Here is a 144,179-nt window from a genome sequence, read left to right as displayed (position 1 = left end):
CTGTCTTCAATTTAGTGATGTATGCTTTTTTACTCTGTTGCTTAAGTCTATATGCTAAAAGTTTTAAAGAATTTGGCCCTCCATCGTAATGTTTCTGTTTGGCATATGCCATTAACTTCTCCACTTCTTCTGTACGGATCTTGTCCAACTCCTTATATTTCTTTTTTAAAGCAATTTTAAATCTTGGTTCATTTGTGTTTTTTAATTTATCTTCCAAAATTTGTATTTGTTGTTCAAGCATCTTCTGTTTTTGTTGTTTTTGTCTTTTCTTAAATGCACAATATGCTATTATATGTCCGCGTAACACAGCTTTTGCACCTTCCAATATGATAATTGGATTAGTATCCCCATTATCATTTATCTCTATATATTCTTTTATTACATTATTTATTTTTCTCACAAATACCATGTCTTGCAGAAGTGAGTTGTTTAATCTCCATATTTTTTCTCCTTCCTTTATATCAAGATTTATAGTTATAGTCACTGTAGCATGGTCTGATAAGTCCCTTGTACCTATGATGCATGTTTCAATCAACTCTATATCTTTTTTAAACATAAAAAAATAGTCTAATCTATTAGAAGTTGAGAATCGACCTGAATAATATGTATATGCTTTTTTTGTTGGATTTAGCATCCGCCACGTATCTACCAATCCAAACTCTGACATTGCACCTCTTAAAATTTATGACGTTTTATCGGCTCTATGTGCTTTATTATTTGAGGAATCCAGTCTAGAATTTATTGTAAGGTTCATATCTCCTCCCATCAAGATGATTCCCTTACATTTTGTCATTAGCATTTCGATAATTTCTGACATGAATTCTGGGCCTAATTCTGGTGGATAGTATACATTTAAGAAAGAGACAGTAATTGACTCTATTTTACCAATTACTAAAACAAACCTGCCCTCTTTATCAATTATGCAATGTTCTTCTTTAAATGCTATGTGTGGTTGTATAATTATAGCCACACCCCTCTTTTGTGTTCCATGTGAACTGGAGTAAATGAGTCCCTTACCCAACTTGTCGTGGTCCTTTTTCTTCAAATGGGTTTCTTGTAGGAAGAGGACATCCCCTCCAGCTTTCCTCAACTGAAGGAGAATCTTCTTCCTCTTAATTAAATTATTCAGTCCATTAACATTTAATGAAATTATTTTCAACTTTATCATATCTCCTGTTAACGGATTATAGTCCTCATTTTAAATGATCTTGATTCATAAGTAACCTACTGATTGGATAGGGTAAATTTGGAAGCACTAGGAAAGCAGAAAAGGTAGGAATAAGAAGGGGAAAAACAAAAAGACAACAAAAAAAAGACGAACATATGGACAGGCTCAATTTGTACCACCTTAAGATCAGGTAGTGTTTATCAATGACCGTTATTGGAAGGCCAAAATGGTCCTTAGGGCGGACTGTGACAGCCGCCAAAATGTATTTACTTATCAAATTTCTCATTGCCATCAACGTAATATATTCTCTCTATTCCCCTACTTTTATGTACACTTAATTACTTTGCATATTTATGCCTATAGACTAACTCTTACAAAGAATGGAGAAACAAAAACGGGAGGGGAAAAAAATAAGATCCACATTCTTCATTAGCTCACCCCCCCACCCCCCACACCTTTCCAATACTTTAAAGGTAAAACCCTTACATAATCAATTCCAAGTTCCAATTAATTTCATTTCTCTTCACTATTTTGTATTTAAACGAAATAATAATTATAGTATCAAACATTAACACAATGTAATTAAAGTCAGCTTTGTTTCTAATTTAACCTTTCATTTATTTGTTCATTTCATTATTCACTAATTTATCTCTGGTCAAACAAAAAAAATAAATAAAACCAAATAGTAGTTCCCCTTTAACCGGTCTATAATCTACTGCTTTGTGACTCTCCTCTAGTGTTCAGTAAGTCATTAAAATCATATTACTTCAACCCACAGAAGGAGAAGAAGCCAGAGTGATCATAGAAGGAGACAGAGGACCATCTGTCTCCTGGTGTCCCTCTCCTCTCTCCTCCTCTCTCCTCCTCCCTCCAAAGACATATAATTCAACATGTGGAGAACAGGACACATTACTGGGTCCCTCATCTCTCCTCTCCTCTCCTCTCCTCTCCCTCCCCAGATGTATCGTTGTTGTCGGGCAGAACCTCTTATCTCCGTATTTTAACTTTTACATTTTTTTTCATGAATTAACGCCCTTATTTGATCATACTACAGTGTAACACAAATAAAAGCATGAAAAGTAGCAGATTTGAGAAGCTCAAAACCCTGGCCACGAAGGTCTGCTCCTTTTTATGCTTTTTGAATTTGGATCGTGAAAAGCAGCAGTTTTTTGGGACATATGTGGTTTCCCCCCCGACAGAGAGGATATGTAGGAGAACAGGACAGATCACTGTTCTCCTTTTTTCAACACAATTCATTAACCCATTAAGACCTGAAGCCCATTCTACAAATGTCTCCTAAATCCCAACAGTTTTCTGAAAAACGTCATGTTTCTATATCAGTGGTGCTCAAACATTTTCATGTCAAGGACCCCCAAAATTATATGTATTTGGCCGCCGACCCTCAACTCAAAAATATGTTGTTCAAGGGACCCCCCCCCCAGAAGCAAAGATTTGAGTTAAAATGTTCACTTTAAAATAATATATATATTGAAAGGTTTGCACGTATTTTTACGATTTTTCAAAAAATAGCAGATCTACAAGCTCATAGCGCGGCACTCTGTGCCACGCTATGAGCTTGTAGATCTGCTATTCATGAATGATGCGTTCCAGGTCTTAAGGGGTTAAGCGACATTACTGAGGCTTTCCAGGAGCTGACAGAGAGGAAATTATGGATTTAAATTAAAGAGAGGGAGATTGAAAGTGTCACAGAGAGAGAGAGAGCTATAGTAATGTGTGTGTGTGTGTGTGTGTGTGTGTGTGTGTGTGTGTGTGTGTGTGTGTGTGTGTGTGTGTGTGTGTGTGTGTGTGTGTGTGTGTGTGCGCGCGCGCGCGTGCGTACGTGTGTCTTGGTCCCACCCTGTCAAAGTACTTTCATTAGTTTGCACCAGAGCCGTATAAGAGAGTTACGTCACTAGCATAGACTCCCATTGTAATAAATGAATGTGGAAGTGCTCTGTCTGTCTCGATGAGGAAGTTCCAATGTTTGGAACTACAGCCCATAGCAGCCCGCTCTGCGGCGAGGTCAAACCGTGACACGACTCTCTCTCTTATATGGCTCTGGTTTGCACACCCACTCAGCAGCTCATGCATTCACTTCCAACCAGTGGTGGAAAAAAGTATTCACATTATTTACTTGAGTAAAGGTATCAATGCTGCAATGTTGACATACTCTGTTACAAGTAAAAGGCCTGTGTTCAAAACGTTACTTAAGTAGAAGTGCAAAAGTATTGGCATCAAAATGTACTTAAAGTACCAAAAGTAAAAGTACTAAATGTTTGAAAATAGCCGATCTACAAGCTCACAACGCGTCACGATGCGACGCGTTGTGAGCTTGTAGATCGGCTATTTTCAAATAGCCTATGTATAAAATAGGGCTGAAGTGGTTAATGTATGTTTTATAATATAATAATCTATATCTACAAAGTAACTAGTAACTAAAGTTTTAAAATAATTGTAGTGGAGTAAAAGTACAATATTTGCCTCTGAGATGTAGTGGAGTAGAAGTAAAAGTATTGAAATTTGGAAATACTTTAGCAAAGTACTTAATTACTTTACACCACTGCTTCCAACCAATCAGGACTGGACTCTCACACCTGCACACTGTTCTGCTAATTGCATCCACTGCTATTTAAACCCTCCTCCTCCACACATTACTTGTTGTCAGATCATTGTGTCTTCATGCTCTGCGTTCAGTCTACCAGTTATCTGCTCTGTTTGTTCATTTAGATCAGTGCTCTAAATCACTGGTTTTCAACCATGTTCATGCCAAGGACCCCTAAATTGATATACATTTGGCCGCGGACCCCCATCTGAAAATGTTTTGTGCCAGGGACCCTCAGAAGCGAAGATTTGTGTTAAAAAAAAACACTTTAAAGATTTTTCAAAAAAGTTCAAAAATAGCAGATCTACAAGCTCGCAGCGCAGCATGAAGTGACGCGCTATGAGCTTGTACATCAGCTATTTTTGAATAGCTAACGTATACACTATGGATAAAGTGGTGAAAATGTAGTAAAACCTTTTACTGGGAACCCCCTGGAACCCCCTGGAACCCCCTCAAGGACCACAGGTGGAGAACCACTGGTCTAAATGAACTGTTTTCTTTTTCGCGGCACCAGTGTTGTCGGCTGATAATGCCAGAGAAACAAGCAGACGTAGGTCTACAAAAATGAGTCCAAAAAGCAGCATCTAGTCTGCATGATCACACACATGGGGGGGCCCAGGCTAACGTGGTAGCATTTTACCACTTGAACCTTATGTACATCGACTATTTGAAAGTAGCAAATCTACAAGTTCCACAAATCTATGTGGGTCCCTGGCACAACATATCTTCAGATTGGAGTCTGTGACCAAATACATGTTAATTTGGGGGTCCCTGACATGTAAATGTTTGAGAACCACTGGTTTGAACCACATCTTTAAAGAATATGACTTCAGAAAATAAAATTGAGTGAAAAGTTTGCCTTTTCCGAGCAGATTTATGTTAAACCGGGGCCATGACATTTCAGTAAGCCCAGTTTTGATGTCGCCGTGTTTGAAGGCAAACAGAAAAGTGAACTAAAGCTCATCCAAACCACTTAAGTGAGGTGCTGAACACTGAATTCCATGATACTTTATTATGTCCATGTTCACATGGTATGGAGCACAGATTCATAAATAGATAGCATACAATACATAACAATATTCATACAGGGGTAGCAAAAGGACTGGCATGCATTATTTGAACTGACGAAGAATTTATTTTCTGAAAAGCACCCAATTTACAACTAACGTTTGGCTGGTCAGATTGCAGTAATAACATTTATTATTGTTGATCTTGATATTTCTTTAAATGGCTCTGACTGGGTCAAAGTGTCCTCGCTGTCTCTTATGGCAACCAGGTTGAGGGTGTGACAGGCGCATCGTTGATGAGGTGCGACAGCGCAGTGCTCCGACATTAAACAGTAAACCCGAACCAAACCCGCACCCTAACCCTAACCGCACGCGGATGCCACATAGTCGGAGAAAAGGTCTGTCGGATTAACGCATGCCTCCCACCGTGGTCTGCTTCTGTTTCATTCAAGAGTTCTGTGACATTTATGAAGACAAGGCCTCCATCCCCCTCCTCTTCTCTGTCTTGGATCCTTCCTCTTTGAACTTCTGCAAAGACACTGAAAGCCTTCACACAATTTGAACCATTATCTGTGGTTGTAATGGTCACCTTGTCCTTTATGATGAATTCTCTGTGCACGTCTTCCAACATCTCAGCCAAAACATCATGTGTGTGTGGAGCCCCACGATCCTGCGACAGGCTAATGCCCCAGAGCAGATGCTTAAGGTGTCTTGGTTTATCCAGTGGACGGTCACCTTAAAGGAAGCTTCGGTTGTTTGCTGACCATGCATCCGTTGTGGTACACACATGGTTCTGTTTGGACAAAGTCTCAGACAGCGTGCTTTTCATTGATATACTGTGTGCACATCCTCAAGCATCCTCTCCCCAACGATCTCCTTAGCATCAAATGTCTGGTGGGTAAAAGCTGACGGAATAAATCCTCATACTCTGGTCTGCTCTCCACACACATTATGAAGTGGAGGCAATCCTTGAATGATGAAGTTAAGGATTAACTTGTCAAATGGAGCTTGGGGGTCATGATGGGGGTATCACTACTGTGCTGCACTGCCTTTTTTCACAGGAACAGCAGCTTCCTTCTCATTCCGGGGAGCACTCCTCTGTCTGGCATGCTCACGTTCCTTATCCTTATCCAGGAAGGCAACTTTAGCTGGGTGCAACCTCTATAAAAATGTATCCTTATTAGATGCACTCTGAAGTAGTAGCCATATCTACATGCATATCAAGCAAATAATGTTGGCTTACCCCCATACCACAAGACCATACAAGAGAAACTAACACACACATTTAAATTATAAATAAATATAACAGATACATATATAAATAAACACATAAATACATGAACTTCAGGGAATAAAGTGAATTTGTAAGGATCACATGTGACATTTTTCATATGAATCCAAAGAGGAAAAAACACTTAATTCAGATAATAAGGACCTTTACCTTTCCAAAACTTAAAAACAACAAAAAAAAAAGTGAAAAGAAAACCCCGGCTCCATCATACTTGAAGCCCTTGACTAAGTTAACTCAATCAAATACATTTTGGAAGTAACATTCTTATGTCAACACAATATTTATTTACAGTTTAAGGATTCGTCTTAATCATAGCTCTGAGAAATGTTGAGGGAAGGGATAAACTCTTGGAGCTGTACAGTTCTGTTGTCCACAATTGGAATGACAGAAAAATCTAAGAATAAATCCTTTTTATGGGATCAGACAGAAAACATACTACAATGGTGTGCCTCTGTACAGTACGGCAATAAGGGACAGTACCAGGTAACCAAAACAAGTGGTTGAGGGGTCATCACTCCTCAGTGGCAGTTTCTGCAGTCGGGGTGAATGATATGTTTAATTATGTAAAACATGTGAGTACTTTTCCCACCACTGGGCAGTGGAGGAGGGAAGGGGGGTTGAGAAAAGTGGTCATAGTGGTGGCTGTTGCTGGTTTTTAGGGGCTGTTGTGCCCATCTCTGGTGGGTCTGGTATGGAGGCTGGTATGACTGGAGCGGAGCTCATGGCAGTAGTGGAGGGAAGGGGGGGCAAAGAACAATCAGGACTGGTGTGGTGGTGGCTGTTGCTCGGGGGCGCTGGTCTTAGGGGCTGTTGTGCCCATCTCTGGTGAGTCTGAAGCATGGAATCCATCAAAATGTTCTACGCTGCTTTCATCAAAAACAGCAAGGACCCGTCTGTGCCTGGAAGTACCGGCTAGAATGTTGTCTGCAGCAGGAAGCCTCTCCTTTCAGAGGACAACAGCTGAATCTCCCTCAAATCTAGGAACTCCTGGTCCAACCTGGAGAAATCCGTGGATTCCATTTCTTCATTAGGTAAAATGTAACCACTCAGAGTTACAAGGTCCCCTAAAAGAGACATGTTTTTTTTTCCAGAACAATCTAAAGCTAAAAAAAAACCCGGCTCCATCATACTTGAAGCCCTTGACTAAGTTAACTCAATCAAATACATTTTGGAAGTAACATTCATATGTCAACACAATATTTATTTACAGTTTAAGGATTTGTCATCACGGGGGGTCATCACGTTTCCTCAGTGGCAGTTTTTGCAGTCGGGGTGACAGCGCTCATCGTTGACTCCACACTGACAGCCAGCAGATGTGTCTCCACGACCATTTGGTCCCCAGCGAGCCTGTTTTGTGGCCCAGCAGAGCTCTGTCTTGTACAGACATTACATCCTTTCCTCTCTCCACCAAACACTCCAACATGTCCATGGTTTTCTTTGCCTCCATGTTCTCCTCTGCTCGGCTGCACAGGTTGCTTTGGTGCTGCTGACAGTCCATGTCCTCATCAATGGCCTTGCAGTGGGTGCAGTTAGGTCGACCACACAGCTCATAGTAGAACTCAATCGCGTTCTGGTCATTGATGCACCAGCCATCGCACTGGATTGCCTTGCAATGGTAGCTGTCCCGGGTTGCTGTCTCCGCAATGGTTAGTCGATTATACAGGAACTTCTCAAACTCCAGTGGTGATAGACCTGCTCTGATCTCTCTGTCCTCTAGCACCAGTAGACAAGTAGGAAAGGTCAGCCCAACTGGCTTGTTCGTCTTTATGTACGGTTAAAACAGGGCCTGCAGCAGATGCGCCCACAGCCTCTGAAGGTAAAGCCCTCCCCTGTCTCCACTGGCTCCATGCAGAGGGTACACTCGGTCTTTGCACGGTTGGGATCGATGGCATAGTCATCTTCCTGCAAAGTCAACTCCTAGAACAGTTTATCCGCCTCTTTAGTCTCCCACAGGCGATGAGACTCTTCTTCGTCTGGCACGTGGTCGTCAGGCACCATGTATGCCTCTGGTCTCGGACGTGTGCACTTCCAACAGGAAGGGCGTGTTGGTTCATTTATTTAGGTACACACGCAGGTCCAGCCCAGGTTTGGATCTGGATTTGCCTCTGCCATCCTTTTGCTGGCTGGTTTAAATGTTCTGGAACAATCTGACCTGAATGACAGACACACACAATTGTACTTTCAGTATAATGTAACCACAATATCAAATCAGTTTCTCTTTTTCAAAATGAACCAATTGATATTGTGGTTACAGTATTTTCTTGCACTGTTAAGAGCCCATATTATTTGCTTGTTTGAGAGGCATATTGTTGTTGCGTTGAAGAAACGGACATTGCAAATTATTGAATCACCAACTATGAGTGTGGTGGGCCGAGGGACGTCAGCTGGTTATTGACCGCCGTTAGCACTGTGGCCTTTATCCCAACCGCCACAAGCTGGTCTCGGAGCTCTCTCCTCTTGTTGTCGTCACCCCTCAGGTACGCCACAAGGGAGGTGAAGGACATCAGCTCTGGTGGACCTACCCGGCACACCAGTTCTTCCACGGAGATGTTGCATCTTCTCTTAATGGTACCAGCAAGGCACAACGGGAGAATCATATTGACATCTTTAAAAACAGTGGCAGCAGAAGGGAGTGTAGGCTACTGTGTGGAGGAGGGGCTGGGGTGAGCGAAGGCCTGGTGATATCCAGGAGTAACAGGCTTCTACTAACCAAGTGGAGCCTGGTGGTAGTAGGTTAGTGCTAGGGCCTAGGAGCTGCTGCTCTGCTGCTCCAGAGTTTTTCATTGCAGTGTGTTGTGTTGTGTTGCATTGCTAGCTGTCCATTGCTAGCTGCATTGACAGTTTGTCCTGTAGTTTCCACTGAAGGTTGTTATCAGATTGTCTCCAAAGATACCGAAAGGTAAAACTGTCAGGATCAGTATTATTATTGTTAATAACGGTGTTCAAATCCTCCACTCAGAGTTTGCTGTTCAGTTCAGTTGTGTTGTGTTGTTGTCATCAGCTGATCTGAATGTACCGTCTCTGTCTGTCTCTCTGTATGAACTGTATAGGCTTCGTAAACTAAATTTGCACAGGAAAGATATGACAAATAATAATAAAACAGTTAAAGAACGTTGTCAAGAGTGATTCATTATATCGGTCATAACCTGAACAAGTGGTTGAGGGGTCATCACGTTTCCTCAGTGGCAGTTTTGTTGCCCAGCAGAGCTCTGTCTTACACAGACATTCCATCCAGTCACACACATCGTCGTCTTTCTGCACAATGACATCGTAGCAATGACACTTCATGGCCTTTCCTCTCTCCACCAAACCCTCCAACATGTCCATGGTTTTCTTTGCCTCCATGTTCTCCTCTTCTCGGCTGCACAGGTGACTTTGGTGCTGCTGACAGTGAATGTCCTCATGAATGGCCTCGCAGCGGGTGCTGTTGGGTCGACTACACAGCTCACAGTAGAGCTCAATGGCGTTCTGGCCATTGATGCACCAGCCAGCGCACTGGGTTGCCTTGCAATGGTAGCTGTCCCGGGTTGCTGTCTCCGATGTACAAGCTCACAACGTGTCACGATGCGACACGTTGTGAGCTTGTAGATCTGCTATTTTAAAACATGTTAGTTCTTTTACTTTTGGTACTTATTAAGGTATATTTTGATGCCAATACCTTTGTACTTATACTCAAGTAAACATTTGAACACAGGCCTTTAACTTGTAACAGAGTATTTCTACATTGCAGTATTGATACGTTTACTTATGTAAAACATGTACTTTTTCCACAACTGGGCAGTAGAGGAGGGAAGGGAGGTTGAGAAAAGTGGTGATGGTGGTGGCTGTTGCTGGGCGGTGCTGGTTTTAGGGGCTGTTGTGCCCACATCTCTGGTGGGTCTGGTATGGAGGCTGGTATGACTGGAGCGGAGCTCATGGCAGTAGTGGAGGGAAGGGGGGCAAAGAACAATCAGGACTGGTGTGAAAGGGTCTAACGTGTGGCGGTGGCTGTTGCTGGGGGGCGCTGGTCTTAGGTCTGAAGCATGGAATCCATCAAAATGTTCTACGCTGCTTTCATCAAAAACAGCAAGGACCCGTCTGTACCTGGAAGTACCGGCTGGGATGTTGTCTGCAGCAGGAAGCCTCTCCTTTCAGAGGACAACAGCTGAATCTCCCTCAAATCTAGGAACTCTGGCTGACCGTGTGTCTCCTGGTCCAACCTGGAGAAATCCGTGGATTCCATTTCTTCATTAGGTAAAATGTAACCACTCAGAGTTACAGCTATGCTCCGTTCATTTTTTCCTCCCCTCGTGCAGTGCTGTTCCTGTGTACGGGCCTGAAGGCTGATTCCCTAGTGGGCCAAAATGTTGGCTTTGAGAACAGTGAAGACGCAGCATCAGCTATCGATTAATCTCGACAGGCATGCTGGGCCTCGCCTGTCAAGGCCAAGATCCCACCCCAATCTGGTACAGGCCACCTCTCTCTCGAGCAGCGGTCTTCTCAAAGAGCTCCAGCTGAGCTTCCACATCGTCGTGGTTGTGTGTGCTTACCACACCCGGAGTAATTTGGTCCGGTAGTACCTGCCCTCAATTACCTGGCCATGCCTCTGCCCCTTCTCCTGTCTGTGTGCTCTCCACAATACGGACATGAATGAGCTGCACACATTCCAAACTCCAACTATAAACACACAATCATGACCAACAGGCAGCTGAGAGGACAACGCCGAGGCAAATAAGTGACACAACATTGAAATGGTTTTGGGAACTCCGCATGGAGTTTGGACATCACCTCTTTGGGCTCGTTGATAACTCCTTCAAATCATTTGTCTGGGGTTGAGTAGTAGTTCATTACGCCCAGGAAAAATGACGAGTGGAGCAGCTCATCAAAAATCCTGTCTGCGTGGTCTTTATGCGTTTCGCTGTCTGACTGACTGAAAACTAAACTAAACTTTTACCAACTACGAAATCTAACAAAATACGAAATGCCACCAAGGACACACGGACGGTCAGGGTGCAAAAAATAGTCTCGGCCGTGCCTTTTGGCCTGGCGGAGACATAAATTACCAAGTCCTTGGGAAGCAGGTGTCCAATTTGTTTTTAATTTAAAAACAAAAAGCTGATACACAAGTATGAAAAACCACAAAGAATATGCTGTATAAAGTGAGTTTGCCACAGTAGCCATGAAGCAATGCTAAAACAGAAAAGGGAACGTTTACTCAAAGTTAAACATACCTAATATACATTAAAAACTACAGGTTGTCAAAACATTGTATTGTAGGCTAACTATCAGCAATGCAGCCAGTCAGGGTGTAACTGTGTGCAGTCAGTGTTCACTCATCTGTGTCCACAGAATAATTGAAGCCCACTTTGCAAAAAATGCCCAAACATTTAGAAGTATCCCCACATTGCATGAATGCAGGTATAAGGATTTGGCACATTCTGGAGCTTATCACATCAAATCCAATTTAACACTCACACAAGTAGCTTTCAAACAAGTCTATGAAGCTATTCATGAAATCTATATAAAATGAAGTAAACATTTCAAAATAGTGAAAAGACAAGATCAAAATGCAACACTTGTTGAGCTTGTATATCTGCTATTTGCACTATTTTTTTTGTCACACTCATGTATCATGGAGTGTGTCTCCCTCCCCTCTCCTCTGTGGACTTAATTGAGTGAGTGCTTCCACCTGGGCAGCCAGCTGTGGTGCGTCTGAGTTGACGAGACTGAGTATATAAAGAGAGGGTTTCACTCAGTGTGGTGGCTTTATCCATTCCTCAGCAGCATGTTCTTTTCTGCCTTGTGCCATAGACTTGATCCTGTTTGTGCACTATCCCTGTTAAGTGAATTGTCTAAGGAAGGGAATTTAGGTTAACTGCAATGAACAGTATTCATTGAAGTTATGAGATTACATTTTTTTCCCCTCTGTAGGAGGGAAAAGCCTATCTTTGTACATTACTAGTATAGAGTTGTCTTTCTGTAGGGTCCTACTCTTTCCTCCCCGGGTGTGAGAGACGTGCCATGTTCATAGATTGTTTCCCATGTTGGATATTCTTTTTTTTTTTCTTTTATTCAGAAATGTAAACGGCATGAGGTACAACCAGACAATTAAAGGCTAGAAGGATAAAACAAAAACATCCTGGTGGCTTGTTTCCATTGTGGTCCCATGTAATTCAATTCATCAACATGTGATCTAAAAAAATGTAACACTAATACATGTCATCAACAAATACATGAACATTATGTACATAGGAGAATGGAAAGGGGGGGGAATTACATTTGCGTCCCCTTTAGGTCTGCTACAGATGGTTTCTCAGGATATTTTTTGAGAGAAACCAGTGATTAACCCATTAAAACCTGAAACCGATTCTACAAATGCCTTCTAAATCCAATCAGTATTCTGAATAAACGTATGTTTCTATATCAATGATGCTCAAACGTTTTCATGTCAAGGACCCCCAAAATGATATATATTTGGCCGCCGACCCCCATCTCAAAATGTTATGTTCCAGGGACACCCCAAAAGAATAGAGTTAAAAATGTTCGCTTTAAACAATATATATCTCTACCACTCAAACAGAGAGCGTCTCCTTTCAAACCCCAATGGTTCTAATCAGCCCCCCGCCCACAGGAGTGGCCCAATTCTCTCACAACTTGCTACAAAAATCCCTCATGAAAAACTATATAATCTCCTACCTTTCATTTTCAACCTTCACATGTGTCTCCTTCTCTAATAATCAAAAAGTGCTATATATTTCATCTCGCAATTTACTTCCGGATGGTTCGTTTTGCACTTTCTTTGCCACATCGGTCACGGGAAAGAAATAAGCGCTGCCGTGGTCTATGGAAACGAGCCCAAAAGTGCACCCAAATAAGCCCAAAATCGCTTATACAAACAGTCAGACCTGGCAACGCAGCCTACGCCAATCATGCGTGAGAGATCTACAAGCTATGGGGCAGAGACGCCACCGTATCTTAGCAACAACTACAGCGCTCACTCTCATTGGTCGTGTCACGCTAAGAGCAGTCTCCAGACAATGGCATCGCAGAGAGCTTGCTGTAGCCATCACAGTCAGTCCCAGCGACGACGGACAGGGCGCTGTGATAGCTGCCATGTCGCTAACGCTAACGTGGTTGTCATGCCTGCAGCGGCTGTGCAATCACTTTGTCAACAATGCACGTTCGTGTGGTGAATGTCAATATTGCTGCTCAGTTAGTCCATTGTAGATGGTGTATGTTTGTGTGTGTCTTCTGGAGAACTATGTAGCTCCACAGCAACTACAGTAACTAACGTAATGGCAGGACCGCCCCGTGCAACGCATGTTAGGCTGCATTATGGTCATGTAGTAATTTCAGATAATTTCGCTCCGATTACAGCAGTGCTTATCAACCCTTTCACGCCGCGCCCCCCCCCCCCCCCCCAAATAAACGTACTTGATCTGGGGACCCCCCCCATTCTGTTTGACTCCGTTCCACAAGTACATAGTGAAAATAGCCGATCTACAAGCTCAAAACGCCTCACGTTGAGAGGCTTTGGAAGCTTGTAGATCGGCTATTTTCTACATGATTGCCTCTTTCTTACATTCTTTGAAAATGTGGCCCATGTTTTCATAGTATAGTTTGTTGACTACTTTTGTTGCAGAAATGCTCATTTCCTTTACTTTCCTTTTTTTATTGTCTCCGCCAGGCCGAAAGGCATGGCGCAAGACTATGTTTCACCCCCTGTCCGTCCGTCTGTGATAGCTAATCTCTCACATCGTTGACTTGATCGCAGCAAAATAACAGCCCGATGAGTCAGTGAGAGCTGGATAAACGAGGTAAAATGAGTCAAAAGGAGTCTGTACGGCTGTCGATAAATGAACACATGACGTCGGTGGGAGAGGAGATATTGTGTCTTTTGGACAAACAGCAGCGTGGTGCTGATGTTTGTTGTGTGAAGCAGCTTAATGTCAGAGTGTTTGTGTTGGAGCGCCTCAGTGCGGCTGCAGAGTTCATGTGCAACCTCTTCCAGAGAGAGACAGAGACACTAGAAACTCTGCTGGGGAAAAAAAACACTGCTGGGCATTGACTTTCATATGGACATTGATCTACACACTGCAGGTATATCTGCTACACACACAACATCAAACTACACACTGCAGGTATGATGCAGCGTTTGCATTACAGCCAGCATGCCAGCGTAGTTCCCATATGGTTTCAAGGTGGGCTAAACCATATGGACCCCATGTCAGCAATGTCAGCGGCATCCACTTCAGTCCCAACTGCGATGCCCATGCAGGCTATAAGTAGCTTCTACCTGGCCCTTAGGTGGGCCCCAACTACCCATGTTTATGTGGGACCAAGGCGGGTCCTACCTGGGTTTGCCCATGCAGGCTTTAACTGGGTTCTACCTGGGCCCTAGGTGTACCCTAACCAACCACAGTGCAGTGCCCATCGCTCCAATTGTTGTGACGTCAGGGCTCTCAATACTGCACATTGGTGGAGGAGGAGGGGCCGCAGGGCGACCGCACACATCGCTGAACCAATGGTAGCCCACGGATGTTTCCTCTGGGGATTTACAATCTGCCCCTCTATGCCACATATCATCCGCACTACAGGGTCTTCACTGACCGAGCCACGGCCCCACTGACCCTCATGACGCTACGCCACTTATATCAGTTGCCAAGTGGCCGCGGGCGCTACGTGGGCGTGGCCGCGGGCTAGACGCTCGCCCCCGCGTAGCGGGGGCGAGCTTCTAGTATATTCAAAGATTTGCACACATTTTCACGATTTTTCAAAAATAGCAGATGTACAAGCTTGTAGCGCGCTATGAGCTTGTATATATGCTATTTTTGAATAGCTCAAAGTGTAAAATAATTCTTTTTAGCTCAAATGAAAAAGTGACACAGATGCGTTCCAGGTCTTAATGGGTCAATATTGTTTAATGGATGGTGTAAGTGAATTACACATTCTGCATGGCAGAGCAGTAGACCCATGTGTGTTCTATATTTGGGCAGTATCAGATCTACAAGCTTTGTGTTTGCTGCACATTTCCAAAACACTCTGGAGAGGGATTAGACAGTGTAGTGAGTCTAAGGGAGGGCAGTGGTTGTTAAACTTTCATGTCAAGCTCTCTGAAATGAATGTCTGCAGACCCTCATCTGAAAATATGATGTGCCAGGGACCCCCCATAAGAGATTTGCCTTAAAATGTTTCAAGCATATTCCAATGTTTTTTAGCCCCCACATTTTTTCAAGATGAACTGAAAGTAACTGATCTACAATCTCATTTTATTTTGAATTAGTGTATTTCAGGGAAGGTGTGACTGCTTAAGTCAGCCATCACCCACCCTATACAGTGTAAATCAGTGGTTTCCAAACTTTTCAGCTTGAGTACGTGTCCTGGGAGCCAAACAAAAACAAAGAACCAAGAACCCATAAATGAACTACTTAAGCCTACTACTTAATTTGCTACTACTGTATTTAATTGTGAAAAGCTCACAATGGGTCACATTACGACTCGTTGAGCTTGTAGATCTGAAGCCATGTTATCATCACTCTCTGTCAAATAAGAAATCTTAACAACTGTAATCACATAAACCACAAATGTGGCTGAAGAAAGGCTAGACTACAGTACAAACCACAATGAGGTGACATTATGTTTGAAAGTGTACTGTAACTACATGTCTAACCCAGGCTTGAAATTATCCTAATTAACCTGTGGTTAATCAGTTTGAATTTTTTTCAACACAAATCTTCTCTTCTTGGGGGTCCCTGGCACAAAACATATTCAGATTGGAGGGTCCAGGGCCGAATGGTTTAAACCTGGCGTTCTGCGCGACCGATGATTCCCTGGTCTTTGATTGGTCAGCTGTTGTACACAACTCTCTACGACGTCCTGTGTGTTCTGTTGTCTGTTCCCGTGTCTCGCGAGAATTGTCTGTGAACCGGTTAACCGCTCCCTGGCCGTTTTTCATTGGCTGCACGAAAGCACCGTAGCCAATGAGAACAGTGTGTTGAGAGCAGTCGCGAGTCGTGTCTCCAATTGATTTTTCAAATCAAAGCAACTTTCAGCACTGTGACGTCACGAAAGGTACAAAAAGCCTTGTGTAGAACTGTTGGACGATCACTGCATCTCTCCATCTTTGCTGTCTGGTTGTAACTGTAACGAACTGTCTTCATCCAACGGGGCGGGGGTGGGGGGCGGCAGTACTGCTGTGCTCCTCCATGACCCGGTTTAAATAGTTGAGGAGTCTTTAGCACACGTGGATCAGGTGTCACGTGTCGTCATTTTGGTCCTTAAATTTAGCTCATAAAGAGAAACATTTGTACAATGTGGTCACTTAGCATGACCAGTGTCACTTTGGTCATTAAAAGAAAGCGATAACATTCCACAACACTGGAAATTCTAGCTTTCATCCAATCTTACAATAAATGCACGGAACCTCAGTGCCTACGCATGACTGTTAAACACTTCATCCATTTATTCGTTGGCCATTCAAAAATAGCAGATCGCAAGCTCACCACGCAACACTTAGTGCCGCGCTGTGAGCTTGTACGTCTGCTATTTTTATTATTTTTAATAATGCAACATATTTGGAATGTTTTTTTTAGATGGGCATACAGATACATATAATTTGGGGGGTCCTTGACATGAAAAAGTCTGAGAACCACTGATATAGCAACATATCTTTTTTTCGGGAAACTATGAGGATTTAGAAGACAATAAAAGAATCGACCTCAGGTCTTAATGGGTTAATAGAAGCGTGTTTTACTCACTTCTCGCACGGCACAGTCGATATCCTTCTCACCTGGCTCCATCTTGCCCTCGGGGAAGCCCCACCCTGACTTCACTCACTTCTGCATGGTGCAGTGGATAGGCTCCATAGTTGACCTTTCCCTTGGGGAATCCCCACCCAGACCTTTCCACGCTAAATGGAGTGACATCATAGTTAGTCGGGGTGACATCATATGGCTCTTCTTGACTACAAAGGGTAACCCAGAACATTCCAGAACCGGAGAAGTTTATTGTTGTCTCCGCCAGGCCGAAAGGCATGGCGAGAGAGTATGTTTTTCCGTTCGTCCGTCCGTCCGTCCGTCCGTGTGTGTGTGTGTGTGTGTGTGTGTGTGTGTGTGTGTGTGTGTCCGTCCGTCCGTCCGTCCGTCCGTCCGTCCGTCCTGTCTGTGTGTTACCAGCTAATCTCTGGCACCGTTGGCCCGTTCGCTGTGAAACTGTGCACACACACTCCCTGGATGCCAATTCAGAATCTCTGCCTCAATTTTTTCACATGGGCCTGTTATAGCGCCACCTGGAGACCGATTTGTGCAAAACCCATTTTTTTACATTAGTCCTACAGATTTTATCCAAACGTCATGAAAATCGGTACACAGTATCTCTATAGTCATGTGATCAACACGGATCTGTCCGATTTCCCATATTCCATCCTCATTGGCTAAGGTTCGCTTCCAAAATTTACAGGATTGGTCCGTTTTGAACAAAATGCCTCAAATCATGAACGCAGCTTACGATTTCCGTGAAATTTCACAAACACATTCCCACTAGGCCAAGGAAGAAATGCCACCCTTTTCACATTGGCCTGTTATAGCGCCACCAGCAGGTCTAATTTAGCAAGACACATTTTTGGAACAAAATGCCTCAAATCATGAATGCATGCAGTGTCCGATTGCCGTGAACGACCTAAGAATAAATGGCACCCTTTTCACATTGGCCTATTATAGCGCCACCAGGAGGCCACAATAACGTGCCTGACCTGGCGGAGACCTGTGCTCCGAGGAGCACTTTTTCTAGTTTTGTTTTGGTGTCCATTACAACTAGAACAAACTAAATTGACCATTTGGGTCCACGTAAGGGTCCAAATGGTCAGCCTAAGAGTGGAAATGGTTCATCAGGTTCCATTTATACACTCTCAAGAGTTACCCGTACGGGTCATAACTATAAATCATTTAGCTGGGAACCCCTGGGGGTCCCGGACACCACATTGAGAGCTAGTGCTGTAATGCAATTACTCACGTGTTCCATAGTTTCGTTAACATAATGGCGCCGAAGGTGGGGACTTGAATCTTAATCTTATTCCAGTCTTTCAGGACATCCTGGACATCACGCTCCTCCAACAGTACCGGAGACCTTCTGAAAAGTATATTGCTGTCAAGGAGAACATTAGCAATACTGAACAACAAGGACAATGGCAGAAGGCAAATCAGAACCAGTGGTGGACAATAAGGACGTACATTTACTTGACTATTACACTGTAAACCCTTTGAACCTGGTATCTCTATTTTGGGCATGCCATTATAGGTGAAAATGTAGATCATAAAATGACTTGTCTTAGTTCTACTGGATCTCTTCTCCACTAGTCCCTGCCTAACATGCTAGTCTAGTTTTTATTTGTTGACGAAATTGTCAATATATTTAGTTTTAGTTTTAGTCATCATAGCTTAGTTTTTGTTACGTTTTCAGATCCCTTAGTGATTTTTCATCCTTTTCTTCGAGTACAGCAGCAACATGGCTTCCCACAGTCTCGGCTTGTATGATGGGACTGGAGTCCTTGAAGCTACATCTTGTCCTTGTGAAATTGTCCTTGTAGTGCCAGTGTGCCCACTAAACCTTGTGGCCGATGTGGTAGCCGAAGTGCTCCTTGGCCACCCTCTCATCCTCGGGCAGGTCCTCCATGAACCTGCATTGCATCCAGTGTTTTATGCATATTTTCTTTGTGCATATTTTTAAATGAAAGGACCCTTATAAGCAAAGGACTCTCACCTTAGGTTGGGAAAGGCCAAGGAGAAGTTGTCTCATAATTCGTCAGACCTGGTTTCCTCGTCAGGAGGAAAATTAAGGCAAACGCATGGTGTTCCGCTTCTTCCTGAATGCAGTCAGGGTCCTGGCCCCTATGCCGAGCTTAAAGCATGCCTCCAGGTACTCTGCGTAGGCCGCTGCTAGTGGGCCCTCCAAACAGATTAAGGCCTGCTCCTCTTCCGACCACTTTATTTTGCATCCTGCTGGAAGCATGAAAGGGCGGTCTCTATTTAGTGGGTGGCCGTCCGCATCCTGTGGTTGGAGGAGCTGGGGGTCATTCTCCTCCTGCAGGAGACAGGGTTTTTCCAGGTCTTCCACCTCGACAGCCTCCTTCTCAACTCTGGCCTCACCTTTCTCCTTCTCCTTCTGTACTTTCTTCTTGTCCACCTCAGCCTCATGCAACCTGTACACCGGTACGTTGTACGGGCTGATGGTGAACAGGGTGAAGTTCCAGAGGATCCGTAGTTGCCTCATTTCTTGCTGTGAAATCGCCTGCGACTTCAGCAGAGCTCCCACGCCTGGGAAGTCAACATAGAAGCCGTTCATTTTCATCCCTATTATAGAAATCAGGGTCAGGGTGTCCAGGAGTTTCTCCTGGACACCCTCTTTCCTGTTGGCGATGACCCTGTCTGGTATTTTTTCTAGGACTTTTGGGAGCCAGGGCATCCCCTGGATGGAAACCTTCCTCCACAACGGAGAATCACTCACTGTCCTACAAGAGGAACAACGCTAACACAATGAAAGCTCATTTGTTTTAAAATTAAAAAGTAGAGGTCAACAGTTAACCCAACTTGATTATAGAAATAATCCATTTTAATTGACCAATTTTCGTAAATAGCGAAAATAGCAGACCTACAGGGTATTTAGTTTTTTTTACTAGGGGATGCAATAGTTCATTTTGTTAGCCTCGATCAAAGTGTCCGATTAAACTAGACCATTGGCACATACACAGTCTTTTTTTGGAACACGTCTCTTGCGGGTTGAGGAACGTCTGGCTCTGACTTCACCAGGGGGCAGAATCGATGTCTGAAATGGGACATTTGCCATGGTTCTGGCAGAAATGGCCGCTTTTCATGGACAGTGCTCGAACCACCATCTAAGACAAAAAAACATAATAAAAAATTGTGCTCAGAAATTATATTATGAACAATCACTGTTTCATTGTTCGCCATTTATAGAAGGCAGTGGTGGAAAAAGTACTCAAATGTTTAACTTAAGTAAAAGTATCAATACTGCAATGTAGAAGTACTCTGTTACAAGTTAAAGTCCGAAATTCAAAATTTACTTGAGTTAAAGTACAAAAGTATTGTTATCCACATTTACTTAAAGTACCAAAAGTAATAAAATGTTTGAAAATAGCAGATCTACAACCTCACAATGTGTCAGCAGATGTGTCTCCACGTGTTGCCCAGCAGAGCTCTGTCTTACACAGATGTTCCATCCAGTCACACGCATCGTCGCCTTTCCGCACTATGACATCGCAGCAAGGACACTTCATGGCCTTCCCTCTCTCCACCAAACCCTCCAACATGTCCGTGGTTTTCTTTGCCTCCATGTTCTCCTCTGCTCGGCTGCGCAGGTGACTTTGGTACTGCTGACAGTCCATGTCCTCATCAATGGCCTTGCAGTGGGTGCAGTTAGGTCGATCACACAGCTCATAGTAGAACTCAATGGCGTTCAGGTCATTGATGCACCAGCCAGCGCACTGGATTGCCTTGCAATGGTAGCTGTCCCGGGTTGCTGTCTCCGCAATGGTTAGTCGATTATACAGGAACTTCTCAAACTCCAGTGGCGATAGACCTGCTCTGATCTCTCTGTCCTCTAGCACCAGTAGACAGATAGGACAGGTCAGCCCAACTGGGTTGTTCATCTTTGTGTACTGTACATGCTACATTAATAACTGTGATTAATAACTAAAGTCTAAAAAGTTAGGTAATTCAATACATTAACACCTTTAGCCCTATTTTATACACAGGCTTTTTGGAAAATAGCCGATCTACAAGCTCACAACGCGTCGCGATGCGACGCGTTGTGAGCTTGTAGATCTGCTATTTTCAAACATGTTGACAGTAGGATGGAGAGGAATTGTAGAGAGTAACGTAGATAAAAGCTGGCAAAAGTGTTGCCGTGAGGGCGAGAGCTGGTTCGAGAGCTGCCTCGGGAGCTCGTTCGCATGCGACTGATCATGTCGGTGACTAGACTAGATGAGGTTAACCAACAGAGACGTTCCAGAAAGCAATAGGGTCAGATAAATAACAAAAACGATATGATTTCTTTTCTTCAGTTTTTACAGATTTCTTGCGTTTCACCTTGCTTCCAGCTTCAGTCCAACACGGTCAAGTCTGTCGGTTAAGTGAAAGAGAGACGACCGCTCTTTGAATGGAATATATAGAACATAGAGCATTTCATTTGTTTTTTGGTCATTCTTGTCCCCCGAGTGGCAAAGCATTTGAAATGAGAACAAAGGAAATTTGTGACCAGGACAGAGCACGTGAGCGGAGCGGAGCGGGTGGAAATGCCGCTCGGCGCTCCAGGGGGCTGGTTTCACGCTCGCTATTCGCTCACGTCGACTCCCCCCGCGCTCCGCTCCCCGTCGCTCCTCGCTCACGTTGATTTGCGCAAATCTCGCTCCATGCTCCGCTCAAACCGGGTCGCTCAACAGTAAAAAAAAGAAAAGAAAGTAGAAATTCTAATGAAATCTCGGTGCGCTGTGCACTGCTGGATGTCTGTGTGTCTCTGAGTCCGTGCGACCGGGCATGCTCAAACATTCGGTGCGCGGTCCCCGCGAGGGCAGCTTGGAGCGGGAGGCGGTCCTCGCTCTGAGTAGCGCTCCAACCTTTTTATAAACCAGCTCCGCGCTCACGTCAAAATCGTGTCGCTCCGCTCCGCTCACATGCTCTGGACCAGGAATGATATTAAACTTACACAAGACGTTTGCCACCCGCTTTTTTTTTTTGCTGCTCATAACACCCTTTCCCTCTTGGTAGGTGGTTTCCCATCCAATGACACTGGAAAGACGGTGAGAAAATGGTGGGTGGATTTGTCTTCACCTTCACCCTCATTGCCAGTCTTTGCTCTGCAAGATTGATAAAAGTTTTCCTGGATATTACACACTGACGGCAACGCCTTTGGCAGCAGTATTTGGGGATTCATTAGAAGAATGATACACATACCCTGTCAAGGTGCTGATGAGCTCGGCCGTGCGGCAAAGAGTGGCTGTAGTCGCTTGGGGAGAATCTCCCAGGTACACCATGCTGTCACGCGTCTGCTCCTCTGTGAATTCACCGCTGAAACTTCTCTTCAACGCCTTTCTAACGCAATTACTGGTCACCGGTTTACACTTGTTGTGTTTCAGCAGAGCAACTGTGTCCGCCGAGGCATCAACTTTCTCTCCTCCGGACCCGATGAAGAATCGTCCCTGGTTTGGAACTTTGTCCTTGACGAGTTGTGGGCGGATAAACGTGTAGTATGCCTCAAGGAACTGCAGAGCAAACATGGTTCCAGTTAGTTCAAGGGTTACACTTTGGGGGAAAAGATGAAATAGGAAGGAGCCAAGTCTCTATGAACTGTCATTGTAATTCCAAAAAACAAAAAAAACAAACGCTGCAATTTGATCAGTTGGATAACTTACGTTCTTGTCCCCCTCATTGAGGACGAAGGTAGCTTGTCTCTGTTGACCTCGGGCAGACACCCTGAACGTCCACACACCTGCCTCCCCCCCTTCTCGTATACCAGTGTCCCACTCGGTCACCTTGTAATCAATAAAGAAGCAGAATCTTGTATTATTATAATGACACTTACTATTACAATGATTGTTGTTATAAATGGCAAAGACGGGAAAAGTAGGCAAGTTTGATGAATATATGTTACTGTGAATGCCTCGACTGATACCGGCTTCCTCATGTGCTTCAGGAGCACGATCGCCTCGCAGAAACGTCGGTAGTGTTGGCGTCACCATCCCCCAGTCGGTTGCGTATCTGCTCCATGCGGGACGCAACTTTTGCAAAGACTTTGAGTTGATCGGACAGACAAGGAGCTTCCTCTGGTTGGAGATCAGATGATCAGGTGACTGAGGTCAAGTCCTGTCTCCTACTGTGCTCCTCCATGACTCGGTTCAAATAGTTGAGGAGCTATAGCACTCGTGGACCACTTGACGTCCTACAAGAGGAAAAACGCTAACACAATGAAAGCTTAACACACAACACAATGAAAGCTCATTGGTTTTAAAGTGAAAAACTAGAGGTCAACAGTTTAATCCAACTTGATTATAGAAATAACCAATTTGAATCGATCAATTTTCGTAAATAGCGAAAATAGCACATCTACAAGGTATTTAGTTTTTTTTACTAGGGGATGCAATGGTTAATCGAACTAATATGTTTTATCGATTATAATAATCAATTTTAATCAATACATTTTCCAAAATAGCGGAAATAGCTACCTATATAAGATCACAACAAGCTCGTAGACCGACTATTTTCTGTATGTTTTGCTCCACACCATTGTACGATAAAGCAGGGGTTCTCAAACTTTTTCATGTCAAGGACCCCCAAATTGACACTTATTAGCCCGCGGACCCCCATTTGAAAAGATATGCCAGATATGACCCCATAAGGGAAGATTTTTACGTCTCTAGCAGTGATTCTCAACCATTTTAATTTCAAGGACCCCCAGTTTGACATGCATTAGGCTAAGGAGCCCCATTAAATGGCATTTCTATCTCTGGGACTCCAATTTATATTGTAAAATCAACGGGTCCATTTGGTTCCATTTGTACACTCTCTGAGTTACAGACCCATAAGGGTCCATTTTGGTTCCTATCCATCATTTAGCTGGGGACCCCCTGGAACTCCCTCAAGTACCCCTGGCGGTCCCCGGACCCCACTTTGAGAACCAACGTGATAAAGTATAAAATAAAGCTTAAGTTAGACTAACTGATTACAAAAATCCATTGAATTTCTTTTGTCAATTAAGATTATTCAGCTAATCGAGAAAGTAATAGATTGATGAATGATCACTAAGAAAATTCCAACACTAGGCAGAAGGTGTTGGGTGAAAGACATGGGTATGTACCCTGATCTCCTTGTCATCGCGTTTGAATGTGGTCCTCTTTAACTCTCCATCGTTGTCATGAACAATGTGTAGGTGGACTTGTCTGCCATCCGGGTCATCAATCAGCTCAATGTACCTGTCAGCCTTGATGTACCATGTCAGGTCAAGTCCTGTCTCCTCCTTGACCTGTTAAGTACACGGTTAAAGTCACAGAGAAAGGGTTGCTGTCGGACAGAAACCTTTTATCTCCATATTTTAACTTTTTGTGTTTTACTGATTTCCTACCTCGGTCTCATTATTATTATTTAAATTCAATGTTCTTGTACAATCCACGTGCATCGTGTACTGTACAGGCGGGCACATCGTCCTTCCGGGGTTAGCTTCCCTTGTCCAGGTACTTATGAAGCTTGATCTGTAGATAAGATGTTTTTGGGCAGAGCATTCCAGAATTCTATTGACCTATATATACCAGTGAATTTTAGAAAATTAGTTTTTGGTGCTGTTTTTGTTCTCAAGTTACCACCAGAAGCTGCTCCTCTGGTGTTGTACCCATGTTCAGAAGTTCTGGTTTGCCCATTAATGGAATGAGGTTGGTGAATGCCACCTTCTCATCCAACCTTTGGGGGTCGACTGCTTCGGCCTCCATTGCTTCTGTGTCCCCGGTCTCCTCGTCTTCCCCCTGCTCCTGCTCCTCCCTCTCCTTGCTCCTTGTTCCCCTTTTTTCCTCCGCAGCCTGAACCTCCTCCACCTTCCAGGGGATGCCATCAGCCAGGCCGTAGAGTGGCATATTTCCCCAAAGTTTTAATTGGGAGGTGTGAGAGGATCATCCTTTCCTGCAACCATTTCTGGCTGCAGGGTGTTTCTTTGATGAGTTTTTTTTACCAGTGGATAATCTACAAACATGCTGTTTTCATAGAATGCGACCACTGACACCAGGGTCAGGGTGTCCACCAAACCTGTCATTTTTCTAGGGTTGAGCTCTGCGTCTGCCTTCAGCAGACGAATCCATATAGACCAATTATTTGTATACAAACAATGCGGCTGCGCGCGCATCTAGGATGCAGGATGCACCCAGAAGTAATTCACTCACAATAGAGTTGGCTCGAGTACACCTAGTGGTGTAGGCATCTAGGGACTTGTATGCATGCAATTCCTCCCGTGTGTAAATGCTTGGCGTTTCAATAAGATATTCATGCATATCTGGCCATTGAAGGGATGGCCACTTAATGGGGTCCTGGACCCACTGACAGGGAGAAAGTGAATAAGGGTCTGTAAGTGATATCCCGTTTTGTAAAGTCAATTTGGCAGCATAAACCTGCCTATCGACCAGAGACAAACTGTTCAAATATAGCTAGACATTCTCAGTAAATTAGTGAAGTCAGGGTTTTCATTTTCGTTGCATTTTCATTGCATGACTCTGATCTTATCATAGACTGTCAGAAAGAATGCATTTGAGCATAGCGCGTTGCTGCTGCCAGGGTGCGTGAGCAAGCCAGCGTGATGTCACTGTGACCTGGAACATTAAGTCATTTATAGGCAGAGAGCTCCAAACATCTGGCAACGTGAGACTAAAGCTAGGCTCATAATGCTTTTTTTTTTGCTCCTCAGTTTTATTTTGTGATTTTGAAGTCTGGTTTCATCACACGCTGCAGGATAATATTCTAAGATTAGTTGGAGACCGCCGATCTGTTGTAACTACCCAAACTAGTTAAGACTACTTTGATTGCTCAGATGTTCCGCATTGTTTCCACATTCAGTCAGCCCAGCTTCAACTTAATTCTGTCAGCACTAGCAAGTGGAAAAGCAGCAGTAGTTTGGAAGGGATGTATACGAGCCAGCTTCCAGGAGGTGTAAACACTTCTGAAATCATGACAATTAATAAACACAAACAATGGCTAGAAATGGGAAAACCTCCATACATCCGTTAAAAATTCCCCACAGTGTGTCACGATATCCATGTGTTACTTCATCTGTTCCACTTCCAGCGCAGTGCTGCTGGCTGCAGTGCAGCCTACACACTGCTTAAGCCAGTCTCCACTCGCCACCAGCAGCGCAAGCCGTGAGCGCGAGGAGTATGAAATGACATGTGTCTGTCCACCGTTTGTTTGGTTCGGGGAGCACAGCCGAACGGAACCTTTGCCGGATATTCTAATGTAGAATGCAATTACCTTTAGAAATGACTGACCTTTTCAAAGCTCTGCCTGCGTGTAGGACACTTCATCAACCACACCATGGTTGGCCTCAAACACCATGTTCTCCTGAACATTGAGATGGTCACTGGAAATAATTGCTGTCAAGACAGAAAAAAAAACTCCCACTGTTTCTCTCAGGAAGGGACCACACATTCCAATGACGATGGACTCACTTAATGCTTCATTTTGATTTTATTTTCTGCACAACGTGTTTCGCCATGTTGGCTTATTCAGGTGCTGCTATACACAGGTGTGACTGATCTCTGTGATTTATAGTGACATCCCCCGTGACAAAGATACTCCGCCCACCTGTCAATTGTTCAATTGTTTACACAGTGTATCAAGGTGGGCAGGTAAAAAAGCAGAACAAAGTGACAGACAATAATACAATATTATACCAAGAGAGAATCTACCCATGTGTGTATACTGTGTGTGTATACACTGTATGTACTGTATATATCCACACACCAAAATACATATGCATATCTATCGAATGCAACATGACACAGAACCACCTTAATATAGTCTGCAGGTTGAGGGAGCATATCTCCAATTTAGCAGCAGTACATGTATTACAGAAAATGTAGGTTGCAAAAAAAAGGGGGGTTTAGAATAAACCTTTTCTCATGCCTTCTATCCAAATCAGTACCCCACGTATATGTCACAGGGAAATTGGCATTCCAGGGAAATTGAAAAAGGAGCGCTCGCTTTTAGGCGCGGGGCTTCGGCGCGAGGCGGGCCTTTTTGAGACAGGGTTTTTTTACGCGAGGCGTTCCTCCTCGCGAGGAGGAGGAGGAGGAAGTTACGCTAGGGGAACGCTGAACACGAGTTCACACGCACACGTGATAATAGTTATTGTCCATGACGGAGGCGCGCTGACTCAGCAGAGCTTGAGGCCGAGAAGGCGCGCCTCCAGGCGCGAGTGCCCGCGCCGACCGGCCGATGGTCTGCTAGTCGAATCAGCGCCGTCCGAGTTGTAAACCGATAGGGGGAGAATAGATATTTTCATGGGTTACTATCCACGCGTGCGTGTGTGTCGTGGATAATCTAAAACAAATGTCAAAAGCCAGAACACAATAAAATTATCTTAACAGTCGTGCTTTCAATAAACCAAATTGAAAGCATGGCGTGTGTGTGTGTGTGTGTGTGTGTGTGTGAGTGGAGAGCGAACTCTCTCTCCTCCGTCCTGATACTCCTGGACCTGTCTGCAGCGTTCGACACAGTGAACCACCAGATCCTCCTCTCCACCCTCGAGGGGATGGGTGTCTCAGGCTCTGCACTCTCCCTGTTTGCATCCTACCTGACGGGTCGCTCCTACCAGGTGATGCTGAGAGGGTCTGTGTCAGAACCACACAGGCTCACTACTGGGGTTCCCCAAGGCTCGGTTCTGGGTCCTCTTCTTTTCTCTCTCTACACTACATCTCTTGGTGCTGTCATCCACTCCCATGGCTTTTCCTACCACTGCTATGCCGATGACACCCAGCTGATCCTCTCATTCCCCCCCTCTGACACACAAGTGGAGGCACGCATCGCTGCTTGTCTGGCTGACATCTCGGAGTGGATGTCGACGAACCACCTGAAGCTCAACCTGGACAAGACCGAGCTGATGTTCATCCCGGGGAAGGGCTGTCCTCACCGAGACATGGCCATCACCATTGAGAATGCTGTGGTGACGTCAACTCGGACTGCGAAGAATCTGGGTGTGACCCTGGACGATCAACTGTCGTTCTCGGCTAACATCGCATCAGTGACACGGTCCTGCAGATTCCTCCTCTACAACATCAGGAGGATTCGCCCCTTCCTCACGGAGAAAACAGCCCAGGTGCTCATCCAGGCTCTTGTCATCTCCCGCCTGGACTACTGCAACTCCCTCCTTGCTGGTGCTCCGGCATCAGCCATCAGACCTCTGGAGCTTGTTCAGAAAGCTGCGGCTTGTCTGGTGTTCAACCGCCCCAAGTTCTCCCACACAACTATCCTTCTCCGTTCTCTGCACTGGCTCCCCGTAGCAGCTCGCATTCAGTTTAAAACCCTGGTGCTAGCCTATAGAGCAGTGAAAGGAACAGCTCCTTCTTACCTCCGGGTTTTGGTCAATGCCCACACCCCTGCCCGACCACTCCGGTCTGCCACCTCGGGGCGACTGACTCCCTCGCCACTCAACGGTCCTTCTGGTCGATCAACACGGTCACGACTTTTTTCTGTTCTGGCCCCACAGTGGTGGAATGAACTTCCCACTGATGTCAGGACAGCAGAGTCACTGCCCATCTTTCGCCGCAGGCTGAAAACCCACCTCTTCAGGAAACACTATCCTTCCTCTTTGCCTGGCCTACTTGTTGTTAACTAGCTGTACGAACTCTTGTTTTATTTTTGTATTGTTTTATTGGATCTTGTTTAGTCGATACACTTATTTGTTTTAGCTCGTGCTCATTTGATTTTGCCATTTTTGTCTCATCTGTTTAAGAAAGTAGGTAGCTGATATATTGCACTTTTACCTTAGCGCTAGGTATACTCTTGGTTGCTTGTTTTTGCAGGAAATGTACTTAAAACTTCTGGTGATTAGTAGTTTTCGTTCCCTACCTATGTTGAATACACTTATTGTAAGTCGCTTTGGATAAAAGCGTCTGCTAAATGACTGTAATGTAATGTAATGTAATGTAATGTAATGTAATGTGTGTGCATGCGTGCGCACGTGTGTGTGTGGTGGGGGCATAGAGTTAAAAGTGGGGCTCTAGTCTAGTGTGGCTTGCATTGCCTTCTAGTGTTGGTTCTACAGAATTGCCTGGGGGGGTGAAAACGAGTGCTCCTTTTTCAATTTCCCTGGAATGCCAATTTCCCTGTAACATATACACAACTCAATGAAATTCTGGAGTAGGCCAAGCACGTCTGTGAGTAGACTACAGCCTATGTTAAGTAATGCAACATATTGCGTGCAGGATAATTAGGCCATTGTATGGCAATTAAAATCAAATTAAATGGTTTACAGAAAGGAACTTAGATCTAGGTTTTCATTCAAGCCATGTGGCTCCATTGAGTTCAACGTGAAGATCCAGTATGTTTCCCTTTGCAGTAAAGGTTTTTTGTGGTCACCACCCACAGAGCCATGGCCTCTCTATCTATAATGCCTTGCTATGGCGTACTCCATGTTGCCATTCCTTATGGCTGCCTTGTGTTCGGCTATACGTATCTTTATGGCTTGGAAACAAATGGCATTGAACATGAACTTGGATTTTAGACCTGCGATGCTTCCGAGACAGCCATGGCATGAAAACGGCCCTCCTCTTCAAAAAGGAAAAGGTTTCCGGCCAGAGGGTTGTAGTTTGTTGTCAGTCTGCCTTGGATCAGTGTGAAAATAATCCAAAGAGCTGAGAAAAAGCATTGAGGAGACGAATGAGAGGTTCTTTCAGATTCAGGGTGGGTGATTTCCACTCCAAACGGCCCATAACACTCACTTCCTCTCTAGCGAGGTGTAACATTTGAAATGGCGGGGTCTTTAGAAAAATGTGAAACCCCGCCATTCTGAAGAATGGAAGCCAATCTGCGGAATAGCTGTGTTTCAGAATGGCAGGGTGTAAACTCAGGGAACATAGAACCTGGGGAACATAGAACTCAGGGAACATAGAACTCAGGGAACATAGAACTCAGGGAACATAGAACTCAGGGAACATAGAACTCAGGGAACATAGAACTCAGGGAACATAGAACCCAGGGAACATAGAACATAGGGAACATAGAACTCAGGGAACATAGAACCCAGGGAACATAGAACTCAGGGAACATAGAACCCAGGGAACATAGAACATAGGGAACATAGAACTCAGGGAATATAGAACCAGGGGAACACAGGGAACATGGAACCTGGGGAACATAGAACTCAGGGAATATAGAACCAGGGGAACACAGGGAACATGGAACCCGGGGAACATAGAACACAGGGAATATAGAACCAGGGGAACATAGAACATAGATACGCTCCCGGGTCAGGCCCTGTTGTTGTGTCTACAAAGCCACGTCCCTCCTTGTGTGTGTGACCCAGAGTCTTGTGCATTCAGAGAATGAACGAGACCTCTAATCAATTACCACTGTGTGAAGGTTGTGAGACAAGACCCATACGTCTTACTTAAAACGGACCAATCACTCTCAAGAACATGCCACCGTGCACGCACACACACGCAAACACACACACGCACACGCACACGCACACGCACACGCACACGCACACGCACACACACACACACGCACACGCACACGCACACGCGCACACACACACACATACACACACACACACAAACAAACACAAATATACACGCACGCACGCACGCACGCACGCACGCACGCACACACACACACACACACACACACACACACACACACGCCTATTTTCGTTAACATTCATGTGACCCAGTCAAACACCATTTCTCAAATTGTATATTTTTCCTGTGAGCTAAAATGCATTTTCTACGCTGTAATGGATGACTGTTTGTCAACAGAAGACAGAGTGCCTGTAAATATGTCAGTGTGTGTGTGTGTGTGTGTGTGTGTGTGTGTGTGTGTGTGTGTGTGTGTGTGTGTGTGTGTGTGTGTGTGTGTGTGTGTGTGTGTGTGTGCGTGTGTGTGTTATTAGTAAGCTGGGGAGGCGTGTTGTGTCCTTGGAGGCGGGGCAGAGTGGCTGTCTGTCTCTCCACTAAACTGACCAATCGGGGCATGTTTCCACTTGACCAGACAAAATCCAGTATTTTCTACTCTTTTATTTTTTCACAACACTGTGTTTTCTCTCTTATCCTGTTTTCAATACACAAGCAAATGACTGAAATCAATTATCTTACAAAGATCCTGTATTTTCTGTATTTGAATCAATTCAAATTGTCACCAGTTTGAATCGATAAGACCGGGAACGCATCTGTGTCACTTTTTAATTTGAGCTAAAAAGCATTATTTTACGCTTTGGCTGTTCAAAAATAGCAGATCTACAAGCTCGTAGCGCGGCACCGAGTGCCGCGCTACGAGCTTGTAGATCTGCTATTTTTGAAAAATCATGGCAATTTGTGCAAATCTTTGAATATATTTATTTTTAAAGCGCACCTTTTTAACTCAAATCCTTGCTTCTGGGACCCCCTGGAACAAAATATTTTGAGATGGGGGTCCGCGGCCAAATACATATAATGTTGGGGGTCCCTGACATGAAAAGGATTGAGCACCACTGGTATAGAAATGATTTAGAAGACATTTGTAGAATAGGAACCTCCGGCCTTAATGGGTTAAGCAGGCATGTCCTGTAGACACAGTGACTTCCTGTCATTCACAGCCATACCAAACCAACCAACCAACCAACCACAGTGAGATGAACTACTTCTGGATGCAATTTAAACAGTCCTTGTGTTCTTTCTTCCTTCAATAATAATGAGGGTTTAAAAATAATAAGAAAGTGTTTTGACTTGTTGAAGGAAAAATCCAATCACAGAATCCCTCCGAGAGGAATAATGAAAACTCCACGGTTAATTTAAATGATGTCTCCGAGGGGCATAAGAGTTGTAAAACACACACACACACACACACACACACACACACACACACACACACACACACACACACACACACACACACACACACACACACACACACACACACACACCCCTACCTTAACACATTACTATAGCTCTCTCTCTGTGACACTTTCAATCTCCCTCTCTTTAATTTAAATCCATAATTTCCTCTCTGTCAGCTCCTGGAAAGGCTCACTAATGTCGCTTAATGAATTGTGTTGAAAAAGGAGAGCAGTGATCTGTCCTGTTCTCCAACATATCCACTTACATATCCTCTCTGTCGGGTGGAAACCTCATAAGTCCCAACAATTCTAAACCAATGTACAAAGAAACTTGCCTCCGTGTGCATCCCAAGGCTCAAAACAACACAAAAAATACATTACTGCATAAACATTATGTCCGTGACATAACAATATACAACATGTGGTCTTCTGTCCACACGCTTGGGCATGTACTCCTAATGAGGCATCCCCCGGCGCCACAGTTGCCACCTCATCCATACTGCTTTTCTTGGGCACCCAGCTTTGAGAACTTAAGGACCGTATCTCTTTGTCGATGAACTTGATGTTCGGCAACTTTGGCCATTTGAAGGTAGGCCGCCTGTTCCGGTGTCTTTCACTCTTTGGTTTTGACTTTTAGATCCTTGTCTCCTTCATCTGGTACGACATTGACCAAAGGCTTGGTCCATGCACTTGTCATTGCATCATTATCCCCCATGTTGCTGGTTACCCTGGAATCGTCCCCTCCAAGGTGCACACTCTTTTTATTTCAACATCAATGTCAGGAGGTCGCTCTGGTCTCTGTGCTGGAAGAACTGCTCACCATACCAAGTTCCCTCCGCCGTACGTGACAAGCCTCACGTTCCTGATCAGGCCGAACCTCTCAAATATTTGACGGAGGTCACCTCCCTCCACCTGATAACAACCATGAATGAACAAAATAAAAATACTCTCTTCCTCTTCTCCCTCAAGGGTGGACCTCTGGTGAATAGGCTGTTGGCCAAGTTTCCGAAATATCTCGCTTTCGTCGCTGACAGGTTTTCCAGGTTTGGCTGTATTTGCTGCAATTTGCACTGAGCCATCGGTGTCAAATACGACGTCTTCAAACTCCAGCCCGGTCCATGGAATTTTGTTTTTACGAACTTCTTGACCACAACACACACAATCCAGGATGTACATGATGGTGCTTGGCTTCAAATAGCTCCAATCCTTAGTCTCTTCCGAAAAGAGGTTGACAAGATTACAAGCAGGGTGCTGCATCACTGTGTACATGCACCTGTTTGTTAGAACCATGCAGTCGAGTGCCTTCCCAATAGTTTTTTTCGGCCAAGTCTTTAATTTATTTTGCTGGGGACCCCCATGGAACTCCCCCAAGGACCCCTGGGAGTCCCCGGACCCCACTTTGAGAACCACTGTTCTAGTTCAGGAATACTGTGGAAAGAAAGAAAGAAAGAAAGAAAGAAAGAACCTGCAGTAGAACTTCTCTGCTCCACGACATACAAACTTGATGAATAAAATGTTCTCCTTCCTCTGCAGGCCTGACAGCATAAATAAAGCTTTTCCTCTGTTCTGCCTTTCTCTGTGTCCACAATCTATGTGGTTGCCTTGACGACACTATCAGGGGGGTTAATGAGAGAGAGAGAGAGAGAGAGAGAGAGAGAGAGAGAGAGAGAGAGAGAGAGAGAGAGAGAGAGAGAGAGAGAGAGAGAGAGAGAGACAGAGAGTCAGAGACAGAGAGCGATAGAGAGACAGGGAGAAAGATACCGAGAGACAGAGAAAGAAAGATGTTGACGTTTAAAATACCTTAATTTAAGACCTGTGTCTTCACACACTATACAATAGGTTTATATAATATTCATATAATATTCTCACAGCAAAGTCCAGCAATAAAAACAACAAGACATTTTGCATTTCACAATCAAGATTCAGATCTTCCGGACACAGAGAAGAGAGAGAGAGAGAGACGGACGGACGGACGGACGGACGGACGTTTGGTAGAAACCAACAGGGCTGGCTTTGTCCATATATTTTACAGTCTTTGCTGCCGCCACAGCCTGCTAAAGGGATCAGAGAGCTTTAACCTCACAATAATAGTCCATTAAGACCTGAGGCGATTCTTTGAAAAAAATCTAAATCTAAAACAGTTTTTTGAAAAAATCTAAAACTTTTTTTTTTCAAGATTTTTCAAAAATAGCAGATCTACAAGCTCATAGCGCGGCACTCGGTGCCGCGCTATGAGCTTGTAGATCTGCTATTTTTGAATAGCCCAAGAAATCTTAAGTGACACAGATGCGTTCCAGGTCTTAATGGTATAGTGGATCAACTGGATGTGGCTCAGTGTGTGAAGGGTGATAAATGCCTGTGTTTCTGCTGCTTTCCTTTATTATTTGCTTTGCACTTTTGAACCAAGAGAGCAAATAATCAAGTTATAGATTAACCACTCTAACCCCAGCATTCATTCTTATTCTGGGCAGGAACATTATAGACATATATTGAAATTCTTCATTAGGAGTAACCCCTTGAGATTCAGGATCTCGTTTTCGAGGGGGTCCTAGAGACAGCAATACAGTATACAAGAGAACCACGCATATCTTAATGTTGTAGATCTACAAGATCTACGATTCGGTGTAGATGGGGGGAAATTAAGAGGCCCAAGAGGTTTTGTATTAATGATTATTATGATCATCTGAGATGTATTGGAGTAGAAATAAAAGTATTGGTTAAATTGGTAATACTCGAAGTACAAATACCTCACAATTGTACTTAAGTACAGTACCTGAGTACATGTACTATAGTTACTTTCCACCACTGATTAAAAGTAAACACAAGCATTTCACGTGGAGCCAATATTTGCCCTTATTTGAAAATAATTGCTTCACTGTGTCAAGCTGTTTTATATGTTAGTTAATGTATTTATGTTTTCCTCTCCCACCTGGAGGCAGATCATCTCTATAATTGTATTCCTCGGTATGTGAGTGTTTGGCCTGACACGCACTGGGAGCGAGGGATGACACGGAGGGATGGAAGAGGGATGATAGAGGGATGACAGAGTAGAAGGACCCCTCTGGGAGGATTGAGCGGAATTAACACCAGAAATGAAATATTGAACAACAACACCACGGCCAAATGTCATTTTCCGGGGAGACGGGTACAAGCTGAAGAATGATAAACGGAGGCCATTTCTGTTTGAAACGTCCCCACTGGCTAGTGTTATGAGAGAGAGAGAGAGAGAGAGAGAGAGAGAGAGAGAGAGAGAGAGAGAGAGAGAGAGAGAGAGAGAGAGAGAGTTTTGATTGACAAAACTGCACATGAACATTATATTTGTACGTATCTGTCAAAAGGATAAAATACAAAAAACCTTGAGAGCTTATTTCCATTAACCCGTTAAAAGGGATAGTTCACCCAAAAAAAGTATTTGTTTTTGTCGCATTCCTAAGCCAATAATTTGTTGACCGGCAGCGGTTGACACAAAGAGTCTCCTTTGTGTCTCCTACCGTAACCGCTGCCTACCGGTCCACTTGTCGAGAGAGAGAGAGAGAGAGAGAGAGAGAGAGAGAGAGAGAGAGAGAAAAGTTTTGATGGACAAAAATGCATCAGTAAAAAGGATAAAACACAAAAAAGCTTGAGAGCTTATTTCCATTATAGCAGAGACATAAATACAAATAAAAATCAATACTAAATATATCCAGAGAGAGAGAGAGGGTTTTTTTGTGGTTCTGTATCATTTTACAGTGAATACGGTGAATATTCATGACACTCAGGCTGTCCTGAAAACCGTGTCCGACCCTGAATAACTGACTGTATATTTTGATGCTGCGCTGGAGGCAAAGAACATTATAAAAGTAAATAGAAAATACCAAATGGCACTTTGGGGGGAGCAGCTTCACTCGGTTAAGTATGCAACTCCTAAATTATTTATTTCAAAAGAAAGGTGAGCAGTAAGCATAAATAATACACTTTAAGCCAATACATTCGAATTGGGTGATTTGGTTTAATTTCTTTGTACAAGCTACTCATGATTTGTAGTCGTAGCAGGTGGTTGATGGGTGCATTGCACCCACAGCAATCACTTTGATAACTGTCAGAGAGGGGAGGGGGGAGTGTACGCACACAGATCTGCGATCTTACATATTGATTGTCCATTGCATTCACCCATTCACACACACACTCACACACATTCACACACACACACACACACACACATTCACACACACACACACACACACACACACACACACACACACACACACACACACACACACACACACACACACACACACACACACACACACACTAGTGTGGCGGAGGAAACCATGCAAGGCACCAACCTGCTCATCGGGAGCAATTAGGGCTTCAGCGTCTTGCTCAAGGACACTTTGACACTAACTCTGTGGGGGAGCCCGGGATAGAACTGGGAACCTTCCGGTTCCCAAGCGGCCGCTCTACCCAGTGCCGGCTTAATGGAGGGCTTTAGGTGCTGCTGCACAGGGCACCAACCTTGGGGGGGGGGCACCGCCCGTGGGGAGGGGCACCTAACGACGGGGAGAAAGTGAAAGCCAAAGAGCACCAACATTTAGAAGCAGCGGCTGCTGAAGGAGCCTTGAAACTGTGAAACGCGCCTGTGAAGCGTCGATTTTCGAGTCCGCCCGGAGTCAGCCACCAGGGGGATCTCCGCTTCATTTATTCTCCACCGGTTCCGGTGGCTATTGGTCTCATTATATACTATACGACGCTGAAGAAGGCAATTGACGCCACAACGCGTATACGTTGTTATGTCTGCTCTGCTGCGTTACCATGGCAACTTGTAAATAAAAGTGCTTTAAAGGACAGTTCCGTGAGTGCTGGTATTCTCTCATAGAAAATGATCATTGTAAAGGCTTTGGTCTAATACACATGCTGAGGGTAAACGGTCATTTACTGCAACAGTAAGCCCATGTAAATGGGTTGAGCTAGACTGACAACAAGTCAATAAGACATGAACCCGCTGTCAGTGGAGGTACAACGGTACACATCAGCTCTCTACTGTTTTATAAGGCCAGTTACCAATTAACCTTTTTATTTGGACTTTACAGTCTCATTGTTGTTTATTGTCTGTATGTCGTCTCTAGCGGGGGGAAACCTCATTTTGTCCAACACTGTTACTCTTCAGGATTCAAATTCAAAAGCATCAAAAGTAGCAGATCTACAAGCTCAAAACGTGTCGCTTCGCGCCACGTTTTGAGCTTGTAGATCTGCTACTTTTGATGCTTTTGCGTGACGCTGTACTATGATCAAGTAGGGCGTTAAGACCATTAAGACCGGGAACGCATCATGTGTCATTTTAAGATTTCTTTGGCTATTCAAAAATAGCAGATATACAAGCTCAGAGTGCCGCGCTACAAGCTTGTAGATCTGCTGTTTTTTTGAAAGGGAACATCTGTAACTCAAATCTTTGCTTAGGTGCTGTAGGGTCCCTGGAACAAAATATTTGACACATGTTCGCTTTAAAATATATATATATTCAAAGATTTCCACAAATTTTGTCGATTTTTCAAAAATAAGGCGGATCTACAAGCACATAGCATGGCACTCGGTGCCGCATTATGAGCTTGTATATCTGCCAATTTTTTAATAGCCAAATAAATCTGAAAATGACACGTTCCCGCCTCCCGGTCTTATAAAGGGTTAATTTACGATAAAAACACAAAAAAGTTAGAATATGTAGTTAAGAGGTTTCTGCCCGACAGCGACAATAGACTCCCTGTGTCCCCCAGCCTTTCCCATTCTTTCCCCTGAACCGTTCCTCTGCCTTTTCTTTATGTTTACCCACTAAAAGAGCCGCTGCAGCACTATTCACACACCAGCACTATTCACACACCAGCACTATTCACACACCAGCACTATTCACACACCAGCACTATTCACACACCAGCACTATTCACACACCAGCACTATTCACACACCAGCACTATTCACACACCAGCACTATTCACACACCAGCGAGTAGAATGGAGCTTCCATCAATTCCCCCCAGCTTCATTCCAGCTCTCTGCTGGTTGTGTGTTGTTGTCGGCTTGGCTTCTTGTGCCTTTGTGAAGCAGAAAGGGCTGTGCAGTGAACGGCAATGATTTTTTTTTGCCAGGCACCTCCCAGAAGCAAAGATTTGAGTTAATAATGTTTGCTTTGAAAGAAAAAATATATATATATATATGTATATATATTCAAAGATATGCACACATTTTCAAGATTTGAAAAAGATAGCAGATCTACAAGCTCATAGCGAGCTGAGCTTGTAGATCTGCTATTTTTGAATAGCCAAAGCTAAGTGGTTAAAATGATTGTGACGCTATGTTAACACATCGGGTGCCAGCATTTTTTCATAACAACTTACCGTGGGTGCCAGCATTCTCCCCATTGACTGCGCTTTGCTGTTTACAAGCAAATCCGTGCGTTACAAGCAAATACAAGCAAAAAAAAGCATCGATTCATGTTCTGCCATGAGCCTGGCTACAGGCTGGAACCATAACATTCCCCTCGCGGGTTACAACGGGGGGGGATCGCGCATCGCGCATGACCGGTTTTCCCCACAGGAAACAGATTCGGAGATATAGGCGTTTCAAAGTAGTAAATAGACAGGAAGCGGATGGGGGTAAAAAAAGTGTTTCCGGTGAGCGATCTGGCACTTCCTTCGCAGGATTACAATGGGTGCTCCCAGAGCTGCTCTAGCCCCGCCCGCGCGGAGAAAAACGAAAAAAACAAAAAGACTGAAATCACGGTTCAGACCGTGTTCGGCACCGAAGCTTCGGAACCGCCACTATGTAAACACACGGTTCAGACCGTGTTTTGCACCCGATGTGTTAACTAATTACGCTGGGGACCCCCGAAATAATCATATTTGAACTGGGGACCCCCTAAAATAATCATATTTGAACTGGGGACCCCCTAAAATAATGCAACCTGGGGGTCCCGACCTACATGTTGAGAACCACTGGTGGACATGATGGATACAGAACATTACACAATAGAGCAGTGTACATATACTGTACATATAATTAACACATTGATTGCCTAGATGGAGTTAGGGAAGAAGGGGTGAAAAGGGAGTGTGTGCTGTGTGAGCAACTCCATACAAGTGGATGGACGGGGATGTCCGGTGCCCTCTCTATTATTTATAACTCTATGATATAAACACCATGTCAGACATGAATGCTACCTTATATACAAACATCACTGGGTCTTACATCACTGGGACTTGCATTGGGTTTCATCATTTACACACAGTGTTGTTTGGTGTGTTTGGTATTTTTCTGTCCTGTCTTTGTTCTCTCGCTCACTGTTTTCTGTCCTTAAACACCGTCTTCTGCTGTGTGATGTGATGTGAGGATAATGTGTAATCCTCCCTTTGACTCCCATCAAGCGTTCTGAATGCATTACAAACCACAGGCTCACGAATCAGCTGCATGGACACACGCTCATCTATACTAGAGTCCAGAGTGGACTTACAGGTTAATAGGACTTCAGAATAAGAGCCCAGAGTGGACTTACAGGTTAATAGGACTTCAGAATAAGAGTCTAGAGTAGAATTACAGGTTAATAGGACTTGAGGTTCTTAATGTTGGGCTCTTGGACAGGATGTCTGTGATTCGCTGCCAGAGACTCTCTTGTCTTTCTACTTAAAGCTTATAGCAGCCGTTTCTGGGCACAATTCCCAGAAATGGCCAGAGTAGAAAATAAGTCAGGGTCAGGACGGAAAAAACAGCCCAGGGACAAATGAATGGATGTAATAGGACTTTGGACTGCATGGGAGGAAGGAGGAAATGGAGGTATTTTCTCATTAACTGTAAACCTGGGATTCTATCAGGAGCTGTGAGAGCAGGATAGACAGAACCTCTAGACACAATGGATGGAGGATGCAAAGTGGATGTTTTGGTGATACGTAAGAACTAGAAAACTATGTGTGACAGTGTAAAATACTGTGTGTGTGTGTGTGTGTGTGTGTGTGTGTGTGTGTGTGTGTGTGTGTGTGTGTGTGTGTGTGTGTGTGTGTGTAGGCGGGCGGGCGTGTTAGTAGCCGTATAGAAGTAATTGAATGAGACATAATGGCCTCATCCACTTCACTCTAAACGGCCCATGTGTCCGTACGGTAGCGTAAATGCCGTTGGCTTCAGTCATTTTATGAATATGAGTATATTATAGTATATATATGTAGTGGTTATTGCCTTGGTAAAGTCCATGTTTGACACTTTGTGAGAGAGATAAAGATGAAAGGAGAGAAGAGAGGCCTCAGGGACGAGCTAATTGGGCTTCATCTTCTCATTTTGAACTAATAGAGTAGTTAGCTCAACCGTTTAGCAGCGGTCGTTTGTATAAAAACGGGACTCTTAGGCTGTTTCTGGGTTTGACTGTCTGCCCTGACATGGCGTCTCTGGGTTTGACTGTCTGCCCTGACATGGTGTTTCTGGGCTTGACTGTCTGCCCTGACCTGGTGTTTCTGGGCTTGACTGTCTGCCCTGACATGGTGCTGCATAATCGCGTGTCTTCTCCATAGAGGTATAATATAACTAGAGGGCGGATTGCCCCGCCCCCAGCTATCATTTCAATGAATGTGCTCAGTGGCGTTTTGAAGCACCCGGAAGTAAGAATAGGAAGAATAGGAACCAATATGGAACCAATATGAACCAATGGAATCGCTCCATGCGTCGCGACGCGTCGTGAAGCATGCGCACAAAACGGGAGACGCACGCGCAGTAGCATGTTAAGTGCATTCTCAGATTTGACCACCAGGCTTGGCCGCTTCAATGTTCTACCGTAGTTCTGGGGGCTTGGTCTTCTCTCTTGTCAATAACCGTTCCATGATTCTCTTCCTTATTGAGACGTAACTCATGTGTATTATGCTGATCTTAATCCCCATGGGGAAACTCACACACTAGTTCAGAGACTATCACTCAACATGGCCTTGCTTTCTGCAGACACATAAATGGCTTTCTCTATAAGACCTACTTAAAATACAATATCTCTCTCTCTCTCTCTCTCTCTCTCTCTCTCTCTCTCTCTCTCTCTCTGTGTGTGTGTGTGTGTGTGTGTGTGTGTGTGTGTGTGTGTGTGTGTGTGTGTGTGTGTGTGTGTGTGTGTGTGTGCGTGCGTGCGTGTGTGCGTGCGTGCGTGCGTGCGTGCGTGCGTGCGTGCGTGCGTGCGTGCGTGCGTGCGTGTGTGTGTCAAAGGAAGACACATAGTTGCAGAGTGTGATAAACAGAGAGATTAAACAACAATGACAAACAGCTGCCTGTCTGGGACTCACCTTGACCTTTGACCCGACTGACTGACCGCGCACACGTGCCTGCTGCTCGTGTCCAAGTGGCCGAGTGCAATGTGTGTGTGTGTGTGTGTGTGTGTGTGTGTGCGTGCGTGCGTGCGTGCGTGCGTGCGTGCGTGCGTGCGTGCGTGCGTGCGTGCGTGCGTGCATGCGTGTGTGTGTGTGCGCGCACGTGTGTATGCGTGTGTGCGCGCCTGTGTGTGTGTGTGCGTGTGTGCCGCGTGTGTCTGAGTGTACGTTCAATGAATACTATTAATAATAATAATTATACATCCAATTGATACAGCGCTTTTCTCAGTACTCAAAGTCGCTTTGTTTACCAAATGACAGTTTCCTCTACCTGGTATTAGACTGTCATTGTTTTACACTCCTGTGAAACAGCTGTAAAGGCTCATAATATTCACTAGTGTTGATTGATTGATTGATTAGAAATTGGGCCTCTTCCTTACTTCATTCACAGGTGTTACCAATGATACTAAACATTGTAGCACAGTGGTTCTCAAACTTATCTCTGAGAGTGTACACATGGAACCGTAAGGGGCCATTTAGAACTAGCCTGGCATTGGCCAGACTGATAACTTGGATTCACTCTCACGTTCCTCCCCGGTATCAGTCTGGACTTCTGCCCATAGGGAGCGAGTATGAGAACTGTTGTACGGACAGCAGTTGAAATGCAGTCACTGATTGGCCCGATCATTTTTTGATAGGGGGGCACGGTGTGTGTGTGTGTGTGTGTGTGTGTGTGTGTGTGTGTGTGTGTGTGTGTGTGTGTGTGTGTGTGTGTGTGTGTGTGTGTGTGTGTGTGTGTGTGTGTGTGTGTGTGTGTGTGTGTGTGTGTGTGTGTGTGTGTAGGCGGGCGGGCGTGTTAGTAGCCGTATAGAAGTAATTGAATGAGACATAATGGCCTCATCCACTTCACTCTAAACGGCCCATGTGTCCGTACGGTAGCGTAAACGCCGTTGGCTTCAGTCATTTTATGAATATGAGTATATTATAGTATATATATGTAGTGGTTATTGCCTTGGTAAAGTCCATGTTTGACACTTTGTGAGAGAGATAAAGATGAAAGGAGAGAAGAGAGGCCTCAGGGACGAGCTAATTGGGCTTCATCTTCTCATTTTAACCCTCTCAATCCGCAAACGCATCTGTGTCACTTTCAGATTCCTTTGGCTATATTCAAAAATAGCAGATCTACAGTAATCCTGGTCTCTATACTGCCTCCAACTGGTCAGCCTGGGAGCCTGAAGGAGGGGAAAGGAACTGGTTGTAATATCGTGTTCCTGCAAGCGCTACGTTCTACCGGGGAAACTCCCCCTGTCAGGTGATAAGCCGCTAGCTCCTCGTGCATTGAAGGAGGCATGAGCTCGGCTCTAGGCTCTCCCTAGGCTGGCAGAGTGAGAGTAGCGCCCATGATTACTTAGACAATTGGCACTGGGTGAAAAAATGGGTTACAAAATCGTGGGATAAAAATGTAAGTTAAAAAAACATATATCTTTGATTGGCCAGTGTTCGGGGCGAGGTAATCTCCCTGTTTGTCTAAGAAACCGTGATGACGTCATAACATAATCTGTCCAATGAGCTTGCAGCCGTGACACACCCACTTGGTAGAGTTGTTTATAAAAGGTGCGAGCACTGCGCTGACGTGATCCATTGTAAACATTCTAACGCTCTCTCCCCAGTAGTCTCTCTCTCCTGTAGTCCCTCTCTCACATGTAGTCTCTCCCACCTGTAGTCTCTCTCTCCTGTAGTCTCTCTCTCCTGTAGTCTCTCTCTCTCCTGTAGTCTCTCTCTCCTGTAGTCCAGACGACGTTCCTCTCATGGCCTTCCTGTCGTTCACAACAAAGATCACCATCCTCACCGTCCTGCCCTTTGCCTTCCTTGACCTGCTGCTGCCCGTAGTAGAGGCGCAGATCGCCGCATACTCGTCCGACAACAAAAGGAGGAACTTCAATTACAACTCCTTAGACTACGGTCCATTCTTACCGTACGGCGGACTGAAGGGCTTCCTGGTCGTCGGTCGGCCAGAGAACGCCTGCGGGCCCGTCGACCCCGCCCCCTCCGGCGGCGAGGGCCCCTTGATCACTCTGCCGTGTGCTCACGTCTACCACATGGACTGCGTGCCGTGGACCCCTGGCTGTCCAACATGAGGAGGGACACGTGTCCCACGTGCACGCACAGGGTGGAGCTTAACGTAGCCAATGATAGCTTGGTGTAAGAGGAACTCGTAGCCAATGATAGCTTGGTGTTGGTGTAAGAGGAGCTCGTAGCCAATGATAGTTTGTAAGTCAGTGGTTCTCAAAACATATTAATTTCAAGGACCCCCATAACTCTTATTTGGTTCCATTTGCACACTCTTAGAGTTACAGGCCTGTAAGGGTCCATCGTGAACCCCACTTTGAGAACCACATTATTTTTTGGCTTTCTTTGTTTGTTATAAAGTTAAAGCTCTATATTGTGAGAGTAATCATTGTATCAACGCTGGTGACTTCCACGAACCGCAGGGTATTGAAAGGGGTCCCTGGCTGTGCATTCAAAAGTGAAAGTGAAGATGTTTTCTATTCTTTTTTTCACCTCACCACCTAGCACCCACCTCTTCAGACTCCCACCTCACCCCCTAGCACTCACCTCTTCAGACTCCACCAGTGGTGTAAAGTAACTAAGTACATTTACTGAAGTGCAGTACTGTATGTTTTACTTTACTGGAGTATTTCCAAATTTCTGTACTGTTACTTCTCCACTACATTTCAGAGGCAAATATTATACTTTTACTCCACTACAATTATTTGAAAACTTTAGTTACTAGTTACTTTGTAGATTTTGATTATTATTATTACAAAACATACATTAACCACTTCAGCCCTGTATATATTTCGGCCATTTGAAAATAGCCAATCTACAAGCTCCATTAGGCATTGTGAGCTTGTAGATCTGCTACAAGATACAAGATTTGTATGCATTTCATACATTTGAAAATTGTGAAATGGGACATTCTGCATAATGAGTACTTTCTACTTTTGGTACTTTAAGTACATTTTGATACCAATGCTTTTGCACTTTTAGTACATTCAAAGTCAAAGTCAACAGAGTATTTCTATATTACAGTATTGATACTTTTACTTAAAGTAAAACATTTGAGTACTTTTTCCACCACTACGTCCGATCTGCACCAAAAGTGGAACAAACACTGTTAAGGTCCTGCTATGACAATAGTCAAACCAGGGACCACTGGCCCAGATGATGTTCTTATTGTTTTCTCACTCAACATACAGTATGCAGGGTATCTGCACATTTCTAATCTGCACATTAAAGTCCTACAATTTAAGGACTTTTAAGACCTTTCGTAATACTTCTAAAATGAAAATAACAAAAAATAAGACCATTTAAAAAGTAATCAACAAACTATACTATTAAGAACTTGTCAAAGATTGGCCAAATTATCGAAGAATAAAGTGGAAATTGTGGAAATATCCGATCTACAAGCTCCACGCGAGGTGTTGTGAGCTTGACATCTGCTATTTTCACAACATTTATCTGTGGCACCGAGTCAAACAAAACGTAACGCCTCAACTCCTACAATTCCAAGAGCTTGTCAGGATGGAGGGTCCCCAGTTAAAATATGATTATTTTGAGGGGTCCACACTTCAAATATTACTATATTATTTTGTAGGGGTTGCAGCCTGAAAAGTTTGAGAACCACTGTTTTATTGCACACTCCATGGCTAGTTTAAGGTTCCATGTATTCAATTCCTCAGTAACGCGGTAGGGTGCCGTTATCCTTCTATGAATTCACCAAATCTCAGTCTGTGCCTCTGTACTGGGAGTAACTCGGAAAGCGTCCGACCGAACGCTCTCAAACCTGGTGTGTGTGTTGTCCCATATGACCCGGTGTGGGGCAGAATGGCAATTGGAACAGACCAACGGTTTCCGAGAACCGAAAAAACACTAATATCTGTATCTGTCTGATGATAAAGCACAAATTCTCAGGAAGTTTTCGTGAGATTGTACACATCGGCTTCCCTAATTGGCCAACCCAAACCGTTGAATGTCACGGATTGGCATCACGTCACGTTTGTGTCGCTTGGCAAGAGTACGTTCCTGGTTGGCCAACCCGTCCCATCTACCTTTTGGTCACAAAGGCGCTCCTCTAACCTTAAGACCGCCGCTGCCCAACATTGCCATCGTAGAACTGCCTGGAAATCTACAGATAGGCAAGGTTTTTTCTACGTCTATGTTACGTCACACCCAAGGCATTTATAAGGACCTTACTGCTCTGTGTTCAGAAGGTTAGACGCTCAACGAGAGAACTCTCCTCCGTTGTCTAAAGATGGTCGTGCATAAGGAAGAATCCTGCTTGGTCATTAAGCTCCATTTAGAGAGTGCCAGGGAAAAGATTTTTGCGATGAAGCAGATCTGGGATGTGCAGAAAACTCACCTGATTGAGGAGCTGCAGATGTCAGCTGACAGGTTCCAAACAATGAACGAGACCCTTCTGCAAATGAAGCAGACGCTCGAGGACAAGGATGAACAGATCACCTCCCTCAAACAGGGACTAGTTGGAGAAAATGAGGCTTTGGCCAAGAAGAATGAGCAACTCCAGAACCAACTGGACCTCATCCAGGAAGAGCTGAGAACCAAAGATACTCTGTGCATAGAGCTGGAGAAGCGGGGGAAGGGGAGACGGGAACTGGCTGGAGAAATCGAGACTTTGGCCAAGAAGAACGGTCAGCTCCAGAACCAAATGGACCTCAAAGAACTGAGAACCAAAACGGCTCTGTGTATGGAGCAGAAGAAATGGGGGAAGGAGAGGCAGGAGCTGTCCGGAGAAATCCAGGCTTTGGCCAAGAAGAACGGACAACTCCAGAGCCAGCTGGACAACATCCAGGAGGATCTGAGAAACGAAGAGACCCTGTGCATAGAGCAGGAGAACTGGGCGAAGGAGAGACAGGAACTAGACGGAGAAATGGAGGTTTTCGCCATGAGAGAGCAAGTCCAGAACCACCTGGACCTCAAAGAACCGAGTACCAATGACTCTCCGTGCACAGAGCATGAGAAATGGGGGAAGGACAGACCGGAACTGGCTGGAGAAGTCGAGGCTTTGGCTAAGAAGAATGGGCAACTCCAGTACCAACTTCTGGATGGATTTCAGGATGAGCCTCGAGGGTGAGGACCTAAGGTGCCTCAGACCTTGAAAAGCTGCAATACTGGTTCTGAAGAAACTGTAAAGTCAATGTAAGGACAGGATTATACAACAGCAAAGCTTTCAGCTGGAACCATCATTTCTTCACACCGCTGCTGCATCCACGGCCAGGCAAACTTGTGAGGCAACAGGAACATCAGGGGATGGACCAACACCAGACTCCTGAACAGTTTCTATCTATAGTAGCAGCAATTAGACTGCTGAATAAGAGCTAAGCCTGTTGCTACTGCACAGACTGCACTGAACATGTGTTTTAAATGGACTCTCCTTTACATACATTTCATGACTCTTAATGTATTGCCAATGCACTTTATCTTCTATGCTCTAATCCTATATTTTAACTGCATTGACGAGCTTGCATAATTAAGAATTTCTCCCATGTTACTTGTAATATAATATGATGTGATAATAAATATTCTGATTCTGATTATTGTTGATTTTTTTATTAGATATAGGTTTGTAGAGAGTGTATAGGGACAAGATATGGGTAACGCCAGAACCAGCTTGACCTCATTCAGGAACCAGAACCAACTGGACCTCATTCAGGAACCAGAACCAGCTGGACCTCATTCAGGAACCAGAACCAGCTTGACCTCATCCAGGAACCAGAACCAGCTGGACCTCATCCAGGAACCAGAACCAGCTGGACCTCATTCAGGAACCAGAACCAGCTGGACCTCATTCAGGAAGAGCTGAGAACCAAAGAGCCTCTGTGCAGCATGGCGTAGGACATTGGTTCTCAAAGTGGGGTCCGGGGACCCCCAGGGGTACTTGAGGGGGTTCCAGGGGGTCCCCAGCTAAATGATGGATAGGAACCAAATGGATCCTTATGGGTCTGTAACTCTGAGAGTGTACAAATGGAACCAAATGGACCTTAACGGGTCCATTTGGTTCCATTTGTACACTCTCAGAGTTAAGTTAACATTGATTTTACAACATGAATTGGGGTCCCAGAGATAGAAATGCCATTAAATGGGGGTCCGTAGCCCTAATGCATGTCAACCTGGGGGTCCTTAAAATGTATCTTTTCAAATGGGGGTCCGCGGGCTAATAAGTGTCCATTTGGGGGTCCTTGACATGAAAAAGTTTGAGAACCACTGGCGTAGGAGACATTGGGGAAGGAGAGACAGAGACTTGATGGAGAGAGAATGAGGCTTAGACTGAGAACAAATTGCCATTCAATACAAGAACAGCAAACCTTCCAACTTTTTTATTTTGTCTATTTAGAGTTACACTTTTTCTCCCAATTCAGTCAAACATTCTGCTGCCCCTACTAGCTCACTTCCCAGTGAGGAGCCCCCACCGAGAGGAGGTATAGCTTGTGTGGCGAAACATCCTACTCATCGCGAGCTATGTGAACGCACTATAGAGTTGGGGACTGGAGTTGAGAGTTGGGGAAGTCCCGGCAAAGACGCGCTGTGATTGGCCAGTAGTCACTTCGAGTGGCAGGTGGGGCAAACGCTCTCCCCATAACATGATTTACAATTCTGTGCCTATCGGTACATAACTCAGACGGGGCTGAGTCGGCACGAGCCAACTTCGCAACGTTCGGCACGGCAACTCGCTCGCTTTGGCACGCTCGGCGGTGCCTCTCTCGTGGCTCAAGTTCGCTTGAGACTGCGCCCCTCCATCGCGGTCCAAAACTATACTTTATCGGGGGAAAAAAGTAGTCCGCGGTTGTTTGAAAAAGTAGTGTCACAAGTGGGAATCGAACCCAGAATCCCAGGGGGTGTGGGTTAGGAATCTAGTGATAACGAGGCAAGCCACTGAGGCCGGTGCAGTGTTTTACTATGTTGGTGTGGCTCTCTGTCTGTCTGTGTGTGTGTGTGTGTGTGTGTGTGTGTGTGTGTGTGTGTGTGTGTGTGTGTGTGTGTGTGTGTGTGTGTGTGTGTGTGTGTGTGTGTGTGTGTGTGTGTGTGTGTGTGTGTGTGTGTGTGTGTGTGTGTGTGTGTGTGTGTGTGTGTGTGTGTGTGTGTGTGTGTGTGTGTGTGTGTGTGTGTGTGTCCTTTTCCGGGGCTAATCTCCCAAAATTACTGGACTGATCAGCACCAGATTTCTTTTGCACACTGCCAGTAGGCCAACTTATACACATGCTTTTATTTTTTTGAAGTATTTAACTTACATTTAATAATGGAATTTAATGCAGCTTGTATCGGGATGAGCCATGCCTAACGTTGGAGATGAATACAATTTGTGGTCAATTGCGTGATGCATTTGGCGTTTTTGTTGTGAAATAGGCCTCTCCTGGCTGCAAACACAAATTCTCCATCTCACAAGCCCGTTCATTTGCAGTTTCAAGAAAGGGGGAGAGAGAGAAACAGAAAAACAGGCTAGTTATCAATATGGGCCGTGTGAAATATACAGTGCATAAGGTGAAATATACAGTGCATAAGGTGAAATAGACTGTGCATAAGGTGACATATATAGTGCATAAGGTGAAATATACAGTGCATAAGGTGAAATATACAGTGCATAAGGTGAAATATACAGTGCATAAGGTGCATGGTTAAAATAACAGTTAACAAGCTGCAGATGTAATAGCAGATAAATACTTACAATAGGTGCATGGTTTAACCAATTAAGACCGGGAACGCATCTGTGTCATTTTTAGATGTCTTTGGCTATTCAAAAATAGCAGATCTACGAGCTCATAGTGCTGTACTTGGCTATGAGCTATGAGCTTGTAGATCTGCTATTTATTTATTTTAATCGTGAAAACTTCTGCAAATCTTTGAATATATATATATATTTTTAAGCGAACATGTATAACTGTCAAATGTCTCAACAAAATGATGTCTTCATTTTACTGAAAACTATTGTTGCTACTGTATATCAGTGGTGCTCAAACTTTTTCTTGTCAAGGACCCCCCAAAATTATATGTTTTTGGCCCACCGATCCCCATCAAAATATGTTGTTCCAGGGACTCCCCAGAAGCACATATTTGCACACATTTTCATGATTTTGCGCTATGAGCTTGTAGATATGCTATTTTTGAATAGCCAAAGAAATCTTAAAGTGACACAGATGCGTTCCCGGTCTTCATGAATTAAGTAGTATATTAAATTATATGTTTATTTTTTTGTTCCTTAATCACCACTGTTTGAGATTTTCTTAACGTGTTAAAGGAGGAGTTCACCCAAAAAATGACTTATTTTCTATCAATTGCACACCCCATGAAGCCTTGAATTCATGGAGTTATTTTTGTTTTCGTGGCATTCCTAAGCCAATAATTTGATGACCGTGTGTATTTCCGGTAGGAGACACAAATAATCTACTTTGTGTCTCCTACCGGATACATTAGCCGGTAGGGGACGGGAATCAAATTATTGGCTTATGCCACAAAAACTAAAATAAATCCATGGATTCAAGGCTTCATGGGGTGTGCAATTGATAGAAAATAAGTATTTTTTTGGGTGAACTCCTCCTTTACACACTGCTGTATCACTGCTGGCGGCCCACATGCGTGAGCTTGTAGATCGGCTGTTCTGGGCTAATGTTGGTTAGTGGTTACTAATCAGTAGCGTGTTGAACACACAGCTAAATTGGGGTTAGTGTCAGGATTAAACATTTAGAAGTCACGTTTAAGGAGTTGAAATTAGAGTTATGCCTGATTTACTCTACAGACGATGATCTACAAGCTGACAACACAGTGCTACCTGTTGTCATCTTGTAGATCTGCTCTTTTTCAGCTTTAGGCTTAATATACGGTAAAAAAAGATCCCCCCCAATTTATTTTTTTGAAGGCATTCATAAAATCACTGTTGTAAAATGTTGATGTCCTCACAAGTATAGCTGTATACTCTGTCACCATGCTTTGTTTTTTTTACCATTCTTACTGTCATACGGCTGCTTGTTTCTCTTCCTGGAATTGCTGGAGCATCTTTATTATTTCAAAGTACATTTTTGTATTTTTCACCCTTGTGTGGACGTTGTGATTGACTTTTAGGCCAACAGCTCCATCTTGTGGCTTGAAGATGCAAGTAGCTTGAAACTGGATGCATGAAGCTTGCCTCTGAAAACCAGTGGTGCCAAATGTACTCACACACACAGGTAAAAGTATCAATACTGCAATGTAGAAATACTCTGTTACAAGTAAAAGTCCGGAATTAAAAATGTACTTGAGGAAAAGTACAAAAGTATTGGTATCAAAATTGTGCAGAATTGTGTCATTGTGCAGAATGTCCCGTTTCACAACTTTCCAAATGTCTAAAAACCTTTTGAAAATAGCAGATCTACAAGCTCACAATGCGCCGCATCGCGACGCATTGTGAGCTTGTAGATCGGCTGTTTGTTTTTTTGTAGATTGGCTGTTTTCAAATGGCCAAAATGTATATAGGGCTGAAGTGGTTAATGTATGTTTTGTAATAATAATCAAAATCTACAAAGTAACTAGTAACTAAAGTTTTCAAATAATTGTGGTGGAGTAAAAGTATAATATTTGCCTCTGAGATATAGTATAGTAGAAGTAAAAGTACTGAAAATTGGACATACTCAAGTAAAGTAGAATTACCTCAAAATTGTACTTAAGTACAGTACTTGAGTAAATGTGCTTACCGGTAGTTACTTTACACCACTGATAGCCACACCCTAGTGTTACTGAGTAATAGAATACTCGTGTTATAATGATACAGTCTACGTATACGTGCAAGTAGACTATATCAGAGTCAGTGTTCGTACGGCATTGTATTGAGTGTTACTCCAGACTCAGTTATTAGTCTATTGACCAAGCAGAGCGATCAACTATTGTGTGCCTCATATATCCACACGGAGAGGAAGGGAATGAGAAAGAGATGGACAGGGAAGCGTGGAGGCTGTGAAGGGTTAACAGCTAAGCTACCAGGGAGGAGTTTCTCTGTGAATCTAAAGAGGAAGTTAAACGGTGAGATTAGTTTGGTGGCAGCATACACACTACACACCTTCAACAAACCCTCGTTATACAGGATTTACAGAAATACTGAGAACTTAAAGACAGGTGAGTAGCCTACAGCAGATAAGGGTGTATTATTCATTAACCAGGAATAAAATGTAGGATATATACATTGTATTATTTTATTTTTTATATTCTTTGAAATTCCCCATGTTAGTCTTTCAATTGGTAAAATGACACATTTGTATTGAGCTCTATTCCAATACAGTCCAGATAAGATTTATAATAATGGATCAATAATCATTAAGCTAACCCATTCATGAACTTCCTGCATAATCTGATGCTTTAACCTTTGTTCTCAGTGTGTAGAAATGGCGTCTGCCAGCAGTCTCCTGTCTGAAGAGCAGTTCGTGTGTTCTATCTGTCTGGACGTGTTCACTGATCCAGTCACCACTCCATGTGGACACAACTACTGCAAAACATGTATCACACAGCACTGATGTGTGTAAGTGTCCACTCTGTAACAAAACCTTCTATAGAAGACCAGAAGTCTTTGTCAATACTTTCATTTCTGAGATGACTGATCAGTTCAGGAAGTCACTGCAGCTGAAAATTAATTCCAGCACACACCAAGAACCAGCTGAACCAGATGACGTGTCCTGTGACGTCTGTACTGAGACCAAGATCAAGGCCCTGAAGTCCTGCTTGGTGTGTCTGACCTCCTACTGTGGGACTCACCTGGAGCCTCATCAGAGAGTCACAGCATTAAAACGACACAAACTAATCGACCCTGTAAAGAACCTGGAAGATGTCATGTGTAAGAAACATGACAGACCGCTGGAGCTGTTCTGTAAGACTGCCAGATGTGTGTTTGTCAGTTCTGTGCCGTGTCAGACCACAAGTCACATCACATTGTATCTCTGAAAGAGGAATTTGAAGCTAAGAAGGCTGAGCTGGGAAAGACTGAGGCTGAAGTTCAGCAGATGATCCAGACGAGGCAACTGAAGATTCAGGAGGTCAAACGCTCAGCACAGCTCAGCAAGAAAGACGCAGACAAAGAGATAGCAGACAGAGTGCAGCTCTACACTGCTCTGATCAGCTGTATTCAAAGGAGCCAGGGTGAGCTCGTTGATGTGATCGAAGAGAAGCAGAAAACAACAGAGAAACAGGCTGAAGGCCTCGTTAAAGAGTTGCAACAGGAAATCGCTGAGTTAAAGAAGAGAAGCTCTGATCTGAAGCAGCTCTCACAATCTGAATACCACCTCCACCTGCTCCAAAACATCACATCCATCAACAGCCCTCCACCCACCAAGGACTGGACAAAGGTCAGCGTCCATCAGTCTTCATATGGGGAGGCTGTGAGAACAGCTGTGGCTCAGCTGGAAAAGACACTCAGTGAAGAGATGGAGAAGAAGCTGTGTGGTGCTGAGCTGAGGAGGGTCCAGCAACATGCAGTGGATGCCCCTGGTTCAATCAGCCAAATGCCTGTTTCAATCCCCTTCCATGACTGTTGTGACCTTTCCCACCCAGACCCCCAGTTTACCTGTGTCAGCTGCTGGCTCTTCCACTCTGGTGCCTGTAGAGCGGTAAAATACTGTCACGCGTATCATGATATCCGCCCACTAGGGGTCTGCCCATGCGGAAGGCTGTGCTCCAGAAAGCCTCTCATCTTGTGTAGGTATTGTGGAACAGAGTATTGTAATGTTTGTTGGTCTAGGAATCCCGGCGTTGTATGCACCTGTGGCCAACCATTTGACGAGTAATTCTCATTGTGAATTGCACTTAACAGGCACATGTATCAATATCGGTTAATTAAGTCCACACAGAGATATCAAAATTGTATCCTACATGTGGGCGATATGTAGCATAAATCACAAGTGTAAATGTTGCCTTGGATTTAAAAATACATACCTTGCTTGATATTTAATATCAAGCAAGGTCTTAATTAGCCTAGATGTCTTAGGAAAAGAAAGCTTCTATTAAGGAAGGTTTTACCATGAGGTTTAGGTTAAAGGGAAGAGAAAGTGACGTTTAGGAGTGGTCCATCAACAGGAAGAGAAACATTCCACCTAACCCCAACAATAATGGAAATGAGTATAGTCCTGTTACTGATCCTCTTGTCCTCCTCGCTGTGAGAGAGAAGCTCCAGAAAGTGATGTGGAGTCATACACAATGATACAAATTCATATTTCTGCCACCCATTTGTAGAACTGTCTTGATATAATCCAAAACGGGTTGATTTATGGCAGTGGTTTGTTTGATTATGAATAATATTATTGATCAAAGTTTCAAATAAAATGAGTACATCAAAACAAAACAAGCACAGGATCCAGTGTCAATCAAGTCAATCTGCGGTGTGTGTGTGTGTGTGTGTGTGTGTGTGTGTGTGTGTGTGTGTGTGTGTGTGTGTGTGTGTGTGTGTGTGTGTGTGTGTGTGTGTGTGTGTGTGCGCGCGCGCGCAAGCGGTTGAAAATCTTTCACACACACAGCATCTGTGACGTCTACACATGTCACGTTTTGTTCTACCCCGGGGTATCTCTAAAACTAAGGCTCTGAGGGTTTATTCCTGCACTATATATCATGCAGTCAAACATGTATTTTAACAGTCACATTAGTACTGCCACCTTTAAGAATATAATAAAGGACTTGTGTTTTCTGTCTTGAGTAATTGTTTCCTGGAGATAGGTGTTTGAACATCTTTTTTCCTTCCTTTTTACTGAATTGAAATGTCCTCTATGTTTCTTTTGCTTTACTGTTACATGTAAAGCACTTTGAGTTGCCTTGTTGTCAAAATGTGATTTAAAAATAAACTTGCCTTTCGCAAAGATTGAAATATCATAGCCTATACGTTTGTTTTATTATTATCTATAGCCACTAAAATAGATGCCAGAAGCTACTGTCCTCAATCCAAACGTAGGCTATATTGCCTAAATATTTACGGGTATTTTTTGTTGTTGTCTTATTTGTTTTTTATTGTTGTCTTTATGCTCAATATTAATACAATCCACAAGCTCAATGAATGTGGATGATTGTGGGCAGTGGTGGAAGAAGTACTCCATATATTTACTTAAGTAAAAGTAGCAATGCCACAATATACAAATACTCTGTTACAAGTATTAAAGGGATATTTCACTTTCAAAAAAACTTTTGGTCATTTTGTGGTCTACTCAGGCCCTTGTGAACCCCCCAGACAGTTTTTAAGTTGCTTGATTCAGTATTTAGATATTTGATATTCATTTTATCAGCCACGCCCCCTTCCTATACAAACCCATTGTAACTTCAAACTCAATTTTTAACCCGTTTAACCATCAAAAACACCCGTCCTTGGTTCTGGTGACTCACCCTGCCCTCCTAATGCATGAGAGGGCCGTGTTTTTTTGATGACTTTTTTCATTTATTTTTAATATTTTTTTTTGAAAAATGAAAAAATTAAATGCAAAAAAAAAATATTAAAAATAAATGAAAAAAGTTATCAAAAAAACACGGCCCTCTCATGCATTAGGAGGGCAGGGTGAGTCACCAGAACCAAGGACGGGTGTTTTTGATGGTTAAACGGGTTAAAAATAGAGTTTGAAGTTACAATGGGTTTGTATAGGAAGGGGGCGTGGCTGGCAAAATGAATATCAAATATCTAAATACTGAATCAAGCAACTTAAAAACTGTCTGGGGGGTTCACAAAAGCCTGAGTAGACCATAAAATGACCAAAAGTTTTTTTGAAAGTGAAATATCCCTTTAAGGCCTGTGTTCAAAATGTTACTTGAGTAAAAGTGAAAAAAAATATTGGCATCAAAATATACTTTAAGTACCAAAAGTAAAAGTACTAAAATGTTTGAAAATAGCCCATGTATAAAATAGGGCTTAAGTGGTTAATGAATGTTTTATAATATAATAATTTATATCTGCAAAGTAACTAAAGTTTTATAGCAGATCGAGCTATTTTTCTTTACGGTGCGCAACACCGCTGTACGACCGAACGGACCATAATAAACCATAGAGGTATAATATAACTAGAGGTTACAACTCTGGAGGCTTGCAATAAATCCAGCCAGACAGATAGCCAGGGGCGTGACGACCGGGAAGATTGACCAATCACAGGCCGTCAACACTATCTGTGACGTCAGCCATGGTTCACACGACGGTTGTCTCTCACGACGGTCATGGATGAACTTCAACCTGGTGTTTGCACTGTCTCCCTTTTTAACCCGTACATCTACATAAACTTTCAAATTTCAAATACAAAGTGCTTCCCCTATGATGACGGATGTTTCAATTATGGACGGGTTCACAGAATTACCCAAATCCTCCGTATTGTTAAATGGAAAAGCATTTTAATCCGATCATGGCCATGTTATCATAGAGTTATAATACATCAGACACTGCAATACACGTCCCAACCAATAGGGTCACGTAGTTGAATGCATATGGAGGAAATACGAAGAAAATGGCCACTGATTAGATTAAGATGTTTTTTTTATTGAATAATACGGAACATACTGGTACTTTTGAGGGCCCGTATAGTATTGTAACATCCGTGGCCATAATTTAAGCACTTTATATTTGAAATGTGAACGTTTATGTAGATGTACAGATCAAAGAGGGAGACAGCGCAAACACCAGGTTGAAGTTCCATCCATGACAGTCATGTATCAGAGGCTATACTGTGACGTAGTGGATGTAAACAAACACAGAGCAGCGGCCATTACCCAGACTGGAGACAACAAACCTCTTTCTCCTCTAAGCAGCGGATGGTTTATACAGCAGGTATGTGGAATATATATATTTATTTAAATTAATACCTTTAATACACAGGTTTTGAAGGTTTGCTGAACGTTGAACCCTGTTCTTTGTTGTGTTTGTGTAGCTTTTAGTTTAGTTTAGTTTGTGTCGAACATGTTGTTGTTCCTCCAGCCTATTGTCTGAGTCCATGCTCCACCATCTACACTATAATAATATATAAATATAATATATATATAATAACCTATTGTCTCTGTGTCCGTGCTCACTATAATAAATATATAATATCACCATAATAATCACTATAATAATAACCTTAATGTTCAAAAAGATAAATAAACATTATAGCAGTTTAAGGGTTTTGTTGAATAAAACCTTTTTTTGTTTTGTTTTGTATATCATTGGTTCTCAAAGTGGGGTCCGGGGACCCCCAGGGGTACTTGAGGGGGTTCCAGGGGGTCCCCAGCTAAATGATGGATAGGAACCAAATGGACCCTTATGGGTCTGTAACTCTGAGAGTGTACAAATGGAACCAAATGGACCCTAACGGGTCCATTTGGTTCCATTTGTACACTCTCAGAGTTAAATTAACATTGATTTTACAATATGAATTGGGGTCCCAGAGATAGAAATGCCATTAAATGGGGGTCCGTAGCCCTAATGCATGTCAAACTGGGGGTCCTTAAAATGTATCTTTTCAAATGGGGGTCCGCGGGCTAATAAGTGTCCATTTGGGGGTCCTTGACATGAAAAAGTTTGAGAACCACTGTTGTATATTACCAACATTCCAGTTTATTGTAAAATTGTAATTTAGTAATCAGCAGTATCTGTCTGTCTGTCTGTCTGTCTGTCTGTCTGTCTGTCTGTCTGTCTGTCTGTCTGTCTGCCTGCCTGCCTGTCTGTCTGTCTGTCTACATTACATCATATATTACTATGATGTAACTCATTCATATAAGTACAAGCAGCAACAATGTGTTCCACAGGCTGTGCTAACAATAGCAGTGATGTAACCAGTGGTGGGAAAAGTACTCGCATGTTTCACTTAAGTAAAAGTACCAATACTCCAATGTAGTTACAAGTAAAAGACCGGAATTAAAAATGTACTTGAGTAAAAGTACAAAAGTGTTGGCATCAAAATGTACTTAAAGTACCAAAAGTATAAAGTACTCTTAATGCAGAATGTCCCATTTCACAAGTTTTTAAATGTATGTTTGAAAATAGGCGATCTACAAGCTCACAATAAGTCGCGTTGTGAGCTTGTAGATCGGCTATTTTCAAATAGCCTATGTATAAAATAGGGCTAAAGTGGTTAATGTATGCTTCATAATATCATCATTTATATCTGAATAGTAACTAGAAACAACATGTGTGTTACAGGGTCCCCACGGTCATGATATGACTGTTAATGAAACAACATGTGTGTTACAGGGTCCCCACGGTCATGATATGACTGTTAATGAAACATCATGTGTATTACAGGGTCCCCACGGTCATGATATGACTGTTAATGAAACAACATGTGTGTTACAGGGTCCCCACGGTCATGATATGACTGTTAATGAAACATCATGTGTATTACAGGGTCCCCACGGTCATGGAATTCCTGGAAATGTTTTGAAATTGAAAAAAAACTTTTTCCAGTCCTGGAAAAGGTTTGGAATGTAATCAAGGGAATATATATTTGGCTATGCATTGTTTTTGGCAGAAGATAGGGAGTGAGTCTGCAGTTCTGACTGCAATGGGGGGGAGTTTGTTCCACAGTTTGGGAGCCAGAAGGGAGAGAAGAGGAGTCTGGGACGTGTGTGGAGCGTTGTCCCGGATGTTTCACTATCTCTGTCTGTGTCATGGAGTTAACCAATTAAGACCTGGAACGCATCTGTGTCACTTCTTGATTTGAGCAAAAAAATAATTATTTTACACTTTGGCTATTCAAAAATAGCAGATCTACAAGCTCGTAGCGCGGCACCGAGTGCCGCGCTACGAGCTTGTAGATCTGCTATTTTTGAAAAATCGTGAAAATGTGTGCAAATCTTTATAATATATATATTTTTAAAGCGCACATTTGTAACTGAAATCTTTGCTTCTGGGGGTCCCTGGAACAAAATATTTTGAGATGGGGATCCACGGCCAAATACATATACATTTTGGTGGTCCTTGACATGGAAAAGTTTGAGAATCACTGACATAGCAACATGAGTTTTTTCAAAAAACTGTTTTTTTTCCTACACATTTTGTGGAATCAGAAACCTCGGGCCTTAATGGGTTAAATGAAAGACCCCCCACCATCTCTGTGTCATTGTTACAGACAGCTTGTTCTGAGGAGAGAGATGAAAGACCCCAGTCGCAGCAGCAACATGACCTTCAGCAACGACATCATCCTGACCAACCAGTTCAACATGGAGGACAACCCCTTCGCCGAGTACATGTGGATGGAGAACGAAGAGGAGTTCAATAGACAGGTTAGTAATAATAATAATAATAATAACAATAGTACAAAAAAATATATATATCTATTCGGCATTTGAGCCACGGAACACCGTTTGATGAGCTTTAGCCTCTCACACCCAAAACGTAGAATGTGTTGTTATCGTTCGATAAGATGCTGTCAAAATAACAATTCTTTACGTTCTCTAATAGGCTCTATGCACAGCAGCCATTTTGGAGAGAAATTGGGCCTCTTCTAACTTCCTTCACAGGTGTTACCAATAATACTAATGAAGGCTCTGTTCCATGCTGGTCAAACAGAGTCAGGGTGCTGATATTGTGCATGTTGGCTCACTAGAAACACTAGTGGGTCTCAAAGTGTGGTCCAGGGGACCCTCATGGTTCCTTGAGAGGGTGTAACTCTGACAGTGTACAAATGGAACCAAATGGACCCTCCCGGGTCCATTTGGTTCCATTTGTACAGTCTCAGAGTTATGGGGGTCCTTGAAATGAAAAAGTTTGAGAACCACTGTGCTACACTAAATGGAACAGAGCCTTCATTAGTGTCATTGGTAACACCTGTGAAGGAAGCAAGGAAGAGGCCCAATTTCTGTCCAATATGGCTGCTGTGCATAGAGCCTATTGTGTACCTGTATAGTAACTAATGCAGATGTTTAACAATTTGACTCTTGAGAGTGTGAAATGTTATACTCAAGATTTAAAGATCTATAAGGGTCCATATGGTTATCAACTCTCCATCATTTAGCTGGGGACCACCTGGAACTGGTTGAGAACCGTTGCACTGACAAGTCCCGGAAAAGACGCACTGTGATTGGCCAGTAGTCAACGACGTGCTCTGAGCGCTGTGATTGGCCAGTAGTCACTTTGAGTGTCAGTTTGCCTACGCTAAAATGACGGCCGCGTTACCAGTCGCTCCAACGAACTGCAGAGGCCAATGAGGTACCTAGGTTTCTATTTCCATGTAGCAAACAAGTCAGGACTAGCGAGTGTAGATATAGACCAGGTTTGGCAACCTGGTAAAAACTGATTAACCCTTTAAGACCTGAAGAAGCATCTGTGTCACATTTTCATTTGAGCTAAAAAGCATTATTTTATGCTTTGGCTATTCAAAAATAGCAGATCTACAAGCTCATAGCGCGGCACTCTGCTATTTTTTTTCAAATGTTGAGATTTGAGTTACAAAAGCGAACATTTCTAACTCAAATCTTTGCTTCTGGGGGATTCAACAGTGTTTTGAAAAAACGTATGTCGTCATAATATCAGTGGTTCATTTTTCCATGTCAAGGACCCCCAAAATGACATGTATTTGGCCGCGGACCCCCATCTAAAAATATATGTTCCAGGGGCCCCCCCCCCCCGGAAGCAAAGATTCAAGTTAAAAATGTTTGCTTTAAAAATATATATATTCAAAGATTTGCACACATTTTCACGATTTTTCAAAAATAGCAGATCTACAAGCTCGTAGTGCGGCACTCGGTGCCGCGCTATGAACTTGTAAAGTCTAAAATAATGCTATTTAGCTCAAATCAAAAAGTGACACAGATGCTTCTTCAGGTCTTAAAGGGTTAATATGTAATATATATATATATATATATAAACTGGTACCCATTAGTTCTCAGTCCACTGTCCCCGTTACCTTTGGCTCATTAACATGGTCAGGCTACAGCAGCTGTGATCTCCAGTTTGGTGTGTAATTATAGAGTGTTGTGGTGACCTCCACCAGAGGTCATGGCAACAGCTTTTTGATTGGAACACTTTAATGTGAAGAAGTCCCTCCCCCTGTCCAATGACTGCACACCCTGGCCCCCCCCCCCACACACACACACACACACACACACACACACACACACACACACACACACACACACACACATAATAATAATGATGAAGTATTCAGAACAGTATGAATGTATGTGGTTGCCAGGTTGAGGAGGACTTCATGTATGTGTCTGTGTGTGTGTGTGTGTGTGTGTGTGTGTGTGTGTGTGTGTGTGTGTGTGTGTGTGTGTGTGTGTGTGTGTGTGTGGTTGCCAGGTTGAGGAGGAGCTGTGGGAGGAGGACTTCATTGAGCGGTGCTTCCAGGAGATGCTGGAGGAGGAGGAGCTGTTGGAGTGGTTCATCCCTTCCAGAGACCTGCCCTCCTCCTACTCCTCCTCCTCGTCCTCCTCCTCCCAGGCCGTCAGCCAGCTGCAGGAGCAGATCAACCTGCTGGTGCTAGGAGGAGCAGACCAGGAGCCCGTGGTGAGAATTCTACACTGTATGATTTAAGAGAAGAAAAAAACCCTCATCACTCTGTCTCCATCATGTGTCATTTTAAGATTTCTTTGGCTATTCATAAATAGCAGATATACAAGCTCATAGCGCGGCACCAGTATTTTTGAAAAATGGGGTCCGCAGACAAATACATATCTTTTTTTTTTTTTTTTTTTTTTTTGATTTGATTTATTTGAAAAGCCAAAACCACATGGTCACCGCAGTTTGAGGATAACACAAGAAAGTCCTGAGACTTATTTCTGTTGAGGTCCTCTTACAATTAACAATCAATACGTTAAAAATACTTTACAATACAACACATGTAACTAACGTAACATTACATAGACACATGTGACGTACACAGTACAGACACAGTACACATTACACAACAATACAAAACACAAGTAACATATACAGTACATACATACAAACAATACAAGAACACAAGTAACATACACAGTACATAAACAAGTGCTACCTTATCTTTCCTAGTCTAAAGACCCTCTCTAGGGGAAGCTTTTCTAATAGACATGATTTAGTTTTGTATTTAAAAGTCCTCAGATTTGTTGTCAGTTTGACACTGTTTTCGAGGTCATTCCACTGTGTGGCTCCTATGTAAGTAAATGATTCCCTGCCTACTTTACTTTTAAAAGCCGGGGTCGTTGACATGGAAAAGTTTGAGAACCACTGATATTATATCAACATAAGTGTTTCAGAAAACTGTTAGGATTTAGAAGACAATTGTAGAATCCCCCCAAAAGCAAAGATTTGAGCTACAAACGTTTGCTTTAAAAAATACATATATTCAAAGATTTGCATATATTTTAAAAAAATTGAAATAAAATAGTGCCGCGCTATGAGCTTGTAGATCTGCTATTTTTGAAAAATCTTGAAAAAAAGAATTGTATTTGTTGTAATTGCAATTTTTTTGTAAAACTGTTAGGATTTAGAAAACATTTTTTAGAATGGGCCTCAGGTCTTATTGGGTTAAGTGGACAAAATGAACACCGTTACTGTATATAATGTGATGGTATTATTTGTCCTGTTTGTGTCCCAGGTGAACAGTAACCTGAACCCCAACGCAGAGGAGTTCACTCCAGCCGTCCAGAAGCACATGGTGTGACCATGACGAAGACGATGAAGAAGAAGAAGACCTGAGCAGAGTCACATGTCTGTCTGTTGAACTCGTCACTTTAGGCTGGGTGTTTGTTGCCAAAGTTTATCCTCCGTTAGCCTTCTGCATGTTGGACCAGTCAGTCAGTCAGTCAGTCACAGTGGCGTGCCAGCCTGATCGCCAGAGAATTAGTATACATTGCACGGATTTGTGCATGTCATTCCGTGCATAGTCGCCTAGAAACCCCCAAATTCCGTGCATATGTACGGGGAGTCCCACGGTGGGCGTAACCAGTCGCAACCCAGAAAAACCAGGAAGTAGAGCAGTCCCCACAACAAAATTTACGATTCTGTGCCTATCGGTACGTAACTCAAACGGCGCTGAGTAGGCTCAAGGGAATGTCGCCGTGTGAAGGACCACCGAGCGAGCTAAAGCGAGCGAGTTGCCGTCCTGAACATTGCAGTCCAATTCCCTTGAGACTGCGCGCCTCCGAAATGGTTTAGTCACAATGGGGGAGATGCGAGGCGGCTATGCACGGAATTTGTGGTTTTCCAGTAGTCTATGCACGGATTTTGAGAAACGTTGAAAAACGTTCAATGAGAACGTTTCCTCTGGCGATCGGGTGGGCGTGCACAGACATTTTGAGGGGCAGGTGCTCAAGTAAATTATACTTTTTTTTGTTGACTTGGTCTGCTCTTTTTTCCCTCTACACCTATACCTCTTTGCCAAAAATAGCCGATCTACAAGCGTGGGCTTGTAGATCTGCTATTTTTGGCTAAAGTTCTCCTCAGAAAAGGGATGCTAGGTTTCGAGTGGTTATGGTTAAAAAGAAAAATCATATCACATAAAGATTTGGCGGACCCCCTGTAGTAACTCTGAGGACCCCCTGTTGAAGACCCCTGCTGTAAACTGGAAAAAAAAAAACTTTTTTTTTAATTTTTTTCAAAAGGGCACTTCTGGTCAAGAGGGCAAAGGGCGGGTGCTCTAGCACCACCTAGAGTCTATCTGTGCACGTCCCTGGTCAGTCAGTCAGTCTGTCTCTCTGTCTGGATGGTTGGTTGGTTGGTTGGTTCAATAGATCAGTGGTTCTCAACCTTTTATGGTCGTGGACCCCCCCGAACTGGGGACCCCTCCCCCCTACCCTGATAAACACTTGGAATTGTATCAGTTGAGGCAGAATTACATTTTGTTGGGACTCCGTTGCGTGATTCCCAAAACCTACAACCTAAACCAATAGGCTTTGGTCTGTCGCCACTCGGTTCCACAGATAAACGTTTCGAAAAATTAGCCGATCTACAAGCTCTCACATCGCCTCGTAACGCAAGGCGTTGTGAGCTTGTAGATCGGCCTCTTTCTTGCGTTATTTGACAATTTGCCCAATGTTTGACCATGTAGTATAGTTTGTTAATCACTTCTGATGCAGTGATGGTCTTTCTTATTTTTGTAATTAAAAAGGTCTTAAAAGTCCTTAAGTTGTCACTTCACTGTCATCTGGGAACCTCCCCTTCACCCAAATTCATGTGGGGACCCCCGGGGACCCCCTGGGGGTCTCGACCCACAGGTTGAGAACCACTGCATTAGAACATGTTTGTTGTATAACTGTTTTTGAATGTATCATCAGGTCACAGGATTTATGTGGATTTGTTTTTTGCACTTTTATTTAACTTTTTATGTATTATTTTTTTAGTTGTTTTGTTGTCGTTTCTTTTTTATTTTGTGCATCGGTGTGTTCGTTGTTTTTTCCAGTGTGCTTTTTTGGGGTTGAGTTCCTGTGTGTTGCTCCTTGACTTCCTGAAACGAACAGGAAACGTATAAATGGCTTCTTTTTTAGGTTTGGTTTCCTGTTCTCCCTCCCAGCCTGTGTTTTGTTTTGTTGTTTTTTCTAAGTGCACAGAAGTTCTGTATAGAAATCAAATAAAAGAGAAAAAAGTTGTAAAAAAAATTATATTTTTCTTAAAACTATTTGAAAATAAATGTTTATGGACAAAAAAACAACGTTATTTGGTGTGTTTTCTGTTCATGTCAAAGGACAACTTGGCGATGTAGTGAGTGAGGAGAACACGTGAACATCTGACATGATTCTTCCTAGAGTTACCAATACCAGTATCGGCAAAAGGTGCCATTACTACCTACAATACTGCATGATGCAACGTCATTTACAGTAATTACATTACATTACATTACATTACAGTCATTTAGCAGACGCTTTTATCCAAAGCGACTTACAATAAGTGCATTCAACATAGGTAGGGAACGAAAATACTAATCACCAGAAGTCTTTAGTGCATTCTCTTCTAAAACAAGCAATAAGAGTATACCTAGCGCTAAGGCAAACGTGCAATATATCAGCTACCTACTGTCTTAAACAGATGAGACATATAGGAAAATCAAATGAGCAAGAGCTAAAACAAATGAGTGTATCAAATAAACAAGATCCAATAAAACAAGTGCTCATACAAAATAATTGGGTGGGTTTTCAGCTTGAGGCGAAAGATGGGCAGTGACTCTGCTGTCCTTTTTTTTTAATATATATTTTGTGGCTTTTTCTGCCTTCATTGATAGGATAGTAGGCTGATAGGAAATGGGGAGAGGTGGGGGGGTGACATACAGCAAAGGTCGTCGGGGTCGGGAGTCGAACTCGCAACGCGCTGTCAAGCTGGATTAACAACGTATGTGGTATGCGCCTGGACCGCTAGACCAGCGAGGACGCCCATGACTGCTGTCCTGACATCAGTGGTGAGTTCATTCCACCACTGTGGGGCCAGAACAGAGAAAAGCTGTGACCGTGTCGATCGGCCAGAAGGACCTCTGAGCGAGTAAACGATTATGTTGTAGTTCAGCTAATGTTGCTCTACTGTTTTATACTCTTTTGTACTGTTTACATTATCATTTTACTAACTTGTAGCTGGACGTTAACAGTAATGGAATTCATATTTTATTCCTAGATCCGTGGTTCTCAAACCTCAAACCTTATAATGAAACATGTGATGTGAGAGTGCATGGTCTTCTTCTAGCCCATTGGTTCTCATTGGTTAAATCTCTCCAAATAGAGAGTCTCACCCAACTCTCTAAAACACATTTCAAATGATGGTGATGCTGCTGCATCTGATTTCTTCTTTTTTTGGGGCCAAAACAGACCCCAGAAATATAAATATTGGCCACTTTGTGCTGCCATAATATTAAAGCAGCAGCGTCTGAATTACCCCAGAATGACCACAAGAGGGCAGGGTAACACCACGTTTTGTTGTCAAACGCAGTAGTGTAAAGCAGTGGTTCTCAAACTTTTTCATGTCAAGGACCCCCAAATTGACACTTATTAGCCCGCAGACCCCCATAAGATATGCCAGGAAAGCCAGGGAAGAGGAAATTTTACGGCTCTCGAGCAGTGATTCTCAACCATTTTAATTTCAAGGACCCCCAGTTTGACATACATTAGCTCATTTGAAAACTTGTGAAATGGGACATTCTGAATAGTGAGTACTTTTACTTTTGGTACTTCAAGTATATTTTTATGCCAATACTTTTGTACTTTTACTCAAGTAAATGTGTACCGTACTTTTACTTGTAACAGAGTTTCTATGTTGCAGTATTGATACTTTTACTTAAGTAAAACATATGAATACTTTTTCCACGACTGCATTTAAGTCTGATAATGATGTACCGTTATATTTATGTTATAATCATGTATACTTTAACATATTCTTATTTTTTTTTTCACATTTCGGCAAAAAAAGAAGATTTTTTAATAATCTTCCTGGACGTAGTGACTACAACCAATAGGACTACAACACCCACAAGCCCGTATAACGTGTGCCGTGTTCTGATTGGACGAAGAGCGGTGACAGTTGACGTGGCACTGAAAGCTTTGCGCAGACTCAGTAGAGGTCTTGTCCAGCGTTGCCATGTCTGCTTATTATAAGCGACTTTGCTTCGGACATGTGAAAATAGCAGATCTACAGTTGTGAGCTTGTAGATTTGCTATTTTCAAAAATATATCTCACAAATCTAGAATGTTTTTTAAAACATTCTGGGGTCCTTCACATGAAAACGTTTGAGAAACACTGGTTTAAACAACACTAGACAATATATTTTGACTAGTCTAACAATCCTGTTAATACCATTATTTTAAATTATTGTAATGTTGTTTTTGCTTTTGCTCTTCTTGCTTTATTGTTAAAATTGTTATTGTTTTTTTTGTAAAGAACGTCTGATTTATTTTTTGCTCTGTAAACCACTTTGAACTGCATTTATGTCATGAAAGGTGCTATATAATTAAAGTGTATTATTATTATTATTATTATCATTATTATTATTATTATTATTATTATTATTATTATTATTATTATTACCCTTATTATTATTATTATCATTATTATTATTATTATTATTATTATCATTATTATTATCATTACTGACCATAATATTGTACAAAATATAGTAATATATGTAATGCATTTAAAATGTTAAAGTAACTTGTCCGACACTACACCTAGAATAGCTCTTCTTACATACTGAAATGACATTGGAAGTATCTCAGACATGAAGATAAATAGGCCTTTGTCATACAGGTTTTTTTTTTGTTAATACTTCAGGAGTATTTCAAATGATCAATACTTTGACTTCTACTATACATCTATATCTTTTTTGATACCAATACTTTTGTACTTTTACTTGTAACAGAGTAGTATTGATGTTTTGATTGATTGATTGATTGAAATTTTTATTAGGCAAAAAGAATGTAAAACAACACAGTTACATTTATAATGCTTTTGTCTAAAAGGTCCGGCCAAAAAAGTCCTTGCGGGCTTGTTTCCATTGGGGTCCTTGAATTAATTTCATAGACATATATAGTAGCAACCAAACAGTTCAAAAAACAACATAAGAATACAGAGGGGAAAAAAAATATATACCATTATGTACAAAAAAGGTCATGGGACCTAAGTAAAACATGTCATTACTTTTTTCCACCACTTGCCTGCCCCTGTAGTTGCTAATTTTGGGGCTGGGGGGTTCATAGACCATTGGTTCTCAAAGTGGGGTCCGTGGACCCCCAGGGGTACTTGAGGGGGTTCCAGGGGGTCCCCAAGCTGAATGATGGACAGGAACCAAATGGGCCCTTATGGGTCTGTAACTCTGAGAGTGTACAAATGGTTCCATTTGTACGCTCTCAGAGTTAAATTAACATTGATTTTACAATATAAATTGGGGTCCCAGGGATAGAAATGCCATTAAATGGGGGTCCGTAGCCTAATAATGCATGTCAAACTGGGGGCCCTTGAAATTATTACTTTTTTTTTTAAGGCTATAGCCGTTGAAAATCTTCTCTTATGGGGGGTCCCTGGCATATCTTTTCAAATGGGGGTCCGCAGGCTAATAAATAAGTGTCAATTTGGGGGTCCTTGACATGAAAACGTTTGAGAACCTGACTGTCAGACATAGACCACCTGTGTGCTTGTTTCTCCCCCAAAGAACCACAACCTGGCAACCCCCCCTTCACCACAGTCAGAGTACAGTAGTGAAGATGGTGGATGTGTTCAGAATGAAGTCCTGTGTGCTCTCTGTGTTCCTCATAAACATCTACCTCCACAGCCAGGTCTCCTCTCTGTACTTCCACATAGGAGAGACCGAGAAGAAGTGCTTCATAGAGGAGATCCCAGACGAGACCATGATCATAGGTGAGACCAATGAACTCTTTAAACTACTTTAAGGAGGAGTATAGTATAGCCATGGTTCACATGACGCTCCTCTGTCACAAGCGTCATGGAACCAGTCGTTCCTGGTTTGCGATTTGTTTTACATTTACAACTCTCACATCTACATAAACGTTCAGATTCAAAATATAAAGTGCTGACCCCCCATGCCACGGATGTTACAAGTTGAGCCGCAAAGGTCTAAGTACCTATATATTCCGTATTGTTCAATAAAACGCTTTTTAATCCGATCGCCGGCCATTTTGTCCAAATGTTCTCCTATGCTTTCAACCATGCGACACTACCGGTTGGGGAGGTGTAGTGCACTCTGATATATTACAAAGAAATATCCCGTCGATTGGATTAAAAACCTTTTTATTGAACAATACGGGGGGATACAGGTACTTATTTGGGGCCGGCTCAACTTGTTAAATCCGTGGCATGGGGGTCAGCACTTTGTATTTGAAATCTGAACATTTATGTACATGTGAGAGTTGTAAATGTAAAAGATATCGCAAACCAGGAACAAGTGGTTCCATGACTGTCATGGTATGACAGTCATGTCTCAGGGCTAAGTAGGAGTAAAGTGTTGTGTTGCTAACTAAAGCTAAGCTAACTTCAGCCTAGTGGACAGATAGAGACCATAAAGCTATTAGAGCTGCTTAGATTACATATTACTTAGAGTTACTATTACTACTTGGATTACTTAGAGTAAAGTGTTGTGTTGCTAACTAAAGCTAAGCTAACTTCAGCCCAGTGGACAGACAGTCAGAGACCATAAGGCTAATAGAGCTGCTTAGATGTAGTACAAACACAATGTTTAAGTTATGTTATTTATATTTATTCATAATGTTCAACCTTCACATGTGTTCTCAAAGCATTGATTGAGTGATACTGTATTAGCAGTTTGCAAAAAGAAAACACAGTAAAGTACAGTTCAATACAAGCTCTGCTAAGAGGATTTTAAACCTAAGGAAGCCTATGGCTTGTTTCTATTGGGTTCTTTGTACTTATTATATTATACTTATTATAGTAACATCACTGACATGTATAATGTTAAGTATATGTGATGTAATGGATGGTTGTTGGAACACGACTTTTGTTTCATATTTTACTTCCTCCTTGTGTCTTCCTGTGTTGTTGCTGCAGGCTGTTAGACAGTTTACTCCTCTCAGAGAGAGAGACAGGCTGACAGACAGACAGAGAGATACAGACAGACAGACGGAGAGATATAGACAGACAGACAGACAGAGAGACAGACAGACAGACAGACAGAGAGATACAGACAGACAGACAGACAGACAGACAGACAGACAGACGGAGAGATATAGACAGACAGACAGACAGACGGACAGAGAAATACAGACAGACAGACAGACAGACAGACGGAGAGATACAGACAGACAGACAGACAGACAGACAATATAGGACAACAATGGAAACAAGCTTGTTGTGTTATCTTTTTAACATTGTTGTATAACTATCTCTGTACCGTTGTACAAACTGTTACAAAAAGTATCCAATCAATCAAAACTGACAGACAGACAGACAGACAGACAGACAGGCTGCCATAATATTATTAAAGGAGAACGATCTGATGATGAACCTAAATAGTGTAACCTGTATGTCCTTTAAACAGTGTAAAGCCTCTGTCATTTCTCTAATGATTTAATCATCATGCACCACTGCATGGCATCATGTTCATGTGTTTGTTTGTTGACATTAAGACATAATGTTATATTTAACACCGTACTGACTGTTGATGTTGTGGACAGAGTTGCATCTAGCCCTGTCACAATTATTACATCATAGTCTAATCGCAATTATTTAAGATAATCGCAATCATTTTTGCATAATCGTCATAATCGTTTCCATGTTGAAAAATGTTCACACATTTTCAAATATTAAACAAAGCAGAAATAGCTGATCTACAAGCTTACAACGCGTCAGTGACGCGTTGTAAGCTTGTAGATCAGCTATTTCTGCTTTGTGCTTTGAAAGCAGATCTACAAGCTTACAATGCATAAAAAGTACAATGTATAAGATTATTAAATGTGTCAATAATGTCTTTGTATATTTAAGTTATCTGTCATATCTACCCTGTGCAATTTTTGATCACAAAGCCTAAAAGGCAAACAGAAATTAGGTTTGTATTCATATGTTCTAATGTTCAAACGCCCCAAACACACAATTAAATCGCGAATAACAATTATTTGACTGACAATTAATGGTCAACTTAAATGTGTAATGGTAACAGTCCTAATTGCAGCAGCAACTGTCACACCTTTCAACCTCACTTCATTAGACTGCCAGTCTGTAGTAGTTAGAGCCTGTTTGATCTGTTGGTCATGTGTCTACTTTTAAGTGGAGATATATTTTATATACTGTATATCATTGGTTCTCAAAGTGGGGTCTGGGGACCCCTAGGGGTACTTGAGGGGGTTCCAGGGGGTCCCCAGCTAAATGATGGACAGGAACCAAATGGACCCTTATGGTTCTGTAACTCTGAGAGTGTACAAATGGAACCAAATGGAACCAAATGGACATTGTACACTCTCAGAGTTAAATTAACATTGATATTACAATATGAATTGGGGTCCCAGAGGTATAAATGCCATTACATGGGGGTCCGTAGCCTAATGCATGTTAAACTGGGGGTCCTTGAAATTAAAATGGTTGAGAATCACTGCTAGAGAGCCGTAAAAACCTTCTCTTATTGGGGTCCCTGGCTTATCTTTTCAAATGGGGGTCCGTGGGGTAATAAGCGTCTATTTGGGGGTCCTTGACATGAAAAGGTTTGAGAACCACTGATGTATATGGACAACATAACGGTGTCTGCATTAGTTAACAGAAACATGTGACAAACAGTGCGTCCACTCCTCTGTGTGCGTGTGTGTGTGTGTGTGTGCATGTGCGTGTGTGTGAGAGTGTCATTGTTGACCTGGCATCCTATAGTGTGTATAGTTTCAATGTACAGGCTGATGATAGGTTTGTGGTTTACGTATGTATTAATTATTATTAGATTATTGGTTTACTATGTATTACTTTATTAATAGATTACTATTTTTATGCATTTGATGTATTATGTGTATTATCTTGTGTCCTCGCTTATTGTATATATATATTGTAAGTCGATCTGGATTAAGAGCGTCTGCTAAATGCCTAAACTGTGTGTGTGTGTGTGTGTGTGTGTGTGTGTGTGTGTGTGTGTGTGTGTGTGTGTGTGTGTGTGTGTTGTGTGTAGGTAACTACCGCACTCAGCTGTATGACAGACAGAAGGAGGAGTACCTCCCGGCCACACAGGGTCTGGGCATGTTCGTGGAGGTCAAAGATCCAGATGAGAAGGTATACCGTCTGTCTCCATGACAACCAGAAGCATCTCTGTTTGTGACATATGACTAGGGATGGAGCTCGAAAACCGGGTCCATTATATACCCGGGCATGAATTTATCGAGACCCGGTTTTCGATAAGCTTTAGCCTTGTCGAGCCTGTTATCGAGTGTAGCGGCCCATGACGTCATGTCTAAACTATCAAAACAAGAGGCGATCAAGAAATAAATCTAATCACCCACGCTGGCACAAACATGTTGGTCTAAAAGTGTATTGATAGCTGCAAGTTGTGCCAAACAGCGCTGTCCGTCCCTCAGTCTATCGTTGCCGAAAATGGCAGATCTACAAGCTCACAACGTGGTGCGAACAGACGCAGTGTGAGCTTGGAGATCGGCCATGTTTGGTGCGTGACACCGTCGTACGATGAAGTATACATTGCGCTTTTAAAGTGACAGTACACACATTAACCGTTTCTTCAATATTATTTTCCAAAAGTAAAAAGGTCACTTGCCTTCTGTCTGTTAGAAAAGTACTGTATTTGAAGGCCCTAGTAAAATGCAGTGCAAGTGATATATTTTGGTTAAAACAAAGAAAAAAGAATAGAAAAAATAACTATGCATTTTTTGTTTATAAAAAGTTGAAGAGACATGGAGATTTTATAGTAATTATTACAGTACTATTCATAATATAAAGCCATTTGACACTTATTGCACATTATATGAATGGTTGTTTTAATGATAGGCAAAAATATTTTTTACTTTTGTCATCTTCATTTAATTTTAGATAGTGGTCAGCCACAAACTCACTGTCACAACTGGCCAATAAAAAAAGATACCGGTTCTGTTCAGAATTTTTCGCCTCACGTCTTTTTTCTTAATAATAGAAAAAGATCGATAGTGGGCTCGATAAAAGCTCGGTTTGATAAGCAGGTTCGATAAGGTGCTCATTATCAATAAATATTAACGAGCTCCATCCCTACATATGACAAAGCGCTGATAACTTGGCCACTTCCTGTTTGCTTCCTGTTAGGTTCCTGTTTGCTTCCTGTTAGCTTCCTGTTAGCTTCCTGTTAGCTTCCTGTTAGCTTCCTGGGTGACACAGCCGCAATGAGGCTACTGAGGCCTGTCACAATTATTACATCATCGTCCATTCGCAATTATTTGAGATAATCACAATTATTTTTGCATAATCGTCATAATCGTTTCCAAGTTTAAAAAATGTTCAGACATTTTCAAAAAAAGCAGATCTACAAGCTTACAACGCGTCACGAAGCGACGCATTGTAAGCTCGTAGATCAGCTATTTCTGCTATTTTTACATGTATAAAATGAAATGTCAATCATTTCTTTGTATATTTAAGTCATTTGTTTAAGTATTATTTAAGTAAATATCTGCCCTGTGCAATGATTTATTACAAAGCCTAAAAGGCAAACAGAAATTCATATTTTATTCACACCAAACACATGATTAAATCGTTAATCGCAATTATTTGAGTTATAATTAATGGTCAACTTAAATGTGTAATTGGTGACAGCCCTGCCTGTACCTCTCACTGCTTTACTGTAGCTGCTGCCTGGGGCCTGGTGCATTGTGGGGCTTGTAGTCCGCTCCACCAATAAGCAGAAGCAGTGCTTTGTGAATGCAGTGTAAAAGCATGATGGTTGCTGTGTTGTGTTGTGTTGTGTTGCAGGTGATCCTGTCTCGTCAGTACGGCTCGGAGGGGAGGTTCACCTTCACCTCCCACACCCCAGGAGAACACCAGATCTGTCTGCACTCCAACTCCTCCAAGTTCTCCCTGTTCGCCGGAGGCATGCTGGTACGACCCCACGACCTCCTGACCCTGTGACCACTTAACCCATGGAGACCGGGAAAGAATCTGTGTCATTTTTTAGATTTCTTTGGGCGATTCAAAAATAGCAGATCTACAAGCGCATGACGCGGCACTGAAAAATTGTGAAAATGTGTGCAAATCTTTGAATATATATATTTTTAAAGCGAACATTTGTAACTCAAATATTTGCTTCTGGGGGATTCTACAAATGTCTTCTAAATCCTAACAGTTTTTTGAAAAAACTTATGTTGCTGTAATCAGATGTTCTCAAACCTTTTCATGTCAAGGACCCCCAAAATGATATGCGTTTGGCTGTGGACCCCCATCTCAAAATATTTTGTTCCAGGGACCCCCAGAATAAAAAATTTGAGTTAAAAATGTTCACTTTAAAATATATATATATTAAAAGTTTTGCACACATTTTCACGATTTTTCAAAAATACTGAGTGCCGCACAATGAGCTTGTAGATCTGCTATTTTTAAATATCCCAAATAAATCTTAAAATTACACACAGATGCGTTCCTGGTCTTAATGGGTTAATGTCCTACAGTATATGACAGTGTTAATTTTAAAGACGCTCATTTAGTTTTAGTCATCTGAAATGTTTTAGTTTTGTTGGCCAAATAAGATTTTAGTCAACTAAATCTACAGTTTATTTAGTCCCCAAAAATGTAACAGGTTTAGTTCATGTTAAATGATTCTAAAACATAGGTTCTTCATCTTAGTACGTATTTGTACTCATTCAGCGCGTCAACCAATCTTTTAATTCACAAACTAAGATAAAGCAACTGTAGGTCGTTCACTTCACAGGTCAGTGGAGGTTTCTTTAGCTTGCGTTGTATTTCCAGTTTAGGGTAAACAGTCTAACCACACACCAGCTTATCTGATAAAATAACTTTTATCTTGTGTGCTTTTACCCTTTGAATGACATTCTGATTGACTTGTCTTATGTTAGTTCTCCTGGATCTCTTCTAGTCCCTCCCTAACATTTAGTCTAGTTAGGATGTGTTGATTGTTGCCTATAATGACCTGCCCAACATGTTTGTTACGTGTTTATGGAGTGGTGGAAAGTAACTAAGTACATGTACTCATGTACTCAAGTACTGTAATTACAGTACAGTAAAAGTTTGAGGTCCATAGAAGCCAGCATGTCTTCCATGGAAGAAAGTTTGCGCACCAAAAATAGCCGATCTACAAGCTTGTAGATGGGCTATTTTTGGTTATTATTTTAATAACTGTTACACAAGTCACGTAATAGGACTTGGCCATACACATTTTTTTCAGTCGAGAGATTTTATTTTTGTGGAAACGAGCCGTTTTCGATCGGCGATCACTCTGCAATGGAGGATCGCGTTAGAAATATTATTGTTCCAGGCGTTAGTCGGAACCCTCCGCCGTCTCGCACGCACGCTTTGTTTACATGCGCGTCCTCGTCGGGGCTTCTACAGCACGAAACATATCAACGTAAGTGGATGGAAGATATATTGGCACTAGATGTACCCTATTTTAATAAACCTCTGGCACACGATGTGTTAATCTGAAGACTCACCTCTTCACACTCCACCTCCATACCGTTCTTGTTAGGCTTGTATTCTTGTTTTCTTTTTCTTGACCACAATGTTAAAAATATATATTTTGGATAGCATGTTATTTAGTAAGATGCTATGTTCATTGTTTACCTGGTATCCTATAGTTTCAATATACAGATTCTTTTTTGATAGTATATTGTTTAGACTAGAGGGCGGCAACATTTTGACATCGAGTCCCATGTTTTTATTTTATTGATAGTGTGCCATATCAACATTAAGTTATGACACCACATCCAAATACAATATTTGATTGTCCATATACTGTACATAACAACCTTGATTTTCTTTCTTCTTTTTAAAATATGTTCTTTCATATCAGGACATCGTAAGTAATGATCATTAGACTCAACCTATCATAACCCAGACTCCCTCCTTAGTCACAGTTCAGAGCTGGAATAAATGTAGAATTATGTGCAGGATGTAAGTACTAATTTGCATACAGATGTGAGGGTAAAATATTGTATTTTAAAAGAAAAACAATCCTTTCTCTCACCTGCCAGTGTGCCAGTCATCACCCTCCCCACTGCCAACGTTGGCGCACGTGCTTAAGGTTGCCTAGAACCCCTGGTTTAGACTGGCTGCAGTGCCTTGCCAAAGTATTGACCCCCCTTCACGTTTTCCACGTGTTGTTATGTTACAGCCTTATTGAAAAGATGTATCGTCTGGTCTGTTGAAACAGAGATTGAACTCTTTGACCTGAAAGCCAAGTGCATGGATTTAAGTTCTCATTCGCCAAGACTGATTTCAGTCATTTGGGTTCCATAGAAGCCAGCATGTCTTCTATGGAAGCATGTTGCGCAGCAAAAATAGCCTTTCTACAAGCGCTCAATGCGTCTGCGACGCATTGAGCGCTTTCCTTTCACACTGTTTCATAAATCGCACATTATGACATTTTCAGTGGTGAGATTTTATTTTGCTTTAATCCATGCAAGTGTAATGTCTGGACAAAAGCAGGCAGCGCTCATCACCTGGCCAACACCATCCCTACAGGTTGCAGCATCATGCTGTGGGAATATTCAGAGTGACCGTTGTGTTCTTGGTCACCTCCCTGACCAAGAACACAAGATCTCCCAATTGCTATAATTTGTCCAAGTGGTTCCAAACGTCTTGCATTTACGAATGATAGAGACCACTGTGTTTGCTGGGACCTTCAATGCTGCGGAAAGTGTTTTGGTAACCTTCCCCAGGTAACCTTCCCTCCATAGAATCCTGTCTCAGAGGTCCACAGACAACTCATTTGACCTCATGGCTTGGTTTGTGCTCCGGCATGCACTGTTAACTGTGGGTCCTGATAGAGACATGTGTGTGTGTGTGTGCCTTTCTAAATGATGTCAAATCAATTTAATTTACCATAGGCAGACTCCAATCAAGTTATAGAAACATCTCAAGGATGATCAGTGGAAACAGGATGCACCTCAGGTCAACTTTGAGTGTCATAGCAAAGGGGGTCAATACTTATGTTTGTTAGTTTGTTAGTTTGTTAGTTGAAGTTTATTTCGGTCAATAAAACCATACACACATATGGCATTTCATGCAATAAAAGACAAAACAATTAAAAACAAAAACAAAGCAGAACAAAACTGCTTGACCGAAAAGGCGTAGGCTGTAGCTAATAGCTTATAGTGCCTACCCTTCTTGCATTGAATAATCTATTAGAACAGAAAATGAATTATTTATACTCAATCATTGAAAAAGAAAATATTCCTATGATATATAAATCTAAATATATATATATATATATATATATATATATATAATATTTCAAACCGTATACAAACCTATATAAAACAGAGAATTAATTGCATAATCAATCATTGATAATATCTCTATACTTTTATGTGATTTCGTCGTTTACATTTTTTATACATTTGCTAAAAATCAAACAAATCTTTTTTTATTTTGTCATTATGGGGTACAATGTGGAGAATGTTGAGTAAAAAAAATATTTCATAAATGTTTTAATAAGGCTGTGACATAACAAAAATGTGGAAGAAGTGAAGGGGGGGTCAATACTTTCGCAAGGCACTGGCTAGGTTGTTGGTTTACCTGTGATCCTATTACTGAGACACTACACTGTCTATGCATTGGATGTGTTTACCTTGTTTACTGTGAGTCTCTCTGGATAAAGAGCGTCTGATAAATCACTACATTGTAAATTGTCTTCGACCCCCCCCCCCTTCCTCCTCCTCAGAGAGTGCACCTGGACATCCAGGTAGGAGAACACACCAACAACTATGCAGAGATCGCTGCCAAAGACAAACTCACTGAGCTGCAGCTGAGAGTGAGACAGTTAGTGGAACAAGTGGACCAGATACAGAAAGAACAAAACTACCAGAGGGTTAGTACTGTGTGTGTGTGTGTGTGTGTGTGTGTGTGTGTGTGTGTGTGTGTGTGTGTGTGTGTGTGTGTGTGTGTGTGTGTGTGTGTGTGTGTGTGTGTGTGTGTGTGTGTGACCGACCATCTATTATATCAGTGGTTCTCAACCAGTGGTCCTTGAGGGGGTTCCAGGTGGTCCCCAGCTAAATGAAGGAGAGTTGGAAACCAAATGGACCCTTAAATAGATCTTTAACTCTCGAGAGTGTAAAATGAAACCAAATAGACCCTTACGGGTCCATTTGGTTTAATTGTACACTCTCAAGAGTTAAATTATTGTTAAACATCTGCATTACTTCATTAAAGAATTGTATCGTTTGCCTGTTCTCTCCTATCTATGGTACCCATAGAGTTAAAAAAAAATATTGGTACCAACATCAATACAGCATGGATGGAATTGTGGACAAAAATCGTCACAATGTTGTTTAACTGAAAATAGCAGATCTACAAGCTCACAACTCCTCGTGCTGTGAGGCGTTGTGAGCTTGTAGATCTGCAATTGTTTAGCAAAGAGCTTTGGTGTAGGGGGAAAAAAGAGCAGACCTAAGTTTCTATGTATTGAAGGTTTAACCCATTGAGACCTGGAACTGTCTCATTTTTAGATTTGAGCTAAAAAGCATTATTTTACACTTTGTGCTATTTTTGAAAAATCGTGAAAATGTGTGCAAATCTTTGAATATATATATTTTTAAAGCGAACATTTTTAACTCAAATCTTTGCTTCTGGGGGGGTCCCTGGAACAAGATATTTTGATGGGGGTCTGTGGCCAAATACATATACTCTTGGGGTCCTTGACATGAAAAAGATTGAGCACCACTGATATAGAAACATACGTTCTTCAGAAAACTGTTGATAGTTTGGAGACATGTAGAATCGGCTTCAGGTCTCAATGTGTTAACATGACAGACAGTGTCTGTCAAACAAGTCTATGAAGCTCTTATTATGAAATCTATGAAAAAGTTTAATCTGCAACACAATGTTATACAATATGTAGTGGGGGTGGGGGTCCCTGCTTCATCTCTCTCTCTCTCAGCTAAGGGGTCCTTGGCCTGGAAAAACGTTGAAGACCCCCATGTCCTTGTATATAAATGTTTTTCATTTGCCCTTTTCTCCTCTGCAGTACCGCGAGGAGCGCTTCAGACAGACCAGCGAGTCGACCAATCAGAGGGTGTTGTGGTGGTCCATCGTCCAGACTCTCATCCTGGTGGCCGTAGGGTTCTGGCAGATGAGACACCTCAAGAGGTTCTTCGAGGCCAAGAAACTGGTGTAGAGAGACAGACGGGCACATGTCTGTCTGTCTGTCTGTCTGTCTGTCTGTCTGTCTCACTGTATGTCTGTAAAGACAGACAGGCACCTACCTGTCTGTCTGTCTGTCTGTCTGTCTGTCTCACTGTCTGTCTGTCTGTCTGTCTGTCTGTCTGTCTGTCTGTCTGTCTTATAGGGATGTGACGATATATAATCTTCACGATTATTCAAAAATAGCAGATCTACAAGCTCGTAGCGTGGCACTCGGTGCTGTGCTATGAAGATCTGCTAGTTCAGCTTGTAGATCTACTATTTTTGAATAGCCAAAGTGTTTTTTTTAATCACGATAAACCATAATAACGACTATCGTCACATCCCTACTGTCTCACTGTATGTCTGTAGACAGACAGACAGGCAACCTGTCTGTCTGTCTCACCGTATGTCTGTCTGCCTAATACAAACATGCCTGATTTATACATCTAGTTGCACAGCGGTGCCATTGCACTGAGAATAGCACCGATCTACAAGCTCTACGACGCGTCGCAATGGTGACGGTGGTCGTGGGCTTGTAGATCTGCTATGTTTTATAAACCAGGGCGTTGTGTACTCTGTCAGCGTGGAGGTGTGGCTTAGTGCACAATCCATAGTGCACAATCCATGAAGGGGCGGTCCCTTTTTTTCTCCAAGCTACTTGGCAGGTGATTGGATGGGACCGTCTGTCTATCACCATCTATCAACCAATCATATTGACGTGTCTACATGGCGTATAGTAGCTGTGCCAGCAGTATACTATTCAACCATGATGAATCACACCGAGTGCAGCGCTACAGCGCGGCATTTGTAACTCAAATCTTTGCTTCTGGGGGTCCCTGGAACTAAATATTTTACAAATATTCGCTTTAAAAAGTATATATTCCAAGATTTGCGCAAACTTTAACGACTTTTCAAAAATAGCAGATCTACAAGCTCTATGAGCTTGTAGATCTGCTATTTTTGAATAGCCAAATAAATCTTAAAATGACACAAATTATGCTCTCCCGGTTTTAAAGGGTTAAATATGGTTTTGCTCTTGTTAACTTGGTCTCCTGTTAACTTCAATGAGTCAAGTCTTGGATTATTGGCTCAGGAACGAGACAAAAAAAAAACCAAAAAGAGATTTGGGTGAAGCGTTCCTTTAAAAAGATCAGCCGTTGTCGGTAAGCAACACCGTCGCGCGATGGAGTGGAAATTCAGCTCGTCTGTCTGTCTGTCTGTCTGTCTGTCTGTCTGTCTGTCTGTCTGTCTGTCTATTTATGCAGTACTTGCTAGTAGAGAATTAAAACTTTTCGTTATTGTCATTTTGTTTTTATTCTCATTTTTTCCTTCCTGATTTCTGACATGGTGATGATGTTACTGGGCCAATGGGAGATGGAACAGGGTTCTAAATACTGTCCGGATACTGTAGGAGTACCAGTACATTGCACACACACATACATGTGGTATGTGTTATGTAGGTACAGTGCATTAGAGGTGCTCCGATCGACCGGCCAACGATTTTTAAACCCATTAAGACCGGGAACGCATCTGCATTTTAAGGTTTCTTTGGGTTATTCAAAAACAGCAGCTCGTAGCGTGGCACCGAGTGCCGCGCTACGGGCTTGTAGGTCCGCTATTTTTGAATAATCGTGACAATGTGTGCAAATCTTTGAATTTGAACCTTATGTTGCTGTATCAGTGGTGCTCAAACTTTTTCATGTCAAGAGGACCCCCAAAATGTTATGTTTTTGGCCGCCGACCCCCATCAAAATATGTTGCTCCAGGGACCCCCCAGACGCAAAGATTTGAGTTAAAAATGTTTGTTTCTAAATATATATGTATTTTCACGATAAAACATTTTTTAGCAGATCTACAAGCTCGTAGCACGGCTCTCGGTGTCGCGCTATGAGCTTGTAGATCTGCTATTTTTGAATAGTCAAAGTATAAAATAATGGTTATACCTCAAATCTCGAATGACACGGATGCGTTCCCGGATTGAATGGGTTAAATCGGGCCGATTTACGAAAAGATGTGTTTCTCTGGATGGAGTGAATCCAGAGATTCACTCCATCCAGAGAAACACATCTTTTATGGCCTAAGCTGCACCGTTGGAAGTGGTATTAAAATCAATCAGATATATCGTATAATATTGCTTTGTGCAGTTTTATGAGCTTGTAGATCTGCTATTTTTGAATAGCCAAAGTATAAAAGGATAACGTGGTTAAAATGATTGTGATCCTACATTAACACATTTTGCATGGGGACCCCCTGGAACCCACACAAGGACCCCTGGGGGTCCCCACTCTGAGAGCCAATGGTGTAGAAAAACAATCGGAGCACCCCTACAGTGCAGGGTACAGTTCTGAGGAGAACTTTTGCCAAAAATAGCCGATCTACAAGCTCACAACGCCTCGCGCTGCGAGGCGTTGTGGGCTTGTAGATCTGCTATTTTTGGCAAAGAGGTATAGGTGTAGAGGGAAAAAGAGCAGACCAAGTCAACAAAAAAAAAGTATAATTTACTTGAGCACCTGCCCCTCAAAATGTCTGTGCACGCCACTGCATCTAGGAGCATCCTAGAATATTTGGGTAACTTATTACATATATATGGATGCATTTAGTGTAGAGTTCAATCAAATTCAGTATGGTACTGTCACGTACAGTACTGTGTGTGTGTGTGTGTGTGTGTGTGTGTGTGTGTGTGTGTGTGTGTGTGTGTGATGGGTCGTTCATGATCGATTCGTTCATAAGAACTAGTTCCTTGCCGTGAACGTGAACGAACCCGTTCACTTCCTGAAACCGTTACGTTCACGATTTCGTCCATAAAATAACATTGTAATAAATTAATAACTCGATACCATATCGGAGCAGATTATTCAAATATTACTGGAGAAATTACTTTTTTTAGTTTTTACTGATATTACTCAATAATTACATTACATTTTTATTTATGTATTAGTTTTTGATTTACAGCATTTACTGTTTAATGCGCTGTCATGGGTTTGTGAGCTCCACTCACTGATGATTGTTTGGTTTTCTCTTATTTTTGTCCAGCAGTTCATTGAGAAACTCTTGTTGGGTTTTTGTTTGTTTTGGGGTTTTTTTTTGGTTGGTTAAAATTCTGTGCTTGTACAAAAAAAAAAAAAAAAAAAAAGGGTCTAAAATTTACATCAAAATAAAGTTTTGTCACATTTGGTGTAATGGGTTGACTGCTTTGTTTTCACTCATTTTGTTCATATCCAATTACTTACAGCAGGTGGTAAAAGTACTCACATGTTATACTTACGTTCAAGTATCAATACTGCAGTGTAGAAATACTCTGTTGCAAGTAAAAGTCCGGAAGTCAAAATGTATTTGAGTAAAAGTACAAAATTATTGGTATCGAACTACCAAAAGTAAAAGTACTCAGTGTGCAGAATGTCCCATTTCACAAGTTAAAAATGTTTAAAAAATCTTTTGAAAATAGCAGATCTACAAGCTCATTATGCGACGCATTGTGAGCTTGTAGATCGGCTATTTTCAAATTGCTGAAGTGGTTAATGTATGTTTTGTAATAATCAAAACCTACAAAGTAGCTAGTAACTAAAGTTTTCAAATAATTGTAGAGGAGTAAAAGTACAATATTTGCCCCTGAGATGTAGTGGAGTAGAAGTAAAAGTAGTGCAAAGTACAGTACTTGAGTAAATGTGCTTACATGTAGTTACTTTCCACCTCTCATATACAGTATATCATTTATATGAGAATAGTTCTGAACACTTACTTTTATAGTTTGTGTTGTGAGCTTGTAGATCTATGTTCAAATAGCCAATGTAGGGTGTGAAAGTGGTTTTAGTGATTTTGATGCTATATTAAGTTACATAATTTCGATGGGGACCCCCCCCTGGAACACCCTCAGGGGTCCCCGGACCCCACTTTGAGAACCACTGGCCTAACATAAGGTCTTATAGGCCTTAGACAGACCTGGTGGGGGATTTATATCAGATCTGATGCAGTAGTAATATTACACGACGAGTATTTTCATAAATTAGCATGTTCAGAAAGAGTAAACGGGTACAAAATGTGTGTGTGTGTGTGTGTGTGTGTGTGTGTGTGTTAATAGCGGTACAGATAATGGGAGCAACCAGGAATTTACAGAATATACACAGTAGTCTATAGAGCAGTGTGTGTTTTGTTGTTAGCAAAGAGACTTATAGAGGATATGCGCATGCTTAAAGTGAATGGCACATCGAGTGGTAAATCGAGTGGCAAAGCAACATGCAAAGTGAGTTTAACATTGTTTAATGTTGTTTAATGCAATCAGATATGACTTTTCTGTTTGGATGCATGGGCTGTCAAGGCCAGAAAGTATTTTTTTGACACTCATTAGGCATTCCTGAATAACTTAAGTTCCGGGTTTGATGATGATGTCACACGCATATCCTCTATTTAAAGGTTGAGTGTAAAACATTATGATGGTATGTAGCTTATCTATCTGGACATATAGCTTAAGCAGACAGTATACAATATCTGCAAGGTACAAAGCACAGTATTTGTATATGATTTAATCACTGTGTGATGTTTATGTGATGTTAAACCTATGCTGGACCAACAGTTGGTTTTCACAGATCCACCCTGTCCTGGACTTTAGGACCACTGTTGTTAAGTCTGCAAATTTTATATTATAATATTTGTTTCAATATAACAGTCTTTTTTAATACTAACAATGTAGATGAGCCCCCTAATAAGTAGGTAGGTGGCTTATTGTCGGTATCAGCCGAGTAATACGCGGGTGTCTCCCCCGTTACAATGCGCTATAGACCCCTGGGAGATGGACTGCTGAGGTGGAGCGCCATACCTATCCTCAGCTCCCAGTACTTACCGCACGACTTACCGCACGACTTGCCGCACCTAAGCCGTGCTACTCATGCGCTGAGTCGGCGGTGCCCGGGATCGAACCCATGACCTTGTGGTTTGAAGGCGAGAGCTCTACCCACTGAGTAATCTCTCAAGGACAGATTCTGCTCTGCGTTGGAATCTGTCGTGAAGGTTCGTCATAACGTGTACACACTGGCCTACAAGTGGGCGTGCCTTCAGATCAGGAAGCAGGCCGCGCTTTACCCAATCAAATGTAGTGGGCGGGATTCACGTGTCGGTCGACCCCCCCCCCCCCCCCCCCCCCCCGAAACAAACCGAAACTAATTTAACAATAGCGTCCTCGGAGCAGACAAAACCACGGAAAGATATTCACATTTTAACTTGCTCTTTCGTCATAGAAACAAGTGGGCTTATAACCAAAACGATCCATGTTCTCTGGGAGAAGTGGTGTTAGTGTTCCGTGTAGAAATATTGTTAGTGGGAATGAAAACATAGTCGCACCAACCGGAAGTGATGCGCTGAAGGCAGACACAAACCCCGGTTTCCTTGCGCACGGGTGCTACGTCGACATTGTCCCAGAGCCAACTGACTAGTAACAAACAGCAGAGGTCGCTGTTTTTCCTTTTCAGTTGGCTTTGGGTTCCCAAAGCCAACAGTCATTCCCTGAATGACTGGAGACCAGTGGCCCTGACTCCAGTCATCAGTAAGTGCTTTGAGAGGTTCGTGAGGGACTACATATGCTCTGTCCTGCCTGCCACGCTGGATCCATGGCAGTTTGCATACAAGCAAAATCGCTCCACAGAAGATGCAGTTGCCTTGGCCCTACACACCGCCCTCACGCATCTTGATCTGAGGAAGAACAGATGTGTTCGCATGCTGTTTGTGGATTACAGTTCAGCGTTCAACACGATCGTACCGGCCAGACTGGACATGAAGCTGAAGAACCTAGGCCTGCACCCAGCTATGTGCAGCTGGATATTGGACTTTCTGTCTGACCGACAGCAAGTAGTAAGGATGGGTAACATCAAGTCAGACCCCCTGACCCTAAACATAGGTGCCCCACAGGGCTGTGTTTTAAGCCCCCTCCTATACTCCTTGTATACGCACGACTGCGTGGCCACGCACAGCTCCAACGTCGTCATCAAGTACGCGGACGATACCACAGTGATGAGCTTGATTGACAGTGATGTTGAAACAGCATACAGAGACGAGGTTAGTACTCTCACACACTGGTGTGAGGAGAACAACCTCTCTCTTAACGTGGCGAAAACAAAGGAGCCGATCGTCGATTTCAGGAGACCACAGAGAGAACACGCCCCTATCTTCATCAACGGCGTCGAGGTGGAGCGAGTTAGTGATTTTAAGTTCCTGGGAATGAACATCTCAGAAGATCTGAAATGGTCCACGCACACAACGTACGTGGTTAAGAAAGCACAGCAGCGGCTCTACTGCCTCCGGCGCCTGAGGACATTCAGTGTGAGCCCTCGCATCCTCAGGGCATTCTACAGCAGCACGATCGAGAGTGTCCTAACGAGTGGCTCCACCGCGTGGTATGGGAACTGTACTGACCTCGACCGCAAGGCTCTGCAGAGGGTGGTGCGGTCAGCTCAGCGCATCGTAGGAGGTGAGCTTCCCTCCCTCCAGAATATACACGACAGGCGATGTGCAGCCAAAGCTGAGAGCATCATCAAGGACAGACATCATCCCAGCCACAGACTGTTTGCCCCAACGCAGCACCCTCGACCCGGCAAGCTATACCAGAGCATCATGAGCCACACCAAGAGACTGTGGCAGAGTTTCTATGTCGCAGCAATACGGCTGCTGAACAAAACCTAAGACTGTTGCTCTGATTTGCACATTACTGATACACTTTTAAGGACCTTAAGCCAACATGATACTGACATGCACTTCATGTACTTTAGGCCCTCTCCTGTCACAAGTTACTGATTTTAATATGCCAGGCTTTCATTCTTTACTGCTAATCTGTTTTTTTATTCTTCTCCTGCTCTGAGCTGCAAATGTGGAAGCCTGCATAAACAAGCGTTTCACCTCACTGTTACCTGTAATTGTGTTGTGACAATAAAGTTGATTGATTGATTGATTGATTGATTGAGATTGCCCACTGAGTTACCCGGACATCAAAAAGTACCCCCTGCTGGTAAAGTAAAAAAGGTAAAATGCTGTATGCAACCACTCTAAATCAAATGAATAAACATGATTACTGTTTATCAGTGTTTGGTTATTATATTAAACGGCTAATCATTTGACTGACATGCTTTTATATCAACTTAACTTTCATGTAGTCTAATGTTCATTTCTCTATGAGTCATAATAATTTGTGCTAGAAGCGAGCTGTGTGTCATTTTTAAGATTTCTTTGGGCTATTCAAAAATAGCAGATCTACAAGCTCATAGCGCGGCACCACTATTTTTTTAAAGTGAAACATTTTGGGATCTCTGGAACAACATATTTTTTAGATATTTTGTATACGTATATTTAAAAAAAAATATTTTTTATGTTTAAAAAAAAAAGAGTCGGCCTCAGGTCTTAATGGGTTAACACGACTTGGACTCGGGCTTGTGGGCTGGCCAGTAGTTTAAATGTGGTTGGAAAACACCCTGATGGTTTATGTGAGTGTGGCAGCCCAGAAACGGTCCAACATGTCATCCTATCTTGCAGCAAATATACAAGAGAACGGCAACAGCTGTTTTTTTTTAGAGTTGTCCTATCTGGGTTTTACTAGCGTTTCTTTGCAGTCAGTATTTGGGACAGAACAGAACTTGTAGGCAAAGCAGTGCTGAAATGTCTTCACTCTATTGGACTGTTCTTCTGCCTACATATACGTCATGTCCTAGTATGAGCGAATAGGAGAAGGGGATCAACGTCACGTGATTCCCTTGTATGACCCGGCAAAAACTCGGATGTGTCTCAAAGGCGTGCGAGAAGTGAGAAGTGGTTGCTAACCGAATGAATGACAACGAATGCACACGGCATATAGTCCAGGGGCCAGGCCATATTTTGGTACCACCTAAAGTGACCGTAAAGTTTTTGTATTTTTGTCTTCCTACATGTCTCTAGTTTATATTTTGGTATGATAACCCTTCCAATCTTGTAGCTTAATGGCAGTTATCACTACCTACCGGCTAATGTATCCGGTAGGAGACACAAAGTAGAATCTTTGTGTCTCCTACCGGAAATACACCCGGGCATCAAATTATTGCGACAAAAAACTAAATATATCCATGTATTCAAGGCTTCATGGGGTGTGCAATTGACAGAAAATAATCATTTTTTGGGTGAACTCCTCCTTTAAGTTTCCCAGGGGGACTCTCTACCCATTCAGCTATGACCACCCTAGACCGAGGGAGGGTCAACTTTTACAAGCTTATGGAAAGCAGTCTTTTTGCAAACACCAAAAATCTGAGAAGTTATCAATTGCACACCCCATGAAGCCTTGAATACGGTACTTCATACAGTGTTTCCTCATAATGTGTGCACATACATGTAGTTGTTTTGGTGTGACTATGGTCATGGCAGACCCCTGAGCAGCACTGTGTCATGTTTGGTGAGGATTGGAGCAACGGCGTGCCTGTTCCTCTTTAACGATTCACCAATAACATTGGTAGATTATACGATGATACGAGAATAGCCCACATCAAGAGACATAGAGAGACAAAGAGACACATGCCTATATATTTCTCTCTCTCTCTCTCTCTCTCTCTCTCTCTCTCTCTCTCTCTCTCTCTCTCTCTCTCTCTCTCTCTCTCTCTCTCCGCAACTTTGAGGAAGACCATTTCAAAATTGCGGTTCTTTTAGATGTTCCAGTTAACTTCCGCTTGAATGCAGAATGTCCCATTTCACAAGTTTTCAAATGTATAAAATGCATAAAAATCCTTTGAAAATAATTGCCTCTGAGATGTAGTGGAGTAGAAGTAAAAGTAGTACTAAAAATTGTTGAGTAAAAGTACTTAGTTATGTTACACTTATTTGTTTTAGCTCTTGCTCGTTTGATTGTCCTACTTTGTCTCATCTATTTATGAATGGTAGCTGATTTATTGCACTTTTACCTTAGTGCTAGGTATACTCTTAGTTGCTTGTTTTAGAAGAAAATGCACTTCAGACTTACTGGTGATTAGTAGTTTCGTTCCCTACCTATGTTGAATGCACTTATTGTAAGTCGCTTTGGATAAAAGCGTCTGCTAAATGACTGTAATGTAATGTAATGTGATGTAATGTAGTTACTTTACACCATTGGTTCTCAAAGTGGGGTCTGGGGACCCCCAGGGGTACTTGAGGGGGTTCCAGGGGGTCCCCAGCTAAATGATGGATAGGAACCAAATGGACCCTTATGGGTGTACAAATGGAACCAAATGGACCCGTTAGGGTCCATTTGGTTCCATTTGTACACTCTCAGAGTTAAATTAACATTGATTTTACAATATAAATTGGGGTCCCAGAGATATAAATGGCATTAAATGGGGGTCCGTAGCCTAATGCATGTCAAACTAGGGGGTCCTTGAAATTAAAATGGTTGAGAATCACTGCTAGAGCCGTACAAATCGTCTCTTATGGGGGTCCCTGGCTTATGTTTTCAAATGGGGGTCCGCGGGCTAATAAGTGTCAATTTGGGGGTTCTTGACATGAAAAAGTTTGAGAACCACTGGTTTACATCACTGCTCCTCATCCTCATCCAGCCCCCCCCCCCCCCCCCCCCCCAGTCGTTCTAATTTCTACATCTCGGTTTCCCTTTTCTTCTGAAGCTGTTTCTCTGAACTTCTCTTTTTATCTTTGGTTTACACTGTCTCCCCAGAACAAAAGATTTGAGTTAAAAATCAAAGATTTTCTTCGCAAATCTTTCACGATTTTTTTCAAAAATAGCAGATCTACAAGCTCATAGCGCGGCACTCGGTGCCGCGCTATGAGCTTGTAGATCTGCTATTTTTGAATAGCCCAAAGTGTAGAATAATGGTTACAGTGGTTACACAGATGCGTTCCCGGTCTTGCCACGGTCTTCCACACCAACGGTATACTTGCAACATCATACTTACTGTACGATGTGATCATACAGTTATCATCATACTTACTGTCTCTGTCCACACCACACACACACACACACACACACACACACACACACACACACACACACACACACACACACACACACACCACACACACACAGTGATATGACGCCTACATGTATTGTATATAAGGAGCTAATCAGTGTTCACAGACCACAGTTTGAACAACAAGACACTTCTCTGACTGACGTCTCTTCAACACTTTGAAACAGGTATCTATGCTTTTATTGTATTGGCTTTATTATTATTACCCTTATTATTATTATAATTATTGTCTTCTATATTGTATGATTGCTATTTTTATGATTATGATTATGATTATGATTATTATTATTATTATTATTATTATTATTATTTTATTGTCTTTATTATATAGACATGCAATGATTGCTATCTAGAAAATAGTTATTTCAGCCATTAAGACCTGAGGTCGATTCTACAAAATACCTTCTAAATCAGTAGCTCTCAAACTTTTTCCTGCCAAGGCATGGCTGATCTACAAGCCCTCGTGGGTCTGCTGTTTTTTTTTTTTTGACACCGGCGTGCATTGAAGTATAAATGAGACGTCAGTCAAACAGTTTCTACCAGCTCAGTATCGACATTTCGACAAAAGCTATCATTGCTGATCTACCATGTAGGGGTGTAAAGTATTTGAAATATTTTACAAATCGTGTATGGAGGTCCCTGGCACCAAATGTTTTAGTTAATATTTTTTATAATAAAAAATTAAAAATAAAATAATAGTTGAGTTGAATAATTTTCAAATGTTAAAACAAAGCATGTACCTTAATTGTTTTGTTATTTTTGATTTTAGAACAACTTTGGAGATTGTGATGACTCTCAATATCAGTATCGTGTCCTCCGTCATCTACAGCCTGGTCTGTGTGCTCGGCGTGTTGGGGAACGGTGTGGTCATCTGGGCGACGGGCTTCAAAATGAAGAAAACCGTCAACACTGTTTGGTACCTCAACCTCGCTGTGGCCGACTTCCTGGTTACAGCGTTCCTGCCCCTGACCATTGCATACTTAGCTCTGGACGGCCACTGGCCTTTTGGCAAATTCCTGTGCAAAATGACCTACATGATGTTCTACATGAACATGTGTGCAAGCATCTACATCCTGATGTTCATCAGTGTTGACAGATGTGTATGTGTGGTGTGTCCAGTGTGGGCCCAGAACCACCGCAGTGTCAGAAAGGCGTCTTGGGTGAGTCTGGGTGTCTGGGTGCTGGCCTTGGCTCTGAGCTCCCCAAGCTTTGTCTTTAGGGACACATGGCCCTCCTCCCGTGATAAGGACTTCATCTTTTGCTACAACAACTATAAACCCACCGGTGACTACAGCAGACCCGAAGTGATTCAGTTGAGGGACCTTCGATTTGGGGTCATGATCATGACTTACTTCCTCATGGGATTCGTGGTCCCTTTCTCTGTCATCATCTCCTGCTATTCTGTCACCATCTACCGGCTCAGGAATAATCGTTTGCTGGCCGGCCAATCAGGTCGCCCCTTCAAACTCATAGGAACTGTTATCACCGCATTTTTCCTGTGCTGGGCCCCCTTACACATCATGTTTCTGATTGATTTTGTGAATACCCTGGTGACACACAGTGGAACACTGCATGATGTGTTCGACATCGGGTTTCCCATAACTTTAGGCCTGGCACTTCTCAACAGTTGTCTGAACCCACTGCTGTACGTGTTCATGGGTCAGGATTTCAAGGCTGTATTCCGCAGCTCTATCCTAAAGGTGCTGGAGAAAGCCTTCACTGAAGAGCTGCCCCAGACCAACACTTTCACTAACCCAGGGAGAACCAGTGAAGAGCTGCCTCAGACCAACACTTCCACTAACCCAGGGAGAACCAGTGAAGAGCTGCCTCAGACCAACACTTCCACTAACCCAGGGAGAACCAGTGAAGAGCTGCCTCAGACCAACACTTCCACTAACCCAGGGAGAACCAGTGAAGAGCTCCCTCAGACCAACACTTCCGCAAACCCAGGGAGCGCCAGTCAAGAGACTGCCTTGTCTGAGACCCAGGTTTAGGGTTGTCTTTGAATTACTTTAATATGTAGAACTGTAAATGTCTTTTCTTCTCAGTAGTCTAGATGTTCTCTAAAGATTGAGACAAAATAATATGTTGAATTAACAGTTTAAAAAAAAGCTTCTCTTTGACGTGAATCTTGTTTGTTTGAGTTTTTATTATTTTCTCCCTGCTCTCCCTCCTTTTGTTTCTTCTCCTTTTATGAATAACAACAACATGATGGAGTTTATGCAAAAACATATACATACATATATCACCCACTTCTTCACACCTGTAAACCAGTGATGTGACAATAAAGTTTATTCTTGATTCAGGTTTCAGAGTTTGTAATTGTACACACAGTCATAAAACACATTTTAATGTTGTGCAGTGGTGTAAAGTAACTAAGTACATTTATTTAAGTACAATGGACTCTTCGCTAAACCCCAGCCCAAAAGCGATTGTCCAATGCCAGCTTAGCAACCGTTACTTGTTAGCCTGGCATAGGTCTGGCAAGCTTTCGTCACCTGCCATAGCTGTGAATGTTATTTCGCCCGCACACACACAGTCATTTGCAACATAATAGCAAGAATAGGAATACCAAGATAACGCAATGGTGACTATGAACCACGTACCCAAACCCGTTGGAGGCTTCTTTTCCCAAGCTGAAATCTGCACTTAAACTGCAAGGCGGAATGGCTGTGTTGTTGAACACATAATTAACGTCAGGAAAGTTACACGACACGACTGACTCGCCCAGGTGGTGTCAATAATAGGCTACTAATCACCGTAATCGTAACAAAATTCAGAATTCAGAGTTTGTCTATTTATTAACTGCTACTGCAGTCTTACCCTGCGGTACATGAAAACTCCTGTTACAGTCATGGATCAACTTTAACCTGGTGTTTGCACTTTCTCCATTTACGGTCCGTACATCTATATAAACGTTCAGATTTCAAATATAAAGTGCTTACCCCATGGCCACGGATGTTAAAATTATGCATAGGACTCTCAAAAGTACCCGTATATTCTGTATTGTTCAATAAAAAGCATTTTAATCCGATCAGTGGCCATTTTCTCATAATGTATCAGAGTGCAATACACCTACAAACCGATAGGGTCGCTAAAAGCGCATGGAGAAAATGGCCACCGATCAGATTAAAATGCTTTTTATTGAACAATACGGATGATAAGGGTACTTCTGAGATCCCGTACATAAATGTAACATCCGTGGCCATGGGATAAGCACTTTATATTAAAAATATGAACGTTTATGTAGATGTACGGGCCATAAATGGAGAAAGTGCAAACACCAGGTTGAAGTTCATCCATGACGGTCGTGAGAGTCGACCGTCGTGTATCCATGGCTATTACTCCCTTTAACATTTCCCATGTTTTTAGTTTATTGAAATAATGTCATGCACATTTGTCCAGTGCATAGCCTACTGCAGGCCTTGTTGACTAGATTTAGAAGAGATTTTGAAGCTCTTGCTCCTAAAATGATTGATTATTTTTAAGGGGAAAAGCCATCATTTAACATGCAAGTCAATGGGTGAGAAGCAAAGTTTGCCAGGCGCTGCCAGGCCTGGGTGTGACTAACTTCGCACCACCAGTCACAGAGTGGAGTGGGTGGGGCTTAGCGAAGGGTCCATTTGAGGTATTTATTTTACTTTACTGGAGTATTTCCAATTTTCAGTACTTGAAGGCTAGGCGGGGTTTTTTCGCTATTCAAATAATTCGAATTTGAATATTTGAATGAGCTTGTAGATCTGCTAATTCATTTTAATCATGAACATGATTAACGAGACTTTAATTCATGGATATTTTTATATTTTTGTCCCAGTCCTAAGACAATAATTTGAGACTCTTTGTGTCTCAAATTGAGACATGTAATGTAATGTAGTGTTACTTTACATCACTGCTCCTCATCCTCATCCAGTCCCCCCCCCCCCCCCCCAGTCGTTCTAATTTCTACATCTCGGTTTCCCTTTTCTTCTGAAGCTGTTTCTCTGAACTTCTCTTTTTATCTGTGGTTTACACCGTCTCCCCCAGAACAAAAGATTTGAGTTAAAAATCAAAGATTTGCGCAAATCTTTCACGGTTTTTCAAAAATAGCAGATCTACAAGCTCATAGCGCGGCACCGAGTGCCGCGCTATGAGCTTGTAGATCTGCTATTTTTGAATAGTCAAAGTATAAAATAATGGTTGAAGTGGTTACACAGATGCGTTCCCGGTCTTGCCACGGTCTTCCACACCAACGGTACTTGCAACATGGCCTTATTTACACACTGTTGAGTGGAAACCCTGTATGCCCATAAACACACACACACGCACACGCACACGCACACGCACACGCACATACATGACACAACACACACACAGACCACAGTTTGAACAACAAGACACGTCTCTGATGTCTCTTCAACACTTTGAAACAGGTATCTATGCTTTTATTTGATTGGATTTATTATATGATTGCTATCTTCATTATTATTATTATTATAATTATTGTATTGTCTTTATTATCTAGACATGCGAGGATTGCTATCTAGAATATAGTTATTTAACTTATTTTAACATTAATAAATAAATAACTTACATAATGTGGAAGTGTGAAATTTCATCAGCTCTCGTGCCGAGCATGGCTGATCTACAAGCCCTCGTGGGTCCACTGTTTTTTTAAATGTTTTTTGTGACGCCGTCAGTATAAATGAGGCTTCAGTCAAACAGTTTCTACCAGCTCAGTATCAACAGAGACTAAAGCTATCATGGCTGATCTACAAGTAGGGGTGTAAATGTATTTGAAACCTTTTACAAATCATGTATGGGGTCCCTGGCACCAAATAGTTTAACTATAAATATATAAATATAAATAAAATAAAATAATAGTTAAGTTGATTCATTTACAAATGTTAAAACTAAGCATGTACCTTAGTTGTTTTGTTATTTTTTATTTTAGGACAATTTTGGAGATTGTGGTTGTGACTACAACTGCTGTTTATCACAATAAAGAAATGGATCAGTCTGGTGGAAATGGTTCTTTCAGGGAAGACTACAATGAGACTACTACTACTATTGATGACATCCTGTCCCTAGTCATCTACAGCCTGGTCTTTGTGCTCGGCACGTTGGGGAACGGTGTGGTCATCTGGGTGACGGGCTTCAAAATGAAGAAAACCGTCAACACTGTTTGGTACCTCATCCTCGCTGTGGCCGACTTCCTGGTTACAGTGTCCCTGCCCCTGGGCATCACTGAAATAGCTCTGCACGGCCACTGGCCTTTTGGCAAGTTGATGTGCAAAATGGACCGTACTGTTTTCTTCATGAACATGTATGCCAGCGTCTACACCCTGATGGTCATCAGTGTTCACAGATGTGTATGTGTGGTGTGTCCAGTGTGGGCCCAGAACCACCGCAGTGTCAGGAAGGCGTCTTGTGTGAGTCTGAGTGTCTGGGTGCTGGGCTTGGCTCTCAGCTCCCCTGAATTATTCTTTAAGAACACAGAGCCCCCCGACCATGATGAGGACATCATCTCGTGCTACTACAACTTTGCACTCACTGATGACTACAGCACACCAGAAGTGATTCAGTTGAGGGAGTTTCAATTTGGGGTCAGGACCATCACTCTCTTCCTCATGGGATTCGTGGTCCCTTTCACTGTCATCGTCTCCTGCTATTCTGTCATCATCTACCGGCTCAGGAATAATCCCTCGCTGACCGGCCAATCAGGTCGGCCCTTCAAAATCATAGCAACTGTTATCACCGCATTTTTCCTGTGCTGGGCTCCCTATCACATCATGTCTCTGATTGGTTTTGTGAATAACCTGGTGACAGTGCGCAGTGTAACACTGGATGATGTGGTCGACATCGGGATCCCCATAACCGGCGGCCTGGCACTTCTCAACAGCTGCCTGAACCCACTGCTGTACGTGTTCACAGGTCAGGATTTCAAGGATGTATTCCGCAGCTCTATCCTAAAGGTTCTGGAGAAAGCCTTCACTGAAGAGCTGCCTCAGACCAACACTTCCACTAACCCAGGGAGAGCCAGTGAAGAGCTGCCTCAGACCAACACTTCCACAAACCCAGGGAGCACCAGTCAAGAGACCCAGGTTTAGGGTTGTATTTGAATGACTTTAATCCATTCAAACCGGGAACACATCTCTATCAGTTTTAGACAGAGATGTGTCACAGAGTGCCGCACTATGATCTGCTTCGCTTCTAGATCTGCTCTTTTTTCATGGACATTCTCTGCAAATCTTTGAATATATTTTTGTAACTAAAATCTTTCTTTCTGGGGGATTCTACAATATGTCTTCTAATAATAATAGATTTGGGTCTGGCACCGCTCCATAGAGAATCCATTTCCTGCTCCAGAAGACGTGGGTGACCAATCAAGGCCCAGTATTCGAATATGGGAGACTGTAATTGGTAGTTGGTTGTAGGTCGAACCAATTGCGTCGAGGGCCATTGCTTTGATCCCGCCCCTTGGGAAAAAAAACTTCCTCATGGAAGCACCAGACTCATGTCCACGCAGTGATATAGTCTGGCTATGCAAGGCTAGGGATCCCCATGAAGCAAAGATTTGAGTTAAAATGTTTGCTTTAAAAAATATATATATTCAAATTTTCACGAAAAAAAAAAAGAGGAAATCTACAAGCTCATGGCGCTGCACCGAGTGCCGCGCCATGAGCTTGTAGATCTGCTATTTTTTGAGTGGTGCCAACCAATCCTATATCTGACTTTGTCTGTGTGTCCGTCTGTATGTCCAATAAACAAACATTGATGACAACATCAATACGGGGCTCATCAAAGGCACCACTCTCTTCACACAGGGTGTGATTTTTTTATAGAATATGTTAAAATGACACAGATGCGTTCCCGGTCTTAAAGGGTTAATATGTAGAACTGTAAATGTCTTTTCTTTTCAGTAGTCTAGATGTTCTCTAAAGATTGAGACACAATAATATGTTGAATTAACAGTTTTTAAAAAAAAGCTTCTCTTTGACGTGAATCTTTAATGTTTGAGTTTTTATTATTTTCTCCCTGCTCTCCCTCCTTTTGTTTCTTCTCCTTTTTATGAATAACAACAACATGATGGAGTTTATGCAAAAACATATATACATACATATATCACCCACTTCTTCACACCTGTAAACCAGTGATGTGACAATAAAGTTGATTCTTGATTCAGGTTTCAGAGTTTGTAATTGTACACACAGTCATAAAACACATTTTAATGTTGTGCAGTGGTGTAAAATAACATTAAGTAAGTACAACGTAAGTACATTTACTTAAGTACTGTACGTAAGTACAATTTTGAGGTATTTTTTACGTTACTGGAGTATTTCCAATTTTCAGTACTTCTACTCCACTGCATTTCCAAGACAAATATTATACTTTTACTCCCCAAGAATTATTTGAAAACTGTAGTTACTAGTTACTTTGTAGATTTTGATTATTGCTACAAAACAAACGTTACCCGCTTCAGCCATGTAAACATTTCGGCCATTTGAAAATAGCAGAGCTACAAGTTCACCATGCGTCGCATCGCGATGAGTCTATGGGAGGATGGGCCGTGGGTAGTGTGGGAACCAACGCACATCTTGCTACACATATGACACCCATAGGGTGCTGGAAGTTGCTCTGAACTCAGTGTTCAACGACAACAGTTTGAACAACAAGACACTTCTCTGACTGACGTCTCTTCAACACTTTGAAACAGGTATCTACAGTATGCTTTTATTTTATTGTCTTTATTATATAGACATGCAATGATTGCTATCTAGAATATAGATAGTCCAATACAGACCTCAATTTAGTTCTCAGGATTATAGAAAAGCAAGAAACACATGTAAATGGAAAAAATAGTCTTTATATTTGTGTAGTATCAACACATCATTAACTTTATCACTTCACAGGTTTACAGGTGTAAAGACGTGGGTGGAAAAAACTCCACTGTTTCTCCATGAGGTTAGGAAAAAAAGAGGTTAGACATTTAGGTGCAAGGTGGTGACACTTTGGTATGTCTACATTAGCAGCAGGTATATGTACATGGTATAGGCATTAAGGTGCAAAAACAGTATCGACTAGTTACTGTCTTTTCATCACTGTCCGGAGTGTCATTCTCAGCATTACAGTCTGCGTCACTTCCACACAAAGTTCTGTGGAAGCTAACTTGTTTCTCTTGCATGAACATGTCTGGGTTGTGCAATTGGTTTTGCACTGACATCTGACAACTAACAGAAAGAGGAAGGTGACCTAACACAGGAGGTGAAGGATGCATTTGCCAACTTTGTATGCATGGTGTACTGCCCAAAGGGCATTTAACAGGCATTCCTGACCTAAGGTTGCATCTGTTTTGCAAACATTTGTCAGGAAGCAGCAAGTTGCCTCCTACAGTTGGTGCCCTTGAGGAGCACATTGAACATGTGTGTGTTCATAGGCTGTGGTGCCAAGCCACTGTGATGTGAGTGTTTTTGACCCACTCAAACATGGCTGTTAACCAGTGTATAAAAGGCACGAAAATAACTAAATAAGTTGTCAGCACTTATATGCAACACTTTTAAAAACACGCAGCAGAAGAAGGAAATGTAAACGTTTCTCGGACAAGTGTGGGTGTGAAGTGTGGTTTACATTATAGGACATTATGCAAGTAACACTCATAAGTGTGAACTTGCTACAGTAGGTTCAGATTCAGGTTCAGATTCAGATTCACTTTTATTGTCACTTAGATGCACAGGTACATGCATGTGAAAAGCTTACGCTCGGAAGCTCCAATAATAAAACAATAAAAGCATGATAAAACAACCTAAAACACTCATAAGCAATAAATAAACACAGGCAAAAAAATCTGTTAAGGAAAATGCATAGTGCAGAGTACAGTTATTGCACATTCATTTTCCACTGTCATTTAACAGCCTGATGGCCTGTGGGGAAAAAAAACTCTTCCTCAGCCTGCTGGTGCGTGCTGAGAGGATCTTGTATCCCTTTACCCTTTTTTGTTTTAGCGGGGGAAAGAGTATTTTATGGGGGTGGGTGGCGGTCCGTCAGGCCCAGGTCCCGGAGCTTGCCATCTAGCCTGGAGGGCACTATGGTGTTAAATGCGGAGCTGTAGTCCACAAACAGCATCCCCACGCAGGTGCCCCTGCCCTCTAGGTGGGAGAGGGCCGTGTGGAGGACGTGGGCGATGGCATCTTCTGTGCTCCTGTTGGTTCGGTATGCGAACTGCAAGCGGTCGAGGGTGGGGGGAAGCATGGGGCATATGAGTCCTTTAACCAGGCTCTCAAAGCACTTGCTGACTATGGGAGTGAGGGCTATGGGGCGCCAGTCATTTAGGCTGGTCACCTTCTGCTGCTTGGGAATGGGAATGATGATGCTGGTTTTAAAGCAGGTGGGGACAGAGCTGAGGGAGAGGGACTGGTTGAAAATGTCAGTGAATACCTCCGCCAACTGGTAAGCACAAGTATTCAGGACACGTCCCGGGATGCCGTCTGGACCAGCCGCCTTCCGCGGGTTGATCCACTTGAAAGAGCGGTAGACATCAGCCCTGCTGATGAAGAGTGGGCACTCCTGGTCAGCACCGGAGGTGGAGTGGGGGCATGGAGATATTCCAGAAGGAGGGGTCTGCTCCCCCATCTCCATACCAGTAGAGGGGGGGGGTTGCAGAGGTGGGTGCTCACCAGTGGGGTTGGGGGAGGGAGTGGAGCCAACTGTGCCAGAGGGTCTAGCAGAGGGGTCAAACCTGTCGGAGAAGGTGTTGAAGTCATCTGGAAAGGTGGGTGTTGTGTGTTGGGTTTGCTGTGTGCTCCCCCTGTAGTCCGTTATGGCTTGAAGCCCCTGCCATAGGTGCCTCGGGTTGTTGGCGATGAGTTTTGACTCCATGCGTTGACTGTAATCCTTCTTTGCCTGTTTGATGGCCACTCTGAGTGCATAGCGTGAGTTGTTATATTCCTCCGCTGAGCCTCCACCCGCTTTCTTCTGCGAGAGCTCCGTGTCCCGATCTGTGCGATGGACAGAGAAGCCCATGGGCTCAATGGCATGGCTTGGTTGTTTTAGCAGATCGGCTTATCTATGAATCATTCATATCTGTCATTATGTGAAGTATGTACACTTTTACTAGACTAGGTCTATATTGTTTAACTTATATGTTGCCTAAATTGTTACTGTCCTCCACACAGTGGGGGTTGGGGGTATAGTTGGGTAGACTTTCTTACAATTTATATTTGCTAATAGTATGTTGGATTGATGCATATTTTCAGACATTTAAAACAAAACAAAAAAGTATCAGGGAACAAAATGGGTGGCCCCCCTGCAGTAACTCCGAGGACCACCTAGGGGTCACGGTGAATACATTACTTACAAAGTGCCGATGTGTGGAATTTTATTAGCTCTATTTTAATAATGGTCTCGCGCCGAGCATGGCTGATCTACAAGCCCTCAAGGGTCCGCTGTTTTCTTTTTTGTCTGTTTTTTGAGACGTCAGTCAAACAGTTTCTGTTTGGCTGACGCCTCAAAAATGGCTGATCTACAAGTAGGGTGTATTTGAATTTTTTAGAAATCATGTATGGGGGTCCCTGGCACCAAATATTTTAACTATTATAATAGTTAAAATAAAATAAAAAAATAATAATAACAGTTAAGTTGAATAATTTTAAAATTTTAAAACAAAGCATGTACCTTAATTGTTTTGTCATTTTTTATTTTAGGACAATTATGGAGATCGCGTCCCTCGTCATCTACAGCCTGGTCTTTGTTCTCGGCGTGTTGGGGAACGGTGTGGTCATCTGGGCGACGGGCTTCAAGATGAAGAAAACCGTCAACACTGTTTGGTACCTCAACCTCGCTGTGGCCGACTTCCTGGTTGCAGCGCTCCTGCCCCTGGACATCACTGAAATAGCTCTGGACGGCCACTGGCCTTTTGGCAAATTCATGTGCAAAATTTTCACTACCGTGTTCTTCATGAACATGTATGGCAGCATCTACATCCTGATGGTCATCAGTGTTGACAGATGTGTATGTGTGGTGTGTCCAGTGTGGGCCCAGAACCACCGCAGTGTCAGGAAGGCGTCTTGGGTGAGTCTGGGTGTCTGGGTGCTGGGCTTCGCTCTGAGCTCCCCTTACTTAGTCTTTAGGGACACACGGCCCTCCTCCAGTGATAAGGACATCATCTTGTGCTACTACAACTATGCACTCACTGATGACTACAGCACAACAGGAGTAATTCAGTTGTGGGAGTTTCGATTTGGGGTCATGATCATCACTCGCTTCCTCATGGGATTCGTGGTCCCTTTCACTGTCATCGTCTCCTGCTATTCTGTCATCATCTACCGGCTCAGGAATAATCGTTCGCTGGCCGGCCAATCAGGTCGCCCCCTCAAAATCATAGCAACTGTTATCACCGCATTTTTCCTGTGCTGGGCCCCCTTTCATATCATGTTTCTGATTAGTTTTGTGAATATCCTGGTGACAGAGTTCAGTAAAACACTGAATGATGGGCTCATCATCGGGATCCCCATAGCTTTCTGCCTGGCAGTTCTCAACAGCGGCCTGAACCCACTGCTGTACGTGTTCATGGGTCAAGATTTCAAGGCTGTATTCCGCAGCTCTATCCTAAAGGTGCTGGAGAAAGCCTTCACTGAAGAGCTGTCTCAGACCAACACTTCCACTAACCCAGGGAGAACCAGTGAAGAGACTGCCTTGTCTGAGACCAAGGTTTAGGGTTGTCTTTGAATTACTTTAACCCATTCAAACCGGGAACGCATCTCTGTCAGTCAGTTTTAGATTTCTTTGGGCTATTCAAAAATAGCAGTAGCTTCTAGATCTGCTCTTTTTTCATGGACGATCTCTGCAAATCTTTGAATATATTTTTAAAGTGAAGATTTGTAACTCAAATCTTTCTTTCTGGGGGATTCTACAAATGTCTTCTAAATCCTTTTTTGTAGTTAGTTTTTTGAAAAACGTATGTTTCTATATCAGTGGTTTTCCAACTTTTTCATGTCAAGGACCACCAAAAAATCATATGTATTTGGCCGCGGACCCCCATCTCAAAATATTTAGTTCCAGGGACCCCCATGAAGCAAAGATTTGAGTTAAAAACGTTTGCTTAAAAAAATATATATATAATCAAAGATTTGCACAAATGTAGAATATGTTAAAATGACACAGATGCGTTCCCGGTCTTAAAAGGTTAATATGTAGAACTGTAACTGTATTTTCTTCTCAGTAGTCTAGATGACTAAAGATTGAGACACAATAATATGTTCAATTAACAGTTTAAAAAGAAAAAGCTTCTCTTTGACGTGAATCTTTAATGTTTGAGTTTTTATTATTTTCTCCCTGCTCTCCCTCCTTTTGTTTCTTCTCCTTTTATGAATAACAACAACATGATATAGTCTATGCAAAAACATATATACATATATCACCCACTTATTCACACTTGTAAACCAGTGATGTGACAATAAAGTTGATTCTTGATTCAGGGTTCAGAGTTTGTAATTGTACACACAGTCATAAAACACATTTTAATGTTGTGCAGTGGTGTAAAGTATTGATTGAAACCTTTATTTCAGGGAAATCCATTGAGACCGTCTCTTTTTCAATGGTGCCCTCTGTACAAAAAGACATTTACAACAATGGTTTTACAGATGTGACAAGGACAACAATGTAGATATAAAAAATAAAAAGGTTGCAAAAGTTATATATTAAAACCATATATTACACCAAGCAGGTGCATAGATCTTCCAAAATAAGGTCAGCTAAAAATCTTTTAAAAATAGCAAAAGAGACAAGGGCATCTAACAGCTTTTCTTGACATTTGTTCCATATATATGGAGCATATACACTGAAGGCTGTATCTCCCAGTTTAGTACTAGTTGTAGGCACTATAATATAATATTGAGAACCACTGATATAGAAGTTCTTTCCTAGAAAACTGTCTAGAAGACATTTGTGGAATCTGCCTTCAGGTCTTAAAGGGATAGTTCACCCAAACAAATACTTTTTTTTAATTAGTTAGTCACCCCATGGAGACTTGAATTCATGGATATGTTTTTGTCGCATTTGTAATTCCTAGCCAATAATTTGAGACTCTTTGTGTCTCCTACCGGAGCCGCTGCCGGTCATCACATTATTGTCTTAGGAATGTGACAAAAACAAAAAAATATCCATTAATTCAAGTCTCCATGGGGTGACTAATCCATAGAAAAAAAGTAATTTTGGGGTGAACTATCCATTTAAAGGGTTAAAGTGGTTTCAGGCTGTGTTGGAGGATGTACATGTAGCAGGATGGGCGTTGTCTCCCACTCTGTCCATCCCCCTCCCAGTAATCAGTGGGCTGATTGGCTGCACTATATAGTCAGCACACACTATGCCTGTGGGAGGTGTCTGCTAGGCTGACCCCCGGCTTCAGCTGGCCATGTTTCCCCATGACATGTGTTTCTCCTCCATGCTTCCCCATGGCATGTGTTTCTCCTCCATGCGTCCCCATGGCATGTGCTTCTCCTTCCAACCAAAGATGGCCTGTTGGGCTTCAGCTTTGTGTGTTATACACCAGTGCAGGTATGTGTCTCTATGTTAAGTAATCGTCTTTATATACTATTGTGGTCTTGAACTTGACCTTGGCGGCTTGTTGCCCGTATATCCTCGGTGTACTACAAACACTCCTTCTGGAGTGGTTTGCTCCTGGTGTGTGGTGCCACTTCACCACACACACACACACACACAAGTTTGCTTTTGACCACCCGGTCTCTGCTGCGGTGGGCGTTGTGACTGTGTGCTCTGCCCTGGCAACCATGGTAGGTTACTATGTCTGTCTCTCTGGTTTTGTTTAGTTACTTTCTTATTGAAAGTAACTAAACTTTCGCTTGTTTCAGGACCGGCGATACATCTGCTGCTTTGCGGGTTGTGGTTTTACCACGTATTAAGAACCATCTTACATCTACAGTACACACCACTCTGAGATTCCTCCCGTTCCTAAACGGCCTGCTGTCTGTGACGTGGAGCATCCGTGTGGCTCACTCGTGACTATGCCCTTATAGTGCGTGCCAACGTCTCATCACTACGGGGGGGGGGGGGGGGGGGCGTGGCATAGTAGCTGCAGACATACTTGTGGGGGGCAATGTTAAAGGTAGGGTAAGTGATTTGCTTTGGTTAAAATAAGTGTTAAATAGCTCTATATTCTGATAGTACTCATTGCTATAGAGTGTTTGTTCAGTAAAAGGAGTCTCCTTGTATCTCCACCTCTTTATTAAACAGAAAATACATTTTCGTTTCAGTTTCACGGGACAAAGAACTCAATCAGGATATAGATTAAACAAGTGAAATTGGAAGTGATGACACTAAGAAATGAGCAGACAAAATTGGAACTGGAACACTAAACAAATTAAGCTTAAAAATGGGTACTTTCTCCTGATTGGCTGAGATTTTGACACCTACCGAAACATGTATTTTCTGTTTATTAAAGAGCTGGAGAGACAGGGAGACTCCTGTTACTGAACAAACACTCTATAGCAATGATTACTATCAGAATATAGTGCTTTAACCTTTTAACAAAATACTTTTTGTTTTAACCAAAACATATCACTTACCCTACCTTAAGTCAACCTGTTTTATACCCCTCAAAGATGTCCGCCGCTGGCAAATGACACTTGTTGACGCCCCCTTCAGGATTTTTGGCACGCTCTATATGGGTTAACGTGCTCCTACCTGTTGCCTCGGTCCACAACCTCCGGCTCACAGCCAGCCTCGTTGTTTATTCTTTTGTTTATTTAGTTTATTTGAATCTGTTTCATGGAAAATCCTTAATCTGCTATTTGTACTACAGGCCTGTTGCTGGGGCTCCACGGTGCGTGGGAACAGGTGACGCCCCCCTCCTTCCTGTGCTTTTTGTGGTTGATTCATTCGTTTAGTTTTCTGTGATATATCGGGGTGCCCCTGCCCCTCCCCTGGGTCGGTCGGCCTGCCCATCTCCCCCCTTTCCCCCCAGCACTGGCCCTATAGGCATAGTAGGTTTTATTGTTCAATCCATTATCTGTATTGTTTTTAGTCTATTGAATGTCCTGCTCCTCTATTATTGATGATGAATGTAAAGTTATAATAAAGCTTTTTGTTCTTTTTGCTAAACACCGTTTCTGCCTTTATAATTTATCATACAACAAACTGTGTGAGGAGCAATCATATGTTTAGGTGGTTTACTTAGATTACAAATATTTCCCAGGGTGCAACTCCCTAGTTTACTATACATTAATTCATACCGCCCTGTTACATACACATACCTACATCCTCCACCACAATGCATTAACCACTTCAGCCTATTTTGTACGTAGGCTATATGAAAATAGCTGATCTACAAGCTCACAACGTGTCCTATATACATTTTGACCATTTGAAAATGGCCGATCTACAAGCTCACAATGCGTCGCGATAGGATGCATTGTGAGCTTGTAGATCTGCTATTTTCGAAAGATTTGTATACCTTGAAAACTAAAACTTTTGTACTTTTACTCATTTTGAATTCCGGACTTTTACTTAACAGAGTATTTCTATATTGCAGTATACGTGCAACCTTTGGGCCATTAGATTACTTTCCAGTTGTTCCTTAGAGCTTGATTTTGTTTTCTATTTTACAATCAGTTCTGACAGTGCATTCCATGCAATCATGGTTTGATACAGCACTGTACCTTGCATTGAGCTGTGTTCTAAATGTAGGGACTAGAGAATGAGCTCTGGTGGTATGTCTTGACACTTGTTAAAGGGACAGAAGGTGATGATGTCGGCATCTCCGGGAGAACCTGACATGCATCTCTCTAAATAGTCTCACGTGGCCAGACTGTTGCCTCCCTCAACGTTCAAATGTTTCCGGTCATACATTCTGGGACTCGGAAGCTCTGATCATGATTAGAATATAAACCAAATGTGAAGCCTCCTCCCCACTTCCGTTTCGTCTTTACAGTCGCGCAAATTTGTCCTAATATGAATCAAAATCATCTAAGTATATTCAGCTTGCTGCCTAGCAGAAATGGAAATTAAAACATAAAATGTAAGGATATTTTAAAATATATTTTCGTGAACGGACTACGGAACTACTGTACATGTAGATAAGGTGCTTCTCCTGTGCTGGGCCCCCTATCACATCATGTATATGTAGCAGGATGGGCGTTGGTTCCCACACCACCCACGGCCCATCCTCCGCCCACTCATCAGTGGGCTGATTGGCATCAGTATTAAAGCAGCACACCTCCTACCAGAGTTAGCTGTCTGTCTGTCTGTCTCTCTCCACACTGGTTGTGTTTTCTATTTACAGGCTGGCCTGTTGGGCTCGCTTATGTTATCGTTGCGCGTCGGCACAGGTATGTCTCTGTCTCGCTGTTTAAGCGCTCTCCTGTATAATATGCTGCATTGTGGTCTTAAACTTGACAGTGACCGCTTGTCATTTTATCCCCTGTGCTTACAAACCTCCCTCTGGAGGGTTTGCTCCTGCCGTGTGGTGCCAGTTCACCACGCACAGATGGTACGTCGGTGGTCCTCCCTCCCCGCTGTATAGCACGTTCATTTGGTGTCTATTTAGCATTTTAATGACTGTAAACCTTAGCCTTTATTATTTCAGTCATTATTATAGTCACTTCTTACTACCCGGTCTCCGTCACAAACAATGCACTCTGCCCTTGCAAACGCGGTAGGTTCACTGTCTGTCTCTCTGCTCTTGTTTCAATGAATGTCAGTATATTAAATAGTAGGATAACACAGCCGTTTGTTATTCCAGGCCCGGCGACACAACTGCTGCTTTGCTGTACATAAAGTGACCACACTCCCTCGCTGTACATAAAGTGACCACACTCCCTCGCTGTACATAAAGTGACCACACTCCCTCGCTGTACATAAAGTGACCACACTCCCTCGCTGTACATAAAGTGACCACACTCCCTCGCTGTACATAAAGTGACCACACTCCCTCGCTGTACATAAAGTGACCACACTCCCTCGCTGTACATAAAGTGACCACACTCCCTCGCTGGGATTTCGTTTTTGCCACGGTAGGACTAGCTGGTAGTGGATGCTGGCTCTGATTTCATGTGGGGCCATCCGTTACTCTATTTATTTATGTTTATCAGTTTTATATTTATTTATTTCGTCTGCTATATGGTGTGAAACCCCTGGTCCCTACAGTTTGTAGGCCTGCCCTATATCTGGCACCCTATTAAGCAATATATGCGTATTGCACTGTGTGCTCCATTCATTGAACATGAATGCATATTACTGAGATTAGTTTTTATTATTCCTGTATTTCTGTATTAACGATTGTGTCCAAATAAAGCTTTTTGTACTTTTGCTAACCTTGTTTCTGCCTTTTCATTTGCTGTACATAACTTGTGTGAGGAATACCTTGTCTCAGGTGGTTTATCTCAATTAGATTACTGAAATACTATTTCTTAGGGCGCAATCCCCTAGGTGGCGTTGTTGGCTATAACTTAATTCAGACCGCCCTGTTACGTATACTGTACATGTAGTACACTGTACACGGTTATGACAACAAATAGGCTATCAATGTTTCCTCTACACAGTATGTCATCACATCAATCAGGTTCAATGGGGATCGTTTACATTCCAGGTGTAGTCTGAATCTGATTGAATCACGTTGGTTTATGATGTCAGTCATCTGGCTGAACTCCAATCCTGCTTTAATACAGGGGTCATCAACATGTCCATACACCGACAAACGTGTTCGTGGCAAGACTTGTCCATGTCCGTGGCTTAAACATTCACTTAAAAAGAAATAGTTTGAATGATTTTGGTGACTCGTAAGGTGTCGGGATGACATGCTGGTTAATATGTTGCAGGAGATTTGTTGTGTTGATACCCGCACATAATTGCATCAGGTGAGGATGCAAGACGAGACAGACAGCTAGAAGTAATGTTTGCTAATAGCTGCCTTCATTCTTTCATTGTTCCACTGGCATACCTTACATCATACCACCTATGCATGGTCTAAGACTGTCTCATCAACTCAAAATACACCATGGAGCCCCATCAAATACTTCAATAAGTTCACCGTAATGGAAACCACAACTCTTGAAACTAACAAATGAGTGGGGCAGTGTGAAGTAACACATGATTGACCCATCAATGGTACACGTGTGTTATCTGTTTATCAAGATACTTCTATTTTTCAGACCTCATGAGACAAAATACATAGTATACAACACTACATAGTATACAACACATTACTTTTGATCACTTTTGATAAAATTCGTTAACAAGTTAATTAATACACTTACAAATCAGTCTCTCTCTACGTTCAACCTCTCTTCATTCTCATTCACTACAAGTTAACTCACACACACCCTTATCCACAGTGCATCTCAGGCGGTGCATTTAAGAAGTCCTCTGTTCACTGTTTCAAATTCCCTCCACCTCCCCGGCCTCCTCCCTGTGGCATTTAGTTCATATTGTTAATAGGATGATTATGTGGATTGTACAGTGGTTCTATGGATTGTACTATGATATGTGGTAGTTTAATTATGCATTAATGCTCTGCTCTGGGGGTTTATGATTTCACAGATCTGTTATGCTTGTGCAGGTAATCTGTAATATCACATGAGCAGAGTCACACCGCCAAATCTGAATGCAATATCATTGCAATACATGGTAAATGGTTAATACATGGTAAATGGTTATTCCTGAGCTGAAGTGTCTAAATAAACTATGCAGTATAAGTGAAGAAAGGGAACTTGGATAGACACTTTCTGACATACCATAAATCATTTGACTAGACCTTTCCAGCAGACATAGAACTGGGAAAAAGGAACTGAAATCTCAGCCACATGTATTTGTGTACCAAACATGGAACTGGATAGAGCTCTGTCATCATTATTCTACTGTAAGTATTTGTCTCATCAGTGAGAACTGCACAGTGATGGTGAAGAAAGAGAACTTGGCAAGACACTTGCAGACAACCACAGGTCATTTGACTAGACATTTCCAGCAGACAGAGAACTGAGAAAAATTCATAAACTAAGGAACTGAAATTTCAACCATTGCCATATAAAGACCAACCTGGGGGGGGGGGGGGGGGGGGGGGGGACCAAACGGCAGGGAGAAAGTGAAAGAAGACTGAAATGTAACTTTTCCACACTGCTCCTCTCAGCAAAGATGCACTATGGTTGGCTGTCAAGCATACAGTATGACACCCATAGGGTGCTATAAGTTGCCCTGAGCTCCTCAGTGTTCACAGACCACAGTTTGAACAACAAGACATTTCTCTGACTGACGTCTCTTCAACTCTTTGAAACAGGTATCTATGCTTTTATTTGATTGTATTTATTATATAGACATGCAATGATTGCTATCTAGAGAGCTATTTAAGCCAGTAAGACCTGAGGACAACAAAATACCTTCTAAATCAGTAGTTCTAAAAACAAAATCCTGCCAAGGACCCCCCCCAAATGATATGTATTTGGCCATGGAGCCCCCCCCCCCGCCCCCTGTTTTGTGCCAGGGACCCCCAGAAGAGAAGATTTGTGTTTAAAAAAAATATTAGAAACAAATTCATACAATTGAAAAAAAAAATCCAAAACGCGTTTGGCCTTCTTTTCATAGACCTTGTTGCTTGTAGGGCTCGTTTCGTTTGGCCTTGTTTTCATAGACCTTGTTGCTTGCATCTCCCATTGTTTGACACATAAACGCTAATAAGAAGCTGTGATTTGATGAAATCGAAAAACGGACTTCGCAGTTAAGTTCAGATGGTAATGGTCAATGGCTGTGTGCAAAATCAGAGCAATTGCTCCAGCCACTGAGGAGAACCGGGCAGACACCACAAACAAACAGAGTTACAGAGGTTTGTCAAATTATAGGAGGACACATAACTTACAAAATGTAAGATTTCATCAGCTCTATTTTAGTAACGATCTCGCGCCGAGCATGGCTGATCTACAAGCCCTCGTGGGTCTGCTGTTTTTTTTTTTCTTGGTGACACCAGCGTGCATTGAAGTATAAATGAGGCGTCAGTCAAACAGTTTCTACCAGCTCAGTATTAACAGAGACTAAAGCTATCATGGCTGATCTACCAGTAGGGGTGTAGGGTATTTAATCTACAAGTAGGGGTTTAATGTATGTAACACTTTTACAAATCATGTATGGGGGTCCCTGGCACCAAATATTATAACTATAATAATAGTTAAAATAGAAAATAAAAAATAAAATAATAGTTTAGTTGAATAATTTTCAAATGTTAAAACAAAGTATACCTTAATTGTTTTGTTATTTTTGATTTTATTTTACAATTTAGGAGATTGTGGTTGTGACCACAACTGCTGTTTATCACAATAAAGAGATGGATCTGTCTGGTGGAAACGGCTCTTACTGGGAAGACTACTATTACTGGGAAAACTACTCTGATTCTGGTTGGACCCCTCCTAATGATGACTACAAGGATGAAAAACACACTGATGCCATCAATATCATGTCCCTCGTCATCTACAGCCTGGTCTTCACTGAAATAGCTCTGGATCATCACTGAAATAGCTCTGGACGATCACTGGCCTTTTGGTAAATTCATGTGCAAAATGAACTTTAGCGTTTTCTACATGAACATGTATGCCAGCATCTACATCCTGATGGCCATCAGTGTTCACAGATGTGTATGTGTGGTGTGTCCAGTGTGGGCCAGGAACCACCGCAGTGTCAGGAAGGCGTCTTGTGTGAGTCTGGGTGTCTGGGTGCTGGCCTTGGCTCTGAGCTCCCCTTACTTAGTCTTTAGGGACACACAGCCCTCCATCCATGATGAGGACATCATCTACTGCTACTACAACTTTGCACTCACTGATGACTACAGCACACCAGGAGTAATTCAGTTGGTGAAGTTTCGATTTGGGTTCATGATCATCACTCGCTTCCTCATGGGATTCGTGGTCCCTTTCACTGTCATCGTCTCCTGCTATTCTGTCATCATCTACCGGCTCAGGAATAATCGCTTGCTGGCCAGCCAATCAGGTCGCCCCCTCAAAATCGTAGCAACTGTTATCACTGCGTTTTTCCTGTGCTGGGCCCCCATACACATCAGGAATCTGATTCGTTTTGTGAATAAGGTGACAGAGTTCAGTAAAACACTGCATGATGGGCTCACCATCGGGTATCCCATATCTTTCGGCCTGGCACTTCTCAACAGCTGCCTGAACCCACTGCTGTACGTGTTAATGGGTCAGGATTTCAAGGATGTATTCCGCAGCTCTATCCTAAAGGTTCTGGAGAAAGCCTTCACTGAAGAGCTGCCTCAGACCAACACTTCCACTAACCCAGGGAGAACCAGTAAAGAGGCTGCCTTGTCTGAGACCCAGGTTTAGGATTGTCTTTGAATTACCTTAACCCATTCAAACCGGGAACGCTACTCTGTAAGTTTTAGATTTCTTTGGGCTATTCAAAAATAGCAGACTCCATTAACCACTTCAGCTCTATTGTATACATAGGCTATTTGAAAATAGCAGATCTACAAGCTCACAATGCGTCGTGAGCTTGTAGATCTGCTATTTTCATAAGATTTAATACGTTTGAAAACTTGTGAAATGGGACATTCTGCATAATGAGTACTTTTATTTTTGATACTTAAGGTACATTTAAAAAATAGCAGATCCACAAGCTCGTAGCACAGCACGAACTGACGCGCTATGACATTGTATATCTGCTATTTTCGTAGAGCCAAAGTATAATATAACGTTTTTAGCTCAAATCTAAAATGTCACGACGCTTTCCTGGTTTTAATGGGTTATGACACAGTTTGAATGTGGAAGGTTTTCATTCCAACAGATGGCTGTTTTAGAGTCAATAAAATGGTTAATATTATATTGCAAAATAAGGCTTGCTTTTTGTGTGTTTCTGTGTGTCTTTTGGGTTACAAAGGTCATGTCCTATGCTGCACAAACCTCTACTTTTCAGCAGTGGTGTAAAGTAACTAAGTACATTTACTCAAGTACCGTACTTAAGTACAATTTTGAGGTATTTTTTACTTTACTTGAGTATTTCCAATACTTTTACTTCTACTCCACTACATCTCAGAGGAAAATATTGTACCTTTACTCCATTACAATTATTTGAGAACTTTAGTTACTAGTTCCTTTGTAGATTTTTTTACATACATTAACACTTCAGTCCTATATACATTTTGGCCAATCGCGACGCATTGTGAGCTTGTAGATCTGCTATTTTCAAAAAATTGTTATACCTTGAAAGCTTGAAATGGGACTGTACTGTAGAAGCCATTTCACTGTTTTTGTTTTATTATTATTATTGTTATCATTATTGTAGTTGTTATTATTTAGTTCTATTAGTTTGATTGATTTATTGGTATTACATTTGGCACACCTCTCCAGGCCTAACTGATTGACTGACTGACAGGAAAGCATAAGTTTTTTTTTACCAGAGCGACAAGAACAATGCCATGATGACCTTGTTTGTACTATACTATGCACTTTAGAGAAGTAAAGAAACGCAAACTATAATTCAAACCTGTGGACAATGTTTTATTTTGCCTGCGTTGAAAACAAGCCATAGGTGCATCAGTGGGTTTTGGTGAGCTGTTTGGAGCCAACAAAATAGCCATTACAGGGATATTCTGCATCATGAGAACTTTTACTTTTGGTACTTTAAGTACATTTTTATGCCAATACTTTTGTACTTTTACTCAAGTGCATTTTGAATTCCGGACTTTTGATTGTAACAGAGTATTTCTATATTGCAGTATTGATACTTTTACTTAAGTAAAACATGCAAGTCCTTTTTCCACCACTACTTTTCAGCTATGGCAAGTCATTAAGCAAAAGGAAGTTGTGGTAACAGATGCACCATTGAGCCTAAATAAATGTAGCAGCAGGCTGTTGACTTCCTTTCCAACATGATGCATCTGATTGACAAGCCATATCTAAGCCTGACCATTTCAGTGCAAACACACAATGCCCTATTTTTAATGACGTGCAACCTTTGGGTTATTAGATTACTTTGCAGTTGTTCCTTAGAGCTTGATTTTGTTTTCTATTTTACAATCAGTTCTGACAGTGCATTCCATGCAATCATGGTTTGATTGCATTGAGCTTACTGGGTTTAACAGCTTCATAAACATCTCAAGTGGAACTTTTGGGTCCCTCTGTATAAAATGACATGTCAACATAATCATTTAGTATACTTATCTTCATTCATTAACTTACAACAAAGTCATTTGTTAGATTTGTTGAGCAACATTGGTCTTATATTGACAGTTGACCATCCTCAAATTAATCATTTAAGTGAGTTTCATGTCCTTTATGCTTATTTCTGAGACTGAATTACGTATTCAGAAAATATATGACCTCTTGAGCCTTAAAGCGATGTGTGCTTTTCTGAAGATACTTGCCTTAGGCGAGAAACAAAATGTAGATTGACAACACTCCTTCTAAAAGCATGACATGAACTGTAGTTAGAATTTGTGTTTGTAAATGATTTTCTTTTCCTTTTTCCTATTTTCTTTTGAACTAGAATTGTTATATTTTTCTTGGACAACCCCTTTATAAACTTAATTATTTTTGTTATTACTTTGTGAACAATATGACACAACTTTACAGACTGAAACCTGACCCGCCATGATCCAAGGAGCAGCTCCAAACCCGGACTGACAGCGGGAGTCTGTTCAAACCCCATGATACAGGTTCTGGGAACACTCCAAACCTTCCTCTCAATGTATGTGAGGGGTTCTGCCCGAACACTGCTGCCCGGCTGCTGCCCTCTGCTGATGAACTCTTCTTATCGACCCGTTGTGGTATCGCAAACGTCCCATGAGGATCTGCTGATCCAGTAAGTGAGAAACAGTGTCCTGGGCATGACGTTAAACTGCAACCGCAGGCTGTAGAGAGGTAGTAGTACCTTACCTCAGCAATTAAGGGCCCTCTAGCAAAGGAAAATATCCCTATACTGTTAGTCCTGGGCCTCCTACATGCCTGTATGGTACTTCCCGTGGTGCCTAGTCTAGCCCAGTGGTTCTCAAACTTTTTCAGGTCAAGTACCCCTAAATGAATGCGGATTTGGCCGCGGATCCCCATCTGAAAAGATTTTCAGATGTGGTGTTAAAAATGTAAAAAAAAATATTCAAACCTTTTCAAAGAATATCAAGATTTTTTTTAAATAGCTGACGTATGTAGGGCCCTGGGGGTCCCCGGGCCCCACTTTGGGAACCCCTGCATTAGACCACGGACCACCATAACTCTGAGAGTGTACAAATGGATCCATTTGTACACTCTCAGAGTTACAGCAACATAATGGGTCCATTTGGTTACTAACTATCCAACATTTATCTGGGTACCGCCTGGAACTCGTTCAAGGACCCCTGGGGGTCCCCGGACCCCACTTTGAGAACCATGGGTCTAGCCAACACATTGGGAAAGGAGAAGACAGGTTTTTTTCGGCAGACTGTGTGGAGGCCCGATGGCTGGTGGCGCCGCCGGCGCTGACCTTGCTGCTAAAGATGGAGAGAGGGTGACCGGCAGGGATGAGCTGCAGGGAGGGGGCTCACAGGGGGGGCGGTGCCCCGGTAGCTCTGGAGCAACAACAGTCTCTGTCTGCACTGCAGAGTGTGAAAGGGTTAATCGCTTAGCAGAGGACCCCAAGAACAAGAGCTGTATAGCCTACCAGACACTCACAAAGTTATCCCTGTCCTTTGTTGGAAGTTCTTATGATTATTCATATGATTGTTTTAAAACCACTGTTTTGAAAGCAATGTAAGGCTTTAAAAAAACGTAATTCAAGTAAAGACAAGTTGTCTGATTATTTTAAGTACTTATGTGTGGGTGAGTCTATGTAAAGGGCTTTTATATAAAATTAAAAGGAAAAATAAAATAATTAATTAATTGAAAAAATGAATAAATAACAAAGACTTGTGTTCTTCCAGAGAATGTAGCAATCTTTGCTGTGTCATGTTGTCAGCATTTGTGGCTCGTCTTTGTTTTTTGTCATTTAGGGATTCAAGTGGTCTTTGTCTCTGTTTCTTAGCTTTGGCTTGCTGTCGGCATTGCGCCTTTGCTTCTTCATGAGGTTTCAGACGATAATTTCCTGCTTCTTCAGTTTGCGTAATGAGAGTTAGTTGCATTGTGTGATCTCAGCTGTGATCTCACTTTGTACTGGTGTGCTCCTCTATTCTCGGTGTGCGCTCCTCTCTTCTCACTGTGCGCTCCTCTCTTCTCGCTGTACGCTCCTCTCCTCGCACTCCTCTCTTCTTGGTACAGTATGTGCTCCTTGTACTGGAAAGTACTGTTCCTTGGTATGTGCTCCTTGTACTGGAAAGTACTGTTCCTGACTGTTCCTGAGCACAAGTCTCCGCCAGCAGCAGGATTTTTGGTAAGGAATTTATTCCAAGATTGGAACTTTTTCTGCTAATATCTCCTGACTAAATGTTAGCTTGGCTGATTGCACTGATGTCACTTCGGAACACGCACCGCAGTGTTCCGAATCAAAGCCAGTCAAAGCACACCGTTTCAACATATTGTCACGTGTCACGTGAAGCTTGACCAATGTTAGCTTGGCTAGGGGGGGGGGGGGGACACAACGAAAATCAAACGAAAACATACTCTCCACCATGCCTTCGGCCTGGCGGAGACAATAAGTACATACAAAATCTGATGTTGAATACAGTATTTCAACTAGCACTGAGCTGATCGGCTATGTGCGTGTGCACGTGACGTCATAGAATAGAGCCCCACTTGCTCAAAAATCCACAGCACATCACTGGACAGGGAAACTTCAGGTTACTGACCAATGACCATGAGACTGAACTCATGGACTTGCTCCCAGTGAAGGGGGTGACTGGTTATTTACCTATATCCCACAAGGTCACATGATGTGGCCTGGGAAACTGCGCTGTGACACCTGGACCTTTCATCACTCGTGTGGTGTATGAGCATGGGTCTTTTGTTGTGTTTATGACTTTTTTTTTGCCTGGGCTTAAAATGCGGTCAGATATGGGACTGATGGGACTAATAAGGGCTGGTTTGGATTAAGACGGACAGTGATTCTACTGCTCCGGTGGTCTGGTGAGGGTCAATTCATTCTGTTTTGATGTGTGTTCCATAAAGGACAAAAATGAAAATGTAAATAAGGGTTGATATTAGTTTTTTTGTTTTATATTATTATCTGCTGTTTCCCTTTTGTTTGCTCCTATGTCTGTAGTGGTGGTGAATTATTCTTTTGTCAAAACCATTTGAAGGAGTCTTGCATTTACCTTTTTGGTTGTACTTCAGTTATATTTCATCTCATTTGTACTTTTCATTTGTACTTTCTTTTTGCGTCTATAGTCTTTATAAAAGATGCTTCTGTGTATAACCTGTTCAAAAGGTCCCTGAGGTTCGGGGATCTCTTGTCTGTAACCACACCGCTCCAACAAGGTTTGGACGGTTCTAACAGCGGTCTGGCCTTATCAAGACGTTGTCTGGTGGAGACCTCGTATGTCCAGAACGGTTACTTTTCAGAAAATGGGAGACAGAACCCAGCGTTCCAATGGATCTAATGTAGTTATTGTTTAGTCACAAGTTGTTGACCCTTTGTATTGGTTCAATATTCATACACAGACACACACACACACACACACACACGCACACGCACACGCACGCACGCACGCACACACACACACACACACACACACACACACACACACACACACACACACACACACACACACACACACACACACACACAATTTCACTTCTACTTCTAAGATAAAAAAGTAGGGCGTTCATTTACAAAAAACGAACAAAGTTAAAACATGGAGGTTTCTGCCCAACAGCAATGATATGCCACCTACATGTACATGTAATGATATTACGTTTTGTTTACATGATGAAACTGTAAGTAAACAGCGCTTTTACACTGCACTGTCCATTGTCAAGTTCATACTCAGATATGACAGTTTTTCAGTGTGTTATTTCATTCGGTGAGGCTCGCTTCTAATAATAAACAAATAGATGCAAAGATGCACTATGGTTGGCTGCATATGACACCCATAGGGTGCTAGAAGTTGCTCTGAGCTACTCAGTGTTCACTGACAACAGTTTGAACAACAAGACACTTCTCTGACTGACGTCTCTTCAACTCTTTGAAACAGGTATCTATGCTTTTATTTGATTGTCTTTATTATATAGACATGCATTGATTGCTATCTAGAACAGGGGTCTTCAACGTTTTCAGGCCAAGGACCCCCTAGCTGAGAGAGAGATGAAGCAGGGAACTCCTACTCTATATTGTATAAAATTGTGTTTCAGATTAATGTTTTTTTTTTACTTAGTCTGCTATTTTTTCCCTCTACACCTATAGCCTCTTTGCCAAAAATAGCAGATCTACAAGCTCTCAACGCCTCGCAGCGCGAGGCGTTGAGAGCTTGTAGATCTGCTATTTTCGGCCAATGTTCCCCTCAGAAAAGGAATTCTAGGGTTCAAGTGGTTAGTGTATAAAAACTAAATCCTATCACACAAAGATTTGGCGGACCCCCTGTAGTAGCTCTGAGGACCCCCTAGGGGTCCCGGACCCCCTGTTGAAGACCCCTGATCTAGAATATAGAGTTATTTAAGCCATTAAGACCTGAGGTCTACAAAATACCTTCTAAATCAGTAGTTCTCAAACTTTTTCCTGCCAAGGACCCCCCAAAATGATATGTATTTGGCCACGGACCAGAAATGGCAGATGTAGGCCTACAAGCTCACAGCGTGGCACGAAGTGACGTGCTCTGAGCTTGTACATCTGCTATTTTTGAGGACCACTTGTTCTAAACCGCTCTTTTAAATCCCAAGACATTTCTGAAAAAACTCATGTTGGTCTCGCGCCGAGCATGGCTGATCTACAAGTAGGGGTGTAAATGTATTTGAAATATTTTACAAATCATGTATGGGGTCCCTGGCACCAAATATCTTCTGTATAATAATAATAATACATGGCCTGTTAAAACAAAGCATGTACCTTCATTGTTTTGTTATTTTAGGTTTCAGGACAATTATGGAGATGTACGCTGAACTTCAAAAATCCCTCAAGATCGTGATCCTCGTCATCTACAGCCTGGCCTGTGTCCTCGGCGTGTTGGGGAACGGTGTGGTCATCTGGGCGACGGGCTTCAAAATGAAGAAAACCGTCAACACCGTTTGGTACCTCAACCTCGCTGTGGCCGACTTCCTGGTTACAGCGTTCCTGCCCCTGACCATCACATACATATATCTAGACGGCCACTGGCCTTTTGGTAAATTCATGTGCAAAATGAACTTTAGCGTTTTCTACATGAACATGTATGCCAGCATCTACATCCTGATGGTCATCAGTGTTGACAGATGTGTATGTGTGGTGTGTCCAGTGTGGGCCCAGAACCACCGCAGTGTCAGAAAGGCGTCTTGGGTGAGTCTGGGTGTCTGGGTGCTGGCCTTGGCTCTGAGCTCCCCTAGCTTTGTCTTTAGGGACACACGGCCTTCAGACCATGATGACATCGTCTACTGCGACGACAACTATGCACTCAGCAGTAACTACAGCACACCCGAAGTGATTCATTTGCGGAACCTTGGATTTGGGGTCATGACCATCACTCGCTTCCTCATGGGATTCGTGGTCCCTTTCACTGTCATCGTCTCCTGCTATTCTGTCATCATCTACCGGCTCAGGAATAATCGCTCGCTGGCCGGCCAATCAGGTCGCCCCTTCAAAATCATAGGAACTGTTATCACCGCATTTTTCCTGTGCTGGGCCCCCTTACACATCACGTTTCTGATTGAGTTTGTGAATAACCTGGTGACACACAGTGGAACACTGCATGATGGGCTCATCATCGGGTTAGCTGCCGGCCTGGCACTTCTCAACAGCGGCCTGAACCCACTGCTGTACGTGTTCATGGGTCAGGATTTCAAGGCTGTATTCCGCAGCTCTATCCTAAAGGTTCTGGAGAAAGCCTTCACTGAAGAGCTGCCTCATAGTCCAGGGGCCAACACTGATATTTTCACAAATTGGTACCACCTAAGGTGACCGTAAAGTTTTTGTATTTTTGTCTTCCTACATGTCTCTAGTTTATATTTTGGTATGATAACCCTTCCAATCTTGTAGCTTAATGGCAGTTATCACTACCTACCGGCTAATGTATCCGGTAGGAGACACAAAGTAGAATCTTTGTGTCTCCTACACCCGGGCATCAAATTATTGCGACAAAAAACAAAATATATCCATGTATTCAAGGCTTCATGGGGTGTGCAATTGGTAACTTCTCAGATTTTTGGTGTTTGCAAAAAGACTGCTTTCCATAAGCTTGTAAAGGTTTACCCTCCTTCGGTCTAGGGTGGTCATAGCTGAATGGGTAGAGAGTCCCCCTGGGAAACTTAAAGAGGAGTTCACACAAAAAATGATTTATTTTCTATCAATTGACATGAAAAAGTTTGAGAACCACTGCTGTATGCAATACTCAAATTAATTTAAAAATCAGTGGTTGATTCTGGTTGATTCTCTCACGGAGAAGGCAGCCCAGGTGCTCATCCAGGCTCTTGTCATCTCCCGCCTGGACTACTGCAACTCCCTCCTGGCTGGTGCTCCGGCATCTGCCATCAGACCTCTGGAGCTTGTTCAGAAAGCTGCAGCTCGTCTGGTTTTCAACCGCCCCAAGTTCTCCCACACAACTATCCTTCTCCGTTCTCTACACTGGCTCCCCGTAGCAGCTCGGATCCAGTTTAAAACCTTGGTGCTAGCCGGGAGGCATACGTAAGTCCGACATCCCATTTCTCCGACTATGTGGCATCCGCATGCGGTTAGGGTTAGGGTTCGGGTTAGGTATAGGGTTAGTATAGTAAACGTCGGAGGCATGCGCTGTCGGAGGAATGGTCTGTCGGACTAACGTATTGCACCCCAGACTATAGGGCAGTGAAAGGAACAGCTCCTTCCTACCTCCGGGCTATGGTTGATGCTTACACCCCTGCCCGACCACTTCGGTCTGCCACCTCGGGGCGACTGATCGCCTCGTCACTCAGGGGTCCTTCTGGTCGATCGACACGGTCACAACTTTTTTCTGTTCTGGCCCCACAGTGGTGGAATGAACTTCCCACTGATGTCAGGACAGCAGAGTCACTGCCCATCTTTCGCCGCAGGCTGAAAGCCCACCTCTTCAGGAAACACTACCCTTCCTCTTTGCCTGGCCTATACTTGTTGTTAACTAGTTGTACGAACTCTTGTTTTAGTTTTGTATTGTTTTATTGGATCTTGTTTAGTCGATACACTTATTTGTCTGAGCTCGTGCTCATGGTAGGTCGAACTAATGGGCAGTCCCCGTGCTGATTTGATTTTGCTATTTTGTCTCATCTGTTTAAGAAAGTAGGTAGCTGATATATTGCACTTTTACCTTAGCGCTAGGCATACTCTTGGTTGCTTGTTTTTTGCAGGAAATGCACTTAAGACTTCTGGTGATTAGTAGTTTTCGTTCCCTACCTATGTTGAATACACTTATAGTTATTGTAAGTCGCTTTGGATAAAAGCGTCTGCTAAATGACTGTAATGTAATGTAATGTTATTATATTAAACCACTAATTATCTGACTGATATGCTTTTATATCATCTTAACTTTCATGTTCTCTTAGCCTTAGATCAAGACTATCGTAGATGTATTTTATCAATTTTTACATTTACATTACATTACATTTTAAATGTCACCAGTAAAGCCGGTATTAATCCAAACATGTACAAATTCTAAATATACGGTGCTTACCCGCTTGCCCCAAATTTTAACTAGGTGTCCGGTATGTTTGTGCAATGTATTAGTCCATATTTTGTAATAAAGAAGTGTTTTAATCCCGTCTGTGGCCAATTCTGTCGGATTCTGTTCCCAATGGGTGGTACTGACGGGGCGCATCTGGTGCAAGCCAGAATTACACTCAATGTAATGGGGAAGTAAACGAGGGGGGAAATGGTGCTCAGCCACACACGGGATTAAAACACTTCTTTACTGACAAATATGGACTAATACATTACACAAATACACCGGACACCTACTTAACATTTGGAACAAGCGGGTAAGCACCTTACATTTTCCATTTGTACATGTTCGGGCTTTGCTGGTGACATTCCAGGGCAAACTGGGGGGGGGGGGGGTCTAAGGACTCTCGTTGATACGAAAGTAAGAGAGTGAGGACCTAACGGGTCCATTTGGTTCCATTTGTACACTCTCTGAGTTACAGGCACATAAGACCCTTATGATAAGGGTCCATTTGGTTCCTAAATATCTATCATTTAGCTGGGAACCCCCTGGAACCCCCTCAAGGACCACTGGTGGTCCCCGGACCACTGGTTGAGAACCCCTGTCCTAGGGCGTTGTGGGCATCAACTTGTGGATAGCAGACATAATTTGTTCAGTAGGTGGCGGTATATACCCTAGAGGTAGGAATCCGCCATTAAATTGAAAGAAGAAGATGAAGTTTCCGTTGTGTCACACTTATATTAGTCCCCCTATGCTATTGCTAGCTGCTAACACACGCATGCCGACAGACAGTCAGTCATACAGACAGACAGACAGACAGACAGAGAGCCAGACAGACAGAGTTCTAGCATATCGGGGTCGCCATGCACTCTTCTTTCCAGGGTAAAGTGGGAGAGGTTCTGCTCCCAGGAGACGTGTTCTCCATGGAGAGCGGAGCTCCAGAGACCATCAGCCTGACAGAGGCCTCCAGGAGCGGGGAGAAGGTGGTGTGTGGCCCGGGGCTCCGCAGGGACGGAGGCCGGGTGACGGTGTGTAAGAGCGGCCTGCTGAGACACAAAGCACCCAACGTCTACTGGATGGAGTCCCAGCAGAGGAGAGTGAGTTCATCTATATGTCAGGGGTCTTCAACAGGGGGTCCGCCGGGACCCCTAGGGGGGGTCCTCAGACTTACTACAGTGGGAGGGGGTCCGCCAAATCTGTGTGTGATAGGATTTTTTCTTTTTACATTAACCACTTGAACCTTAGCATCCCTTTTCTGAGGAGAACTTTAGCCAAAAATATCAGATCTACAAGCTCACAACGCCTCGCGCTGCGAGGCGTTGTGAGCTTGTAGATCTGATATTTTTTGGCAAAGAGGTATAGGTGTAGAGGGGAAAAAAGAACAGTTAACGTAAACAAAAAAAGTTGAATCTAAAAGAAAGTTTTATACAATATAGAGGGGGTCCCTGTTTCATCTCTCAGCTAGGGGGTCCTTGGGCTGAAAACGTTGAACACCCCTGATCTATATTATTATTATTGTTATTATTATTATTAGAGTCCCAGCAGAGGAGAGCGAGTTCATTTAACTCTTAATCACACACGTGCAGTGGTGTAACTATGAGTACATTTACTCAAGTACAGTACTAGTACAATTTTGATAAACGGGTACTCTCTCCTAATTGGTTGAAAATGTGCAACCCAACTGAAAATATATTTCTGTTTATTAAAGAGCTGGAGATATTGTAGTGCTTTAACCTTTTAACAAAACAATGTTTTGTTTTAACTGAAAAATATCACTATCTTTACTGAAGGTGAGATTGGTCCCTACTACTAGGCTATATGGGATGCTCCCCCCATAGACCTAAAGCAGGGGTCCTCAACGTTTTCAGCCCAAGGACCCCCTCTCTGAGAGAGAGATGATATATATTGCATAAAATTGTGTTGCAGATTAAAGCTTTTTTTATATTTGTTGGTTTCATGTTTATGTGTATTTTCAGACATTTAACCACTTAAACCGTCAATACTTAGTAAACTTTCACTCTGTACTTAGTCTGCTCTTTTTCCCCGTCTCTTTGCTGAAAATAGCCGATCTACAAGCTCACAACGCCTCACGCTGCGAGGCGTTGTGAGCTTGTAGATCGGCTATTTTCGGCTAAAGTTGTCCTTAGAATAGGGATGCTAGGGTTCAAGTGGTAAAAAAGTTACTACCTCTGAGGACCCCCTAGGGGTCCCGGACCCCCTGTTGAAGACCCCTGACCTAACACATTGGTTCTCAAACCTTTTCATGCCAAGGACCCCCAAATTGATATGTATCTGGCCATGGACCCCCATCTCAAAAATATTTAATGCCAGGGTCGCCCAGAAGAAAAGAAAAGAAAAAGTGGCACAAAGTGAGCTTGTAGATCTACTATTTTTGAATAGCCAAACTATATGGATAAAGTGGTTAAATTGATTGTGAGGCTGTAATAACACATTTTGCTGGGGACCCCATGGTATTATTAAAGGTAGGGTAAGTGATATTTTTTGGTTAAAACAAAAAGTATTTTGTTAAAAGGTAAAAATACTATATTGTGATAGTACTCATTGCTATAGAGTGTTTGTTCAGTAACAGGAGTCTCCCCGTCTCTCCAGCTCTTTAATAAACAGAAAATACATTGTACAGTAGGTGTCAAAATCTCAGCCAATCAGGAGAAAGTACCAATTTTTATGCTTCATTTTTATAGTGTTCCAGTTCCAATTTTGCCTGCTCATTTCTTAGTGTCATCACTTCCAATTTCACTTGTTTAATCTATATCCTGATTGATTTCTCTATCCTGATTGGATAAAATTGGAACGAAAATGCATTTTCTGTTTAATAAAGAGCTGGAGAGACAAGGAGACTCCTTTTACTGAACAAACACTCTATAGCAATGAGTACTATCAGAATATAGAGCTATTTAACACTTATTTTAACCAAAGAAAATCACTTACCCTACCTTTAATGCTAATCTATTATCTTCTGCTCTATGAGCTTGTGAAGCACTTTTATTGTGACTGTCAATCGGTGTTGCCAGATTTTGTGTGAGGAACAAGCAGACAGGTCTACAAATACCAAGCCCCCAAAAAAAACTACATGCTGCTTGATCACGTTTAACTACTTTTAACTCTATATACTATAGCCGATCTACAAGCTCACAACGCGTTGACTCGTTGTGAGCTTGTAGATCTGCTATTTTCAAAATAATCTTGAAAAAAAGAATATATTTATGTTTAAATGCATGTATGTATTTATTTATCAATTCATCTATTTATTCATCTATTTATTCATGTATGTATTTGTGTATTTATTCATTTATTTATTCATGTATGTATGTATTTATGTATTTATTAATTAATTTATTCATGTATGTATTCATGTTTACTCTCCTGTCAGTACGTTCCCGCCAAAGGAGAGTGTGTGATTGGCATCATAACGGCCAAATCAGGAGACATCTTCAAGGTGGATGTGGGCGGGTCTGAGCAGGCCTCTCTGTCATACCTGGCGTTTGAGGGCGCCACCAAGAGGAACCGCCCCAATGTGCAGGTACTGTCTGTCTGTCTGTCTGTCTGTCTGTCTGATAGACCAACAGGTTTCGTTTTATTTGTTTCGAACATCATACAATAAAAAAAAGTCACAACAAAACAATAAAGTAAAGAATACAAAATATTTTAAAAAATATTTCAACTATCTCAATGAACAATAAATCATAAGTGTTCGAAAAGGAGAAGGAGCAGCAAAATCTTATTAGAAAAAATATCTTAAAAAGAAAAAACAATTTTATACATACATTTGTACTTCAATACAACTTCACCATGCACAAACATATCCATCACCATCAACAATTCACATTAAAATGTCCCTCCTCATTGCTATACTTCTTAAAAATGCTTTTCTCATATTGATGTTTAAAATGTGGCATACTATTGCTTTGTTTTATTTCTTCCTGGAGTTCATTCCACAGTGTAACTGTGACTGAAATGCACATACTTTTTTTGTGTAGTGCGAGCAAAAGTCTTGCTTCCTTCTTAGGTCATACCTTCCTACTTCTTTATCTTTAAACATTTTTTGAAGGTTCTTTGGAAGTAAATAATTCCTTGCTTTAAAAACCATCAGTACAGATTTAGAATTGACAAGGTCCATACATTTTTAAATATTTGACTGTAAAAAAACCCAAAAAGTAGATTTGTCTGTGGGTTTTATAAATATCTAACTAATGTAAAGTATTAACACGTCTTGTGACTAAATAATAACTAAATTGGATCCATTGGAATGTGGAACATGCTTTTTTTTACATTTCCTGAAAAGTGAAAGTTTTTAACATACAAGGTTTTCTCCACGTTTTTTGTGTGTGTGTTCTCAGGCAGGAGACCTGGTGTACTGTCAGTTCCTCATAGCCAACAAGGACATGGAACCAGAGCTGGTGTGTATGGACAGCAGCGGCCGCTCCAACGGGATGGGGGTGTTTGGAGCGGGGGGGCTGATGTTTAAAGTCTCCCTGGGCCTCGTCCGCAGGTAACACTGACCCCCCCAACACACTGACCCCCCCCAACACACTGACCCCCCCAACACACTGACCATACAGCGTTGCCGTGTTTAGCGCGAGAAAGAAGGACACTTCACCGATGTTGTAGCGCCGTTTTTCGCCGTTTTTTTTCTTTTCTTCACGCCGTTTGGTGCCACCCCCAAGGTTGGTGCCCTGTGCTGCGCTGATTTTATCCTCCAGATTGGGACGTTCACGGCATATTTTGCACCATCACGGTGCGTTCATCATCGGTGACGAGTGCCTGTAACTCAGCCAGCAGCGTGCTGCGTGGGAATGACTGTGTCTGTGTGTCAGGATTAGAGGCCACACTCACACAATCACGTGCAGCATGCGTCCCCCCCCCCCCCCCTCCGCCTAATGGCTGTGTATGGGGCCGACTCGTGCTTTAGCGCGATTGTGTGAGTGTGGCTTCAGGAAGTCAATTCCTGTCCCAGCGGTCCCAGCTGTTGGTGCGCGGAAGCGCTTCCCTTCGTCTGATGTGCCGCGCATCATGCATTTTGACGACGCATGCGCACCAGTTATGTGCACCCCTGGTTATAGACTGACTCCCAAACTGTGGAACAAGCTCCTCCATTGCAGTCAGAACTGCAGACTCACTCCCAATTTTACGCCGTAATCTGAAGACTCGCCTCTTCAGACCAGTGTTGATTTCCTCGACTAAAACTGTGACGAAAACTGTTGGTCGACTACCTTTTTTCACTGACGAAAACAAAATGAAAACTAAATAAATTCTAAGCTATGATGACTAAGACTATGACTAAATATATTGACCATTTGGTCAAGAAATAAAAAATAGTCTAAAATGTTAGTGAGGCATCAAGTGGAGAAGAGATCCAGTAGAACTAAAAGACAAGTCATCATGGGTGCGTGTGGGTGTCACAGACCGAAAATAGCAGATCTACAAGCTCATGACGTGTTGCATCACGATACGTTGTGAGCTTGTAGATCTGCTATTTTCGGCATGCAGCTAAGTGAAAACCAGCCATTTTGATGCATCACGGCACGCCAAAAATACATTTTAGTCGACTTAAATCAACTGTAGATTTAGTCGACTAAAACCAGACTAAAACATTATATGACTATAACTAAACAGAATTTTATTCAAAAGACTATGACTAAAACTACATCAAAATCTGCTGTCAAAATCAACACTGACCTGTGATGGTGTTGTCTTTCTGTCCCCCCTGCCAGGCTGCTGTCCCCTCAGAGGAACATAGTGACTGACCTGTGACAGTGTTGATTTCGTCGACTAAAACTATGACGAAAAATGTCTATGGACTACCTTTTATAAAAACTAACCTACGACGACTAAGACTAAATAATATATTGACCATTTGGTCAACAAATAAAAACTAGTCTAAAATGTTAGTGAGGGATCTAGTGGAGAAGAGATCCAGTAGAACTAAAAGACAAGTCATCATGGATGCGCGTGGGTGTCACAGACCGAAAATAGCAGATCTACAAGCTCACAAGGGTAAAATCAGCCATCACGGCCCGCCAAAAATAGAATGTCACTAAAACTAAACAGAACTTTATTCAAAAGTAAAAAAAATGCTGTCAAAATCAACACTGACCTGTGTGTGTGTGTGTGTGTGTGTGTGTGTGTGTGTGTGTGTGTGTGTGTGTGTGTGTGTGTCTGTCCCCCCTGCAGGCTGCTGTCCCCTCAGAGGGACATCGTGAAGGACCTGGAGCAGCTGTTTCCCTGTGAGCTGGTGGTGGGTCTGAACGGCAGGGTGTGGGTCAAGTCGTCCAGCGTGCAGAGGACCCTGGTGGTGGCCAACCTGCTGGACAGCTGTGAGAACATGACCGCCCAGCAGAGACGCGCCCTGTTCAGGAGGGTGGCAGAGGGGGCGCTATAGAGACGGTTACCACGCAGGAATGGGACGAATGGACTCGGCACCTCCTGTGTTTTTTTGTTGTTGTTGAGGGGAACACAAGACTGTTTTCTGAAGAATAGAAAGTTCACACAGACTTTTTCACGAGCGTGTGTGTGTGTGTGTGTGTGTGTGTGAGTGTGTGTGTGTGTGTGTGTGTGTGTGTGGGGGGGTGGGTGGGTGGGTGGGGGTGTGTGTGTGAGTGTGTGAGAGTCAGGATTCTTCTGTTTTTTTGTTTTCTTTTGTCTTAAGTCATGTCAAAAGTTAACGCATAAAACCCATTTTTTGGCGGCAACCCCCATTTGTAACTATACCTTTCAGGACGGGAACCCCTTTTTGGGGTTCTTGTTGCCAAGTACAGTATATAACAACATACGTTTGTTGTCATTTTTGAATAAATATTTGAAGTTTTTCAGAAAACTTAGGTCAGGATTTAGAAGGTGTTTTTAGGCCTCAGGTCTAAATGGGTTCAGACCGGGAACGCATCTCCCTGTCATTTTTTAGATTTCATTGGCTATTCAAAAATAGCAGATCTACAAGCTCATAGCGCTATGAGCTTGTAGATAACATTTGAATATGTAAATATTTTAAAGTGAACAATTGTAACTCAAATCTTTGCTTCTGGGGGATTCTACAAATGTCTAAACATTTGTTTTGGTTAAACTTATGTTATAATCAGTGCTCCTCAAACTTTGGACCCCAAAAAATGGGATGTATTTGGCCGTGGACCCCCATCTCAAAACATTTTGTTCCAGGGACCCCCGCAGAAGTAAAGATTTGAGTTACAAACGTTCGCTTAAAAAAAACACATGAAAATATTGCACGAATTTACAAGATTTTTCCAAAATAGCCAAAGTATAAAATAATGGTTATATCTCAAATCTAAAATGACACAGATGTGTTCCCAGATTGAATGTATTTAGTCTAGAATAAACAAAAAAGATATATATATATATATATATATATATATATATATATATATATATATATATATATATATATATATATATATATATATATATATATATATCTCTATCTCTCCACAGTGTAATCCAATAATGCCTCTGCCTGGGAAGTGTAGTTTTTAGTGACTCTGATGAAAGGACAATATCAAGGATTTTAGAAAGAAAGAAAATCCAATTAAAACAAGTGTCTTTTGTTAACTTTGGGTTTTTATTTGCATATGGTGACCTTTGACCCTCACACATCATACTGGTTTACTGTCTAATGGGGTCTTCAATGTTCTCCACGCCAACGACCCCTTAGCTGAGAGAGAGAGATGAACCCCCCCCCCCCACTACATATTGTATAAAATGCAGATTGCACTTTTTCATAGATTAACTAGAGAGCTTCATAGACTTGTTGACAACGTTGTGGAAATTAATGTTTTTTGTTTACACATTTTTGTGTTCAGACAGTTAATCACTTCTATACTTATAACACTTATATACTTTGAATTTGCTTGATTCAGTATTTAGATATTTGATACACGCCCCCTTCCTATACAAACCCATTATAACCTCAGTTGTAACATGTTAGATTCATCAAGAACACCTGTCCTTGGTCCTGGTGACTCACCCTGCCCTCCTAATACGTGTTTTTTTTTTTTTTTATAACTTTTTTTCATTTATTTAATTTAAACATTTTATTGTATTTGAAAAAAAAAAATCATTTTCAAAAAGAATTATAAAAAATGAATGAAAAAAGTAATTGAAAAAGCAGGATCTCCTCACATATTAGAAGGACAATATGAGTCTCCAGGGCGTGTCTGATAGAATGAATATCAAATATCTAAATGAATAGCAACTTAAAAACGGTCCAGGGTGCTCAGTGCTCCCAAAAGCCTGAGTAGACGATAAAATGACCCACATTGTTGAAATATCTCTTTAAACCAGTGGTTCTCAAATGTTTTCATACCTAGGACCCCCAAATTCATATACATTTGGCCATGGACCCCCATTTGAAAATGATTTCTGCCAGGGACCCCCAAAAGAGAAGATTTTTCCAAATATTTTAAAAATTAGCAGATGTACAAGCTTGCAGCGAGTGAGGCGTTCTGAGCTTGTAGATCTGCTATTTTGGAATAGCCAACATATACGTGGATAAAGTGGTGAATGCTGTGTTAACTACTTTTGTTGAGGACCCCCTGACCTCGTTGTTAGCTTGTAGATTGGCTGCTTTCGGCAAATATCTCCCAGTACTTTTACTTCTACTCCACCACATCTCAGAGGCAAATATTCTACTTTTTACTCCACTACAATTATTTGAAAACTTTAGTTACTATGTAGTCTTTGATTATTATTACAAAACGTACATTAACCACTTCATCCCTGTATACATAGGCTATTGAAAATAGACGATCTACAAGCTCACAACGTGTCGCAACCCATTGTGCGCTTGTAGATCTTTTTACACATTTTATGCATTTGAAAACTTGTGAAATGGAACATTCTGCATAATAAGTACTTTTACTTTTGCACTTTGATGCCGATACCTTTGTATTTTTTTTAAGTCAATTTTCATTTCAGGACTTTTACCTAACAGGCAACAGAGTGTTTCTACAATTACAGGATTGATACTTTTATATAAGTGAAAAATGTGAGTACTTTTCCCACCACTGCATACGCTACTAGGATCCTGTGGGAAAGGCCCGTTGGCGTCTCGGAGACGTCCAGGAGGTTGGCATCACATGACCTGAGGGCGTGGCAGAGGGCAGTGGCAGTGAAGGAGGTCAGAGAGGTAGGTGATGGGGAGGCCTGGTTGTTGAGGAGCCATTCTACCACTGGTAGAATATAAAAGCAGCAGTACTAGAGGTCCTGGTAGACTACTAGGACCTCTAGTACAGTGGTTCTCAAACCTTTTCGTGCCAAGGACCCCCAAATAGACACTTATTAGACCGCGGACCCCCATTTGAAAAGATATGCCAGGGACCTCCATAAGAGAAGATTTTTTTTTTTTTTACAGCTCTCTAGCAGTGATTTCAACCATTTTAATTTCAAGGATCCCCCAGTTTGACATGCGTTAGGCTACGGACCCCCATTTAATGGCATTTCTATCTCTGGGACCCCAATTTATATTGTGAAAGCAATGTTAATGTAACTCTGAGAGTGTACAAATGGAACCAAATGGACCCGTCAGGGTCCATTTGGTTCCATTTGTACACTCTCAGAGTTACAGACCCATAAGGGTCCATTTGGTTTCTGTCCATCATTTAGCTGGGGTCCCCTTGGAACCCCCTCAAGTACCCCTGGGGGTCCCCGGACCCCACTTTGAGAACCAATGCTCTAGTAGGCTACTGCTGGTTTTATATTCTACCAGGACCTCTAGTACTGCTGGTTTTATATTCTACCAGGACCTCTAGTACTGCTGGTTTTATATTCTACCAGGACCTCTAGTACTGCTGGTTTTATATTCTACCAGGACCTCTAGTACTACTGGTTTTATATTCTACCAGGACCTCTAGTACTGCTGGTTTTATATTCTACCAGGACCTCTAGTACTACTGGTTTTATATCCTACCAGCACTAGATGGAAAATGAGATGAGAAACCAGCAAACTCCATTTACTGTTTTTTCAAATTCTGCTTTGCTGAATACACTACTGTTGCAGGCTGGAGCTGCCATTCTGATATATGAACACTAGGTGGCAGAACAACCCTGTTGTTAAGAGCCCAGCGTTTGATCTGGAGCAGAGTGGAAGACAGGAAAGGAGGAGACACTGACCAGTGGCAAGAAAGAAATGTTAGTTTCTGTAGCAGCTAAAGACAAAGACTTTTAAAACATATTAAAAATGAATAGAAAAAAATGTGAAGTGGGCGGTGTGGTCACAGTGGTCATCACAGTGATGGAAGTGATTAACTAAAAAAAAAACATAAAAGTGTTTTTTTCTGCTATTCATAGGGCTTCACATGTGTCATGTGTTTCGCTAGCCAATCACAGTCCTGAATTTGCAAAGTCAGCCAATCACGTTACAGCTAGTGGTGATGACACTAGCTGTAATGTGATTGGCTGACTTTGCAAAAGTATAGATTTGCATTGACTTTGGAAGGGTTAGGGTTGTAGACTGCGTTGTAGACTATTGGCCAATCACGGTGCAGGATTGGTCAGTGTCCAAACCTCACTTATAGGGGGCGGTTACACCGCCCCAAAAACACTGGAGGATTTCTATGACAAGTATATTCAGATCCTCAGCCAGTGGTGATATGGCAGGCAGCCCTGTGAACAGGAGAGACAAGCTGAGACATGTCTGTACTAATCTCTAAAGACAGATTCAGATTCAGAGCTGCAGCTGACATTCAAAGGAAAAAAAAATTCCCCTTTTTTTGCCCGATGGATTCCCAGATTGTGTCTATACAGACAGACAGCATGTGTAACCTACTCCAGGGGTCTTCAATGTTTTCAGGCCAAGGACCCCCTAGCTGAGAGAGATATGAAGCCCTCTATATCGTATAAAATTGTGTTTCAGATTCAACATTTTTTGTTTACGTGGTCTGCTCTTTTTTCCCTCTACACCTATTTTGCCTACACCTCTTTGCCAAAAATAGCAGATCTACAAGCTCACAACGCCTCGCAGTGCGAGGCGTTGTGAGCTTGTAGATCTGCTATTTTTGGCTAAAGTTCTCCTCAGAAAAGGAATGCTAAGGTTCAAGTGATTAATGTAAAATGAAAAATCCTATCACACAAAGATTTGGCGGACCCCCTATAGTAGCTCTGAGGACACCCTAGGGGTCCCGGACCCCCTGTTGAAGACCCCTGGTCTATACAGATAGACGGCATGTGTAACCTACTCAGTGGTGAAAAGTAAGTACATTTACTTAAGTACTCTACTTAAGTAAAATGTTGAGGTCTTTGTACTTTACTTGAGTGTTTCCAATTTCCTATACTTTTACTTCTACTCCATTACATCTCGGATCCAAATATTGTACTTTTACTCCACTACATTTATTTGAAGATTATTTAGTTACTAGTTACTTTGTTGATTGTGTTTATTATTACAAAACATACATTATCCACTTCAGCCCTATATACATTTCGGCCATTTGAAAATAGCATCTCACAATGCGTCACGATGCATTTTGAGCTTGTAGATCTAGATATTTTCAAAAGATTTTATATACAATTGTAAACGTGAAACTTCTAATTGTAACAGAGTATTTCTACGTTGCAGTATTGATACTTTTACTTTGTAAAAAAAATGTGAGTACTATTTCCACCACTGCTGTATCTCTACTATAATCTCACTAAAATAAATATGAATGTTGGAGGAAGAAAGTAAAACAATGCATGGAGCACAAATGGAAATAATAAGCTCTCAAGCTTTTTGTTTATATAGATACGAACAAATGTAATGTAGTCTTTATGCATTCTTGTCGATAACAACGCCAATCAATCAATCAATCAATCAATCAATCAATCAATCAATCAATCAATCAATCAATCAATCAATCAATCAATGTCCTATACCAGTGGCTTTGAAACCTTTTTCATGCCAAGGACCCCTAAATTGATATACATTTGGCCGTGGACCCCCGTTTGAAAATGTGTGCCAGGGACCCCCAGAAGTAAAGATTTGAGTAAAAAAAATAGCACGGCACTCGGTGCCGCGCTATGAGCTTGTAGATCTGCTATTTTTGAATAGCCAAAGCTAAGTGGTTAAAATGATTGTGACGTGATGTTAACCTAATTTAGCTGGGGACCCCCTGGTACCCCCCCCCCCCCCCCCCCCCAAGGACCACTGGTGGTCCCCGGACCACTGCCTGAGAAGCACTGTCTTATACTAATGAGTGCTCTCGTTTGATTTTGCCAGCATACCTGTTCTCCACAAGACTCTGGAAACCAACCGGGCCTGAAGCCATGAAAACAACAGGGAACACGTTTACTGGAACCATTCCTCCGGATTCCACAGTGACTTCTGAAAGAGCAAGGTTAGTGGAAAAGGGTGCCATGATGCACCCGAGGGTGCCAACCAACATCACCATGGTGAGCATAGAGGCCATGTGGGGTTACAGTGGTGTGGGAACAGAGGAGATGTGTAAACACTCCAGTGGTGGAAAAAGTACTATTATTTTTTACTTAAGTAAAAGTATCAATGCTGCAATGTAACAAATACTCTGTTACAAGTAAAAGTCCAGAATTTGAAATTCAAAACAAGTATCAAAATGTACTTAAAGGAGGAGTTCACCCAAAAAATGACTTATTTTCTATCAATTGCACACCCTATGAAGCCTTGAATCCATGGATTCTTTTTTGTTTTTGTGGCATTCCTAAGCTAATAATTTGATTCCCGTCCCCTACCGGCTAATGTATCCGGTAGGAGACACAAAGTAGATTATTTGTGTCTCCTACCGGAAATACACACGGTCATGAAATTATTGTCTTAGGAATGCCACAAAAACAAAAATAAATCCATGAAATCAAGGCTTCATGGGGTGTGTAATTGATAGAAAATAAGTCATTTTTTGGGTGAACTCCTCCTTTAAAGTACCAAAAGTAGAAAGTAGTACTAATGCAGAATGTCCCATTTCACATGTTTTCAAATCTTTTGAAAATAGCCGATCTACAAGCTCACAATGCGTCACACCGCAACGCATTGAGAGCTTGCAGATCGGCTACTTTCAAAAGGCCAAAATGTATATAGTGTAGGGCTGAAGTGGTTAATGTTTGTAATTATGTAATAATAATCAAAATCTACAAACTAACTAAAGTTTTCAAATAATTGTAGTGGAGTAAAAGTACGATATCTGCCTCCGAGATGTAGTGGAGTAGTAGTAAAAGTACTGAAAATTTGGAATTACTCCAGCAAAGTAAGAAAAATTCCTCAAAAGTGTACTGAAGCATACAGTACTTGAGTAAATGTACTTAGTTACTTTACACCACTGGCTGTATTTGTTGTTGTACTGTGTTGTGTGTTGTTGTGTTCTTCGTACATTTTGCACCGAGGGACTCCCATGGAAAATGAGACGTGTCTCATGGGGTTTATCCTTCTAATAAAGGCACTACAGTAATGTATACATAGTGTGTATCCTAAGAATAGCAGTCACCTGCATTCATAGCCTAATAATAATATAGCAGTCACCTGCATGTGTATAGTTTAACCCATTGAGACCTGAAGCCGATTCTACATTTCTCCTAAATCTCAACAGTTTTCTGAAAAACGTATGTTTCTATATCAGTGGTGCTCAATCTTTTTCATGTCAAGGACCCCCAAAATGATATGAATTTGGCCGCGGACCCCCATCAAAATATCTTGTTCCATGGACCCCCAGAGGCAACGATTTGAGTTAAAAATGTTCGCTTTAAAAATGTATATATTCAGAAGATTTGCACACATTTTCACAATTTTTCAAAAATAGCAGATCTACAAGCTCATAGCGCGGCACTCGGTGCCGCGCTATGAGCTTGTATATCTGCTATTTTTGAATAGCCCAAAGTGTAAAATAATGATTTTTAGCTCAAATCTAAAAATGACAGTTCCAGGTCTCAATGGGTTCATAGCCTAATAATAATATAGCAGTCATCTGCATGTGTATAGTTTAATGCATTTTACAATGTAAGCATTTAGCAGACGCTCTGATATCCAGAGTAACTTACAGTAAGCAACTAAAGTTATTTAATTACTTACAGTAAGTAACTAAAGTTTTCAAATAATTGTAATGGAGTAAAAGTACAATATTTGCCTCTGAGATGTAGTGGAGTAGAAGTAAAAATATAGACAATTGGAAATACTCCGGTAAAGTAAAATTGTACTAGAGTAAATGTACTTAGTTACTTTACAGCAGTGATCTATAGTCTATAACAGGGGTCTTCAATGTTTTTTGAGGCCAAGGACCCCTTGGCTGAGAGCGAGAAAAAGCAGGGACCCCCCATTATATATTGTATAAAATATTTATTTTTTCATAGATTTCATAGGCAGCTTCATAGACTTGTTTCACAGCACTATCATGTTGGATTCATGTTAATGTGTATTTCCAGACATTTAACCATGTACAGTACCTAAACAATACTTAGTAAACCTGACCTTTCACTCTGTACTTAGTCTGCTCTTTTTTCCCCCTACATCAAACCACTTTGCCGAAAATAGCAGATCTACAAGCGCACAACGCCTCGCAGCGCGAGGCGTTGTGCGCTTGTAGATCTGCTATTTTTGGCTAAAGTTCTCCTTAGAATAGGGAAGCTTGGTTGAAGTGGTTAATGTAAAAATCACACACAGATTTGGCGGACCCCCTGTTGAAGTATATAATGATATAGCCGTCACCTGCAAGAAAGGACAAGAAGCTGGGATAACGAGAGGTCAATGTATAGAGCTTTGGATGAAAGCGCTTTATAAATGCACCATTTACCCAGATTACATTTATCCCCCGAGCAAGCAGGCAGGCTCTATTAGCTCAATGGTAAAATTGTCAGCACTTGCACAGAGAACCGGGTTCGAATCCGGGGTAAAAGAGGACAGTTACATAGTGCAGCTTTAAAGATAAGAATACATTATAATGACTATAATATGACAGAATATACTGTATGCCCATATATGGATATTGATATTGTGAGTTCATTGAATACCTATGTTGTGACTAAAATGTGCCAGGTGTCATATAGACCATTAGTTCTCAAAGTGGGGTCCCGGGACCCCCAGGGGTGTTCCAGATTCACAATCATTTTAACCTTTTATTCTTTGGCTGTTCAAAAATAGCAGATCTACAAGCTCATAGCGCGGCACCGAGTGCCGCGCTATGAGCTTGTAGATCTGCTATTTTTGAAAAATCATGAAAATTTGTGCAAACCTTTTATATATATATATATATATTTAAGCCAACATTTTAAACTCAAATCTGTGCTTCTGGGGGTCCCAGGAACTAAATAATAGAGGGGGTCCTTGGGCTGAAAACGTTGAAGACCCCTGCTTTAAACCCAAGAAAGCACTCTGCCTTGTTTCCATTGGGATCATTTGTACTCTAATCACAGATCAGATGCAACACATGCCTTGCACTTGTAACAGAGTATTTCTACATTGCAGTATTGATACTTTTACTTAAGTAAAAAATGTGAGTACTCTTTCCACCACTGTTCCGTTCCATGTTCTCTCCAGTGCTTCCAGACCAACACTGATCTGTGTTATTCATCTTTATTCAATCAGCATTGGTGACAAACTATTGGAAACATGCAGTGGAATGAAATGACCACGACACACAGCTCTGAGAGAGGGACATGCTGCGTGAAATGTTACAAAAAAAGCCTCTTCCTTCTAGTTCCAAGATTACAAGATTTCCCTTCTCACACATCAGTGCATTGATTACATTTAATTAATACAATCATTTAATTCCAACGGGTATTTGAATTGATTTGTAATGGGGTTTTTTTCAGCGTTAAAAATAATCAATATTGAATATCATTTCAAATATAATATCAAACCCACCAAAAAAAAATGATTACCTCATAAGAATAAGACACAAAAGTCTACAAAAAAACTCCAATTCCTCAATAGAATAAACTACATGAATACAAAAATAATAAAACAGATTATTAACACATTAATTATACAACAATATCTTATCAATAGACAAATAAAATAAACGTAACGTCAAATAAATAATTAGAATTTTGTATTTACACCAACAGAACAGTTTATGATTTGTCAGCTTGAGAAAAAACTCAACTCCGTCGGAGAGGCTCACAATGCGTTGCGAGCTTGTAGATCGGATATTTTCAAATGGCCGAAATATATATATAGGGCTGAAGTGGTTAATGTATGTTTTGTAATAATAATAATCTAAATCTACAAAGTAACTACATTTTTCAAATAATTGTAGTGGAGTAAAAGTACAATATTTGTCTCTGAGATGTAGTGGAGTAGAAGTCAAAATTGGAAATACTCCAGTAAAGTGAAAGTACTTCAAGATTGTACTTAAGTACAATGCTTGAGTAAATATACTTAGTTACTTTACACCACCTCCCGGACACTGATCTACCTGAGGTCACACAGCTCAGCAGTGGCTCCGATAAATGAAGAAACATAGAACCCAGGATGGAGGCTGTGTGTGAAGGTGGTGTGGACCCTGTGCAGCAGAGTCATGGTGTCAGACACACCGTAGAAGGACAGAAGCCCTGCGCTGTGGTCCAGGTACACCCCCACCCTGGAGCACACGGGGCCCGGGATTATAGTCCCGACGTTCCTGTGTCTGAACACGTACTCCTCGTCGTAACACTGTAGAGACCAAGACTTATCGTTGTATCCAAACCCGCTCTCGTTAAACAGCCCCGTTCTGCTGATGTCTTTGTATGAGACGGCTATGTAAACGTTGTACCCGGTCCACTTCACCTCCCAGTAACAGCGTCCGCTCAGAGCCTCTCCGCTCAGAACCTGACGGCATTTAGTGAACCTCTCCGGGTGATGAGGATACGACTGTTGGTTCATCATCCTCGTTACCTTCCTGTTGCCTTTAGACAGAGACAGGTGTGGTTCCACCGTGTTTGGATCCAGAGTGATCGGACGTGAATACTGTAAGAACTCGGCTCTGGTCCTGGGCTCTGGAGGAGGCGGCGTTGTGGACAGAAACACGTCCACTCTGTTCACCGTCTCTGAGATCTGTGTCCCCAACTCCTTAAGGATGTCTTCTGGTTTGACCCTTATGTTTGACACGTCAAAGAGGCTAAGAGGAGGGCTGTGGCTGCTGGCTGGGTGCGTAGACTCGCTGATCGTTGGGACAGAGGTGAAACTGTGTAGGAAGTGGATGTGATCCTCTGTGAGCGAGAGCTGCTCCAGCTCAGCGTGTCTCCTCCTCAGTTCGGTGACCTCCTGCTCCACGTGCCTCCTCTGTTCTTCGGCGCGACTCACTTCACGTTCCTGCTGGTCTCTGATCAGCTCCCTCACCTCAGACCGTCTTCTCTCGATGGAAGAGATGAGCTCGGCGAAGATGGCGTCACTGTCCTCCACTGCTCTGTCAGCACAGTGGTTGATGGACTCCACCTCCTGCTGAAGCACCTTCACGTCTTTCTCTCTCTGCTGGATTCTCTGCTGGATGTTCTGCCGACTCGCATCGAGCTCTTTCTGTCTCTCGGTCCGTTCTGTCGCGGCCGAGACGGTGTCGTGACCTTTGTGTTGGTCCATGGAGCACAGGTAACAGATGCACTGCTGATCGGTGCGGCAGAAAACCTTCTTCACCTCGTCGTGACGAGAGCAGAAGATGTTCTCCTGAAGCTGGGCGGCGGAGGCTTTGACCAGCTTGTGTTTCTTAAAGGCAGCAGACTGATAGTGAGGCTGGAGGTGAGCGTCACAGTAAGAGACCAGACACTGAAGACAAGTCTTCACTGCTTTCAGTGTCCTCCCAGGGCAGGAATCACAGGGCACGTCTCCAGGTCCAGCATAGCGATCATAGAGATCAGGAGGAACAGCTGGGAGTTGTTGTGTCTTCTTCAGGTTCTCCACCGCCTCAGCTGGGAGGAGTTGTGTCTTCTTCAGCCTTGTTGGGATGAAGGTGTGTGTTGTGCACTGTGGACACCTCAGTGTCCCTCTCTGATCCTCCTGGTTCCAGTGTTGATCGATGCACCTCCTGCAGTAGCTGTGTCCACAGGGAACACTCAATGGATCACTCACTGGATCCAGACACGTGGAACAGCACAGCCTTTCCTGGTCCACTTGACCTCCTTGCTGTGCCATTTTATACTTTTAACACTATATCTGACAGAGCAAAATAATGTGTAGAGGTACTAGCAATCCAGCAGTTATTAATAAAAGTTACTGAATGACATTGTGTTTAAAAATAAAATGACTATTACATGGTTGTGACGACGATGTTGTGTTGTCAGTGTGTGATGATGTCATCACCTCAAACGCATGACGTCACTCAAATTGTCTAACGTTAGTTAGACGATAGATAGTTTAGATGTGTTTGTTTATTAGTAGTAGCAGTTTAAAAGGTGTAGGCTGATAACAATGGCTTATTTTGCCTATGCTTTTGCCTATGCTTTTCACAACAAAATTATAATGTAATTTTTAGCGGTGCCAGCCGCTCTACATTTGACTGTGTCTGTGTCCGTCCGTCCGTCCGTCCGTATGTTATGTCCATCCGTATGTTTGAACACGGCAAAGAAGCAACACATGCGCCACTTCAACACACACACACACACACACACACACACACACACACACACACACACACACACACAGACACAAGCCAATACTGCACACATGCGCACACACGAACACACGCACACAAACACACACACACACACACACACACACAGACACAAGCCAATACTGCACACATGCGCACACACGAACACACGCACACAAACACACACACACACACACACACACACACACACACACACACACACACACACACACACACACACTTGACGTCCGTATGTTATGTCCGTCCGTTTGAGCACGGCATTTAAACAGCTATAACTCCAGTTTGCAGCATGCCACCAAGTCCAAATTTGGTATGTGGACTTAGACCACCAATAGGGACGAACTGTAATTAATTAAGCCCCGCCCCCTCTGTCTGCCCATTGGCTGGGCTTTAAACAACCATTATTCCAGTTTGCAGCATGCTACCAAGTACAAATTTGGTAAGTGGACTCAGACCACCAATAGGGACGCACTGAAATTAGTTAAGCCCCGCCCCAAAGGCACCGCTTCCTTCACACAGGGTGTGATTTTTTTTTTTTTAAACGAGAAAACAAACAAAAGAGAAAAAAATTACATAACAGAAAGAAAGAAAAATCAGAAGAGAGAATAAAAAATAAAAAAACAAGACGAACGTGATCACAACAACCAAAAGACAAGACTTAGAGATTTCTTATTCTTATCATCATATTTCAACATCTATAAAATACTACTCATAGGGACTGTTTGTCCGAGGCTAGGACCCGCCGCAGTGGTGTCCGGTAAGAGCTCAACCGAGATGTTGAACCCTGCTGATTAAGAAGATTTGATGATTCACCATTGGGTCACTACCGAAACGAAAGTTAAATCCGAAAAAACACACCTATCAAGGCCTTGAAAGCAGTTGTCATGATCCGTGTCGTGTTCTGTCTCTCTGTTGTGTTTTATTGTTGTGTTCCTTGTTTCTTGTTTATACTTGGTGTTTTACAATACAGTTGTGTTTCTTTACGTATTTTAGAAATACTGTATATCTTCTTAGTTCTAGTTTTAATTTACAATTTACAATTGTGTACCTTTTGTTTTGTAGTGATGTCCCAGGGTTTCCTGTTTGCTGCTACCTGTCTTGTCTTGTCTTGTCTTGTCTTGTCTCACCCTGTCATTTGCACATGTTGTTCACCTGTGTCTTGTTTAGCCCTAGCCAATCGTGTGTTGATTGTCCATAGATAACCACCTGTGTCTCCAATGTGTTTCTGTTTGCCCTTCACTGCCAGTCTGTTTGTTGTGTGTAGTTGTCTCTTAGTGTTTGATCTGACTCTTGACACTATCTTCTTGTGCTTTTACAAGTGAAACTTGCAAGTGCTTTCCTAGTTCTTCTCGTGCTCATTTTTTGTCATAATACAAAAAAGGAAAACTCCTTGTATCTGAACTTCATTACTTTTGGAGTCTCTCATTCTCCCCTCTCACATTTTGGCTTGTTTGTCTTTTGGTTTGCATCCATCATCCAACTCCTTTCTTCTAAGACATTTTAATTTCAATGACCCTCATATCACTGAGAGTGTACAAATGGACCATTAGGGGTCCATTTGGTTCCAATTTGTACACAATCGGAGTTAGACATGTAAGGGGCCATTTAAAACCCCCTCAAGGAACCATGAGGGTCCCCTGGACCCCACTTTGAAAACCACTGCTTTACACACATCCAACTACAAATTTTGCAGTCTAACTCACTCATAAACAATTACTGAATGAACTTTTAAAGGATTACAATTCTAAAACTATGCAACATTTCAAAGATTCCTTTTCAGGCAAACATGTCCACAGTAAGATGAACATTTTAAAGTATGAATGAGGTTACTAGGCGTAAGTATGTAGTTGTAAGCCTGCCTTTAAATGTCCATTGCCGCATCGACAATACATGGGGCGCTTAAAGTTAAATATCTCCCAAACTATAAATGATTTCAAAGAAAAAATCTCAAGCATGCATGTCCGCAGTAAGGTGGAATTTTTTAACTGTGAATGGAGTTTCTAAGTGAAAGTGTTTTTTTGAGGTCCCAAAACCTTCCATCCGCCTCCATTATAAATCTCTGAACTTTTAAAGGAGTACAATTCTAAAACTATGCAACATTTCAAAGATTCCTTTTCAGGCAAACATGTCCACAGTAAGATGAACATTTTAAAGTATGAATGAGGTTACTAGGCGTAAGTATGTAGTTGTAGGCCTGCCTTTAAATGTCCATTGCCGCATCGACAATACATGGGGCGCTTAAAGTTAAATATCTCCAAAACTGCAAATTATTGTGTCACTACCGAAACAAAGTTAAATCCGAAAAAATCACTAAGTGTGGAGGCCAAAAAAAAATTTGTTCCCCCAAAAACCTGTTAGGAGTACGTTTCAGGCAATTTAAAGTTGATTGGTAGTGACTTTTTTTTTTGTCCCTAACATTCATCGAGCTCTGGACTTAGTAATTTTTCATCCGTTTCGGTAGTGACACTACCGAAACGGGAAAAAAAAAAATCTCCCAAAAACCTGTTAGGAGTACGTTTCAGGCAATTTAAAGTTGATTGATAATGACTTTTTTATTGGTCCCTAACATTCATCGAGCTCTGGACTTAGTAATTTTTTTTCCGTTTCGGTAGTAGTGACTTTTTTTTTGGTCCCTAACATTCATCGAGCTCTGGACTTAGTAAAAAAAAATCCGTTTCGGTAGTGACACTACCGAAACGAAAAAAAAAAATGTTCCCCCAAAAACCTGTTAGGAGTACGTTTCAGGCAATTTAAAGTTGATTGGTAGTGACTTTTTTTTTGGTCCCTAACATTCATCGAGCTCTGGACTTAGTCATTTTTTTTCCGTTTCGGTAGTGACACTACCGAAACGAAAAAAAATTTGTTCCCCCAAAAACCTGTTAGGAGTACGTTTCAGGCAATTTAAAGTTGATTGGTAGTGACTTTTTTTTTTGTCCCTAACATTCATCGAGCTCTGGACTTAGTAATTTTTCATCCGTTTCGGTAGTGACACTACCGAAACGGGAAAAAAAAATTCTCCCAAAAACCTGTTAGGAGTACGTTTCAGGCAATTTAAAGTTGATTGATAATGACTTTTTTATTGGTCCCTAACATTCATCGAGCTCTGGACTTAGTAATTTTTTTTCCGTTTCGGTAGTAGTGACTTTTTTTTTGGTCCCTAACATTCATCGAGCTCTGGACTTAGTAAAAAAAAATCCGTTTCGGTAGTGACACTACCGAAACGAAAAAAAAAAATGTTCCCCCAAAAACCTGTTAGGAGTACGTTTCAGGCAATTTAAAGTTGATTGGTAGTGACTTTTTTTTTGGTCCCTAACATTCATCGAGCTCTGGACTTAGTCATTTTTTTTCCGTTTCGGTAGTGACACTACCGAAACGAAAAAAAAAATGTTCCCCCAAAAACCTGTTAGGAGTACGTTTCAGGCAATTTAAAGTTGATTGGTAGTGACTTTTTTTTTTGTCCCTAACATTCATCGAGCTCTGGACTTAGTAATTTTTTTTCCGTTTCGGTAGTGACACTACCGAAACGAAAAAAAAAAAAATTCCCCCAAAAACCTGTTAGGAGTACGTTTCAGGCAATTTAAAGTTGATTGGTAATGACTTTTTTTTTGGTCCCTAACATTCATCGAGCTCTGGACTTAGTAATTTTTTTCCCGTTTCGGTAGTGACACAATGGTGTCACTACCGAAACGAAAAAAAAATTGTTCCCCCAAAAAATTGGTGACGAAAAAAAAATTGGTAGTGACGAAAAAATAATTGTTCCCCTAAAAACCTGTTAGGAGTACGTTTCAGGCAATTTCAAGTGGATTGGTAGTGACTTTTTTTGTGAATTTTTTTTTCCGTTTCGGCAGTGACGAAAAAAAAATTGGTGACGAAAAAATTGGTGACAAAAAAAATTGGTAGTGACGAAAAAATAATTGTTCCCCCAAAAACCTGTTAGGAGTACGTTTCAGGCAATTTCAAGTGGATTGGTAGTGACTTTTTTTGTGATTTTTTTTTTCTGTTTCGGTAGTGACGAAAAAAAAATTGGTGACGAAAAAAATTGGTGACGAAAAAAAAATTGGTAGTGACGAAAAAAAAATTGTTCCCCCAAAAACCTGTTAGGAGTACGTTTCAGGCAATTTAAAGTTGATTGGTAATGACTTTTTTTTTGGTCCCTAACATTCATCGAGCTCTGGACTTAGTAATTTTTTTCCCGTTTCGGTAGTGACACAATGGTGTCACTACCGAAACGAAAAAAAAATTGTTCCCCCAAAAAATTGGTGACGAAAAAAAAATTGGTAGTGACGAAAAAATAATTGTTCCCCCAAAAACCTGTTAGGAGTACGTTTCAGGCAATTTCAAGTGGATTGGTAGTGACTTTTTTTGTGAATTCTTTTTTCCGTTTCGGCAGTGACGAAAAAAAAATTGGTGACGAAAAAATTGGTGAAAAAAAAAATTGGTAGTGACGAAAAAATAATTGTTCCCCCAAAAACCTGTTAGGAGTACGTTTCAGGCAATTTCAAGTGGATTGGTAGTGACTTTTTTTGTGATTTTTTTTTTCTGTTTCGGTAGTGACGAAAAAAAAATTGGTGACGAAAAAAATTGGTTGACGAAAAAAAAATTGGTCCCCCAAAAACCTGTTAGGAGTACGTTTCAGGCAATTTCAAGTGGATTGGTAGTGACTTCTTTTGTGAATTTTTTTTCCGTTTCGGTAGTGACGAAAAAAAAAATGGTGACGAAAAAATTGGTGACGGAAAAAAAAATTGGTAGTGACGAAAAAAAAAATGTTCCCCCAAAAACCTGTTAGGAGTACGTTTCAGGCAATTTCAAGTGGATTGGTAGTGACTTTTTTTGTGCATTTTTGTTTCTGTTTCGGTAGTGACGAAAAAAAAATCGGTGACGAAAAAATTGGTGACGAAAAAAAAATTGGTAGAGACCGTTTGGTAGTGATGAAAAAAAATTTGGTGACAAAAAAATGGTGACAAAAAAAATTGGTAGTGACAAAAAAAAAATTGTTCCCCCAAAAACCTGTTGGGAGTACCTTTCAGGCAATTTCAAGTGGATTGGTAGTGACTCTTTTTGTGATTTTTTTTTTCCGTTTCGGTAGTGACGAAAAAATTATTGGTGACGAAATAAATTGGTGACGAAAAAAAAATTGGTAGTGACGAAAAAAAAAATGTTCCCCCAAAAACCTGTTAGGAGTACGTTTCAGGCAATTTCAAGTGGATTGGTAGTGACTTTTTTTGTGCATTTTTTTTTCTGTTTCGGTAGTGACGAAAAAAAAATGGGTGACGAAAAAATTGGTGACGAAAAAAAAATTGGTAGTGACCGTTTGGTAGTGACGAAAAAAAAATTGGTGACGAAAAAATTGGTGACAAAAAAAATTGGTAGTGGCTAAAAAAAAAATGTTCCCCCAAAAACCTGTTAGGAGTATGTTTCAGGCAATTTCAAGTGGATTGGTAGTGACTTTTTGTGATGTTTTTTTTCCGTTTCGGTAGTGACGAAAAAAGAAATTGGTGACGAAAAAATTGGTAAAAAAAAAAATTGGTAGTGACGAAAAAAAAATTGTTCCCCCAAAAACCTGTTAGGAGTACGTTTAAGGCAATTTTTTGTGAATTTTTTTTTCCCGTTTCGGTAGTGACGAAAAAAAATTGGTGACGAAAAAATTGGTGACAAAAAAAATTGGTAGTGACGAAAAAAAAATGTTCCCCCAAAAACCTGTTAGGAGTACGTTTCAGGCAATTTCAAGTGGATTGGTAGTGACTTTTTTTGTGATTTTTTTTTTCCGTTTCGGTAGTGACACTACCGAAATGAAAAAAAAAATGTTCCCCCAAAAACCTGTTAGGAGTACGTTTCAGGCAATTTCAAGTGGATTGGTAGTGACTTTTTTTGTGAATTTTTTTTTCCGTTTCGGTAGTGACGAAAAAAAAATTGGTGACGAAAAAATTGGTGACGAAAAAAAAATTGGTAGTGACGAAAAAAAAATTGTTCCCCCAAAAACCTGTTAGGAGTACGTTTCAGGCAATTTCAAGTGGATTGGTAGTGACTTTTTTTGTGATTTTTTTTTTTCGTTTCGGTAGTGACGAAAAAAAAATTGGTGACGAAAAAATTGGTGACAAAAAAAATTGGTAGTGACCGTTTGGTAGTGACGAAAAAAAAATTGGTGACGAAAACATTGGTGACAAAAAAAATTGGTAGTGACCGTTTGGTAGTGAAGAAAAAAAAATTGGTGACGAAAAAATTGGTGACAAAAAAAATTGATAGTGACTAAAAAAAAAATGTTCCCCCAAAAACCTGTTAGGAGTACGTTTCAGGCAATTTCAAGTGGATTGGTAGTGACTTCTTTTGTGAATTTTTTTTCCGTTTCGGTAGTGACGAAAAAAAAAATGGTGGCGAAAAAATTGGTGACGAAAAAAAAATTGGTAGTGACGAAAAAAAAAATGTTCCCCCAAAAACCTGTTAGGAGTACGTTTCAGGCAATTTCAAGTGGATTGGTAGTGACTTTTTTTGTGCATTTTTTTTTCTGTTTCGGTAGTGACGGAAAAAAAATCGGTGACGAAAAAATTGGTGACGAAAAAAAAATTGGTAGTGACCGTTTGGTAGTGACGAAAAAAAAATTGGTGACGAAAAAATTGGTGACAAAAAAAATTGGTAGTGACTAAAAAAAAAATGGTCCCCCAAAAACCTGTTAGGAGTATGTTTCAGGCAATTTCATGTGGATTGGTAGTGACTTTTTGTGATTATTTTTTTCCGTTTCGGTAGTGACGAAAAAAGAAATTGGTGACGAAAAAATTGGTAAAAAAAAAAATTGGTAGTGACGAAAAAATAATTGTTCCCCCAAAAACCTGTTAGGAGTACGTTTAAGGCAATTTTTTGTGATTTTTTTTTTCCCGTTTCGGTAGTGACGAAAAAAAATTGGTGACGAAAAAATTGGTGACAAAAAAAATTGGTAGTGACGAAAAAAAAATGTTCCCCCAAAAACCTGTTAGGAGTACGTTTCAGGCAATTTCAAGTGGATTGGTAGTGACTTTTTTTGTGATTTTTTTTTTTCGTTTCGGTAGTGACACTACCGAAATGAAAAAAAAAATGTTCCCCCAAAAACCTGTTAGGAGTACGTTTCAGGCAATTTCAAGTGGATTGGTAGTGACTTTTTTGTGAATTTTTTTTTCCGTTTCGGTAGTGACGAAAAAAAATTTGGTGACGAAAAAATTGGTGACGAAAAAAAAATTGGTAGTGACGAAAAAAAATGTGTTCCCCCAAAAACCTGTTAGGAGTACGTTTCAGGCAATTTCAAGTGGATTGGTAGTGACTTTTTTTTTCCGTTTCGGTAGTGACGAAAAAAAAATTGGTGACGAAAAAATTGGTGACAAAAAAAATTGGTAGTGACCGTTTGGTAATGAAGAAAAAAAAAT

The 144,179-nt window shown here is 42.0% G+C and overlaps 9 protein-coding genes and 1 pseudogene across 12 annotated transcripts; 9 read left to right on the top strand and 1 right to left on the bottom strand.

The window, feature by feature from the left end:
• Positions 1-50,974: 50,974 nt before the first annotated feature.
• LOC311065604 (E3 ubiquitin-protein ligase TRIM47-like) lies at positions 50,975-53,984 on the top strand (annotated as a pseudogene). The gene is made up of 2 exons (XR_014602931.1): positions 50,975-51,081; positions 51,339-53,984. The product of XR_014602931.1 is annotated as an E3 ubiquitin-protein ligase TRIM47-like (transcript).
• Positions 53,985-55,666: 1,682 nt separating this feature from the next.
• Positions 55,667-63,509, top strand: LOC311065369 (polyadenylate-binding protein-interacting protein 2-like). Of its 2 annotated transcripts, none has more exons than XM_084085685.1 (4): positions 55,667-55,738; positions 58,017-58,170; positions 60,191-60,397; positions 61,467-63,509. In XM_084085685.1, the coding sequence occupies exons 2-4, from the start codon at positions 58,039-58,041 to the stop codon at positions 61,530-61,532; spliced, it is 405 nt and encodes a 134-aa protein (XP_083941811.1). In that variant the 5' UTR covers positions 55,667-55,738; positions 58,017-58,038; the 3' UTR covers positions 61,533-63,509. The 2 variants fall into 2 exon arrangements, with proteins under 2 accessions (XP_083941811.1, XP_083941810.1); XM_084085684.1 differs by having other exon boundaries at positions 55,721-55,742.
• Positions 63,510-67,026: 3,517 nt separating this feature from the next.
• tmed9 (transmembrane p24 trafficking protein 9) lies at positions 67,027-77,913 on the top strand. 2 transcript variants are annotated; one of them, XM_084085683.1, is made up of 6 exons: positions 67,027-67,198; positions 70,458-70,558; positions 72,233-72,358; positions 76,155-76,301; positions 77,457-77,652; positions 77,725-77,913. In XM_084085683.1, the coding sequence occupies exons 1-5, from the start codon at positions 67,045-67,047 to the stop codon at positions 77,604-77,606; spliced, it is 678 nt and encodes a 225-aa protein (XP_083941809.1). In that variant the 5' UTR covers positions 67,027-67,044; the 3' UTR covers positions 77,607-77,652; positions 77,725-77,913. The 2 variants fall into 2 exon arrangements, with proteins under 2 accessions (XP_083941809.1, XP_083941808.1); XM_084085682.1 differs by having other exon boundaries at positions 77,457-77,913.
• Positions 77,914-88,358: 10,445 nt separating this feature from the next.
• On the top strand, positions 88,359-89,564 carry LOC311034116 (chemerin-like receptor 1; the record flags this gene model as incomplete). Its single annotated transcript, XM_084041860.1, has 1 exon — positions 88,359-89,564. One exon carries the CDS (start codon positions 88,359-88,361, stop codon positions 89,562-89,564), a length of 1,206 nt encoding a protein of 401 aa, XP_083897986.1.
• Positions 89,565-92,555: 2,991 nt separating this feature from the next.
• On the top strand, positions 92,556-93,656 carry LOC311034115 (chemerin-like receptor 1; the record flags this gene model as incomplete). The annotated part of the gene is made up of 1 exon (XM_084041859.1): positions 92,556-93,656. The coding sequence occupies one exon, from the start codon at positions 92,556-92,558 to the stop codon at positions 93,654-93,656; it is 1,101 nt and encodes a 366-aa protein (XP_083897985.1).
• Positions 93,657-98,253: 4,597 nt separating this feature from the next.
• LOC311034114 (chemerin-like receptor 1) lies at positions 98,254-99,289 on the top strand (the record flags this gene model as incomplete). Its single annotated transcript, XM_084041858.1, has 1 exon — positions 98,254-99,289. The coding sequence occupies one exon, from the start codon at positions 98,254-98,256 to the stop codon at positions 99,256-99,258; it is 1,005 nt and encodes a 334-aa protein (XP_083897984.1). The 3' UTR covers positions 99,259-99,289.
• An 8,836-nt stretch (positions 99,290-108,125) lies between these two features.
• Positions 108,126-108,875, top strand: LOC311034113 (chemerin-like receptor 1; the record flags this gene model as incomplete). The annotated part of the gene is made up of 1 exon (XM_084041857.1): positions 108,126-108,875. The coding sequence occupies one exon, from the start codon at positions 108,126-108,128 to the stop codon at positions 108,873-108,875; it is 750 nt and encodes a 249-aa protein (XP_083897983.1).
• A 3,103-nt stretch (positions 108,876-111,978) lies between these two features.
• LOC311034112 (chemerin-like receptor 1) lies at positions 111,979-116,538 on the top strand (the record flags this gene model as incomplete). Its single annotated transcript, XM_084041856.1, has 4 exons — positions 111,979-112,124; positions 112,653-112,769; positions 113,881-114,002; positions 115,517-116,538. 4 exons carry the CDS (start codon positions 111,979-111,981, stop codon positions 116,536-116,538), a joined length of 1,407 nt encoding a protein of 468 aa, XP_083897982.1.
• A 2,470-nt stretch (positions 116,539-119,008) lies between these two features.
• On the top strand, positions 119,009-124,815 carry exosc3 (exosome component 3). Its single transcript, XM_084041147.1, has 4 exons — positions 119,009-119,343; positions 121,638-121,787; positions 122,605-122,756; positions 124,439-124,815. Exons 1-4 carry the CDS (start codon positions 119,110-119,112, stop codon positions 124,644-124,646), a joined length of 744 nt encoding a protein of 247 aa, XP_083897273.1. The 5' UTR covers positions 119,009-119,109; the 3' UTR covers positions 124,647-124,815.
• Positions 124,816-134,618: 9,803 nt separating this feature from the next.
• LOC311034111 (tripartite motif-containing protein 16-like) lies at positions 134,619-136,310 on the bottom strand (the record flags this gene model as incomplete). The annotated part of the gene is made up of 1 exon (XM_084041855.1): positions 134,619-136,310. The coding sequence occupies one exon, from the start codon at positions 136,308-136,310 to the stop codon at positions 134,619-134,621; it is 1,692 nt and encodes a 563-aa protein (XP_083897981.1).
• Positions 136,311-144,179: the final 7,869 nt, after the last annotated feature.

This window comes from Gymnoscopelus microlampas (assembly GCF_963454915.1).
Source record: "Gymnoscopelus microlampas genome assembly, chromosome: 18".
Classification (NCBI taxonomy): Eukaryota; Metazoa; Chordata; class Actinopteri; order Myctophiformes; family Myctophidae; genus Gymnoscopelus; species Gymnoscopelus microlampas.
This window is presented reverse-complemented; position numbering and strand designations above follow the sequence as displayed.

Excerpts from the sequence above, each read along its gene's own strand:
- LOC311065369 (XM_084085684.1), top strand. The coding sequence starts at position 55,723 with ATGGTTTATACAGCAGGTAT. Across the intron at positions 58,171-60,190 it reads AAGAGGAGTTCAATAGACAG|GTTGAGGAGGAGCTGTGGGA; the intron begins GTTAGTAATAAT and ends TGTGGTTGCCAG. Across the intron at positions 60,398-61,466 it reads GAGCAGACCAGGAGCCCGTG|GTGAACAGTAACCTGAACCC; the intron begins GTGAGAATTCTA and ends TTTGTGTCCCAG.
- tmed9 (XM_084085683.1), top strand. The coding sequence starts at position 67,045 with ATGGTGGATGTGTTCAGAATGAAGTCCTGTGTGCTCTCTGTGTTCCTC. Across the intron at positions 70,559-72,232 it reads TCAAAGATCCAGATGAGAAG|GTGATCCTGTCTCGTCAGTA; the intron begins GTATACCGTCTG and ends GTTGTGTTGCAG. Across the intron at positions 72,359-76,154 it reads TGTTCGCCGGAGGCATGCTG|AGAGTGCACCTGGACATCCA; the intron begins GTACGACCCCAC and ends CCTCCTCCTCAG.
- exosc3 (XM_084041147.1), top strand. The coding sequence starts at position 119,110 with ATGCACTCTTCTTTCCAGGGTAAAGTGGGAGAGGTTCTGCTCCCAGGA. Across the intron at positions 121,788-122,604 it reads GGAACCGCCCCAATGTGCAG|GCAGGAGACCTGGTGTACTG; the intron begins GTACTGTCTGTC and ends GTGTGTTCTCAG. Across the intron at positions 122,757-124,438 it reads TCCCTGGGCCTCGTCCGCAG|GCTGCTGTCCCCTCAGAGGG; the intron begins GTAACACTGACC and ends TCCCCCCTGCAG.